This window comes from Colias croceus, chromosome 7 (genome assembly GCF_905220415.1).
Source record: "Colias croceus chromosome 7, ilColCroc2.1".
NCBI classification, from domain to species: Eukaryota; Metazoa; Arthropoda; class Insecta; order Lepidoptera; family Pieridae; genus Colias; species Colias croceus.
In genome coordinates, this window is record NC_059543.1 from 8,948,021 (window position 1) to 9,092,199 (window position 144,179).

A 144,179-nucleotide genomic window follows, 5' to 3' on the forward strand; every position below is an offset into this window, starting at 1 on the left:
TACAACTTTAATCGGTAGATAATTTTTAGCAGGTGAGAGTTCCATTGGTCAAACTTTTAATTAGCTTTTATAGTGAAAACTTTTGCAAACAAGTAATACAAGTAATATAGATAAACTAATAACTCAAAGGAGTGCCTTTAATAAAATAATATCTAATGTTAAGAACAGGAGGCTCAATATTTTCTATGTCCTCATCCCTAACGTCACTTCGATTGTTCATTTGACGAAAATGATGCGTGTACATCTGCGAAGATGATAATATTTGTCAGTAATTAATTCATGGTACCCAATCAATGAACAGCGTCACACCTCCGATCTATTCCTGAAATTCTATATATAGAGAATATTTTCATTATTTAGGTAGGAAATTGATAAACCGTCAAAATTGACGTCATCAAAATTGAAAAATTGAGCCTAGACTTATAATATATTTTCAGATTAAATTATTCTACAGTCATGCTTTTTTTCGGACTTCAAGTGGAAAGCCTAGGTTAGGTAGCTTGTTTTTTGTTCAAATGGGGCAGCATCTGTATCAAACACTTTCCTATAACAATTATTATCATCATACTCTTTTAAACTCATCATTTCTATCATCATACTCTGTATAACTGTTGAAAAGATCAATTATTATTCATTTCAATTTAATGAAAAGTAAATAAGTTATAAGGTACCCCTCGAGCTCTCATTAGCACAAGCACAAGCCTTTTATCATTTTGACTGTCTTTCGTTCGTCCTGCTTTTAACCAATAACTACTGGATGGATTTTCATAACTTAATAATTTAGATAATATTATGGTAGATAGTCATGTAGATATTTAAAAAAAAAATATCTTTTATTTTATTTTCTATTATTTTATTCTTTTCTTTTTATTATTTTATTGTTCAAAGAATTGAAATAAAACGAGTAATATTGTAAATTACTTTTTATATTGTCTTAAGTGCTAATAGTGAATAAGTACAATTGCATAAACATTAAAATTAGTATCCTTTCACCAAGTAGGTAATAAATAATTAAAGATAAACCCATTTTCACGAGTCACCGTGAACAGTTCCGTATCTAACAATAGATTAAAGAAGAATGTTCTCCACATCAAGAACAATTCTTTAATCCATAGATTGTCACAGGAGACCATCTAGTTCTCTGAATCGCAGTTCAGGGCATCTTTAGTGCCCAGCATGCCGTGTCCAGAATTATTAAAATACGTTTTAGTAGAATATATCTGGGTTCTCTTGTAACAATCTTGCGTCGTCTGGACAGTACATGATGATAGTGCTGACGGTGCAGGGCCGCTCACAGCATTCTCTAGCGACTTGTCGTCGTACGCGCAACCGTTTTTCGGCCAGTAAGCGCTTCTTATTCACACTCCTTTGTAAGTCTTTTGGTGCTAGTTTACCTGTGAAAATTAAAATTGTATTACAAAAAATATAAATATAACTATAGACATGAAATATAAATATAACTAGAGATAATATTTTCATGAAAAATATTTTTTTTTTAATTTTTTTATTGAAAATTATTTCCTATCTATTTATATTTATGGTTTTATTTTTCAGAAGAAGAAGTAAAAAGAAATTAATGTGTATTAAACATATATTTATTTTTAACTAATTACAACAAATAACGATATTATTAAATCATCACTGACCGGTTGGCTTGGTTGGTAGTGGACCTGCCTTCCAAGTCAGAGGTCGTGGGTTCGATTCCCACCCGGTGCAAATATTTGTGTGATGAACATAGATGATTGCTCTGTGTCCGGGTGTTAACTGTTAATTTTCTATATAAGTATTTATTTAAAATTATATAATATGTTTATCAGCCATCTGGTTTCCATAAAACAAGCGAAAGATACGGGATCCGATCGTGCGTGTGAATATTGTCCTAAAAAATATATTTATTTATCAATGAAATTAATCATTTACGATAATGAGGATGTCTAAGAACAAAATAAGATTATATTTGGCAATGATTCTACAAAAAAATTATAATGAAAAACACGAAGATTATTTCCTTTACTGTAGAATGTGTTATCATAATATCGACTGAATTATTTTTTGTTGATCTGCATTTATGAGACAATAATATGTAGAAAACAAGTTACGTAACATGAGAAATATGGTGCAATAGGGTATGAAAAAAAATATAGAAATACCTACATGCGTGACTTTTCAAGAGCTTTTTCAAAAATTATCAACCTATCACAATATGCAAACATTTTCTCTTTTTTTCCTGTGAATAAAAAATTAAATTACAATTAAATACCTAGGTAACAAAAAAGCTTACCTACCCATCATTACAGAAGTGTCTCTCTTAACAATTTTGAAGACGTTATTGCAAATGTTATCAATTATTGACGATAACCACTTGCTACATGTGAAGATGCGATCTGTCATTTTGTATATTTCCGCTTCTTCCGCTCCGACCACGAGGCTTATATTTCTTTGTAGAATTAAAACGATATACACCTATAACAATAGGAAAATTAAATTATATATAAATAGGAATTATTATATACATAGTGCTAATTAATATATTAATTGTTATAATTTTAAATATATAGCTACTAATTTTTAGATTCATTGTCCATTATTTCTGATACTTAATCAAGTCTAACTACGCAAAGTTGTAACAAATAATGTTATAACCTTCGCAATTGCAATCACACATGTAATAATGTGTCAACACCACACTAGGTACACATGACCAAAGCAGACACTAAGTATACGAGCATATTAATCATGATTACTGGATGCCAAATAGGTGCTATAAATTTCAACATACGAAATATTTGAAGTCCATATTTTGATATCACCAGATTTTGATTCCACTAAGAGCACAATGAATGTTTGATCTGTTTAAGAGTTACCTTATGAATGGACTATCTGATATTGTGTCCGACTAAAATTAGCTCCCAGTGGTCCATAGTACGGAATTACTTAAAGCTTGTTTACATCGATAACAACATTTACAAAATATTGTCACGGCATTAAGATAACTCACTCTCTCATAAACAACGTGTTCGATGTGTGTATCTAATATCTAATGTTTTTTGTCATAGTTCACCGAACATTTCAAAGAAAGTAATGTTATTAGTTTAACAATAAAGATACCATTTATATGTAACATGCTCTACAGATAATAGGAATCTAACTGACAAAATTTCAATTGTTGACTGTTAACGATGTATCCTTAAGTTCCTCATACTTATCTCTCTATCTTCCTTCTATCTATCTTAAAACTTACTGTCCAGGTTAAAACTATATTTTATCAGATTGCCTCTTATCATAGATGCCTTCCTATCATATTCAGGTACCTATATAAACAGTCGAAACAAATAATATACAATTTTTTTCACCGTTCCAAACGGTTACCAAAAATATACAGGCGAAAGTTCATATAACGTGCACATAGCAACAGAAGCTATCTGAAGCCGGCGAGATGACAATGTAATCGCTGTTCACATAAATTAAAAATAGAGGTCTAGGGTCACTGTTTACTCAGACGGATTGTACTTAGCAGAACGTAAACAAGATTCATATACACACTCATATGAAATAAGCCTTCTATTTTGTTTGTGTGTTGGTTATAAAAGCTGACACAAGACGACTAATGAAATCTGATTAAACGGATAGCAAATTTGATATTGCATTTTTTTATACTGCAGTTTCAGTGTAGGTAATATTTTTATAACTGCAAGCTGAAGTTGGTGTTTCATTATCGTTACTGTGATGTCAGGAAACGTAACTACCCTGGGAGAGGTAACTACCTTTTGATAAAAATTTCTCATTATATACAAAAAATATGACAATAGGATTCGAATAGAGCCTGGTGTATATATTTTAAGGGTTGCTCCCTTAATATAAATATATACCGATGATTGAGAACGTCCATATCCATACTAATATTATAAATGCGAAAGTAACTCTGTCTGTCTGTCTGTAACTCAATCACGCCTAAACTACTGAACCAATTTGCATGAAATTTGGTATGGAGATATTTTGATACCCGAGAAAGGACATAGGCTACCTTTTATTGCGAAATATATACCACGGGCGAAGCCGGGGCGGACCACTAGTATCTAATAAAACGTTTATTAATATTATGAGATTTTTATTTTATAATAAATAAATAAATATTTCAGGACATATTTCACACACGGCACGATCTGATCCCATACTAAGCTTTCGCTTGTGTTATGGAAACCAGATGGCTGATAAACATACACATATAATATAATATTTTTCTTCTTGGAGAAACTTTCATAAACTTTTCGAGTGTTTAGGTACTTACTAAAATGTTTAAAAAAATGTATACGGGTCAATTTTAATTGAATATACTTTATGGACCCTATTATGGTCGTATTCTTTAATGTCTCTGACCCATATTTGCTACGATAACAGCTATTGTTAGGCAACTAAAAACTATAATAATAACTTCTTAGATATTGTTAGAGCTGTATCTATAAAAATACCCTTATCGGGTCAATCACGTGCCCAAATTTAAATTTTATCGCAGCAAAATTAACTGTGTTGTTTGATGACGAGATATTAGACATATATAACCATATAAAAACGTGGTCCAAAATAAATTACACCCTCCAGTTTCATAAACAGAGAGATGGCGCAAAACTCTCATCTCCCAATGTCTCTCCCAGGCGATCTGGAGTGTTAGTTCTTTTTATCCCAGAATACCTATAAGTTTGGGATTGACGCGAATACAGGCGCGGTCGCAGACTGAAATTTTGGAAGGGCCACAAATATAGAGTCCGTAAATTTAGCTTTATTGCTACAAAACACAATTTTATTAACTGTTTATGTAACAAATGGAAGTATTTTACCTTATTGACAATTGGAAGTATTTTTTTTAAGTAAAGTTTATGACGATGACGCGACGTTTGCGCATATTATCGACGACCACGCAAGTGAAGTCGCAAGCACAGCTAATTATGATAGTGCTGCGATCTACAAAAATAAATTATAAAAAATGATTCAAAATCATATCGACGTTTTTATTATTATTACTGATTATTACCCCAAGAAATATATTTGATATAGTTTTACAATATCAGTCAAATCGGAGCATACGCAGATAAAATGACGTTGATGTTCACTATCTCATTATTCAGCAAACATCTTAAAGCTGCACTGTGATTTGCAATTTGCATTATGAATGCAAATAAAAAGATATACCTACGTACAAATTCAACACCATTGTTTTAATTGTCAACTAGCCGAAGATCCCGGCATCACTCGCTTCTAACAGGATAAATAGGTAATAGTAGATAATAATAATATATCCTAGATAGGTACATTGAAATGGCTATCACACGAGGATAGAAGATGCATAGTAGGTATTTGGTTATTGGACCTCCTGAAAACATTATTTACTATCTACCTATACAGGTGTAGCGTGATGAATGGAAAACCTAGTAACTGAAGGTCTGGAGATAGAGGTTATGGCGGTACAGAAAAATGCATGTTATCTTTAGTATAAGTCCTTCCCTATAGGTGTAGTTATAAGTTAGACAGTGTGAGAGTGTGTATTGGAGCTACAGCGTTTTTTTTTCTTCCCACATATATTAATTAATCATATTTTTTAGTTAATTTCAAATTAAGAAATTACGCAGCAGCCTGTACCTATACTCCCTAAGCACGCTTACCAGATTTCATGAAATCCTTTTTTTTTGGCGAGCACGCACCTTCCTCTACAGAATTACTTACACCGAACAAAATTTCCAACTTCTAACTTAGATTAGTAGATTACAGAAACTTAGGACTTTATATTGCACGTGCATAGCTAATAAAAGTAATTACTGAACATTTCTGCCGATAACAGCGACCATCAATAGCCAATAGATATATAATATATATAAAGGCTACACGTGGTACTATAGCGTTCCATTGAAAAAAATGCCAATACATCAATTCACAAATTCAGTCATTTTTATATGTCACATCGTAACGACAAAACTTTGTGAGCATTTCTTTGCAACGTCAAGGTTAATATAAATCTTCTTACTCAACCTTTCAGTGTTATTATAATAATATGACGCGAAAACGCCGATAGCTATCGCAACGTAGCATCTCTGATAACATATCACAGGGTACATACTTAGCAAGTATACATTTTAGCGCATTAACTGCTGTGTATGAAACCTGTATCAATTCACTGCGAGAGTATTGGTGTAAATTAAATCGCAATAATTATGTAGTGTCTCAAAATGGCTTTTTGGATCCTGTTTTGCAGTTTGGTGGTGATGTCGGCGGCTCATATTGGTGACTTTGAAGGTAGGAAACTGAAAATATAATTAAAAGTGTATTGCTTATCTTTTTATATATAGATTAAATATATAGCTTAAATGCTTATAATTATACATTGGTTGCTCCTTTATACCAACTAGATAAAGTTGACAATGTTGAAGGGCCGGTTAGTAACTACCTAAAAGTAAACGACTCCGTTATTCCTATTTGAATACGGAACTCTGGAATATTTGTAAGGGTTTGTGAGAATACCCCGTATCCAAGTAAATAAAATAATTCATATGATGATTTAATTATAATACTATGTTGATTTATCCGTACCTAAGTAGGTAGATATTGAAATATTTTCCTCAAGTTATGCTAATCAACAAAATAAACTGCAAATATAATAATTTAGGTATAACAGGAACATTTGTTGTTATCGCTTACAATATTTATAAATGACACGCCATATGATATTTCAATATAAATAAAGATAATAATTATTATAAATCGTTTTGCCCTGATCTATAAACAAAACGAAACCGAGGTTGGCGCCATATTTACAACTTTTAAATAGAGAACTAACTACTAACCCCAATAAAGAGTAAGTAAAATTTAACTTCGAATCTTATCACAGCAATAATACTTACATGTTACAATAATAATAAAAAATAGATATAAGGTATATTTCATTGTATAATACAATGTAGACGTTGCAAATGGTGTAAAATAAAAAAGTACATGAATTATTCACAGAGTGGTTAGAGTCAAAAATATATTCTGTTGTTTTAGATGATTGTCCATCATATTGCGTCGGCGAGCCATATCAATGTATAAACGGACATTGCTACTGCGCCAGTGGGTATATGCCGAACCTGTACCAAACACAATGCGTGAAATGCCCAGGTATTTTATTTTGTTTACTAGCTTTAGCGGTTCGCCCGCGTTTTAAACTTTTAAAAGAAAAACCCGCATAGTTCCCGTTCCCGTGGGATTTCCGGGATAAAACCTATCCTATCCACTGTAATCGGTTCAGTAGGGTTCGTGAAAGACTAACAAACATACATATACACGTTAGTAGGATAGAATAGGCAGGATAGTAGGATAGGAAGGATTTAGCATTATATTTTGTGGAGATAATGGTGTCTCTAGACTCTACAAAACGTTCAAAAACAACACTAGATTCTTATCTTTTTAATGCGACAACAATTGAATCGAGCAAGTTTACTTTTGAACAAAGGAAATGTGTTACCAAAGTCAAAGTCAGTAACTAAGATAAAAATGCTGTTAAGTTAAACCGTTAAATCGTTTGAAGGTTAAAATCCAAATTTCTTGCTACGATAGAATATAGATTCTCGAGCGAGATGGTTGTCTGTTTTATGTAAGAGAGTAATACAGCACGGGATATAAACAGCCGTTGGACCCTTTGATACTTCATTAGTTTCTTGAACATATGGTATAATATAAAAAATTACGTACCAATTTTAGGCTTAGGAGAACCCTGCTTTGGCCTGTGCTGTAGTCAGAACATGACTCTACAATGTTGGCATGGTATATGCCAATCATGCTACGGTCCAAATGGAAACTGGATTTGCAGGTAAAATTTAAAATACGTAGCCTAAACTATTTATAAATTAATTTGAAAAAAAATCTCCTTAGGTAGGTAAGTAAGTAATTTTGAATTTTCCGTAATTTATGGAAGTATATTGCTAATTTGTATGATGAACTTTTAGAGACCCAGCTGACCAAATTATTCTAATATCCGGAACTCAGATCATAATGGCATCAGCTTTGGTTTTGGGAATAATTGCCACATTCATACTGTTATACAAACTATGTGCTGCTACAACGATCAGGTAAGACTATCTAAAGAAAATATTATGTATTTAGAAAATAACTAACATAGCAATCTGCATACATAATTGACCTACTAAGAATACTTTGTTATTAGGTCACAGTAAGTACCTAAATTCCAAAACTTAGGTATACAAAGTTATTCTGTTCGTTTCTGCGCTCGACACCATAAATAAATAGTAAACATTGTTATGCTCTGAATTAAAATTGTAAGGTTTACAGAGACCCGCCTGCTAACCCAAAATGTGGTTCGAATTTGTAGAGGCCATTTGTAGAGGACAATTTTTATCAAAAATATTTTTTGATAAAAATTGTAATCTAAAATGTATAAAAAAAATACACTAAATTTTACGGATCACAAAAGTAGAGTTTTATTTGAACAAAGATGGCAGTTAACCTTCGCTCAAAACGCAGTGGCTAGAATCTTGGATCCACCGCTACTGTACTAGACAAGAACACTAATTCTTACTTTTGCATCTTTCTTCGCTAATTATTATTATCAATTTATATTATTACTAGCGATCCGCCCCGGCTTCGCCCATGGTACCTACATGTTTACGTTCTTTTTCATAAGAACCATCTTCGTACTTCAAGAAATCTACTATGTAAAAATAAGTCGGGTTTTCCTTCCTGACGCTATAACTCAATTCACGAACCGATTTCCACGGTTTTGCATTCGTTGGAAAGTTCTCGGTTAGGGTTATAGCAAAGAAAAGGTGTCTCTGGTGGCGAAACGGAGTTCACTCGGTTTGCTAGTAGATATTATATGAATAGAATTATCGAAATCAGTCCAGATTTCACACCTGATGCCGTGACTAAGGGAAATAGGGGATTCATTTTTATATATAGAGACTAGCGGTCCGCCCCGGCTTCGCCCGTGGTACATATTAACGTTTTCTCTACATAAGAACCATCCTCGTACTTCAAGGAATATAATAAAAAAAGAATTATCGAAATCGGTTCAGCCGTTCTCGAGTTATGGAATTACAACGAAAATTGGCATTGATTTTTATATAAGTATTAGAAGATTTATTATGCATCAAATCTAGCGTAAACATTTTATTTTAGTCCTGTAGGAAGAAGTGGCTCAAATGGAGGCAGTAGATTGTCCGTGGGAAGCTTACAAATATATGTTGACGAGAGATTAAGGGATGCACCACCGAGGTAAAAAAAATACTTATATTACCTAGAAATCAAGAATATGAATGAAAAGTTGAATATTGAAGCAAACTAAAAACTCGATCGTTTATTATCTTGATTGAATATTGTACGTACCTAAGTAGTTATGTAATATTTTATTTTCGCTAGTTCGTAGTTTAAATTTAATTAAGTAAAATTACTTAAATTTCAGATACACAAGATCGGAATCATCAAGGGCTCCAATGTATCCCGCTGCCATTTACCTAAACTCCGGTTTTGTAAGTATTATGACTGTATTAAATACCTATCAGGCTACCAAATATAAAGGAGATACTATACAATATACTATGTATTCGAATTTTGAAGCTCAATGTCTACTTCCTAAAAGTAATTATGTAACTATATAATATAGTTATATTGTGCCATAAAAGTTATAGCAGAGAAATTCATTCATTTTACTTAAACCATAGAGATCTAGAGAGATGCCAATCGCTTGCGCTGAGTACGAAACCAGTGTCTCATAACAAATTTACGCACACAACAGTAAACAAAATAAAAACAATACTTCGCGTTGTGTGCGTGTCATCACACAAAAATTTGAGAGCGACTATTCGTTCGCACACTAGATTGTAAGTAACGTACGTATACAGGCACCACACAGCCGCAAGATATGCGTTTACGATAGGGATTGCTTGTCGATAAAATGAGAAACGTTAAAATTAAAACAATTTATAGGCAATACAGTAACTAGGTAGAAAATAGAAATGGACTCCTTGATGGTAGCATTCACGGTGATGAAGTACATAAAGCATTGCCTATTGACTTATTGTTAAGTAAAATAAGTATGAAATAAGTGATTTTTTTTTTAATCCATGTATAATAATCACTATAAAATTATTGCTCGAGTACCTATCAAATAATAATAATACATTCAGACATTAAGCTAATAGTAATACATTATGATATAATAATAAGGTAGTAAAATAATACATAATACGATAAAAAATCCGAATCTTATCGACATGGACACACTCGACGCGCATCCTCAAGTAACGACCGCGAGCAGCGGCCGTACTACACGATCGAACGTTTTTGTTAGCTTTAGTATCTTCATTATACATTGCGGTATTCGAACTCCGCGTTTGAATAGAGTCACGTACAGAAGAAGCATTGTAAACTATTTACATAAATTACGCCTTTAGTACACCGACGCGTTCGCGTGCGGCAGCGAATCTCTGCGAAACTACAGCGTAGCGAAATATCTGCGAAACGTTAGTACACAGCAATGTTTCGCAACTTTTTCGCATTGATATGCCATTGTCATTTTTGACGACTGCAGGTGCAGACGTAATTTCAGAATGTCATCTCAGTCAATGTCATTTTTAGCAACTGGTGACACATACACAACAATATATTTTTCTTATCGTTTGGGTGAATGCACCGTTTCAAAGATAGTAACTCAAGTATGCGAACAAATTTGGAAAATACTACAGCCAGAGTACATCCCGGTTCCTTCTACTAAAACATGATTGGAAATAGCTGAAGCATTTCAAACAATATGGGGTTTTCCTAATTGCCTCGGGAGTATTGACGGCAAGCATATTGTTATTAAATGTCCACTTATCAGCGGCTCACTGTTCTATTGCTATAAAAAACGATTTTCTACTGTGTTATTGGCAATAGTTGATCCACATTACAAATTTACTTACATAGATGTAGGATCATAATTATGGTAAAGATTCCGATACTACAATATTTGAGAACTCATCATTTTATCAGCTTTTAAAAAGTGGACGGTATCTGAATTTGCCAGCTCCAAAACCTTTGCCAGGTTTCAAACAGACTACACCACATGTATTCATTGAAGATTTAAATTAGAAACCTTTCTAATGAGACAAGAGACGCAGCAATGAATAACAATGATAAAAAAAGATTTAATAAATCATTAAGTAGGGCACGAGTAGTAGTAAAATGTGCGTTTGGCATTTTAGCACAAAAATTTAGAATATTCTTGAGGCCCTTTGAAACAGATTTGAATAATACTATTAAAATTGTTAAAGCTGCAGTACCTATACTTGCATAACTTATTGCAGATACAAGAAGGTGCACATACGAAAATAAACAATTTTCGGACACTTTAGGAGCATTCGTACCAATGCATGCCAATAGACATAGAGCAGACTTAGCAGCGCTTAATGTTCGATCACAATTTGTAAATTATTTCAAAGAAAATTAAAAACATAAAATGTATGAAATATAAACAATAAATTTTTTACCATCTATCAGAGTCTTTTCTTGAAGTTTTCTCCATGCTACCTCTTTTTTGTACGTATTTTTATAATCTGCGTGTCCAATTGCGTATAATACGGGATAATCTCGAATAGAATGCAAAAATAATTCAGTATTTTCGGCATCCATGGCCAATGATATTTTATGTATAAGTAGATACAATACGTTATTATAATACTCACAATATAGTATATAAATAAACAAATAGTTGCCATGGCAATTGGCATTTTGGTACGTTGGTGGCGTATCTACCTCTTGTTTCTATATACATATAAATATATTATCTGTACAAATAATAAATCTGTAGAAGGGTCAATTCTGTACATTGAAAATATTGAAAAAGTAAATAGCAGGGGGTGTTACTGGATCGAAACCAAACCCAAATATGTGATTAAAAAAATTTTTGTCTGTCTGTCTGTCTGTCTGTCTGTATGTGAAGGCATCACGTGAAAACTAGCGGTTCGATTTCGATGAAACTTGGTATAATTATACCTTATTATCCTGGGCGTAAAATAGGATACTTTTTATCCTGGAAAAATACAGATGGATACTTTAGGATAGGATATGGATACTAGGATACTTTTTATCCTGGAAAAATACAGATGGATAAAATTTTTCAGTTTTATCCATAGACGTTGTTCCGTAGAACCGCGAACACACGTTGCGTATTATTATAGGCCTAGCCGTATTTGGGAATTGGGTCCAATAGATATTTATAAGATGTTATTGTCAGAGGTATTCAAAATGGATAAATAAACCATCCACGCGAAGACCGACATCCGCGCGGACGGAGTCGCGGGCGGAAGCTAGTATATATTATTTCTATATCACTTCTATATAATATCATTGTCCATGGACGCGAAAATCTGTCCTCACCGACAGAATGCGAGCGGACGCTATGCGATGCGAAACTCACGCGAAACTTCACTAGCGAAACTTAAGCGTCTGTGTAATGGCCATTTCGCAGTTCCTTGCGAAACAATACTGACAAGGACGCAACTATTTCATCTATCTATGTGCTAGAGTGAGACATATCATATGCGAAAACCTTCCATACTACTGACAGATTTTTCGTTTTTTCGCTGCCGCTCGCGAATGCGTCGGTGTACTAAAAAGGCGTAGTAAACAGCAATGTTTTCGCAACTGTTTCGCAATGCGTCTGTGTAATGGCCATTTCGCAGTTCCTTGCGAAACTATACTGACAAGGACGCAACTATTTCATCTATCTATGTGCTAGAGTGAGACATATCATATGCGAAATCCTGCCATAGTACTGACAGATTTTTCGATGTTTCGCTGCCGCACGCGAACGCGTCGGTGTACTAAAGGCGTTAATGTGACTGTCGTTCTGTCACATAATGAAACCAAGAAATCACTCAACGTAATATTGTTTTTGAAATTATAGTAAGAAAATCGTATAATTTTCAGTACTTACCGATGGTATGTGATTCCATTTGACTTAAAGTTGCTGGTTTCACTTCAGTTTTTACAAACTTTAACGGAACAACGCGGCATTGTCAAATAATACCCGGCCGACGGTCGAACGTCAACTGAATGCAACAAACAGCATGTGTTCTTTTTTTGGGCATATTGCTGCGACACCGGCCCCGCCCCCTAACCATATCTCCCTTTAGTTTCTGTGATCTGTGACTTAAACTAACGATTTAGGTATTTATATACTATTTACTGCATTCATGAAAGTATTTTGAATACCTATTTTACCACTTCCCGTTTCATTTTTGACAAAAATTGTCCAAATGTCCAACCTCTGAGATCATGTAAAACTTTAAATATAGTATTGTTCAATATACCTATTGTCTCGAGTAAGTACTTATTTCCGTGATTTATCTTATTTATCATTAAACTAATCCGTCTGTCTATCGATAAACCGTTTTGAATGAGTAATCTTAATACCTCAGTTATAATAATGTACTCTGTGCTTAATACAATGTGCATTGTATGATTCTAGTAACATTTATGTTGTTGACATTTTATACCAAAAATATGTTTTTCCATTCGCGTTAGTCGATTATCCCATAAAACGCTGCCGCCGAAAACCTGCCAACAAAAGCTAACAAAATGTTATCCCACATAACTATGTATGTATTATATATTTTTTTATGTTTTAGGTCCATGATAACACGATTCCTCCTCCGCCGTACACACCTGAAAGAAAGGACGAGAACACTCAAAACGCAACGGTTCATATATAAAAGATACTGATTGATGATAGAATAAAATATGTTTTTTATTATTTTATGAATTCTCTTATTTATTCTAATCATCGCATGCAACAATTTAAAGATATTTTTCAATATGAAATACCTTCAGAACTGCATTCTGTGTTCTGCAAGTAATGCATCTTACTTAAGCAGTGATAATAATTATTATTGATAATATAGTCCAGATTTCCAGTTAATACCTAGATATTATATAATATTATGTGCAGTATTGAATATCACAATCAAAAGAATTACTATCCTTCGCTTTATTTTGATTTGAAGGAAAGGACAGTGAGATATTGATATTGATCAACTCATTGAGATAATAGTACTACATATAGACTATGGAGGACACACCACGAACAAAATCTGTGCGCCATTTTTTTGCTCTAAGTTTTAAAAATTATTATTTAGTTAGGTACCTACCTACTTACCGATGAAAGTTATTCCTTTGCACTTTTCCGTATTATTTGTACAATATCGTAACACACACGAAGGCATATTTGATGCGTTTCACTTTAAAACAAATAAAAAATGAGCGTGCAGTTACGCCATAAATATGGCGTATGTTGATCGGAACATAAGTGATGTAGGCGGTGTCGTCTCCATATGTATATCTCAATGTTTAAACTAGGATTTCAAAGTAAAATGTACTCACATGACTAGTTCCGTTTGTTCATCTGTCAAGTCTCCTAATTCCTTGGGGCTTTTACCCAGGACCTCGTGAATCCATGCTGTAATCTACAGCGAGCACGCTGAAAAGGAAAACTATATTCGATAAGTTACAGAAATTTGTGCATTTTATTGTAAAGTCTTTAATTTTATTGATGAATCGAGAAGTAAAAATACAAAGAACCATAACAGATTATTTAAATTCAATATAAGGTATATGGCTAAGCTATCTGAAAATAAATATTATGTATTACATATAGGTAAACCAGAATCTGATGGCAATTAGGGAAATCAAAATTTTGAGTGTGCAACCCTAGGGAAAATGGATTGAACGATCTTGATACTGCTTATTTTTTATTTTGTCCTCATTCATATCAAATAACATTAGTCACATTACATAAGTGGACAATACTGTACTTAATAATGAGATATCCACTTAATATTATGTAGGTACATACTTACATATAATATACAATTATACATATTACTTTTATACAGGTAATACATATTATTATTTACACATACCTATATTTGTATGCCATTTGAAAATATCGATATAATGATAATGCAGATCAAAATTGCTTATAATTTTTTATAAAATAAAATAAAAATAAAATAAAATTATGTTTATTTTCGTAAGTATTAACAGATACACACATTATAAAATTGACTTGGACAGCTTGGACGTGACGAATAGCCGTATTGGAAACTCCTGTAATAAGTAGGTATTCATAAAATTATATTCTAATCAACAAACAATATTATAGTTACCTACATATAATATTTTTTAACTTAAAGTATCAAAACGGGTAAGTCCAATTTACCAATAAAATCTTCATAATTGAAAATTGTGATGTGTTTGACCCCTCTTCATTGAATGTTTTTCTATACACATTATAAACAACACCTCTTGCTTGTGATCGCAGCGGCTTTTTCGACATTTTCGAAGATTTTTTAGACAAAATCCTTAAAATTATTCATCAACTGCAAAAAAGACAAATAATTTGACAACCAATTTGATAGTTGTCAAATAAGTTGCCACATAAAAATCTTTTATTTCTTAAATATAAATATGCCATCAGATTCTGGTAGACCTATAGCTACTCAATCAAAAGCAAATAAAACTTTCTGCTCTTTTCTTCGTCTGGAAATTATATTTTCCGAAATTACACTCTCCAACATTAAATTATAATATTAACAAAGTTATTGAACTATAATATAGGCAAAAAGCTCAAAAAGTAACAACTACCATTTGTCTATGGTTAAAAACCAAAAACCTTTCATCATGTTTGTTTTATCTATGACGAGGTGTTATTAAAAAAAAATCAAACGTCAAGTCAAATCAAAAATTACACTTGTCAAATTTGAAATTACCAAAGGTAAGATTGGAAAATGTGCTTGTGTGATTCGAATATTATTTGATTTTATTTCAAATGAAAGTGAAAACAAAATAACAACTAATTTCAGTGAAATCGATGTTTTGTTGACCATAAATATTAACACTTAAAACATAACCACTAAGAATGGCAGACGAAGAAATTAATGGTGATACCGACGATATCCAGCATGACAAAGATAAAACCCAAAAGAAGACTGCAAAGCACGATAGTGGAGTTGCAGATCTAGAAAAAGTCACAGATTATGCTGAAGAAAAAGAAATATCGTCACAGGATATCTCGGGGGTAAGTAAACGTTTTGAATTCATAAACCTGTACCTACTTAGACAGCTTGAATTTCAATTTCCTGAGCATTCAGGATATTCAAGTTAACTCACGCAATGATTTACTTCTGATAGATTCAGCAACACTTAATACAATAATGAGATGAAGAAGTATGATATTCATTTTAAGACATCACTTGTAGCTTATAATTCAATGTTAATATATTTTCATTAATTCTTAAATATATTACGTACATTTCAGGCTTTATCACTCATAGGCGACAGAAGAAACAAAGAGGCTGCTGAAAGATTGGAAAAAGAGAAGGAGTTACAAAAAGTTTCTGTAAAAAAAGACGATATAGAATTAATTGTGAGTAGAGTTTTTCTGATACCTACCAAAATAACTTATAAATTATATAATTCTCTAAATTTATTATAATAATTTCATGCATCTCATTTTATACATTTCAAAGTGAATTGCAAATTTTTTAATATTTAATGCAGTATAGTGTATACTGTCAAACACAATACACAGCTAAAGTATAAAATAATATTCTTATATTGATATAATATTTATAAAAAAATAAGAAAATATTTAATAATTTCAGGTTAAAGAAATGGAAATCTCGAGGATTCTAGCAGAGAGAACATTGCGGGAACACAGAGGTGATGTTGTTGCGGCATTAACAACACTCACCAATTAGTTCTTATTACCAACAAGTGATATATAAATGTTAAATAGACTTTTGTATCCACTACATTTAGTTTTATTTCAAATGCAGTTTTATTCTGTAATAGCTAAATCAAATATAGAAGATTGATCCAATATCTGTATGAAGATATAAGTTCATAGTTTTCATATATCTTTCTGAAGTTCTTCTTCTTGTTTGTTAATTTTTGGTGATGGGAGGATGTTCATTGAATTTTAGGAAGTACGGACTTCCTAAAATACTGATATATTATAACATATTTTTACCTATAAGTATCAGTATTTTTATAAAATATACATTTTTGTATTGACAGTTTGTGCTATGTGCATTGTGCAACCCTCTTTTCGAAGTTGAATTAATAAATTTTATTTAAAGTACCTAATTATTGTATTTTTGTTTAAAAGTCTTCAATTATTCTGCTATTGTAATGCAAATGAGAATAAGAGTACATACATGTATATAAAATTTGTATCATATTATGTAAAACGTTAACAATTAACTTTTAATATTTTCCTGAGGTGCACATCATTTTGTTTTAAAAAAATTAATATATTTTGTTACATTACACTTCCTATTTTTCTTATACAGTGGATGATCAAACAAAAAATTTTAGACATTTTTTTTTTTGTAGTTACAACCTTTACCCAAGTTAACTAGTTAGATATTATGTTTTTTTTTACTTAACCTTTAAAATATAATTACCAAAGAGAGTTGTGTAAGTTACACCATTTATAAATCATTCAAAAAAGTCTTTAGAACTCGCGTAGGTGAAAACTAAACCATGGTGAAAACTAGTTAATTTTTTTTAATTTATAGAACGCCGTCATATCTACAAATTTCGCAAGTAAAATCTAGGTTCTTACAACTGGTGATTATTCTTATTCTATGGTTTATTATGCGAGATAAATTGTAGCTAAGACCAATAGACTCGTATTAATCAAAAACGCCACCCAGCAACATCAACACTTGTTTGCTACCCTCAAAAAGATTGAAATAAAACATCATATTGATGATATTGGCGTTTGTTCTGATTTATTGTCAATTACATTCATTTACACACAGCAAGAAAGTCCATGTGTTGGTGTTCTAGAAGATCGCCTGCCAGGGAAGCATATTATGTACCGAGTTGGGTGTCATTATTTTGCGAGTTAGAAAGTGATAACTACTCAAAATAAATAAATATAATAATAATTGGACAATCTACTACTTACTTACCATTCGCTGGCGTGATATACCGGTAGGTTAAAATTAGCACTTTGTGACTATTTTTGTAGAAATTCAAAAAAGTAACTGAAGTGAACTACATATAACATAACTCATACGTTGTCTAAACGGAAGTGAAAAAAAAAATGGGTTGCTTTTTTTTTCAATATGCTTGTTGCAGCTGCAGCATTTAGGGCAGCATTATTTTATCAATAAAAGTATCCGATGGACGACACTGGGGACAGAGAAAGCGACTTTGTTTTATACTATGCTATGTAGTGAAAAGACTAGGTATCTAATTAGGTACTGATATAATATGAAAGTACACACACTGTGGTATACACCAACTTGAGTCTTGAGTTAAGTACGGAGTACCCGCCATATCCAATTTTTGAGAATTAAATTACTTATAATGTTAAATTTTTGCGTCAAATAATATATTAATAGTATACTCGACTGAGTACATACATAGAGATATAAAATAATATTTTATATATCCGAGTAATATAGCAGCAAACAGTGGGTAATAAAATATAATATTTTTACTATGTAGGTAATATCGAATTATACTTGATAGATCTTATTTTGTTGAATTTATATATTTATTTATTTTTACTATTATAACTTCCATTTCATGTGAGGGTATATTTTTGAACCACAGATTTTGAACCCTTATTTTTATTTTTTTTTTTTGTAAATGACGTAAGCTGAAATATAAATTATCTGCATTTTATATCTAGTCTATGCTTAGTGAGGTGTGTTTGACTTTTACATTGTGTGTGTTTTCTACGTTCATTTTATTTTTCCTATTTAAAAACTTTTACTTCCTTCTTTTATTTATTAATAAATTTTATTTATTTTCTTATTCGGTGTGAAACAGAAAAATCTTGGATAATTAGCACCACGGTGAGTAATAAATGATTGAGTCGAAATGTCAAATTGATACATAGAGAATCCAACTGCTGATCGCATGCCCAAATAAAATAGTAATTTTGCCCTTGACGATATTTTTACAAGTATTAGATCCTGTATAAATATAATATTCGTCGTTATACATTATGTGGTATGTCATTAACTATAAGATTCTTCCTATGGCGTAACATTACACGCAACGCCAATATGGAGTACACTATGGTAAAAATAATTATGTTTTGTTGAAGTACATATCCTTTGCCTTCTAGACATCTCTGTGATCCTTAACGTTGCCTATAATGTACCTGAATACTTTATAAATATTTTTCATGTAAAAATAATTACTTAAGGCCACGTTTTATAATAAATACTTACGAAACTAGATACCTACAATATTTGAAATTGGAATAAATTATAACTCTGGTACCCAAAGTCCTTATTTATATTTACCTGTTCTGTGCTTAGTTCCTTATTTCTATTGGATTAATTATTATTGTCAGTTTTACGATGAATTATACTTTGATTATTTGCTGATAAGAGATCATAAATCAGCTATTTTCTATCATACTTGTCAAATTCTTACATACCTACGTATTTTCTATTATTATGTACACCCACAGTTTTTTTTGCTTGCTTCTTACATAAAACAATATTATCTATTATTCTTCTTGCTGTGATTATTTTTTTTTTATAGATAAATGTTGAATGTTGAGTTTAAGGTATTATGCATATAAAGATACATAGTACCTTAAACTAATTTATACTCAAGTGTTGTCAATATAATACATATTGTTTTTTTTTTATAATTATTATTACATCATTTCATCAAAATAACTTACTAATTTGTGGACCAAATGTTTATTTGTAAACTCTTTATTATAAGATCATAAGAGGAAATAGAGATAGAACATTGTCTAAAAATAATGACTTCTTAATGTTATACATTATGACTTTTTAATTAGATTTCTGTATCTCTTAATATTATATTTTAATCTTATAATACATGTGTATAAGATGTCCTATGAATGGTTAATGTGGGGTAACAGACCTGACTCGCAGAGGCTCCTTAGAGAATTTTAATGTGCTATGGGCAAACAATATGTTTGTAAATGTATGAAGTAAATATATATCAATGCAATTGTTGTCTCGGTAAATGTTAAACAATATTTATTCATTTTTACTTGCATTATATCAAATGTTTGGTATAAAAAAAGAATTTTTATTTTAATATAAATGAGATTAATAACTCAGGCCCCGGAATCACAGACAATAGAAAATCTATTGTGTTGTGGACCGATCGGGCCGCTTGGGGCTCAATGGGTTAAATGCAAACTATAAACGTGGTTAATGTTTACGTTTTCTCTCCATAAGAACCATCCTCATACTTCACTGAATGTTATAGAAAAGAATTAACTAAATTGTTCCGCCATTCTCGAGTTTTGCGCTTACCAACATGTTTATCTATTAAGTTTTATTATTTATTGTTTTATGTGTAATCTGTGACACTCATATTGCCTAATAATACAATATTTTTGTTTGTAAACAGATTGGAATGGAAAGAAAGCTTAATGTTATAGAATCCTTGCTACAATACACCAGCCTAAGATTACCCGATGCAAGACTAAATTAATTGGTTGCTGTAAAACAAGAAGTGTGTTGAAGGTGAGAGCTTTTTTTAATTATTTAACTATAAACTTATGGCTATGAATGATGTGAATATACTATTATTTATTTATTTATTTCAAGAACTTAGCGGCTTACAGTCATGCCAAAGCACAACTATGCTATACAGTACAATTTAATCATTATTAACACAATTCAAGTCAAAATACAAAAGAAAAATACTTATACCTAACTACAATTAATTTAACATTATGACAATACATACAATAATAATACATGCAGATATAATAGAATAGAATACAATAGAAATTTATAGAAATAGAAGAAAACTTTGACCGATAAACCCTATGCCGAAGGACAATCTCAATTGAAAGCTATTTTTGTGCAATCAATGTTAGTCAGAAAAACAACTTAAGTACATAAAATCCAACTAATATTACAAACACAAAAGTATGATTGAATAATGAATATAATATGTATGGATGTTGTTCTCTCTGTAATACAAAAAACAGCTGATAGGATTGTATGAAATTTGGTACAGAGGATAAAAGTCGATACTATAAGCACGTGAACTACTCATTCATCTGAATACTATGTGAGTAAATTCATGGGATGTAGCTAGTAAAAATAATATTCATATTTTTTTTTTATAATATACAGGGTGTCCCAAAAAGTAGTGATGAACGGAAGCTGGGAGGTAGAGGACCTAGAGGGCTATCCGAATCACCCCCATGTATGTTATGCGATTTTTCGTATTTTCGGAGTTATGACGTTTTTTTCAATTTTTCACCTATCGCCGAGTACGATGATATTTTCACTCATGGTGACGTCAATTATTGCGCTAGATGCTTGATTTTTTTTGTTTGCTAAGCTGAAAGATAGGCCAATTCAGTATGATAACATTTACTATCGTTAGATCTTTGAATGGAATAAAAAAAAGAATTAAATGCCAAGAAAGATAAAATTACCCAGTATGTTCACCACTTCAAGGGCCCGTAAAAAAATAAAATCACATAAAAAAAGTTTTCCGTTTGTCTTTTAAAAACTTGCTCTATCTATCAGGTAGCTACACTGAAAATTTCATTTTATTATTTTTTAAAAGCAAGTTTTTAAAAGCCAAACGGAAAACTTTTTTTATGTGATTTTAATACAACGCAATAATTGACGTCACCATGAGTGAAAATATCATCTTACTCGGCGATAAGTGAAAAATTGAAAAAAACGTTATCACTCCGAAAATACGAAAAATCGCATAACATACATGGGGGTGATTCGGATAGCCCTCTTGGCCCTCTACCTCCCAGCTTTCGTTCATCACTACTTTTTGGGACACCCTGTATAACATAAATTAAATTAACCTAAAATAATGAATGTATCATTCCATATTTTGTGTTTTTGTAACTACAAAAAATCACTATATAACTTTCATATTATATTATTGTTCCATAATAACAATGAAATATAATATGTATATAAATGTAGTGAATTATATAAATATAGCTATTTCTTAATACTATTTTATCTCTATCTGGAAAATTTGGGATAGATCATTTTATTTATATTCGATCAATTTTTAGTACTTATCTAAAAACGTTATTAATTATTTTATTATTATTACAATGAAACAGGTTTGATTGTTGTCCTCATTTTCTTAAATACTAGCTGTGCCGCGCGGTTGCACCCGCGCGGCTCCGCTCCTGTTGGTATTAGCGTGATAATATTTAGCCTATATTACTCGTGGATATTGTAGCTTTCGAATAGTGAAAGAATTTTTAAAATCGGTCCAGTAGTTTATGAGCCTATTCATTACAAATTACGATCAAACAAACAAACAAAGTTTTCCTCTTAATAATATTAGTGTAGATTATGTACTTTAAAAATATAATTAAAGCAAATGGTTATCTATACATCTTTCAACAGACAGGTCAATTTAGTTTCTCAATTCTAGTATTAGAAGATAATAATGTAATCTGTAACACAATCTCGTATTGCTAAATGCTAAGCGTGAAGTGCATTGTGTTACTGTCGTCTGTCTCAATATAAAACAAAATATCCTAAAATAAAGATACAATAGCATCAGTCATACAATTGGACTACTTTCTAAAAAAAAAACGCTTTTTTTTATCACCGCGTGGTGGCATTTTATCGGATTTAAAATCGCTGTACACCGGAAACCGTAGTCTTGCCACAAAGCATATATCAACGATATTATTTATACGTATATGTACACGTATATTGTACACGAATACGACATACCTATTGTGACCTTTAAACCAATTGGAGTGGTAACCGTTTTCATGCAAAAGAGGCTCTTTGTTAAACCTGATGAATGTAGGATAAACCGAAAATGTATTCATTATTTATTGTTTTTATTTCTGAGCGCTATTATTTTTATCGTAAAGACGAGCGTTGTTATAGTGATAAGTTGTTAATCTAACGTATGTTTAGTCGAAGGATGTTTCCGGGAATCAGGCCTTGAATAATTTTGGCTCAAGGACTTTAGGGTGCGAGATAAACGAAAATCTTTCTCTCATTTCTAGGTCGTACCCTCGAAACGGCCCTGTCCTGAATACAAAGTTTCATCCAAGAGTAATTTACTGTCAGGAAGTTATTTTAGTAAAAACGATTGAATAATAACTAATATTTTTAACAGTTTTATAATTCATTAGATTGTGTGCTACAAAACATCCAGTGTTAAAAAATCGGTTCTTCGTAATTTTGTTAATATAATTTTGTAAATTTTATTATTTTCCTGATCAATGCACCAAATTTACAGTTATTTTGAGACCAAATAGTTTATTAATTTTGCTTCATCATAATAACAAATTAATTATTACTCATACAACATATAAATGTACATATTATGTACGTTATAATAAAAACGTGTTAAGGTTTTCCTAATAATAATAATCGTCAATTAATTATTAACAGCTATTTGTAAATCCAGTGCAGTAACTGTCCTCAATATTCGTTCCAATAAAAAATAACATACTTCTTTATCAACGTAAAATAACATTTTTTAATTACATACATACTAATGACTTGCATAGGTTTTACAACACAAACACAATATATAACTAAATTTCTCTAATAGGGAAAGATAAGGTTACTATGCGAGTTTTTTTAATGAGTGAAATCAGAGATGTCTAAAGAAGCATTTAAATTTTAAATTATATTGAATACCTTTCTGTTTTGTCATATAGTTAATCGATTTTAAACCAAGCTGTTTAATCTACAATAAGTGCACCTAAGTTTGTGACACATTTCTATTTTATTAATACATATTATCGTTTTGTTATCTCGCCTGTAATCTCTTACTCATTTCATCTAATTCGGCACACTAAATGTTATGAATACAAACAACTATTCATGTGCTATTTTATTTTATATACTTACAGCATGTTGCAATCACAAAACTCAAATATAATTTGAACTAAATTCCATATAGCTTCAAACTTTAACCTTCCTCTCGCTATTCTTAATTAATAAACCATACTATATCAAGTTATACGTTTCCTAAATGATCAAAGTCTCAATCTATTTGTATACTATCCAATTTCACTGAAATCTCTTGAAAGTTTTTATAATTTAAAGTACCTACAGTAGATTTCTAACACAACATACCTACTCACACTTGACTTCTAACTTTAAACAAAAAGGTTGGGCAGCACGTACGTACTAAACTGTAAGATTTACTGGAAACCAAGTTGGTGAAATCATCATATTTTAGTCCCTAAATATTTCGTAATATCACGTAACATATTGCAAGGACACTACACATATGTCCTATATGTATATTCGATTACATAGGTACGACGACAGATAGTTAGCCGCTATTTGTACTTGTAATGAAGGTCAATCATAAACGTAGTAAGTGGTCTGTAGTGTTTAGGGACGGGTCAGTATCCCGCAGTTAACCCAGTACGGGCCATCGACCTCGTATTACGCGTGGACGCTGGGCTGTGGGCACTGCGATGTCGCGTGCTTTGAATAAAAGCTCATCCACATATGGGTATCATACAATTTGCGATGATTCAGATACTAAAAGTATCAGTCGGCAACTACGTCCATACTGCAATGGTCATATGGAGAGCAAATCATAACAAATTGTACAAAATCCACACATGTTCGAATGATAACAGAAACAAACGCTATCAGAATGCAATATGCACATGCTAATTCTTACAGTTGTAGTGCGAAAACAAATGTCTGTTTTCATTGGTACATAAACTACTGCAGCATATTTAACGTCTTATTTTCTATATCATGCAGTTACTGAGGTTTGAGATATTATAACTGAAATATTTTAATATAAACAGAAAAAGGTTCTAAACAATTGAATGATTTGTCTGTCCTCACGTTAAGCTTGCACGTAGGTAAAAATATATAAATTTGAATGTATATGAAAAGTTCAGACCATGATAAAACTGAGAAAAAGCTATTTTTCTTTTGATTGATTTACAAAGAAATAAACAAAAGACAACTAAATTATTTAATCTACTGGAGCTTATTTTATGCAATTAAATCAGCTGTCCAGACAATGTATTCATAACTACATATTATATGCATATGATAGTTAGTATACTATTCCAGATGTTTAGAACAAACCAGGGTATCGATTTGTAGTGTTTCAACACAGACGGGGCATCGACCCCTTGTCATCAAAGTGCAAACGAACTATTGCAAATTGCAATCAATTCTATTATAAAATAGGTGGTCAATCGCGGAACAATTCAAAATAATTATTTCAAAATTTCAGACTTTAAACCTTTCACAGTGTAGGTATATTAGTCGTTTTCAGTCACTTTTCAGTTTTCATTATAATAATAACAGCATGCAACATTATTATTCGTTCCAACTCAATTTTTTACCCCCGTTAAATATGTCGTACAAAAAGCGACAATATCAACAGGTGCTACCATTATACGTTAAATTGGGGTAGTTTATATTTATAGTTTCGTTATCAATACTCTGCTTTTGAGGTATCCATCAATCTATTTGTAGTTGTAACGTTTTTTTACTAAGACCAGATCTCGTTTTCATTGCATCAAATCAAAGAGATTCACATCCAGTGAAAATAAACAACAGCACTCGATGAAAGTTGTAAAATTGACCGAATAGTTAGTTTATCTTGCGAAAAATTGAAACGGCCAATAAGTAGCGCGCATAGAGAGAGGATTGCAAGTGAGCTCTTATCTAACAAAGTTGGTCGCGATTATAAAAAGAAGGTGGCGCGGGGGACCGGGTCACGAATTTTACGTTTTGTTACGGGTATTCTCGAGTCTCGACCCTACACAGTTGTATGTGTGCCGCTGTTGTATGTAGGTTAACATCAGCGCGCTCGATACGCCACCGCTGCCGCCGATGTCGACCACCTAACCTAGATCAGGGTGCGGAGAGATCGCTTATGAAATCTGGCGCTCACTAACTGCATAAATGACATAGATTATAATATACTTTTATTTTACATCGCCGTGTAATGTTTTACTTATGTGATTACGGTCGCAGACTTTCCCGCGTGAGGTAACCTTCGCACTTTCTCCCTTTAGTATTTTTAATGCAATTCGGTAGTACTTATAAAGATTATCTGTATTTTTATTTACTTATTAATATTAATGATTCACGTTGAATTTCGAACCTACATTTACGATACTTAATTTGACAACAATTCATGTACCTATAAAAACCCATCGAGGTTATCGCGAAATATTGGTCAAATGCTAGTTGGTGATTAGACTTATTGTAAAACTAAATTGTATGTAATGGTTGCAAAATTTATTTAAAAATATCGCCTATCAGTGTTGTAAATGGTCATACCTAATTTCGAATACTTACAGGAAAACCACATGTGACCACATTTTCCTGTAACCTCTTTTCTTATTTGAGCTAAATTAAATTTTACTTATTCAAAATGATTAAATTACCAAGTTTAATGATTAATCCTAATCACAACTTAAGCGGTAGTTTTAGGCAAGTACTGCGAGGGACCTCGTTATTTAGGACTAAGAGAAAGGCTATTTTACAATTGAATTTGCAGTTCTTGTCCTTGTTAGTTGTAGAACTTCAAATATGGATATGTTAATTTACTGAATTTCGACGATAATATTTCCTCTATAAATATACTTAATAAAACGGTCAATTCAGATACATTTAATAAATAATAAGCAAAATAGGTACCTGCTGAATTTGAAATACTGACGTAATTCAACCATAAAGACAATCTCTTATTACGTGGAGTGCAGAATGTAGCGGCATTTTGAATAATATTGGTTCCGAAGAGTTCGTATATTTCCGTTGAATTGAACTTTCATTACAAGTTACTTTACGGACAACATCTCGGAAGACTATTAATTGAGTGCTTAGAAAAAGAAATATTAGAAACGATGGAATGCGTTCGACACTGTTCGTCAAGCTGACGGTGCGGTGGTACGCCAGCGGCTCGATACGGCCAATTGTGCGAGCCGATTTCAAAACGAAAGTACCGCGCATCTAGGACGGTGAACGTATTTCCTACTGAAATCTCATGCAACGTTAAATCCACCAATGTGAAATACCTTTTTATGTGAAATATTATTAGACATCAATTTTTATGCCTTATGTAGAGCAAAGATAATAATAGAAGTGCGTCGTCATCTTTGTTTTTATTGTTACGTATTTTTTTAAATAATATTTTATAATCAATAAGAAAGGGTACGGAAGTTCTGAATACGTCACTCTACTGATACAAATTATATTTATTATCTTTAAAACGGAAGCACCGCGAGATGCGGTACTCTAAAATAAATATTTAAAATCATGAGTGTGACAAAACTACTGAAGACTCGATGTATTGCTTATTTTGGGCTTACCCCAAGTGGATTCAACTGCACAATGATTCATTGAAAATCGAAATCTGACTCGAATTATGGGGTTCTTAGTTATTTTTATAGATTTCATTCTCGTGTGTCTTATCATTGCCGTTTTTTGACATAGGTGATAAGCGCTCCATTTTATTTCGTATCATTCATGTACTTTGGTATAACTAATATAGATTAGCAAAACGAAAAGTTTCTCTAACAAAACTGTTATGATACTGCAATCCGCCCGCCCACACACTTTCAGGGTTATTTCAGTTTTTACACATCAATAGAAATACAACTATTATATAGATGTGTAAAGTCATATGGGACACACTGATACTTTTTCCTAGTTTCCCAATGAGAACTGCAATGGAAACATCTTGGTAAGTATACTTATTTGTTTGATCTCTCAAATATTTAAATAAGCCTCTGCAAGATAAAGAACACGTTCATAAGATGAAACATTCGAATGTACAAGTTTTTGAAGAGCGCGGCTTATGCTGGCGCGGTCTCTGTGGTGAATGGTTATATCACCAGAGATATCGTAACTTTTGCCCACTGTTCCACTAGAAAGTGCACCGGGCCATTCGCTTTTCTGATACTATTTATTGCCTAGGAAACTTAGCCGATCGTCGCTTTTCAATTTAGTTCTGTTCAACATAAACCAACTTTCCCCGCTCTAATTGCAATTTTTCGATGGAAAGTAGGTGCGCTTATTTGACAGCCGTTTATGTAATTGTATTTTTATCTTCGTTATCTAAACAATGAGTTCGTTCGTGGTGGTGGTTTAACTTTGGATAGGAAAATTGCATTTAACGCATCTATATTATGCATCTTCAGCATGTACACAAATGTACCTAGGCGAGTCGTCTCAACTCTCAACCCACTTCTTGAATGTCGACAACTGACAAATTGGAAACGAAAAGAAACCATAAATGTATTCAGTATAAAGATCAAATCGTCGTTTATAGTGTACGAATGTTCTCAATCTGACAATTAGGAACCGTTTTAATTTGCTAAAGAATAATAAGCTTTATTGTCGGGGATAAAAGAGTAGATTAATATGTGCAGGGTGTATTTGAATACTTCACATGTACCATTCAACCATGAACTCCTTTGAGGTGCGTCCCGCGTAGCTGAGACCTCAATTTTTTAACTCTTACTTATTGGTCAATCAGTGTGACATTTGTATTGTATTGCAATGCGTTCATTGTAATGTGTCCTGGTCATTTTTCATACAAACTAATTATTACTGAAATGTGCTCTATTAAATCTTTTTTATACAAATATGTACTTTACAATAATTTTTCCATATTCATGTACCTAGTTAAATTTCGTTAAAACCGTTTTTTGTGCACTATTTTTTAAATATTATATTCTAATTTATACCAAATGAAGATTTAAAGTTAGATTACATTAAAATATTATTAGGGATATATTCTAGGTCGCGGAAGAATTCTAATCAATACCCGCGGCCCCATCATTAAAGCGGCTCGACGGAACACAGTGGGGTTTTCCGTTTTAGTCGGTAAGAATCCGACATAACCCACGGCTCCTTCCCCGGGGGCCGTGGGTATCTTTGGAAGATTTCCCCACTATAAAAAAAAGGGGATATATTCTAGACTAGCTGTGCCGCGCGGTTTCACCCGCGTGGCTCCGCTCCTGTTGGTCTTAGCGTGATAATATAATATTATATAGCCTATACATACTACCATACTAGCTTTCCGCCCGCGGCTTTGCCCGCGCAGTCAAAGAAAAACCCGCATAGTTCCCGTTCCCGTGGGATTTCCGGGATTTTCCGGTAAAAAGTAGCCTATATGTCCTTTCTCGGGTATCAAAATATCTCTATACCAAATTTCATGCAAATTGGTTCATTAGTTAAGGCGTGATTAAGTAACAGACAGGCAGACAGAGTTACTTTCGCATTTATAATATTAGTATGGATATTACTCGTGGATAATGTCACAAATCAAACAAACAAAGTTTTCCTCTTTATAATATTAGTGTAGAAGTGTATATATAGGTAGATATAAAATTTCAAATTGCAATAGGCAGAGCATTTACTTGCTTTTTTTTTTTCGTCTAATCCGGTTTAAACTCTGAATAATCTCTACCTATATATTTTGTTACAGATATATACGCGCACAAGCCATTTAACTGCTACGAAAGTGTAAGTACATACTGACTCGTATTGAATGCAATATGATGCACTGCACCTTATTGTTGTTAAGTTATCGTTACTCGAACAAGGTAAACATCCTAGGCATATTCAGTAGGTAGCTGCACATTAATTGTGTAAGCGCACTGTAAAATAGTCGTCATTACCCAATAAGATGCATCTCGTTTATGTCGTGAGAGCCGATCGGTTTCCCAATAGTCAGTTGAGCGCTCGCTCGGCGCAACGGTTTCCCAATAGAAAGTCTTCCCATACAGGAAGCGCCGAGCGCATTGCTACAGTGCGCACCGCACGTGCAACCGCCCTCCGCGGTGCAGCATGCACGGGAGGGGCGGCGGGCGATGCACTTTCATGTCGGTGACGTCACACCGTACCTTTCGTCAGCGTCACGTCGTGCCCAGTAAGAGCCATTACGCAATCCGCGCGCAGCACTCGACTTTCCAATTTCGACAATGCTCCGTTGTGTAGCGCTTTCAAATTTTTATTTGTACCTTCTCCTGCCTTTTGGCGCTCTCTCAGTGTTTCACTCGCCACTGAAAAGTGTACTAAATGTCGCGCGAGTGCAGTGTCTATTGTGGGAACTTTCACTAATTGCCAATAGATAGAAATTAAAACGATTTTTATCAGTTGTTACACAATATGCTTAACATACTGGATAGTTTTAGCTAATGCTGGGCGTACGTTTAAGTGTTGTCAGTGAATGCTTCTAGTACACACATTCATTAATTAATTGCGTCAAATTCATCGATTTATACCGCATACACACGTTAGAAAGGTGTTTTTTGAATGTACAAATCGTTATGAATTATGATGCTGTTGTCAACGCCGCTGAGTCACCGATTAAATACAAACATAACGTTCGCCAATTTGCCCCTCTCCCTTGTGTACGTCACATTAATTCAGCGCTTTCAGTAACCAACCCTATGTAATAATTCGTTCTGTACAACGACTGCCATGGTTTTCATATTTTTTGAAGTAATGAAACAATAGTAAATTATGTTCTAAATTACGTAACTATATGAACAAATAAAAAAAAGTTGGAAAGTAAGTACTTAAACGAACCAGTTAAAATATCTATCTGTAAGAATTTGGAGTGCCAGTGAAATTTTAACGCAAAAGTAAATTGATTAGAAGTGCCAGTTTATCATGATGCCGTCGAAATTGTATTACAATTAAATATTATATAGTTGTAGATACACAGGTATAAAGAATTTAACACACGGTTAAGAGTCGTACGGGAATAGGTGGCCAGATGAGGTGGGTCGGCTGAGGGGGCCTCCTCCTGCAATATCATTCCGATCCCTAATGCTTTATTTAAAGTTAGTTATACATCCGCAACAAATAAATGAATACTCATGGGTGCCGTGTGTCGTAACAGCGCAGCGTTATCTCGATCTCGATGTTTTTACGATATAAAGAAAGCTGAATTATTTTCTTTATTCACATAACTTTTACACGTCAGAAGATGGTAGTTAAGCGAAGTATGCACTAGGACACTAGGTAAATTTGAAACTATTTAACTAATTGCAACAAGAGAAGTTTGAAAGTGACGTGAATTATGAAGGTTTTAAAAAACATAAGAAAATAATAATGTGGTGGGTTCACAATCGTTTAAAATTCAATATGCAAGTTTGCATACTTTGGATGTTTTACATGTTTTGGGACTACTTAGTAAAAAAGTAAAAAAAATCTTTTTCAAAACTAATAGCTAGGCCATGATGAATTATTACACAAACTACTGACTACATACAATATAAAACTCGTTCATTACATTAAAATGGATTCAATACTTGGCCATAGCACATACAAGCACATATTTAAATTGGAATTCAGTCAGCGAAGTCACCCAAAATAGTTGTAATTAGATAAGCTACGAATTCATTTATTTCTAGCCGTGTTAGTAAAAATTTAATCTGGACGTTACGTAATGACATCCTGTTGCGTTTCAATATTTGAATATTCTATCTGTGCTTTAAATTGACCAGAGGTTGGCATTACATTTTAATTTTAATTAGCACACACTACCTGTTGACATGATGCTAGCAAGACACATTTTCATAACCTAGTACTGGGTACCAAAATTAAAAAGCATTTTTTAGAACTTTATCGAAAAAGTTTTCTTTATTTTATCACTACATAGTTTAAAACAAAGTCGCTTTCTGTCTCTATGTTCCTTTGTATGCTTATATCTTTAAAACTACGGAATTTAAAATAAAAAAAACGGATTTTGATGCGGGTTTTTTAAATAGATGTGATTCAAGAGGAAGGTTTTAGTATATAATTTATTAGGTTTTAGACAAAGCGGGCGAAGCCGCAGGCGGTAAGCTAGTTTTATATAAAAAGAGAAATTCCTTTTAGAAAACAAAGCTTCCGCGATATTTCTCTACACTGTATATTCAAAATAATGAGAGATGTGATGTGTGTGTATTTATGAAAGCCGAACCACAGATAAATAATATACACTGATATAACTACACACATTGATAAGTTTTATTTATCAAACTGCACGTGGTGCATCAAAAGCATCCAAAAAAACTGTTACAGATATGCGACCCAACATTTAGAATTGTGAAAAAGGAAGTTTCGGGAATATAGATATCCGTTCCACGCATCATGCGATCTCCATCATTTCCAGCCCCCAATTCTTCGAATCCCACTAAATATTTTACCTTAAATAAATAGTGATTTGATTAAACGTTATTACTTTCACAATTATTTTCGTGCTTTTTGAAAGCCGTTAATGGATGTAGACGCGTGACAGCTGTGAATGTGGTGTCGTTATAGGGTTTTCACCGAGCTATGATAGGAGCTTTCTCACTTTGTGTAGAGCGCGAGACTGGCACTTAGCTCTCGCTGCCGAGATAAAGACTTAAAGTGTCGTTTAATTAGACTGAATATAATGCATTCATTTTAGGTTAAGTCAATTGACAACCGGAATGTCAACTTAAAAACCGTATTTTATGTTGCATTGTAGACATAGGTTACACGCTCAGTTTGTGTTTTTCATCCATCATTCTGGCATCAGTCTAAGCCGGATCAAACTCATGGACTCACTACTCTTGCATTGCTCGTGTTTAAAAGGGCTCGCGAGTTATTTCTGTAACTCTTCATAATATAAGTCCTATTCTCCAATATTTGTTTATATATCTGACCAAGACCAAAGACCAAGGCTTTCTCCGTGCAATTCCATCCACAATGAGCTAATATGTTGAAAAGGTGTCACTTATCGTAGCCATTATAATACAGCATACAATGTCACTGATGCGGTTCTGAATAGACAATTGACCCGTGCTTATAGCGATCGCTATAGAAAGGAAAGGTCAACTGGAATAGTAAATGAGAAAGTTAATCGTGGAAAGTGCGCACAGCCAAATCAATAGCACTGTATGTCAATCTATCAGCATCTAACAAATTCAATTTCATTTATTAGGTCTAAATGGGTTAGGCAGTCTCTCCGATGTTATTCTGAATTGAGTAATCTTACCACGGTTTTAACAATATGTCGTTGGAAAATAAATTCACGTGGCTTTGTGGATTAGAATATATCTCTACGGACCCAAGAATAATTTAACTCATTAGTTCATTACCATACATATCACCAAATTGATTCATTCAAGCGATGTTAAATTAACATCTTTCTCGTTTTCTTAACATTTTCATTTTTGTTTTATTTAATATGAAAATGGCTTCAATACTCAGTTTGAAAAACTTTTTCTTAGGCTTCTCGAATGCCATGAAATCGCTCAGAACGTCTGAATTCATATAAGTGTTGCGTCTTAATAAAGTTTGCCCAAATTTTAAATAAAAAATTACAGCTGGGATACAAGAAAATTTACAATTTATAAAAACTTTTGACTATTTTTTGAGATATTTTGTGTAAAAAACCTTTATTCTTGGTTTGTTTAATCTTTCGAAGCGCAAGCTAACTGTTCCTTAAAACAATTTCCTCGAATCTCTTTGCCCCCTTTTTGGCTCTAGATAATATGTATTACTGTTCATTTCAGTATAAAATCTAATTTTAAAGAAGATCTAAAAGACGTCGGATTTATAATGTTAGAATCTACTTATATACGTACGTAGACCTTGACCTAAACCTACTGAGGCACCTCGCAAAATTAACACCCATTTCATTTATCCGTAAGTAATTATATTATTTAAATTTTACTTTTCAATTTCTAAAAGAAATATGATAAAGAATTATGTTATATCAGGCCATGAAATTACTTCATTGATACTTAATCCCACTTCTAATACAATTTATCTATTTTTACGAATTTGATGAATTTATTATAATGTAATAAATAAAACATTTATTATATAGAGATGTAAATAAAGATCGGAATAATAAGCACATTATTTGGGCTTTCACCAAATGAAAACAGAGAAGTCGAGTAGAGAAAGGGTCGTTAGTGCGCAGCTGTTCTGTGGGCGGGCGCCCTCACTGGCTCGCGAGTCGCGCCTTCGCTCCGCTTTGCGAGGCGCGAGCTACCTACGTGCCGACGCCGAGCGCTCGCCAACGGGCCTGCCACCGGTCGGCCTGCCACCAGTCGCAAGTCGCACACAACAATCAGTCGTCCGTCGCTCGTCGAGTGCGCTTTACGTCTGTCAGGCCACTGAGCGCGACGTGAAAACCATGTGGTGAAGTGAAACTGTCAAACGTGATACGCACTCGCACACTCAAGTTATTTCTATATAGTGGACGATATTACTTTTTTACAATTTCACCCCAGTGTTTCAGTGTTCTCGAAGTGCCACTTATTTGGAAAATTGGATTATACGAACGTATAATGGCCTTAGCTAGGTGAGCTATTTTGGTTGTTGAAGTCAACGCGGAACTAGTTTAATTTGACCATTTATACATCGAAGGATTTTTACTTTATTAGTTCTTTTTGAATTTATTTTGTCATGATAAAACAGGTATTTATGCATGCGATTTACATTAAGATATCATTAATTCATCGCTGAAATTTGTTTTTAATATTGCGATCTTTTCCTATTATCAATTATTTACCATGGGACTTAACGCTTAGCTGGATCAATCTCCAAATTTTACACAGAAATGTTATTGCAAATAGCGAAAGTTACTAGGTAAGCCTCGCTCGCGTTTTAACTTTCTTTGTTGTGTAAGCTGATCGTCGGCAGGTAGAGGGAGCGACTTAGAAATCGAGTCACTTTTACAACAATTATTTTCTTTGAGACTATAAATTCCATCGTTTGTTTCGTCAGTTTCATATTTACCTTAATCTACGAAACGTCCCCTCGCCGTGGGTTAATGCGATGTCGATGTTTTCTCTTCATCCTCACCCTCGCCGGTAACAGTTACCCCAATGTAAACCCCACTGTCGCCTGTTCATACGTTACCGTTTCTACGAAATTATCTGTATATTTGTTTATATTCGTGACGGTTTTGGAGATACACAAAATGGTCGTAAATTACCTAATTACAATAATTACAATTCATTTGGTGAATGAAAAATAAATTTAGGCCGATCATTATATATCTACTTCAGCTTTATACGACAGCATGTTAGTAAATTGACAATTATTATTTACATAAACATATTTATTTCAACATTGGTCTCTGAAGAATCATCTGTGCATTTTTTGTTTGTAGCTATTGAGAAATCGTATCGCTCTTGTTGTAGCAGGTAAAGCTACCCGAGCCGACCAAGACCACAATGCGAGCTTTGTGAACTTTTGGGTGCCTTTTTTATTTAAAGTTTATTATGATATAAGGAATATACCTGCAATAAAGCATCCGTGCTTATAGCATTTAGCTACACAAATAGTTATGTAACATTGACTTCCTCATTTTCATTTCCCATTCAACAAAAGGTTCTTGTATTTCACCTACATTCCAACTATTGAAGAAATTGAAATAACATTCATTATTTTCTTTTTCTCTGCAAGATAAAGATTTGAGACAAAATGTTTATTGTCAAGTACAAAATTAAAGCAAGACGTATTAATTAATTATCGACTGTAAAGGCGTATTACTACCAGTTGACTAAAGCAGGTAGTAAATATGTGTTTTCAATAAAGGTCGTCCTCTCCGTTCGCTTTATCCCTTGTCCTTAGCGCGGTGCATGCGTATTGTTATTGTATTTTGTTATACTTGTGGTGGACATAAGATAAAGATTCGCAAGAATACATTTGTGCGGGGGTCGTTGTCCTTTCGCCTCAAAGGACTTTTCAAAAACGAAGGCGTGCTGTCTTGACACGAGGTGAGGGGATGGATTTTTTTAATAATTTCTATAAATATGTACCTACATTCGATTACGTAGGGTGTGAAGACAGTATGAGTATAGCATTATCATATTGTCTGTATCATCTACTTTGAACCAGAGATGAGATTTTCTGGTAATACTAAATCTAAATGAATTAACAGCACATAAAGAAACATTAAAAAGTCCAAAATACAGAAAAAAGCTCAAAGAGAATGTGTTTTATAGCCATGGAAAAATAAAACACACCATGCGCATGCACAAGCTCTTTAGAGGTTATTCGGTTCCACTCCATTCCTTGAGAATATTCTTACTTGAATTTAATTTATAAAAATTTTCATATTATCTACCAAGTACGGAAAGTATTATTGACACTTCAGATAACAAAGGGCGTAAAGGACAAAACAATTGGATAGCCTTTGTTGGAATCCCACTTTTAGTCAATCAACGTAAACTATCCGTAATCTTTTTTTTCGTAATTAAGCAAACATTCGTCACTATTGACAGACAATAATGAAGAGGTTTACTGTTATTATATTTTTTGTTATTATATCAATCGGTCAGTTCTTAAAAATCTTACAACTGTAAGTAATTTTATAAACTGCATCATCAAAAATATTTTTGTGTACAAAGAAATACACACCAAATTTATGATTATCAACAAAAGATATCACGGTCAAGTTAAAAACACTAGTTACTGAGTTTTCTTAAATCTCATATATTCCATAATAATAATTAGTCCATTCCAATCTTTTTACCATAGAAAAATAAATGAATACCAGTGTCCAGTAATCGCGTACAGCAATATCTTCAATTGCATGGAATAGATGGACATTTAAGAGTGGGCATAAAGGCAGAGAATTTCTAAAGTTATGGGCCCCGCCCTAGCGCGCCATGCCGCGCGCAATCTTTCTTCCATCATACACTCCGCACCCGGCTCATCGTACTTACGTAAAGTTCATCGGACGCTAAATTAAACACAATATTCTTCGCTCGTTCTACGCGTATTTTCGGTAGTTAGTATATTAATGAAATTATTATATAAAACAGTGAAGTTGAAATCATGGCAAATTATGTAATATGATAATTTATTATTATTTTTTATTTATAATTATTGATGATAATCTATACGTATATAATAAAACAGTAAAAAAGTGTAAGTATGTATGTAATATTTTCAAAAAAACAAAACAGTATAGAGCACAAATCCGTAAAAAAATTCTGCCTGTGTGTTTATGTCTGTTTGTTTGTATGATTTGAATGAATGTTATATTGTTGTGTTTATATTATATTTATTATATACTAGCTTTCCGCCCGCGGCATCGCCCGCGCAGTCAAAGAAAAACCCGCATAATTCCCGTTCCCGTGGGATTTCTGGGATAAAACCTATCCTATGTCCTTTCTCGGGTATCAAAATATCTCTATACCAAATTACATGCAAATTGGTTCAGTAGGAGTGATTGAGTAACAGACAGACAGACAGAGTTACTTTCACATTTACAATATTAGTACAACATTAGTATAATATTAGTACAAGGTAAATTAGCTTGGAGAAATATTTGCATATCTAGTGGTGTGTATGTCGTGGTCATATTGTAGATTTGCTCATTTCATGAAATGGCCAACATAGTTTGGTCAGATCGTTAAATCGTCAACGTTTCACGATTTGATCATCGACATTTGGCCAGATCGTATAAAATATAGGTTAGGTTAGACTTTAATAAACAACGCACGAGCCGAGCGAGCAAAGCGAGCGTGCCGCGGCAGCGGCCGGCGAGTGCCAGAAGCGAATCGCTTTAACAAAAATGGTCGAATTTCGTGAAATGGCCATCCACGTTTGGCCAGATCGACGATCTGGCCAAATGTGGATGACCAAATCGTGAAACGTTGGCGATTTAACGATCTGGCCAGACTAAATTGGCCATTTCATGAAATGAGCAAATCTACGATATGGCCACGACATGTATATTACTCAGATCTTAGAGCGCGTTTCCACTATAACGTTCAGGCCTATACAAAAATGTTTCGATATCCTAACATTACTATTTAATGTTATACTTATTCCTAGCAACACTCTGATTTTTGTTTTCAATAAAAACAAGTTTTTATTTGAAAGAAAATGGTTTTGACTTTATAAAAAAAAAATTATCATTCAATTTCACGTTCTTGAGCAAACGACAAGACGACTACCGTGAAACAATAAAATATCGAGTCCATAATAATTTGTTTCGTTATTAATATTTGACCATAATAATTACGAAACAAAACAAATAAATAAATCGTCACTTGATAGTTGAAAGTGGAAACACGCACAAAACCAGAATTTGCATTCGCGAGTGTATTCATACTTAGGGTTGCCAAACAGTATTCTACTGTTTTTCACTAAATTATACTTTTTACTGTTTAACAAAAAAAAAAAGTACTTATACAAAAGACTGTTTTCAGCATCAAAGTGCAGACACATTATTATGTGTTACATTTAGACGCTCACAATTTTTTTTATTTAGTCAGAGGGCACACACTACAATAAATACTGTTTGTTTTGCTAAAATACTGTTTAATAATCTTCATAGACCTGAATAATGAATTATGAATATACGTACTTTATTTCTTGTAAAAAAAGTTGGCAACCCTATTCATAGTGTTTGTCTACACTCAACTACACTAATCTACACTAATATTATAAAGAGGAAAACTTTGTTTGTTTGTTTGTTTGATTGTAATGAATAGGCTCATAAACTACTAGACCGATTTTAAAAATTCTTTCACCATTCGAAAGCTACATTATCCACGAGTAACATAGGCTAGGTTTTATCCCGGAAATCCCACGGGAACGGGAACTATGCGGGTTTTTCTTTGAAAACGCGGGCGAAGCCGCAGGCGGAAAGCTAGTGAATGATATGTATTTTATTTGTAACTAGCGGTCCGCCCCGGCTTCGCCCGTACATATTTACGTTTTCTCTACATGAGAACCATCCTTGTACTTCAAGGGATACAATAAAAAAAGAATTGAAAAAACACGTGATAACGTGACAACGCGAAACGCGAAATTTTATTGACACTAATTTTACGATAGTTTTCAAATAATGAGCAGGTATAACTTTATAATTATTTATACATACACTAATATTATAAAGAGGAAAACTTTGTTTGTTTGTTTGTTTGATTGTAATGAATAGGCTCATAAACTACTAGACCGATTTTAAAAATTCTTTCACCATTCGAAAGCTACATTATCCACGAGTAACATAGGCTAGGTTTTATCCCGGAAATCCCACGGGAACGGGAACTATGCGGGTTTTTCTTTGAAAACGCGGGCGAAGCCGCAGGCGGAAAGCTAGTGAATGATATGTATTTTATTTGTAATTAGCGGTCCGCCCCGGCTTCGCCCGTACATATTTACGTTTTCTCTACATGAGAACCATCCTTGTACTTCAAGGGATACAATAAAAAAAGAATTGAAAAAACACGTGATAACGTGACAACGCGAAACACGAAATTTTTTTGACACTAATTTTACGATAGATTTCAAATAATGAGCAGGTATAACTTTATAATTTACTAGAGGTCCGCCCCGGCTTCGCCCGTGGTACATATTTCGCAATAAAAGGTAGCCTATGTCCTTTCTCGGGTATCAAAATATCTCCATACCAAATTTCATGCAAATTGGTTCAGTAGTTTAGGCATGATTGAGTAACAGACAGACAGACAGAGTTACTTTCGCATTTATAATATAAGTATGGATTATAATAATTATTTATGGGAGTTCACTCATCACTGCACCAGTGATTAGTAATACAGATTGTGAATATATTATATTATATATACCTACTATTCACAACCTATTTACGTTATTTACTGGAACAACCATAGGAATCTACAAATAGGTAGTAGGTAATCATAGTAGTAATGGTAATAAGTAATAATATAATAATTCATAAAAAAATATACCATAAATCTTTCTTGATTTTATTGATGTAACACTATGAATGAAATATTTGTATCCATATAATATATATATATGTTTGTATACCTAAGATCGTCGCGTCAATACTCAGCCCACGGAAACGAATTTATGCATAAATTCGTGTGAGTGTGATTAGATATTACATATTTATGTAATATCTAAACTCACCTGCATAAAGTTTCTGAAATGAATCGAAAGTCGTATTTTTTATTAATACATATTAATAAATAATAATTTATTATTTATTATAAATAACTAATAATTATTTATTAATAATATGATTACAATACTATATTAACTTATCTTCGAAAATTAGTTAGATATCATTTAAATATGAATCTCTTTTAGTTCTCGTTTCTGAAGTTTCAATGTTCTTTTGTTGTGTACCATTTTCAAAAAAACAATATTGAAACAATATTATTTAAAAATCGGCGCGCGGCACAGCAATTTGAGCATGGTCTACTCGTCTCAACGGAGCGATAGCGTCTGATGTATGAAATAGAATTATGTTTTTAGCTCCCGGAACGTGCGATGCAAGATGATTTCTTGCGTAATTAAAAATATAGTAAGCGCCAAAAGTGATTTATCGTGATTAAACCAAAACTAAAAGTAATTACAAAAAAGTGGTCGGACAAAGTTCTCACAAATGTTTCAATATAATTGTTTATGAAAAAAAGAACATAATAGGCATTACCATGTCAAGTAAAAAACGTAAAAGTGTGAAATTTAGAGGTAACTTCGTGAATTTTTTCTATCGAGTCAATTTCAATATTTTATGTTTTTGATCTGACAATATAATCGAAAATATCATCAAGTTTTACATATATTTTATTTTTTATATTTGGTCTTGAATATTACACGTATCAACTAAATGTTGATTGGTGATTTGACTTTATTCGCGTTCTTAAAGCTAAATCTAGAAAACAGGCCGCCTCTGTCTAATTTGATTGTGATCGAATAAGTTGGGCGAGGTTATTTCGCAAGAGTGTATCAATTTAGCAACCGAGGGCCCCGGTGCGCGCTCACAAAGCGAAAGATTGCGGCTCAGCCCGCTCCGTGCTCCTGTTTCACTCGCAACGGAATGCGATAACTGAAGTAGGTTGTCGCCTGTCGGCTGTGGCGAAACAGTATTTCGGTTCCAATAATATTCACCACGCTTTCGACAACGTAAACCCTAATCGCATCAGCCGCTATAGGATACATATTTTTAGAACGTTCAGTACGAATATTATATAATCAAAACATGGACAATAAACAACATTCCCCGTCTCTGAAACTGAATGATGCATTACTAAAATGAATATCACTGTCCAGTTGTCATACTAATTACCTACTATAATGGAGGCGTAATTTAGATTTTCTTTCTGCTAATAATTTAATATCGTGGCCGTACTGCTTGTTATGAACGCTACATTTATTCAATATTTATGTTTTATCAGTAGCCCCGAGCAAGGTCGCGGCTATTGTGTTCTATTAATCAAACAGCTTTAGAGTTTTATCAGGGAAGTCATATTTACGTGATTTGTGGGAGTAACTAAAATTAGCAATTTTGTGGGTGGTTTTCAAATATATATTACTTTTTTTAATTAATGGAGTCTTATCTGGTTATTTTTCTAGACAAAAACTTCAGAAATTAATGTATAGGTACTTTTTAGGTAAAAGGATTGACACGCATAAGTCTTTTGGGCCAGTTAAACACACAATGTCGCAACGCAAAAGAACTCAGCACCGTTCACCTGAGCTGTCATTACTAAGCTGAAAGTGGCCCCGTAAAGTTATGACGAGACCGGGTCACGTTACGTTCTCTCGAATAGTGTTTTTGGTAGTTTAACTACATTACCGTAGTCACTGTTAGCTTAAAATTAATCTAAAGATAAAAAAGTCCCAAGTGTAGCATGACTCAACTATGTAGTATGTACTTGAATACACACTGTCTAGATTAGTGTTGCCAATTAATATTTGACCCATTTTTTATACATGCTGTACCACGCCAAATAATAATAATTGATGATAAAGTAGTACCCGAATCTCGAGGCCTTCGGTCGTTTTACTGATGTGTTTGGGATCTGTGTCAGGGTCCTTCCCTTCTGTCCTACACCCTTCCCCACAACTCCCCCTCGACGAGCAGCCCCTGATTCAGTTGACCCGTAAAGTTTGAACATTTGTGTTTCACCTCCGTGAGTCTTATTAAATGATCGAGGTCACGTTTATCGCTCTCCTGCTTCAGCAATAATGGAAGCTTGCTTAAAATTTGAGAAAGTTTTAATAACCGATAATTTGTCTTTAAGAAAATTGCTAATTAACATAATATTCGTGCCAATTTATTATACAAACTTAAAATAATGAGATGCTTCAGGAAATATTGTTACCACGTGTTATTGGCTTTTGTCGGCTAGTGCTCGGCCTTTAAGTCACAACACCTTCACGTCGGTAGAAGGCATTGTAGATCCACGCCAATAGGAAGCGACACGGTCGCAGATCGCTATTGGGCTTAAGGCCACTTTCAATGCACCATCTTTTGCCTTGTGCCCCTTATCGTACAATTTGACCCGAAATCGATGACACTGGATGTAAATCATTATGTCAGTACTTTTTCCAACGCTCAATTTAAAAAGCATTAATACTTTCAATTATAAATATATTATAACAATGAACATAAAGATCAAAATAAAATGTGTTATATGAACCAAATCCGCCTTCATTATACCAAATTTTTTCAAATACTTCGCGCTACATAAGTAGGTCAAACGCGTTACGATGTCAAATTTGACCCCGTTTTCTGCCTATGAACAAACTTGGCAATTGTATCATCGTGATAATTTTTATGATATCTACAAATGCTAGCGATCGGTATAAGTTTTGTTCAATATTAAATCCCTTTTAGATTGCCAGTGATGTACTAGATAATGTGTATAATGAATGTATTGTAAAGATGTGTAAAGAAGTGGAACAGGGACGTTAAATTCAAGGTCTAGGACGTAGCTGAACCAATATCAATACATTACACATAATCTTAAAATATTGAATTTTACCTTGACAGATTATTATAGAAAAATATTGTATGAACTATGAATATTAATTTCATATTTTACAAGGTGCAAATGAAGTGACTAGTGAAACATATTTATTTACTGCCATAAAATTAGTGCGGCCCTTCTGGTGCAAATTGTTGTGGTGAACGGTTGGTGAAGGACTACTTTCAGTCTCATATCGATATTATAAATACATTATGAACTTTTTAAAAAATGCTGTTACCTACCAAAATTACTTTTAATAGGTATAAACATATTTCAAGGAGATGTGAGCTATATACAATTCATTATCACGCGGAAGTTGTTTCATATCAATAGATACCGAATCAGTAGTTTTTCGCGAGGTTATTCATGAAATGACGGACAATTAGAACAACAACGTGTGAACTTGATTTAAATTGTTGATTTATAAGGTCCGTTCAAGAAAATTAAAGTCCGCGTCCTCTCCGCTATATGCGCGGCCTCAACCGAGTTTTGTAGATGCTTTCTCGATCGGCAAACCGGGTCGCGTTCTCGATGCCGCTGCTGTTGAGCTGACTACCTGTACCAGCTACAATCTTGACACGCACACTAAGGCGTATAGCCACGGAGCGATCGCAACACGCACCTACACATTTACTTCTGATGTGTCAGGGCTAGTAAATATTTTAATATCTGCGCCAGAACATTCAATAATAATGTCGTGGCCTTTATGTTTGACTTAGCCATTGTTTGTTTGCGTTAGTTTGTCTATGGTAACTATGTTATGGAATGCTTACATTAGAAATTAGGTTGCAAAAGTGTTGCTAAATATAGGTATTTAAATACATTATTTTGTTTTATAGTGACTGTCTGCTTATGCAAAAGTATTGAAATTTATTTTATCCAAAAAGGCAATGGCCGTGGTTGTGGTTGAATAGTGGCATTAATAAGTGCAAGCGACACTGACGGGGCTCGTAAGCGTATGAGGAAGTAGGGTCACATTATTTGTATTAGGCAGAAGTCAAGGTTCTGCCAATCGTCGTAGTCCTCTCGTAAATTAGTGAAGTAATAATGTTCTAGGCCAAATGTATAAATGTATAAATTTAGATATTTCATGACCAAATTATTTAACATCCTTATCATGTTTCCGCATTACTCTAGTAACTTTTTATGTAACGCTGAAAATGTTTAATGACAAATTTTAATTTATTTGTTTGCGTACTTGAAAATAAGTATAACAATGTGGAGCACGGTTACTTATGACGGAGGTGGCACAGTTTCGACTTTAAATCAATCCGTTCCAGTTAGATTAGTGCTTCTTTATTAAACGTGGCGTTACAAAACCATGGATGTGTTTGCTTTCCAATAGTCGTATTGCCAAATATTGTCGGCTCGTTGCGTGCAATATCAAGACTCTGTGAGTTGCGAGTTGTGCTTGTGTCGACTGTCGTGTTGGTCCGCGCCCGCCCACCGAGCGCGATACCAGCTCACGTCGTCTGGGGACGTTGCATAATCATCCGCGCAAACTTCTGCTCTTTGTATTTAAAACATGTCAAGTGACGACGTAATAATTTCAAAATAATTTATGTTCACAATTCGCACGCAGACATTTATTATTTCATTCCGGTGTCAAGAATTCTTGGCTCGTTCATGATTTTTAATTCGTTTATAGCTTCTATGATATCATAGAAGCTTGATAATGATGAACCTTGATAATTATTTGGCTATTAAAAAATTTCACTTTAGGAAACTTAATTATGATTTATCATGTGAAGTTGTCAATTTCTATCATGAATGTGATTTTTAGGTCTCCTAGAAAAAATCATTCTTCTAAAATATCCATGATCAGACGTGCGTGGCTCCACCGCTTATAAACGTCGCTCAGTTTGTGAATTGGTTGTATGTCCTCGGCCTCGCTACACTTGCTTCCGCCTCGAAGCTTATCCTCGGTTAACGTTACTCAAGATTATATTTAAGCGCAGGCCTTTAATCTTTGTTTACTTATCAATTCACTAGGAACTAGGCTATTAATGTCTTTGAATTACTGTTAAATTAGGGTGGGTAAGCGTGCGTGCATCAACGTCACAACTGAACCTACGAAGGCCGTGACGTCACACATTAACTGTCCATTATTAAGTCTGCGGATCCGCTGTTCCACTCCGTGCGAGGTTAAACATTTTACATTCTAATAATTATTCAAGTATGCTCATTCAACTAGTTTGAATATTTTTCTCTGATTTGCTATGCGCCTTTCGTACGACAAAAATGAATTTATTTCAATAATAATTATTATTTATGGCCAGTTTAAACAAAAACATATGAAATAATAATAGATAGGGAGGGGAATTTTCTGCAATACTCGAGCGTGGCAGTTTAAGATATGAGAGATACCTTAGACCTAATAGAACAACCTTGTAAACTATTTAGCTCTATATGTAGTGACGCGCGCCTAGGATAGACGATCAGATTAGTAAAAAAAAATCGATATATTGAAATACTCGAGCGCGTCAGATTAAGATATTGGGGGTTGATTTTAGTGTTTTAAGACTAAATTTAACTAATCTGACCATAAGTCCTCGACGCCGCCGAGTTATAGGGTCGCGAACTTGTAAAAAAAAAACGTTAATCCGGCATTCTCGAGCGCGATTGTTTTTATTTTTATTTTGAAGAATATAATCTAAAACTTACTAAAACTACAAAATCTGCCGGTTTCCGCATGACCGGAAGTCTGGAGGAGCCATTTCGTCTTCCGAAAAACGCGTTGCAGCATATAAGTCGCGAACTTTACTTTTTCCAAAAAAGAAGTTTAAATAAACAAAAAAGGTAATTTTATTTTCCAAAAAAAGGTCTCTTTTCATTTTTGTCCATAATTAAAACTTTTTTTACTTGAAGCATCATAAAACTCAAACTCCCGGTATTTTGAGTACATCTCGAAAACTGAGAGTGTTAAGAAAAATTGATATGAAATAACGATGATTAAAAAAAAAACCCACAAACCTTTTTCGGTCAGATTAAGAGAACCCACCAACATTTTTGTCAGATTAAGAAAATATGCATTCAGGATACCGAGATAAACCTCCCCTATGAAAATCTGACGCGCTCGAGTATTTCAAAAGGACTTTTTTTTCTGCATTTTCAAAAATTCATCGTAACTTATCGTCACGCCGTAATCGTCAGTTTTTTTAAGGGGAGCTTCCTTGGGGCCTAATTAACACCCCTTCCGAAAATCTGACGCGCTCGAGTAAATTTTTTTTTTTGCATTTTTGACGATTTTATATGCCTATCCCCACCACGCAAACCGGCAGATTAGTATACCATTGTTATCAGAGGCACTTGGGGCATACGTAGTATGAATATCTGACGCGCTCGAGAATGCCCAAGTTACTGTTTTTTTTTTACATTTTTGAAAATCCGTACACGCCAAACCCACCGCTAAAATGGTTTTTACCATAGAAGCTTTTCTTTTCAAAATTATTTTATCTTTCGATTTTGATAAGTCTCGGCGACGCCGTTGAATTACGCCATTTAGCTACCTCGCCTCCCTATCTATAACTGAACTACAGTGATACTTAAAATTGTATTGCGTGTTCAACTGTATATATCGTATAGTAGTTGTATAAGTTTTTATTGAGAGTACAGAAAATGGAATATTTTGTGTTCCACGTTGTACATAAACTAAAGGCAATTCGAACAATTAAAAGCGCAACTGAATGGAAATTAGAGATCTAGATAAATTTCTTTGTCATATATACGGTTGGTTATTTTATTGGTTTTCTTGAGTAATAAATGAACAAACACTTTCTGAATCACACAAGCACGTTTCGTAAAACGTAGACAATGCTGCGACCATAGATAATAACCGATATAGCTATGTACTATTGTAACCTTAACGTATTCATCACGCACATTAAACGAAAATATAATTTATGTTTGTATTAATTGTCACGTTTCTGATAAAAAATACTGATATAGCAGTAGAAAACATTACATAGTTGCTATGTAATGTTTTCTACTGCTTTAACTTTACAAATCCATTATCCAAATATATGGCTATGCTTCTCTGGGTATACTTATTTTACCATTTCAGGATTTGTTTTTAAATCGCAACTTTTTAAGATTTAAAATATTATCGTTGTGGGGCATCTGATAGTTATAAAAACCATTACCCGGTTATTAATTATGGTTTCAATGTGGCAAAAAAAGAAGAGCATCAGCCGCGCCCGCGTCACCTGACGGTTAGCGACAAACGTCGCCCATTAGTGGGAAACCGGTCTGTTTGCAACCTTCAAGGAAATTGTGTAACTCAATAGGATGCCTCCACACTCATTAGAGGAGGAAGAGCAAACTATACGTATATGTCATTGTTCTAATCGTGAATACCTCAAGTCAGTTCTTTGTGCTGATCTGCTCACTGCTGTGTATAGGAACCGTCGAACCGTAACCGTTTTTTGTCATTTTTTTATTATGTATATTTTTATAATTTTATTAAACTGTGGTTTTATATGTTTGCTATGCATGAATCAAATTATGACTATGAATTTATTTTATTTTTAGAGTGTTAATATTGTAATATCATATATTTAAATCACGTCATATTTTCTGAAATCCATACTTACAGCCTTCAAATTTGTATTGGTAGGAAATAAGAGTTCATAAAATGTAAAAATACACACAAGTACCTTGGTTATTGTCGTGATCTCATATAATTCATCTTTATATTATGAGCTTTTAAAGAATTAATCAAACATGTAAATATAAAAGAATCACCTCTAGGTAAAGTATGTACATATAAAAGGCTACCTAAGTTTACGATAATTTAAATGGCGTATAAGTATATTACTTTGTCATTGAGCGTCGATATATAACAATACGCGATTATAACACCGACAGACTTGGACGTGTCATTTAAACATAATGTGTATATATAACACACACACACACACACATGCGAGTCGCGGTCACCTTGCGCGTCCTCGCACATCTCGGACGAATAGAGGTGTTGGCCAGTTCCGCGTTAGATTGCTGTCTAACACTCAATATTTTATACTATAGGATAATATTTACGTTAGCCAGTCTCGCTTTTTAATTCTTTCCTCCCTGGACCACCTCCCGGAAGCAAGCGGAAACTCACTAGCTCCGCAAGTGCTAACCCACGTCAGCGGAATTAATGAAGATTTCAGAGGAATTGCAAGGTTACTTATTATTAGTCGTAAATAAACCGTTTGTTATGTAATAGCTGGAATTTTACAAATAAATACGCCAATACGCTGTTATTTCTTTTTGAACAAGTGTGTTATATTTCAATGTCTCTACGTACGTACGTATGAACAGTAATATGTGTTATTATATTAAATTCATACCCATTAGCAATCACGTACACGATGTTACTTAAATTGCCTTTAAGATTAAACAAAATGACGTATGTGGAAATTAATTATTTTAAAACTCAAGGAAATATAATAGAATAGAAAACACTTTATTGTACAATGCACACAAAAACAAAATTTACAGAAACGATATGTAACTTAAAATAAATGTACAATTTGGCGGCCTTATCGCTTAAAAGCGATTTCTTCCAGGCAACCTTGGGATATAGGAAAAATAAATCAGTAAAAAGGTAGTGCATAAATAGATACATATGCAAGAAACTGTAATTATACATAGATAGATATAAGACATTTTTCTTAAGAATGATATAAGATTATACAAAAATAAATTAACATGAATAGATAACTAAATCAGCAAAGAACATACAACATTAGATAGATTCGTTCTTGACAAGTTTATATGTAGTTAAAAAGATAAAACGTGATATAGGTGCTGAGAAGCTGAGCAATATTGAGTTGAATTTTTTTTTTGTTTAGTTATTAATTATTTTTAAATATTATGACTTATGAGTAGTTATATAGTGTTAAAATCTTTAACCAATTACGTATAACTTAATTATTATAAATAATTTGTGTAAGTCAAAACAGCTATCGGTTTATTTTGTATGTTGTAGGAGGAGGTTTGTATGTTGACATATTATATCGCATATTTTACTTTTTGCGCTCAGATAATATTTTATCGTATACACTTAAGATTGTCATCCATACTTATATATTATATTACTAGCTTTCCGCCCGCGGCTTCGCCCGCTTTGTGCTTTAAACTATCCTATCTCTCAAGTTGGATCGAACTGCACATGGTGTGCGAATTTTATTATAATCGGATAAGTGGTTTAGGAGTCCATTGAGGACAAACATTGTGACACGAGATTTATATATATTATATTATAAATGCGAAAGTAACTCTGTCTGTCTGTCACTCAATCACGCCTCAACTACTGAACCAATTTTCATGAAATTTGGTATAGAGATATTTTGATACGGGTATCTAAATATCTCTAGACCAAAATATCTCTCTTTCTCGGGAGAAAGAACGTAGGTTACTTTTTACCCCGGGACAAAGGATAGGTTTTATTCCGGGGGAACGGGAACTATGCGGGTTTTTCTTTGAATGCGCGGGCGTTGCCGCGGGTGGAAAGCTAGTTTAAGCTATAAAATGTTTTGTAAACTGTCTGCTCAAAATATTCTTCTTCAGCTGTTATCTTTCAACTTATATGAAGTTATGTCTTCAAGTTGACGAAGACTGTGAATTAAATTTATAAAAAATATTGGAATTGAGTATTTGAATAAAAAAAAAATTTTCCTGTATTTTACTCAAAAAAAATGTTTTTCAATTAATTATAAGCAATCAAAAATTGATGAAATTTAAATTAAAATCACGTGACTATAAACGCGCCATGACTGGTCACCATAGATGTGACGTCAAAATGTTATAGTTGTATACGTTTTTGTATCAACTGCAATGTGTGAAAACTAACATTATGACGTCACATGTGTCCGGGTGACGCTTCGGGAGTTGTCGGTATGTTTTCGGTACTGGATTCAAAGACTAATTTTTATTTTGAAATAACTTTTGAATTATTGCAAAAAAAAATTAAAAAAATAGTTTTGTTATAAAACTAATATTCTTTCCATTTAGCACAAAAAAAAAATTTATTCAAATACTCAATTATGAATTACTTTTTGTATAACGAATAGATTTGACATTGAGAAGTTATTGTTACAAATTGCCATGAATTGTGAGACTATGACGACCACGGTAGCCTTGAGGAAGTATTTACCTCGTGTATTTGGTCTTCCAATCGTCACACACATAAATAATTACATTATATTTACACTTAATTATTAAATTGTCACTACATAGTAGTTATAAAAAAAACATACCGGCCGAATTGATAACCTCCTCCTTTTTTTTAAGTCGGTTAAAAACAAAGTCGCTTTCTCTGTCCCTATTTCCCTATGTCCCTTTGTATGCTTCAATCTTTAAAACTACGCAACGGATTTTGATGCGGTTTTTTTTAATAGAATCAGGAGGAAGGTTTTAGTATATAATTTATTAGGTTTTAAAAAAAGGGGGCGAAGCCGCGGGCGGTAAGCTAGTTAATTATATGACTGCTAAGTTCAATTCCTTACTCACAAACAATTAGCACATAATATAATATGTTTAGGTACATTGTACAAACTTTATATAATTTTCATGTCCAAACAACTTAAAATAATTTGTCTTTTTATTATTCGTATCTCGTACACTCGAAGGTTTCAGCGCACTTTATAATAAACACAAATTGCAATAAAAGTGCAATATCGCAGGACATCTTGGGTAAACAAACCGTCCTTCAAAGCAACTCAGTCGAGGACCCTATTGTCAGGTCGTCCTCAGGGCGTCTGACTCATAGCACGCAGTCGTCGTTAAGAGGGCATTGCTCACTTAGTTACTCCCGACCGTTTCACCCGTTGCGTTGCAACTTACAACAACTTCGACACAAAACCAAACACATTTTGAAGCCTTATTGTTCTACGCCCCACATTTATTGTCATTGTCTGGATACCTAAATCGTCGCTGTTAATTGAATTTATATTGTTCTCCGTTTATGGTTTCCCATATTCGATACTTACTTGACTCCTGTTAAAAAATATTTTTAAGGATTATGACGATGGATTTTAATTCATAGTCAAGAAGTATTCGGTTATATTTAAATATAGAAAATATACTAGCAGGTCGGATGACATCTAAAATAAGATCACGGGAGACCAATGAAACGTACGGCGAAGATTGCTCAAGATTTTACCGGTTGTTGACTTCACGCATCTTATTATTCTTACAAATAGAATATAAATGATACGTTCTGATTCAAATTAAGAGTATTTCTGCGTTCTTATTTTAATTTTTCACGACTTCAAACGGCTAAAGAATGTTAATTTAAACAATGGCAAACAAACAAAATAAAAGTTAGTCAAATCCGTTCTGAATATGCAACTCATAAGTGTAATATTTACTTATACTATAAAACGACCAACCAACATACATGTATTACTATTAAAATGTAGTTGTAAGTTATTGCATTTGAGAATTAGATCATACATAATACAATCAAGGCGTTTCGGTAGTTCAGCTATTGTTAATCATAATAAAGCGGTTAACTGAAACTGTATGTAGGTCGGTCGGGCCGCTCTATTTGTTACAGTGGCAAATTTGTTGGTCGACCTCGAACGGATCTCTACGTGTGCCATATCTTATCAGTTTTAGTTGCTATGGAAAAATTAACCACCTGTGGAAACCTAAGTGCTTATTGATTATAGATATTCCGAGATTGATGCCTTGGATTCATTTTCTAACATGATTCATACCACCGTTTGAACAGCTTCTCTAGTCTTTGTACCAAACTTTATTGTTTAAATGCTTGGTGACTAATATACACGCAACGTAACGTGTACTGGTTTGATTCTTCTTCATACTTTATTATGTCAATTATATTTGTGGAGCAGACCTTATTTCTGTCACTTCTCGGATCGTCACTTGGCTTTCTGGGTTAGGCCGATTAATGAAATTAATGTAGCCTACTTTCGTTAGTGTCTTATTTAAGTTTCCCGGCCTGATCAGGGGTTTGTCAATTTGCTTGGAAGTTTATTTCATTGTTGTGTTTTTCTTTTTGTCCTTAACCAGTGGGACGTTATTGTACTCTTCGGTCTGGTTGACCTCCATTATAACATTTGTTGTGGTTTCCGGTATGCCGTTATCGGATTGTCCTTTAAATGAATTTATTTATTTGGTTTACGTAATAATTTTAACCGGCCTTCCACATATAAATGCGTTTGTAAGTACATATTTCTCATTATTTTTGGTAACATAATTTTGAGCACTGAGCAACCATTAAAATATAGCCCCTGATTATATTTTTTTGTTCGTTGTTAACCCTCTGTATACCGGTTTGGATGGTCTCTGGCAAATGCAACCGGTTGGCTGCTCCGTCGTGTCGCACACGATATGATTGCAGGATTTCGTATTCGCCCTGCGACTGGTCAGACACCACGCAGCTGCCGTAGCGCCCCGTTCGCTCGAACAAAGCCGCCGCACGCAACCTATGAACGGATGCAGTATGGTGATGAAACTGACACAGATTCTAACGCGTATTTGGTAATCGAAACCCCAGTTCGTGAAAGTCTCACAGGACGGCAGTTTCTCGCATTGTACGAGTCCTACTTTAATTTGACATCGAAACTTAACAGGCTTTTTTAACAGCGTTCAACCTTTTTTCGTGGTCAACTCACAAAGCGCCTGCGCTCAATGTGCATACTTTTAATGGCCCAGATTTAAAGTTAAGATGAGTTCGCTGATTGACAAGTTATATTGTTGCTACATTATGCATAATGAGAATTTGCCTGTATTGCTAGTTGCTACTCGGTCACTAGGTCACTTCAGTAGTTAAAATAATTGTTACACTTACAAAAGGTCATATACATTTCATTAAAATGATTAATCAAAACAACAATGATCTCGTTTTTAGGGTTCCGTAGCCAAAATGGCAAAAACGGAACCCTTATAGTTTCGTCATGTCCGTCTGTCCGTCTGTCCGTCTGTCCGTCTGTCCGTCTGTCACAGCCGATTTACTCGGAAACTATAAGTACTACAGTGATGAAATTTGATGGGAATATGTGTTGTATGAACCGCTACAAAAATATGACACTAAATAGTAAAAAAAAGAATTGGGGGTGGGGCCCCCCATACATGTAACTGAGGGATGAAATTTTTTTTTTCGATGTACATACCCGTGTGGGGTATCAATGGAAAGGTCTTTTAAAATGATATAAAGTTTTCTAAAAAACATTTTTCTTAAAGTGAACGGTTTTTGAGATATCAGCTCTCAAAGTCATAAAAAGTATGTCCCCCCCCCTCTATTTTTATAACTACGGGGTATAAAATTCTAAAAAAAATAGAGGTGATGCATGCTAATTATTTATTGCACATATTGTAATAAGGTTAAGGCAATGCCCATAATGTAGTTCTGTAGTACCTACACATGATACTTCATTATCTTTCCTACTTTATTATACATATATCTATATATATTTTTACATTTCGAATTGCCTAACAAAAAAGCTACTTAGTTTAAATGAAATATTTGCGAATAGGATTTTTCATAAACCTTTTAATTATAGCTATTAAGTAGACCAGGGTTATTCATCAATGTCCTGACCTTAGCTGATTTTGATCGTCCTGCTTCATGTACGGAAAAAGAATACTTACTGCTACAATTTGCACTTACAAAGACCTCGCATCCTGACGGCCGAAGCGGTTGTCGCGGTTGCGACTTGTGGCCTACACCGTGCGCTTTCCGGTTTCCTCCCTCGGCAAAAAAACTTGCATTGAAAGTAGAATAAAAACAAAGAAGCATAACAATAACGGAGGTCCCATATAAATTGACTTTTCTTTTAATTTTATTTTTTATAAACTGCATTGAAATTATTACAATTCCTTATTGCTGTTAATTTATAATAACGTTTTTTTACCATTTTCAGTTAATTATGTATTTAAAGAAAAGTTTTTGTTAATCAACAGACAAACAGTTTGCTTTTGGTATAATAGAGCGTACAAGCGGGCATCGAAAATGAAACCATAACTAGCTTTTCAGCAATAAAAGAGTTAGCCGCTTTCAGCAGCACACATGAATGCTATCGTTGTGTTTCCAGGCTCGCGTCGGGCAGTGAGTGCGGCGGTGGAGGGTCGGGCGGCGGCGCGCCCGCTCCACAGTCGGCGCGCGTGTCCTCGAACGGCGCCGGTGGTATGGCGGTGAGCCGTGTGCCCAGCCCGTTGCACGACGGGAACACGCCCGTCGCGGAGAACTGGTGTTTTACACAGGTATGACGTACGCACTAATGCGTTTCTTCATTTCAAGCGCACAAGCACAAGCCAGAGATACTGGATACACTGACACGAACACGATCAAGACCCACACCAATACCATACCTATTGCCTACATTATTTTGACCATCACTATTGTGATGGGCGTTGAAATGAATGACGTCACTAGCATCGTATTTGGCCATGAATCATTGTTTCTTATCGGAATTTTAGAGCCACGTGCCCACGTCACACTTTCTGGAGCGTATTCGAGCGCATTCAAGAGTTATGGCACACATTTCAACGAAATGTCTGAAGCACAATTGTATTGCCAGGAAAATATATTCCCTATGTTGCTAATATACCTTTAATTACTATACACAAAAAACCCAAACGCCGCGGTAGATTTAAATCGATGGTAAGTCGAGTCGACTCGAGTCCCCTCAGGTTGAATATTTATAGAATGACGTGATTAGCTCGTAACTATCGTACGATGACAACCACTTATATAGTTTATTTTAAACCGTTTATATTATTAAAGTGATATTTATTTATTAATAGGATTGTATCATCCACAACTCTTTTTGTGTGATACCGTTTCTGGAATAGGTAGTTACAAAGCATGACGAACGGAGTGGTCAATGACGCGCCAGTCGTAAAATGTTGACGATGCGATCCTATGTACGGTTTGATGGTTGCGGAGTTACTACATCCCGATAACTTTGTTTATCGTACTTGTTATCTGTGATCTTGACGTTGCTCGCTAATCGTATTTACATGAAAACTAATGTTTCCTTGTTAGTTCGCGGCTTTGGCAAGTGGGTACACGTGTGAGATATTTCAATCGATGATGAATATAAACATTCGCAATTTCCTTGTGCAACAAGCACTCATGGTTTTGTCCTCGGTCTATTGTTATTGTTAATTGTATTTCGTTTAATGGAATCTTTTTAATTACTTTGACGATCGGTCATTAGTCTAATAAAATAATAATTTTAGAAGACCGAAGTAATACTATTATACTAATAAACCAAGCTGATTTCAAGACCATTTCAGTTTATTTATTTGTTCTAGGCCTGACTAAAAATGACGATTCAACAATATATTTGCTAGGCATAGATAACAACAGCGTTGTTTAAAAACTTCCAATTACTTATACTCTTATTTCCTGTCGGATGTTGGTTAGAATACGTTGGAATTGGAACGACCGTTGCACGGCTGCGACGACCTGGTAATGCATTTTTGGTACTTTTTGCCAAAAATCTATTTAGTTCGCGAAATATAACGGTGTTTTTATGAGAATAAGCGGAACGAATACTTATTAAGGTCCTACACAATCGGAATCCCATTTCTCGACTTTATGATAATAACGGCATCGATTTAATCTGATTCTTTGTTTGTATAATTAAGTCGAGCTTTTAATAATTAACGAGTATTACGTACTTCCTGGTACGTCGCGTCGGTGGAATATCAACACGTGTCATGGCGATTCTAAAGTACGCGTGCGGCGTGACTCTCAATGTCGACGCTTCGTCTATTTTATACAAATGATGATTTTATACACTCACGTTTAATTCAAAATATTAATGCATTAATAACAAACATATGAACTGGCAATTACACTATTATCAAAGAAAACAAAATGCGCAATATGTCTGATTGTATAGGAAATCATATAGATAATAAATTATATTCACTGTATTCATTGAACGTTATCTTCATACTGTATCGGTTGTGATTTCTCATGACAAACTTTATTAATTGATACCAAAGATACATTGAGTATTTCAAAATCAATGGATAATGAAATAAGGTATATATGGCCTTTGAATAACGCATTAGAATGTTTAGTGATAGTTGCTTAATTTTGTGTAGGCATTTAAATACATAACATTTGGTACTTATAAGAAGTTACCGAAGTTTACCTGTGTCATATGTATCATGGTATTGAATTTTGGCTTAATGAATTTGAGACAATAAAGACTAAAATGACGCCTGCATATCGCTCCAAAATTAGCTAACTTGGCAGCACTTGCAGTGTTACTATGATTATTATAAGTATTATGCAAACATTAACTTCGTCATTTAAAACTCCTGCATTTAGCATTAAACATGCCAAGACATCCCTTTTGATCAAGCCGGCTTCATATAGAAACTGATGACCTCTGAGCCACGTCGTCGTCTTTATAATCAAAGACCAGCGGCCAGCGCTCTGTGCTGCTGGGCTTAGCAAGTTGTATTGGCACTTGGCAAGTCCGCAAACGGGGATGATGCGGGCGGCCTTGGCGTGGGTCGTCGACCGGGCGAAGACCCCAACAGCACCGCAAGCAAGCTGGCAAGTCAAGCAACGGTCGGATTGTCGGGGGCAACGACCAGGGACCAAGTTACATCGACGCTCACCCAGTCCTGACCTTAGTGCGATCGTGCTCCTATACACTCAAAATTGAAATATCACCTCCGTAACTAACCGTCAATAATAACACAGTATTGATATATTCGCGGAAATTGCACAGACAGAATAAAAAACGTTTCAAGGCATTCAATAATGCTGAATTTAATTAGCTGTGTCGGTAAAATTCGCGTCCGAATTATTTCTCTGTCTTAATGATCTCCACTTAGCTCTCATGTATCGGCAATGCTAATTTCGGAATAGAATATATTAATATTTATTTCGAATAGGTAATTGTGAGACACGGGTGCGACATTCAGATTGTCTTTGAATTGATAAATAATTCGATCCATTAAGTATTATCTCGAGTTCGCTATTATAAAAACAAAAGCCGACCTTGAACCTTGGCTGCGGTACACGCATTAAAGTTTTATTTGTAATAAATGAAGTCGTAAAGCGGCATCTAAGCCACCGCTTGTATTACAGTTTATAGGAGTTAATTGAGGACACCTTATAAAAAGTCTGTATCAGCCCCCGGGTGTTTATTTAAATGGGGTTGTTAAAAAAAACACGTTATACGTATAAAGCGCACCTTTCAGTATTATTGACTCTTCGTTTTACATATGTATAACTGTATGAATAAATATTGATTTTAATTTTAGCGACAAACATGTATGGTGAAGTGTAGGCTGAGAATGTGCGTGTATTTGATATTTTGGGATAAATCGATTCTAATAATGTCGCACACGATGTCGTGCACCTGAGGTATGATTATGTAAATCAGCGTGAACTTACGTCAATAACATTTATGACGAGCAATACATTAATTTCTCTTCAATTTACCAACTGTTCAACTTTATTAAAAACGAAATTGATGGAATGTCTATTCAATTTAGTAAAGAGAAATCTAACAAAATAAAATACTTAACAAATTTATTTTCTATTGTTACAGGTGAAAGTGGTTAAGTTCAGCTACATGTGGACAATCAATAATTTTAGTTTTTGTAGAGAAGAGATGGGTGAAGTGTTAAAATCATCGACATTCTCAGCTGGTGCTAGTGATAAATTAAAATGGTGTCTTCGTGTAAATCCAAAAGGACTCGATGAAGAGAGCAAAGACTATTTATCGTTATATTTATTATTAGTGTCATGTAATAAATCAGAAGTGCGTGCAAAGTTCAAGTTTTCAATATTAAACGCGAAACGGGAAGAAACAAAAGCGATGGAGTCACAGCGCGCGTACAGATTCGTTCAAGGCAAGGATTGGGGATTCAAAAAGTTTATCAGAAGGCAAGTATAATTGTATTACCTCTATAGTTATACGTCAAATACATACGTAACTGCGCGCAGTCTCATTGTTAGATTAATAAGTCACATGGGCGATACATGCCGATGCAATTACCATAAAAATGCTATACGCAGCACTTTTATGGGCCCCATAATATAGACTATGCGGAAAAACACCGTATATCTACATAACTGATAACACATAAAACGATCATGTTTTCCATTCTAATTATTGTTTATAATATGTTTAAAAAACGATGTACCTAGGTACTAGGTAAAAAGTTAGTACAAAGCTGTACTAAATGTTACTTTAATTTAAATCTAATCAATTTATTTTAATAAAATATTAATCAATTACAATAATATATTATAATATATGAAATATATATCAGGCAGGCATTACAGAATATAAGGTTAATTATGGAATCCACATACCTATTGTGAACATAATTGTAACAACGATAAGGATATCAAACGCTTTTTCCTCTAACAAATTGTACTGTAGACGTTACATATAATAATAAACATCTATTTGTGTCCCTGCCAATTGTAAAAATCATTAAATTGATTTGATTCTTTCTAACAATGGAGGAAATCGCAAAATCAGAGATCATTACAATAACCGCACACATCTCAATTAGTTACTGCGAAATCAGGTTTTTAGTTCGGATTATGCAGTACTGCAAACATTAACTATCCTAATAAACGCAATCGCTTTAGCTTCTTATCAATTGCGCAATGCTATAAACCTGCGCATTCGCTGATAAACACGCGTATTGCATACTCCGCTTTAGATAATAATCTATCATTTATAGATTGAATCGAACATAATTAAATGTAAAAGTATCGTTAAAAGAGTAATTCTGTTAAAAGGTATATTACAAGTTACGTACGTGATAATTTTGTTTGTAATTTTTTTTTCTCTTGTCATCAGTCAGTTTTATGGAAATTCTCTTTATAATTATAATCCATAATTCAGTATTCCTATTTCCTATATATCATGTATAGTTTTTTTATATATAATTTTTTGTACTTAATTATAAACTAATCTTCACCATCTTTATTATTATGTCAATGTTTTACGCTCATGTTTTCGAAATCTTAGGTTTTTTAACTTGGTTTATCGCGGAGGTCGTCAAGTTCTCATTTTATTCAAATAGGAATGTAGATTTTTCTAAATTGTGCGAAATATAAACACCGTAAAGTTTTTGTGATGTTGACCTTACGTAACATTCAAAATTTAATATTCGATCATCAATCTACATGCCGTTTATTTTATCAATGATACTTATCGACCACTCGAAACCGTTATAATTTCTTCCGCGAACAGAATTATTATACGCAAAAAAGTTCGTGGCAGCTATTGAAATTTTCCGTTTATTAATTATTTATTTATTCGTATCCGTGTTCATTATTATCTGTAACATATTATGTTTATAAAACAATTTGTAACACACAACTTTGTATTTAAAATAGGATACAATGTGACTAACTATTGAATACTGATACGTGTCAATTACCATTTACTATGTTCATATTTATAATTTACTGCTAAACATAAATTATAAATATGCTGCTGAATAATGTTATTGTAGACAAGTCGCGAGGGAACAAAGGCGCAAAACGTGTTGCGTGATAATTAGCAAATAAGCCGCGCTAATTAGTATTTAGTTGCGAATGTGTCGGCAAGCTCAAATGGGCTTGAATCAAAATACAATTGTAGGACAGGAAGTAGAAAGGCTAGAGATATGATAGAATTCCTCATACAGCGTGCTCGTTGATTACAACTTCCAGAAAGTGTGGAAATTCTCACATGACATATTGACATATATTTCGTAACGTAGTTTATCAAGTTGAATTAGAGCTAGCGCGCACGAGCAACTTTGTCTCCGCAACTATTTTGTCTCTCCCACCCATTGGCTAGTATGAAAGTGCGCGCACGTAGCGACGCAACTCCCCATGATGGGAGAGACAAAATAGTTGCGGAGACAAAGTTGCTCGTGCGCGCTACCTCTTACTCAGATAGAGACACTAGGCGTCAGTGTCCGCAAATTGTTCACGATAAATGAGATTAATTTACTTGCAACAGACACTATTCATTATTTTATTTTCCTAAATAAAAGTAGTCAATGTTCCATCACAGTCGTATTAGCTAGGGATTTGTACAGTTTTGCAAAAATGAACTGTTATTTTTATTTGATTATCAAAGTGTTCAATTAATAATTTCATTTTATTAATTTTTTCTTCGATATATAAGAAGCACCCACAATCCAACTGTAAATGTGCACACATTAAGTTTTACTATTCGCCATTCCAGGGACTTCCTATTGGACGAGGCGAACGGTCTCCTCCCCGAGGACAAGCTGACTATATTCTGCGAGGTGTCAGTTGTAGCGGACAGTATAAACATCAGCGGGCAGAGCAACGTGGTGCAGTTCAAAGTGCCCGAGTGTCGGCTGTCGGACGATCTCGGCGCGCTGTTCGACAGCGAGCGGTTCTCTGACGTCACGCTAGCGGTCGGAGGGCGAGAGTTTCAAGCGCACAAGGCGATACTGGCAGGTGAGAAGAATAAAAAACTAATTAATATCAATTTGATTGCTAAGTTAGAGCCAGCGCGCACGAGCAACTTTGTCTCCGCAACTATTTTGTCTCTCCCACCCATGGGCTAGTATGAAAGTACGCGCACGTAGCGACGCAACTCCCCATACAATTGATGGGAGAGACAAAATAGTTGCGGAGACAAAGTTGCTCGTGCGCGCTGGCTCTTAATCTAAAAAAATTAAAACATTCTAGATAATTTCTTTGATCAATTTTCTTATTTTAATAACAACCTTCAGAAAATCATAAGTAAAAAAAATACATAGGTATTATAATGCATTTATTATTTTACATCGTAAATAATTAATTATACTTGTTGTAGGAATTGAATAAATATATTTTTTTCTGAGTAGTTTCTATGAAGTGTCTCATATGATTTCCAAATTTTCCCAAAAATTTGGAAATCCACTAAGATTTATTAATTTAAAATGCAGTCTCTACTTTTTTAGAGAAACTTTTATTTAAACGTTAACGTATCTGATTCCAGCGCGGAGTCCAGTGTTCGCGGCGATGTTCGAGCACGAGATGGAAGAACGGAAACGCAACCGGGTGGACATCACGGACGTGGACCACGAGGTGCTGCGCGAGATGCTGCGCTTCATATACACGGACCGCGCGCCCAACTTGGACAAGATGGCCGACGATCTGTTGGCGGCGGCGGATAAGGTATGTTTTTTTAGCAGAAAAAAATATTTGTCCCAAGTTCTTGGTGAAATTGTGGTCAATCTACATGTTCTATTTCATAATAATTCGTTTAAAATTAAATTTTTTCACAAGAATATGCAACAATGTTAATTCCGTATAAACATCATTAATAAATTAATAATTATATCATGTCATATTATTAGATATTATAAAAAAATCATGTCTATACTATTGAAAACAATGTGTATACTTTAACTAAACTAAAATCAAAATTAAAATGTCAAAACTTATCGAAAATTTCATAATATGTACTTTTAATCCATCTTTCAAAATTTACATACAACAATACAAACTTGAATATTTAACATGAATTAAGATTAGCAGCATAATAGAATGCGAATGTAACAACTTTCTCGTCTAATCTGGTGAACCTACATTCAGTAGATAAAACATGATTATACATATTTCAAAGTAAATACAGACAATGTTGCGTGCAATACTATGTATTCAAAAGTGTCCTATAAACAAAGCGACACACATGCAATGATATATTGCATAATTTGTTGCGAACGTATTGCCCAATGTACATCTTTAAGAAGGTAAATGAAAACATTATAGCCAAAGAGAAAGTAGGCTAAGTAATTTTAGCTTTTACCAATCTTCTGTGAGAAAGCTATATTTTTTTCGGTACAAGCAACAATGTAGTGGCCGAGGTCGCCCTAAATAATATATTTGAGGGTATATGGATAAATCGTTTTGTAATTTGACATAAATTGGTCAATTCAAAAGGGTTGCTCTTGTTATTCAATGATGTGGAATAATTAGACCTCCTTTTAGCGATGTCGAAGCAAAGATGAAATTATAATTTTGGTTTAAAATTTGCTTGAATTTAGGTCATGAAAAGTAGGTAAAGAAATGGAAGTTGTCTTGTTAATATAGTTATATATAAATACGAGAATTTTATATATAAGATATATAAAAATGTTATACATGAGTTCTATTTAAAGGGAAATTTTAGGTACTGCTTCTCTAATTTCTCATATAAGAATGTATCCATAAGGTTTTGAATGTTGTGGTTAGCAAGTTAAAATAATTATTAAAATACAATAAGTATAATATAAATTAATTTCTAATGAACATTCTCTTTTTTTTTCAGTACGCACTGGACAGATTAAAAGTGATGTGCGAAGAGGCTCTCTGTTTAAGTTTATCGGTAGAAACGGCCGCGGACACACTCATACTGGCCGATCTACATTCTGCGGACCAACTGAAGGCACAAACCATCGACTTCATTAACACGTCAGTCCCGTTATCTTTATTTTTGTATGATAAGATTGCGTTTTATGAACAGGAAGGATTTCAAATGATAAATAGAATGTTATTTTGATGGATTATACGCTCGCGCGTTTATACTAAGAATAGATCTCAAGGGTATTTGCAGATTCCCCTTCTAGCATATGATATAGAAGTGGAATACTTCATTTTTATGATTTTGCTACTGCAAGATTAATTTAATAAATAAATTAAAAGTATTCAATAAAAGATTAAAATCATATTTTCATAGCCAAAACAAAAGTTTTGCTTAATTTTAAGGAAATGTAGGGAACCTAGGTGATTCAAGTGAAACTGTTTACTATTTGTTTGAGATGAATAAAGCGATATAGATGTAATAAAACACTTGATTTCTTTTAAAGTTATTTATTTAATAGTCATAGATTAAATATATGCTCACCAATATGGTGGAAATTTATTGTAGTCGTAGAACACAACCACACAAGCTCGCTACCGCGCCAGCTAGTCCCAAGGCATTTGTTTTAGTGTGCGCCGGTGTGTTTCAGGAGTCACGCGACGGACGTGATGGACACGACGGGCTGGAAGAACATGATCTCGTCGCACCCGCACCTCATCGCGGAGGCGTTCCGCGCGCTCGCCACGCAGCAGCAGCAGATCCCGCCCATCGGCCCGCCGCGCAAGCGCGTCAAGCAGGCCTAGTGGCCCGCCCGCCCGCCGCGGCCCGCCAGACCCGCGCGGCCCGCCAGGCCCCCGCGGCCCGCCAGGCCCCCGCGACCCCCGCGCCTCACCCGCCTCTATACCAAAGACACGCCCGACGCGGACGGCGCGATATTCGAATTCTACGCCGGATAGACGGACTGATGGAACTATACGGATGATACAGAACATTGGAGCACGTGCAATGTGCATGCTCGAGAACTAGTCCGAAGGGAGTGCGACGCTACGTGTACATTGAGTTTGAACGTAGCGAGAACTAGTCGGATTGTATACGTCGGGATTAAGTAGTGTGGCAAGGTTGTTTGATGGTCATACACTGTGGGAGTATGTAAAAAGTGTTTAGTGTAGCAAGATTGATTAACCGCTCACCCACTACTGAAAATGCAATATTAAAAGCGCATAGCACAGCAAACTTTTTATATGGAATTTGCGCTCCAAGAAACTGATCGTTTCTCTAATAGTCTTTGTAAACAAATATCGACTCTTCGTGAGTTATCAAAGACATGAAACAGTGACTCGGATGTCCATCGTGGGTGGGTCGACATGTGCGACGGAATTGACGCGACGTAGCCCATAGCCCTGTCCGTGACGTAGCTATAGTTTTATACTCTCCGTATCGCGTACAAGTATCATAGACTAGTGTGAGATTGGCCGGTGGTTGTGTTCGTATGATGTGTGTTGTGTAGTGAATCTGCGGATTCTTGTTCACTTTGATTGATCTCAAGACAATATTCGGTCCTAATGTGTTTATTTCTCATGCGGTTTAGTGCACCGCTCTTATTGATTACATTTTAATATTATGTACATTAAATGCTGGACGCTTTTTGCGCGTTGTAGATTTTCCAAGTAGTCTTGGATTTATTAAACTATTTTATGTATGTCGTTTCTGTGTATGTTTTTATGGTTATGTTTTAATGTAAATTATTGCTTATATTCAGTATATTGTATATTTAAAACCTGTCTATGTCATGAAATATTCGATTGTAAAGGATTTACTTGTATTGGCTAACACACCAAGAAAACAATATTTGAGCTTGTTTACAAGTTATTTTATTAGTAATTGTATCTAAAAATGATTTTTATATGAATGAAGTATTGTTAGAAATGTTAAAATGTAGCACTTTTGATCATACTTGAAGTAGCGTGGTAATTGAATGCAATAAATCTACATAAAGTTGTGTAACATAGTTTTATACATTATTGTCTACATTCAGGTCATGTGAGTTCAGTAGCGAAATCGCCTTTTACCTTTGACCGAAATACTATAAATTCGCTGTAAAAAACTATGTGACATTGGTTTAGAAGTTAGGTGACTCGAGTGATTGTAATAAGTCTATTGAAATTGTTGGTGTTGTATATAGATGATCTACGATCCCACCATTAAAGTGTAATCTTAGTACTAAAACGTAAGCTAATGCAGACAACACCATATTATTTGTCTGAGTTTGTTGGTGTTATTCCAAGGACATATTGTGATTTTCATTTGTAAGTTTATAATAGTATTTAACAAAGTGTAAGCTTTTCGTTTGAATTGGCAAACTTGTCTTTTTAATTACAAATAATTGATATTTATGTTGTTGGTTTGTTTGTCAGTTTTTCTTGTCCTTCCAAGTCATGTAATAATAAAAACACACTTCATTTATGCTCACCTCCGCTCGTTAATGAAAAATCTATTTTTTAAACTTTATCAGTCTTATTCCTATTTAAATATTAAGTAATAACTGTTGCCTATTAATGGAAATGTTCACGGTTCGTACGTAACTGAAGGGAGATTGTACCAATAATTATATATAATAGGATTACAAGCCAATATGTAAGTAATACTGCGGCCAATAAAGTTTATAATACCATTTTGTACCCACTATCCATAATAGCTGGCAGCTGTTGTCATGTAATATGATAGTTACAAAACAATTGTCAGAAGTAATAACTGTGATTTTCGAAATTTTCAATAAGTTGAGGAAATAAATGAAATGATGTAATATTAATATTGGATTTTTATTTCACCGTATTTTTATTTATATTTATTTATTTTTCTACAATAGAATTAACTGAAAAGCAGTGATAATAATATCATCTTAATTTTAAATATAGATTTTATACAAAAAATCGGACGAAGGTTTTTTTTTCACCAATCAGGGAAAATAATGGATAAATCATTCAATGATATTTCTATTTCTAAGAGCATATATTTTTACGAGAAATTAACAATATTATAGTTAAAGTAGATAGAAATAAAGATCTTGAAATCTCACTTGAAATGAGGATCTTTATTAGGCCGGGAGATACTGACACAAAATTTCGGGTTATTTGTAACAGGATGGCGGTTCTGCAGGGGTCTTGGTACGCAATAACAAAAAGAAAAATGATGGTCAGAACGCTGATACCGGCGGACCAGTCGCGTGGGCGTTAGTCGAACTCGTCGGACAAATAGCGAAAGTTAAACGATTTGTAACACAAACATTTTAGAATTTACGGATAGCCCATAAAAAAGATGTAGGCGGTAGTGTCATGCCATACTTTTCATTTTACATGGCGATTTTTGTAAATGGCTACACGACGGTGGTTAGGTACCTGTACAAAAGTTAGCCTGGTACAAATGGTTGAATTGTTTTTTTTTTAAATCAACGCATTTGCGTCATAATGGCGGGCTATAAGTCATACCGGAAAAGAATGGCATGACTCTACCGCCTACATCTTTTTTATGGGCTATCGGTAAATTCTAAAATTTTTGTGTTACAAATCGTTTAACTTTCGCTATTTGTCCGACGAGTTCGACTAACGCCCACGCGAATGGCACGATGGCCTACTCTATAAAGCTAAATACTCACTACCAAGTTACCTGTATGAACTTATAAAATCATTCCTGGAAAGAAGACACTTCATTGTCCGGGAAGGAGAAGCGTTGTCCGAGCTGTGTCCTATAAAGGCGGGAGTCCCTCAGGGCAGCGTGTTGGGACCTTAGGTTGGGACCTGTACTATACCTGCTCTTTACTGCCGATATACCGACACCCACAACAGTCATCACAGGTACATTTGCCGACGATACCGCTATCTTAGCAACGCATAGTGACCCAGTAATAGCCTCAGAGATACTTCAAAAGGCACTTAATGAAATCTCCCAATGGCTCAAGAAATGGCGTATGAAGGCAAATGAAACAAAATCTGTAAACGTCACGTTCACTTTGAGAAGAGGCTTATGTCCCGCAGTTAAATTAAATGGCATTGAAATTCCTCAAGCTGACCATGTGAAATACCTCGGAATTCACCTTGACAAGAGATTAACCTGGCAAAAACACATCTTCACTAAAAGAAAACAACTTGGGCTACAGGCTAGAAAACTGCACTGGCTCATCGGTGGAAAGTCCCAACTGTCCCTTGAGAACAAAATATTAGTATATAAGGCTATCCTAAAACCCATATGGACATACGGGATCCAACTTTGGGGAACCGCGGCCAATTCCAATATTGAGATATTACAAAGATTTCAAAACAAGATGCTAAGAATAATGACAAACTCTCCGTGGTACATACCCAACGAGCTCCTCCACCATGACCTAAAAATCCCTACTGTGAAACAAGAGATCCAACGATACGCAAAGTCATATAAAGACCGCTTAGCGCACCACCCTAATATTCTCGCCCAGACCCTTATGGGCGAAGATCATCAAGCACGACGACTGAAACGAAAAATACCTCAAGATTTAGTCCGCACACAGTGACCACACTGTTATAATGAGGATGTGACATAGGTCACATACCGTGCATGCCAATAATGATATGTCCAACATGCCGCTTATTGTCCCAAGCATGATGGAGACAGATCGCAGCAAAAAAAAGATAAAAAAAAAAAAAAACAAATCGTTTGACTTTCGCTGTTTATCCGACGAGTTCAACTAACGCCCACGCGGCTCGTCCGCTGGTACCAGCGTTCTGACCATAATTTTTCTTTTTGTTATTGCGTCTCGGTACTAAGACCACTGTAGAACCGCCATCCTGTTACAAATGACCCGAAATTTTGTGTCAGTATCTCCCGGCCTATTTTAATGAATAAAATTGTAAAATTTACATATTATATCGGGTTAGTAGTTATTGCTCGACGGGGACGTTATTTTTTACTAAGTATGAAATTCATGAAGGAGCTAAGCTGCGGATGCATACAATTTTAGACCTATTTATCATCTTTTGCGGTTTTTATAATATTAATTACTCTAATATTATAAAAGCTGAAGAGTTTGTTTGTTTTTTTGAACGCGCTAATCTCGGGAACTACTAGTCCGATTTGAAATTCTCGAATTCTGATGAAAAATTCTTTCGGTGTTTGATAGCCCATTTATCAAGGAAGGCTAATAATAGGCTATACCAACACGCCAAGACCAACAGAAGCGGAGCAATGTGGGTAAAACGGCGGAGCACAGCTAGTTTTGGGAAAAAATATAATGTTATAATAAAAATTTCATTTCTTTCCAAATATATTTTTTATATGGGCTGCATTAATCTTCAATTTATCAACTCCTTCAATAAATGTTAAAACCATCTTAAACTAAAATAATTCTTGGAGGTTTGCCATAGTTTGCCATTTATTTTCGATCTATAGCTTTCTAAGATAGCTTTATACCTACATCATTTTTTTATTATCTATCTTTAGCGTCACTGTCACTGTCTAAAATATTTTAAATGTGTCTTTGAATTTGAAGTTTGATTTGGCGCGTGTTCTATTTACAATTTTTTTTACTGTAAAGTTTATTTATTTATTATTGTATGGGTTTAAATATTAATAAACTATTAATAAATAACAATTGATTGTACAGTGTTTTAAATTATAACAATGTCTAAGCACTTAAAGTTAACCTTTAATCTTGGAAAGGACGACGATGGTTTGAATGATTTTAAAATTTCTTTAGGACATTTTTTTCCTAAAAACTTAACACTTATGTGAAGAATTGTCATAAAGTATAATTCATTTTCCATTTTAAAGCAGAAAATAAGGAAGAAAATGTGCCAAGCACCCCAAGAAGAGCCACCAGACATAGAAATACACCAAAAAGATACAGCGAATTTTTCGCGAAATCCCCGGTAAAACGACAAACTGTTAATGATATAATAAGCTCAGATGAAGAATTTCAGGTTGAAACTCCCATACAGAAATCTAAAGGTTTGTAAATAATTTTCTTTCATTAAATTAAAATACTTCTCTTATATTAGGTACTAGATTTCCGCCCGCGGCTTCGCCCGCGTTTGCAAAGGAAAGCCCGCATTGTTCCCGTTCCCGTGGGATTTCCGGGATAAAAACTATCCTATGTGTTAATCCAAGTTACCCTCTATATGTGTGCTAAATTTCATTGTAATCGGTTCAGTAGTTTTTACGTGAAAGAGTAACAAACATCCATACATCCATACAAACTTTCGCATTTATAATATTAGTAGGTTAAGCACAATATATTTAAATCACTGAAAGGTCATGTAATATGAATAGCAACTGCACAATTTCTCTTTTTAAATAGGTAATTATATTAATGTTCATAATATTTTAATGGTACTCATTAATTATACAATGAAAATAAGTGTATAATTAACTATAATAAAATAAGTGTATAACCATTAATAAATCTTTTTCAGCTCTATTTGGTAGTGATGATGTAGAGGGTCAAGACATGTATAAATTTCAATCCCGATATTCAAGACTTGGTCTCCAAAACAAGGTCAAAGCAGCTATTGGAAATTCTCCTTCAATAAGCAGTCCTATGAAAACTCCAAGAAAAAGCATTAACATGAATAAAGTTGAAGCTACACCTAAGCAAGTTGTCAGCTTGTTCAAGAAAAGTAAATAATAATTAAAATTTAATAATGAAATAAGCATTTCAATAATGTTGACATATTTATCTGTATTTTACTATTTGGATATCTAATTGAATCTTTAATTTAATAATTTCAGCTGAGGAAATTGATAACTATTAATTACTATGCAATAAAAACCTATATTATAGTAATTATTAATTACTTATTCCTTTTGGTTAAATCATATTAATAACTCAGCCCCCGGAATCACAGACACAATAGAAAATCTATTGTGTCGTGGTCCGATCGGGCCGCTCGGGGCTCAATGGGTTAAAATGAAAGTGTGTGAACTATATTTTGTGTTATTTTAAACATCTGACAAATAAATGTTCAAAACTATATTAGAAATTATTCAAATTACCATTATCATTAATTAATTAACTACCAAATATTTTAAAATGTTGATTCTGAATTTCCAGGAATAATCCAAGAAGTAGATTCAGACAGTGGTGACAGTGATTTCTCCGGCAGTAGCAGTGATTTTGTTCCTGATAAAAGTGATGAAGAGGCAAGTATTATAAAACAAAGTTTTCCCTTGTGCCTGTCTGCTTGTGTGTACATGAAAAGCTCAAAAAATACTGCAACAGTTTTTGTACCGGTTGCATTCGGATACATTGTTAATTGAGTAATCTTTTAGTTTATATTTTGTGGGTGGAAAGCTATTATGTAATACATTCTATAGGCAATACATATAGCATTTATATAAGTAACTAGCTTTCCGCCCGCGGCTTCGCCCGCGTTTTCAAAGAAAAACCCGATCCCGTAGGATTTCCGGAATAAAACCTATCCTATGTCCTTTCTCGGATATAAAATTATCTCTATACCAAATTTCATGCAAATTGGTTCACTAGTTAAGGCGTGATTGAGTAACAGATAGACATACTTACTACTTTCGCATTTATAATATTAATAAGGATTAATATACAAATTAAGCAATTAAACATATTTAGCCTTTATGCTCAGATAAAGAGTGGGTGGACAGATTTTAAGGCACAGTACTTAAATTTTATTAGCTTTTATTTGACGTGGCTTTAAATATGTTATATAATCTTGCAAGCTAAAATCCCAATGTCTGATTAGCTACAATATAACAAAAACAGCTTTTGGCAAATAGATTTGACTGAGTGAACCAAATTTGTGGCCAGTTTTTTGCAGCAGTTTTTCATCATACAAATTTCCACACTCTATTCATTCATTTCCTTCTTTTTGTGATCATAAAAAGCCCCCATCTATTTTTGCATGAAATTTCAAATATTGGTAAGAAATAATAAAGGTCCAAGTCAAGATAAAACAGCAATCAATTTTTGAATATTTTAAGAAATTATTGTACTGCTGCTTAATTTAAGTTTCAATATTTTTGAACTGATTTCTATATTATACATTATACATTACTTTTTTATTTAACCGTATATTTTTATACTTTCCAGAGTGAAGCTTCATCAAACTCCGAGTCCGAGGCTGAAGAACAACCGCAACAAATATCTAAACCTGTTAGAAACAGAGGCAACAGGATGAAACAAAAAGATTCAGAATATATTGTAACACCAGATAATTATTTCATGATGCATTCTAGTAAAAAGGTAAATTATTATCTTCCTTCTAAATAAGTTCCAAAACTACTAGACAGACTCATTTTCTAAAACATTATTTCTACTTATAGGCTATTTTTTACTTATATCACAAATAAACTCTAGCGGAACTGGGATAAATACTGGGATGATTTCATACAGGACATTATAAAAGTTTATAAAATACTTTTATAATGTCCTGTATGACACCTAGTGAATAACACCTATATGAAATTGTAATAACATTCTGTTTTAATCAATAAATCATAAATAGTATTTCTTGTATTTCAGATAACCACATCAGACCACACTTTATCAAGGTTAAAGAATATGAATTTGAATGATAACATTAAGGATATAGATGTGCACATATCAGAACAACATCAAACTTGTATAAAAGACTTGATGAAGAGCTACGACTATTTATTCGATAGATGGCTGTATGTACTCAGTGAAAATTTCAACATTATTCTCTATGGAATAGGATCAAAACGTTCCATACTACACAAATTTCAACAAGAGAAACTACATAGCACTCCTTGTATTGTAATAAATGGATTTTTCCCAAGTCTTACCATCAAAAATGTTCTAGAAGCCATAGTCGTTGATCTTTTAGGCAATACTCATGTTCCTTCTAATACTAGTGACGTCATACAAATAATTGATAGCCAATTAAGTGAAAATGAGACTGATTTATTTTTAATTATACATAATATTGATGGAACAATGTTGCGGAATAGCAAGGCTCAATCGGTTCTAGCTGGAATCTCACAATTGAAAAATGTGCATACAATAGCAACTATAGATCATATAAATGCTCCTTTGTGTAAGTATATTATTATAAACTAGCTTACCGCCCGCGGCTTCGCCCGCTTTGTCTAAAACCTAATAAATTGTATACTAAAACCTTCCTCTTGAATCACTCTATCTATTAAAAAAAAACCGCATCTAAATCCGTTGCGTAGTTTTAAAGATTTAAGCACACAAAGGGACATAGGGACAGAGAAAGCGACTTTGTTTTATACTATGTAGTGATACTGTTATTGTTATACAAGCTCTATAAATTTCGGTTTTAAAATAAAAATTTACCACTTATTCTAAGGACTACTGAACATTGAGGGAAGGATGAGAGTTGTACAGTTTGATTCAAACTTAATGGCGGTTCGGAAGTTAGGTGCAGGTGCGAGTGCGGGTGCGCACAAAGGGACGTGCGGGTGCGAACGTCCATGAAAACTTGAATGCCATCTATTATAAAAAAAATGTGTGCGTGTACTAGTGTACAGTGTACACACGTAAGAAGTGAAACTTCTTTATGACCTTAGTTTTCAAAAAATAATTTACTAGTTATATGCAACATTACAGAAATACGTCGAATCACGCGTGGTAGGGATAAGAAAAAGATGGCGCGTAACGGAAAAATGTCACGCGTAACGAAAAAATGTTACACTAAATTTTTTTCCAACCCCGATATGTAAAGAAGTTTCACTTCAAAAAAATTGTTATTTGCTACAAGCTGATGTATGTGTACTGTTCATATTTCAGTAATGATTATCTATTTTATCTAACGAACTTTTCGGACATACACGGCGGCAGTGATTAAATAAGTGTAAAACATTTATTTCAGTGTGGGACCACTCTAAGCTAAGTAAGTTCAACTTCACGTGGTGGGATGTCACAACGTTCTTACCATACACAGAAGAGACGTCTTTCGAAAACTCTCTCATGACTCAGAGAAGTGGAGCCTTACAATTATCTTCATTGAAAAGTGTCTATCAATCCCTCACAACCAATGCTAGAGGAATATTCAATATTATTATTGAATATCAGCTCGAAAACCAGAAGCAGGCGCATTATCAAGGTAAAATTTCTTTTAACCGTATTACAAATTTAATATTATAGGTATTACTGTATTCAAAACTTCATGAAAGACTTGTTTCAATGTGTGCATGATACCTTCAGCATTACATCTATTTTCAATTATCAAAAAACTTGATATGTACCCAAGTATGTACCTATCATGATTTTGGTAATATCAAAGTTAAACTAGCAGATAAATTAACCTTTTATCGAAGATGTTTTGTAATATGATAACCTTATTACAATAGATAGTGCCTTGTAAATTTGAATGTCACATTTATTTTTTGTATGTTTATATTTTTATTCACACCTCTGTGAAGAATCACAAGCCTTTAAACATACATAGACAGATATGTCCCATTGAATGTGCAAGTTATTGGTCTCAGGTATACATTGAGCATGTTTAATAAAGTTAATTTTTACCATTATTTTTACAGGTCTGGCATTCAAGGATCTGTACTCCAAGTCAAGAGAACAATTCTTAGTAAGTTCCGAGTTGGCATTGAGAGCTCAACTTACAGAATTCTTGGATCATAAACTCGTGAAAATAAAACGTACACTGGATGGTAGCGAAAATCTAGTTATTCCTATAGAAAGTGCCTTATTGCAACAGTTTTTGGAACAGAATCAATGAAGGAATGCATGTGTGAATAAAACAATTAATATTGTATTTATCTTTTATTTTACAATCCCAGAAATAAAGTCTTAATAGGATTATATAATATATATCAACAGGCCAAGTTGTAAATTACTTAAACTTAATGACTTACATAATACAATAAAATTATTAACTAAAATTCTCTTCAACATATCTGGCACTTTCACCATGATGCATCAACCAAACATTTCATAAATTATCATTGATATTATACATACGTGCATAAATTGCTCTTTTAAGATTTAAAAAATAGTGTAGAAAAATATTCTCTGAACTCATCAGATGTTCGACAATTTAGTCTAAATATGATTTTATTAATTATTATCTACGCCCGTTGGTGTTTCTATGTAAACTGATGAGCATCGTTATCATTAGTGAGATTACAAATTTACTGGCACACAAAACCCATTTCAATGTGGGTTCTGTATCATGTTGTTTGCCTAAAATCTCATTTTATACATCATTATCGTATTTTGTAAAAAAGAAACTTACATTATTTTTGTTTGTCAATATACTAGGTAATTGACAAAATGTATTTTGTATTATGAGACATTTTTGTCGCATTAGAATCAACAAAAAATAAACCAACAAATTCACTAGAATTTTACAACTTTATAGAAAATGGGAATATTTTTTCATAGAAACAATATGTTTATGATCACAATGTCTACTGAATATACAGGCGGAAATCCCCACATCGGAATTTTGTAATTAAAGGAATGAGGGCACATCATATATTTTAATTTATCCAAGTTTATTTACTTAATTCTATGTTAACATTTAAATTGTAGATTTTGAGAGCTATTTAATTCTAAAATCATGCACTTTCATTTCAATGATTAGACTAAAATTAAGCATGTCAATAGAATAAAAAATTATTACATAAACAATTCAATCGAAACATCAACTTGTCGGACAACAAACTCCAAATGTGACACAACAGACATCACATGATTTATGATGATAAAATATTCCATCAACGGTTAAAAGTCCACGCGGGTAACAAGACAGAGCCTCATTAGATGGAACAATCTCACGAATGACAACTACAGGTGATATTCAATGTACCGTGTTCGACCTCTGCCGGAGAACGGGCGAAAAGCGTGACCCGACACATTCGTTTGGTTTCTCACAATTATGGATAAATGTAATTTGAACATTGTATTTTGTGCAACAAAGTTAAGATTTTATTGGTGTTAAAGACGCTCAAATTTCTAATAGATTTTTACAGCGTAAAATAAAAAATCAGAAGTAGGTTTTAACACATATAATAACAGAACAAAGTCACGCTCGGAGGCCGCCCGCAATCGGCCGAGGAATGGTTTATTGTCCGATGCATCGGAGCTCTGTACACTTACGAACTAGTAAGATGACTCCGCTTAAGGCAACAAACAATCAATTCTCGTCCTCGTCTTCGTGTTTTCGCTTTTTACCCCGAGTACTCTCTTCGGGATGGTCGTTCTCTTCGCCACCTGTTCGATTAAATTAAAATATTAAATCGAAATATTAAATTTGCAATAAATTATATTAAACAAAAAAAAGTCGCCGTTTCGTGTATTTACATGGTATAAACCAGGTAAACTAGCTAACCAGCTACCAGCAGGTTGGTATAAACCTAAAACTGTTCAAACAGTAAATAACTAGCTATTTATGCTCCCTTCAGCTCCAATAATTGATTATAAATAACTTAACATTCATGCTTCTTTAATTTTAAACAATATAAGTATAGTTAATACTTCTTCATTTCGATATAAACTAATATTTGGATACCTATCGGAAAATTAAAAGTTTTTAAGATTATAAATACCTTGTGCTTTGGAGTTGGGCTCTTTGTCAGCGTCATTCTCACCGTCTTCATCACCTTCATCATCATAATCGTCCTCCTCCTCCTCCACATCGGAGCCCTCGTACACTGAACTCGCTGAACTCTCCTCCTCTGTGATATAAATAATATTGTTGGTACATATAAATTACTAGATTTCCGCCCGTGTTTTGAAAGAAAAACCCGCATAATTTCCTGTTCTTGTTGGATTTCTGGGATAAAAAGTACCCTACGTCTTAGAGCTAGCGCGCAAGAGCAACTTTTGTCTCCGCAACTATTTTGTCTCTCCCGTCAACTCTGTAGGAAGTTGCGTCGCTACGTGCGCGCATTTCTTACTAGCCCATAGAGTTGATGGGAGAGACAAAATAGTTGCGGAGACAAAAGTTGCTCTTGCGCGCTAGCTCTTATTCTGGGTCTTCAGCTACGTACATACCAAATTTCATTGTAATCGGTTCAGTAGTATTTGCGTGAAAGAATAACAAACATCCATCTATCCTCACAAACTTTCGCATTTACAATATTATAAGTAGGATAACCACTGTCATATAAATAATATTGTTAGTTGTGTAACTCCTTATGATGAATTATAAGTATGTAAAACTTTCAACTTATATGCAAAGAACTTCATTGAAATCTAAACGAATATCAACATTATCAATTAGATTTACTAATATAAAATTTGATTGTATGTAGCCAAAGTTTTGTCAGTGGTATGATAATTATGCAAATAATCTTGTAAAAGTTGATATTATAAAATATGAATAAAGAAAACATTTGTGCTATTGCACTTCTATATCCTACTAATATTATAAATGCGAAAGTTTGTGAGGATGTGTGTGTGTGTTTGTTACTCTTTCACGCAAATAGCACACATATAGAGGGTAACTTGGATTATACTACATAGGATAGGTTTTATCCCGGAAATCCCACGGGAACGGGAACTATGCGGGTTTTTCTTTGAAATCGTGGGCGAAGCCGCGGGCGGAATTCTAGTTGTGTATATGTGCGAGTGAGCAAAATTGCGATTAGATTCTTAAATTATAATTGAACTGGTGTTTGCTCTGTGTTTTTGCCCTCTTCTAGATATAAGCTGCTATTCAGCTGTTCCCACTGTATCAATGCTTCGAAATACAAGTGATAACTGCATTAAAAACAACCGACTTCAAACTTGCACTTGCATTTATGCCCATAAAATAAAAACTACTGGGCCTATCCGAATAAAATTTTTATACTTTTAGACACCATCCCGCATCGAACAAAAAAAGAATCACGTAAATCGGTTCAGAAACCTCGGAGTAATCGGTGTACATACATAAAAAAAAAACATACCGGCCGAATTGATAACCTCCTCCTTTTTTGAAGTCGGTTAAAAATAAACTATATTATAAAATTAGGTCACATTTAATTGTTACATTTGTATTAAACACACTTGAATAAAATACTTAGATTAAAAGATCACTTGTGTATCTAAATTCCAATTTATAAATGATCATAATCATAACAACCAAATTGTGACATTCCATACCAAATACAAAACATATCAATGCTTACCCTATACATAAGTGAAATTGTATTGTAACACAGGAATATCACAAATTATTCTTCTTGACAGATCATAAGTGAAAATAACTACACTTTAACAAACTAATAAACCTTAAGTTTAAATGTAAAAATATGTAGGTCACATACTAAGAAATAAGTTCGTCAGTCATTGATTATTTCTAATTACTCCTTGCCAAAACTGTAGTGCAATGTGCTTAATTTAAATTCTATATAATTTTGTAAACCTTATTTCTAAATTCAAATCATTTATTGCAAACCAATACATTTTTACATATTTATACCTTATGCAGGTATTGCAATACAATAGGTCATACTACCTATATTTAAATTACATCATATTATTAAATAAATAACTAAATAAGAAACTTACCTAAATTAGCGTTATAGACTGCACTAAGAGAAAGATCGTCATCTTCCTCATCTACATCTGAACCTGTAACAAGCAATGAATTTATTTTTAGTTTATAGTTTATAGGACATAGCTTTACTATAAGAGTAGTTAATTGTGCAATATAAATACATAAATAAAGAATTATTCTTGTCTGAGGATCAAAATCATCAATGCAAGCTTACACTAACAAGAAGAATTTGTTGTAGAACAATTTTTTATACACTTGATATAATAAGTTTATAAAAGGGTCTCTACTTCACACAACTGTAGTATGAAAAAATTTCATAACAGAAGCGACTTCACATAGTCAAGCTGATTTTGGCTTAACATTTGACATAAGCATCACAAAAAATGAGCATGATGCTTACTTTTCAAAAGATAGCCCATATGAAATAGGAGGCCGTATACAGTGTACATTGTTACAAGTAAAGAAGACTTCTGTTCTGCTGGCCTCATTGCTAATGTATCGTCATCTATTACAAGTGGGCCGAGATCAATACCGAGATCTGTAATTCAGTAGAAACTGTGAATGCGGGTTCTTAACCAACTTTTAAGCTAGTTCTATTGACTTATGATAAAGAGAAAAATGAATAGCTAGTTCTATACCTCAGGCCCCTGCTTATAATAGTATCTGGAGTGATTCAATCACATAGAAATCAAAGAAAAAAGGAAAATAGTATATTTTTTGGAATTCTTATAGCAAGAAAGATAACTATAGCGAAGATAAAGTGTGACTTATTATAGTATTCATTTAACATATTTTATGATTTTGGGTTGTAGTATTCACAAGAAGTTGCACGTATCAATATCTCTTAATAGCAAATGAAATAGTTTCATATTTATAAAATAGAGAAACAATTAAATACTAATCCCTCAGCCCCCGGAATAGAACACAGACACAATAGAAAATGGCCGCTCGGTGGTCAAGGGGCTAATAGCTTATACAGGGTGTCCCACTATTGGTATACTAAGCTCGAAGGGACTTTTAGTTTTGCATACAATGATCACGTAAAAAATACTTAAACAACAATATTACATCAAAAAAAAAATGTCTAAATTTTATACCACTTCGCTAATGTGAGCATTTTGTCTATAAAAACATAATCTTAAACGATAGGTCACATGCTGGTAGCAAAGCTGGGCGGGTTGCTTTTTATGGGTGTACACATAGAGTTTTTAGAATTCATCTATTTGAAAAAAAAACTGCATCTGGAATTTTATAAGTATTTTTTACGTACTCAGCGTATGCAAAACTATAACCTCCTTTGAGCTTAGTATACCAACAGTGGGACATCCTGTATATAAATTATTTTCTCCAAAGACTATGAATGTGTTCAAGACATTGTTTAATACAAACCTTCTTCTTCACTATCATTGTTTCCGTTCATCTCATCTTCCTCCTCCACATCACTGTCCTCTGCTTCTACATCATCTTTGTCAAATCTGAAACATTATATTTTTATGTTTATTCTCAATATTACTTCCACTTTCATAATTAGGATCAAATCTTATTGGAAAATAGTGTTCACATACAGAAATGTACACTTATTTGCCTTTTGAACAAGAAATTGTATTTTTAGATGCAATTTATTCATACAATGCTACTGTGATTAGATATTTTGAGCGTGTAAAACTGGTTGTGTGGGCGTGTCCACTTTTCTAGTAACTTCATCAATATTTCCAGGAAATGTATCATATTTTAACATTCTGTACAGAGAAAATGACTTAATTATCTTACCCATCTAAATATTTCAGTGATGGATGCAGCGCAAACACCTTACTTCTGTAGTCTTCAATATTGGTAACATCATTATTGAAGAGATCTAGATTCTTTAGATTCTCAAACTCCTCTAGAGGTTGCAATGTCTCCAAATCCTTTATCTTGTTTCCGGAAAGGTTGAGGTGTGTTAATTTCTTGCAACCGTTGAGAAAATTAAGCCCATTGGATATTCTGTTGTCTGAAAGCTCTAGTTTTCTGAGCTTGGGCAATGTAGGAAAGCCTTTGAGGGTTGTAAGGCCTGCGTTATTTAGACTGAGCACTTCCAGATTTATGTATTCATCTGTGAGTCCAACGATGTTCGTGCTCCTGCAGTTGTCCAAGTTTAGTTCTTTTATCTGTAAAGATGCAAATTATGTATAAGTCTAGTTTATTATGTTTATATGTATAAATGAGGCTTAACAAATTACACTTAATAGTAGGTATGCTCTTATAAAATATGGTAACTGTTATTATGGGAATGCTTTCTTTCTGTTCTTTAATTACAAATTAGACTACATCAAAATTGATTCAGCCGTTTTGGCGTAAAATCGAACGTGCTTTGCAACAATTATAATAAAAGGGTAGTATTCTTCTGGCTTAACTTAACCATGAATATTAATTATTATTAAATACTTATCTGAGTATAAGAAAATTAGGTAAATATGTATAATCTTTAGAATCCATAGACCATAAACTTAAATTTTGTATCTATATTTGTATGTAAAGTCTATAAATAGATATAATATTATACTAATTAATACCTACAAATGCTTTGTAATAGGGACAATAAGGGGACAATATACTATCTACATCTAGGTATATTTCAGTAGGTTACGCTTATAACCTGTTATGGATGCGATTTAAATCGCATGTAATTAATAAATTATAATGCATTTTTATAAGGTAATAATGGCTTGGTTGGAGGTATAATAGAGAATTTCACAAAAAATAGTATTGTGACTGGCTTGTTAGTAAATTCGTCACACAAGTTAGCAAAACGTCAAAATGGTGCAAGTTGTCAGAGGTCTCGAGTGTCGTAGTTTGTAAAATGCGACAAATGAGTGTTTCCATAGGAATATCTACATAATAACATAAACCGGATGTGTTTTTGTAACAAATTTCAACTTATTATAACAAATTCGTGCTGTAGTTGAGTAGATTATGAGATGTTTTTCATCTTGCAATGGCGGATGACACGAATCATCACAAGACGCAATAAATATGGCCGCTATATTGGTAAGGCGTGCGACAATAAAAAGAATGATTTCATAATACATAGCTAACAAGTAAAAAGAAGTTAGAACATAGATTTTATAATTATAATCCAAATAATTACTTGTAATGTTCCGTATTTTGATACTTATTCTAAAAATAGTTTGGGATTTCTCGTAAAATTACTAAGAGTGAAAGGGCGCGAAATTATGTCGAGTAGAATCGCAGTTCCAATATTAAAACTTTAAAACCACATAGAGAGTTTTGTATTACACTGGTATTTTCTTATAAGATCCATGTCAAATAATATTATATTTGGTTATTGTAACGTGCAATGTATTATGTGTTATCAATTCATTGATAGGTCCAATAACTTAGTTAAATGGAGACTTGACGTCAAACCGATGTCCCTTAAATTAGGATTGTAATATGAATTTACTAATTACTCATTGAGTATAACATTTCCATAGAGCCTATGAAAGTGATTGATTGGAGAGTTGAACATGATATTTGTTTAAAAGCTTATTTATGATTTTTTATAGGGTTCTAACACTTAACCTCAAATACATCTACGAAACAACGCAAAAGTCGTGATAACATATTAGTAATTCCAACTTATAATCTACATCGTATAAACTAAAAATAATTAGCAATCTCATTGTATTTTATCGTAAAAATTGTGTTTTAATGTAACGTGGATACAAGCGGACGTAACACAGCAACACGGATGGCTATAAACAAGTACGCCACATCTTCTAATGAAAACTACATTCTTAATTACAATGATCTTGTAATAATGATAGATGAAATAGTGTTAATTAGGGATAAATTAGGAGCATGGGACATATGTGACTAACGAAATATGTATCGACAAAACATTCCAATATAAAGATGCATAGATTCCATTTACCTGCGAAGGGCTCCTTCCTCGTAGTTCCAAAGCGACTCTCTTTTCCATCTTCTTAAATTTTCGTGATTAGCACTACAAATAACTATGAAACTTCTTAAATGTGCACAAGAAATAAATCACGAAGCTTGCTTGGGTTTCAAAACAGAAGGAACCTATAGATACACATTACACTCGAGTGACGTTGAACAGCAGGCGCCGTCTAGCGGCGGTTTTTGTGGACCGGAAGCGTTCCTTTGGTTAAAGTCTAATCAATGCATTTATTTCTTTCACTTAAATTGAATACTGTTTATAAAGTAAAACTTAAATATTTTACCAATAATATAAATAATCGTGTTTTTCTTCTTTCTTCATTGTTTTATATTTATTTCATGAAGGATAGCTGTTTTGACACAAATAATGTCATGTTGGCATTATTGAATAACTCTTAGGTTGGTACTACAATGTAAAGGCGGGATTTCTAAATTATTTTCCAAAAACTAAAATTGTGAGTTACATTGCATGTCCGATCGTAGCTGCAGGCCGAGACTAATGGCAGAGAATAGAATAAACGCTAAGGAATAGAAACTGCTATCGCTAATTATTGACATAAGTTCATGATATTTTAGTAATGGTTCGGTCACACTACCAACGACGACGACGACAACGACCAAAATTCCCATCCAGGCAAAATTCGTTCAAAATAAAATATTAAAATTTCATGACATACTGGTACTTACTCGAAAAGAAAAAAATTTCGAGGTCAATTAATAAAAAATAGGTTTTTTGCGATTTTCACCGAGACGATATTAAATTAATCGTATAATTACCTACTTACTTGGGGCCAAAATTGTAGATCATAAAATTATCTATAAAAAACTATCAATGGTACTTATATTTTTTTTCTAGAAGCCACCGTTTCTATGAAAAAACTATGTTTTCATTCATTATTCTCAAAAAAAAATTCCAATCACCAGAACGACAGGAAATCTTAATATTTTATTCTAAGTGTGTTTTTCACAATTTTGTTAAATTGCGACTGGATGAAAATTTTGTTTGTGGTCGTCTTCATCGTTGGTAGGGTGAACAAATCCTAAGCGAAATATCGTACGCTTATTAGTATCGCTAGCGGATTCTATTCCTTTGCGTTTTGACGATTGACTACAGGATATTGTATAGAATTTAACCATAAAAATATTTCAACGGAATCATAAAAATTAAGTAATTATTTTTATACTTACTGCATTACAAAAATAATATTGACAATTGAAAATATTATACCTACGTTGTTTTTAATATTATGTTAGGTAGGTACCTACCTACAAGTAGGTACTTGTGCAATTCATTCGATCTTTATTTTTATGACTATAAGGTAGACCGTACATAGAATATAATAAAAATGCAATAATAAATAGAAAATACATAGAAATATTAGGAGGCCCGTGTCCCAGCAGTGGGAACGTATATGGGCTGATGATGATGATGATGATGATGATGACATAGAAATATTTGATTTAATATATTATCATTGTTATTTGTTACATAAGTATAATATGTTGAAATGTTTTTCATAATAATAATATTAATAATTAATAAATTCAGAAATTAACCCGTGTTTTATTTGACCCACATGTACCCTTAGTCCTTAGATCATTAAGTAACTTAGTAGTTACTTAATGATCTAAGCATGGACCACATGGTTCACCTGAAAAGGAAAATAAAATTACTAAGTATAATAAAATTAAAATTTCGATATTATTTATATACGATTTTTAACCTGACTCAAAATTTACTCGACTGACTAATATTATTTTGCTTTTAGAAATTGGAAAGCTATTCTAAGAAGGCAATAAAAATTTTACTTTTTATTCTAAGAAATTCCAAAATAAAATTTATTTTTTGAATATATTATAGTTTTATTCCGATTTCATTGATTTATAAACAAAACTTAAAATGTAGTTGTACTTTTTTCAATAATTTAATGAGAAAGTAATCGGATAGACAATATTTAAAGTTGAACTTGTTGGTAAAATATTTAGAGAATCCATTTTTAAAAAGACTTTTATGGAATTCAGCACAGAACAATAAAATTCAGCGTCTTTTTTCCTTATTTGGGAACTAGATGGCGGTGTATTATTGTCGATGCTTAATAAATAGTTAGTATATTGTAATAATTTGTAGATGTAAGTATTCAGTATTGTACTGATTTTTGAATCGTTTCAAGAATTAAAATAATTTACTTACTAACTTGTAGTTCAACGTAGACTGAAAATAATGTAGTACGTATACTTAATTAGTATATTTAAAAATATTCAGGCCGTAAATTAAATTACATATTCCTTAACATACCTATTTATTCTTTAAGGTAGAATGTAATAAAGTAATTTTTGATAACAGACTACTACTGCTTCATTTTACTTCGAATGCCTTTATAATGTTGCCGCCCTAGCTTCAGATTGGGAGCTGAGCTTTTGTTGCTATAGCGGTGTCGCAAGAGTGGGGGAGGGAAGGCAATCTTTTTAGACTTTTCGTGTGTGACGAATTGGCATTTTTACTGAAACTGGAATAAGTAGGTAAATATTGTTTTAAATATAATTTTATTAGTTTCATATACTTACGAATGCTTGTTAACACCTCTAAAATAAGTACTTATACTGAAAATATATCAAAGTAAGTGTTATTCATACAGTTTAAAAACTAACATTAATTCGTCGTTGTTTGAATGTCCTTCACTTTTCTTTATATGCTAGTCCGGCTAGTCCTAAAGAAATCATTCAAGCATCAGTAATTTTCTGACAGAAAAATTCTTCAGAAAGTGTTCAGAAATGTGCGCCTTTAAAGTTAAATTTTATTATGGCGTGTATGGGGTTACGACTTAAAATGACTGCTTTGTGACATAAATCATTCAATATTTTATATTCCGTATTTTATTGTATTTTTTTGATTTTTTACGCTAATGATACCCCTGAGATCATCTTGCATTGTTCGTTACTTATTTTGTATCATTGTGGTTCTTGTTATTCTTTTATTTATAAATCTTAATCAGCAACAATCCTTAAAGAGAGCATTGTTTACTGAAATCCCCGACTCAGCAAAAGCATACATTTTATTTGAAGAAGGGAAAAGAGTAGATTTTAATATAACTGCTCTAAAAAGATTAATTCAGCGAGGAAATGAAGAGGAGCACATTCGTAATATAGATGTTTTTGGAAAAATTACATCTAACACAAACATAATAGTCATACGAGTAGACAAGTTTTCAGAAAGTTTAAAATTGCTGTTGGCTTCATTGAGTGCGGTTAAGGGTATTCAAGATGTGTTAATAATATTTTCACATTCGTTTTATGACGAAAACGTAAACAGGATAATAGAAAAAATTGACTTTTGTCGCGTTTTGCAAATTTTTTACCCTTTCTCTCTTCAGTTACACCCTGATAATTTTCCAGGATTCCATAGCCAAGATTGTCCTTACGATCTTGACGTGTATACAGCTAAATATCTAAAATGTACTGGAGCGTCTAATCCTGATATTCATGGCAGATATAGAAAACCGGAAAATTCCCAAATGAAGCATCACTGGTGGTGGACTGCTAATAAAGTTTTTGATAATATATCCTGTTTAGAAAGAAACAACGGTGTTGTTATGTTTATGGATGATGATAACTTTTTACTAGAAGATTTTATGTACTTGGTCATTTATATGAAGAAAGTGGCAAATTCAATGCCTTTTTGTGAAATTATATCTTTGGGCGTTTATGATCCTCAAGTTAAATTTACAAATGAAAATGACACCTATCGTCTTCAAATAACAACTTGGGATCCAAAATATTCTGAAGTGATAGGATTTGATTATTCTACCTGGAATACTCTCGCCTCGCATTTTGATCTATATTGTCTGTTAGACGATTATTCGTGGTCCAGGTCCATACAGTATATATCTTTAAATCGACTCGACGGTAAAAGATTTAAAGTAATTTCAAGTGTAATGCCCAGATCTTTCAAGTCTTCCTGTGGTTTAAAGACCGTAACTCAATGCGGTGTAAATGAAGGCATTTTTGAGGCATTGAGTATTCATAAACAACAAAAGAAAAACTTATTTCCGCCTTATTTCGAAGTCTATTCTCACATTGAATTGATAGATGATGAATATATTATTTTTGATGTTATGGAAAATAACGGAGGCTGGAATGATAACCGAGATAAAGATTTATGTAACACCATGACTGTACACAAAGTGAAAAAAATATTATTAGGCATGAAATATCAGCTAGAATGATTGATTTTTTCAAATATAATTTTACAGACGATTCTATTTTCGTAGTGACTGTCGTATTTTTAATTACTTGTTTGCATGAAATTAGTACGGTAGAGAAGATATGACAAGTTAACTAATTAACGACATAATAAATTTATGAGAGAAAAAGTGAAATGCAAGCACAAAAGGACAGCCTATTTAATTGAAATAACAATATTTATTAAAAGAGGAAAAAATTATAATATATCATTAAAGGAAAATATTAATGTATAACCTTTTATAGCGAAATACTTATTTCGAGCCGACTGTGCCTGAAAGTAATGATGTGCCTACCGAGCTTATATCTCAGCCTGTTCATAATATTATGCCTATTAAATTGTAAATGATGTCTCAGATGTTTGTACTTTGTCTCGAGATAAATAAGAGCAATGGCAACGTAGGTTTCTTCTTCGCAGATCTCGGCTAATATATTATAGGAAGTGAATCTGCTCGTTCAGTTTGCGGCGCCTTAATTACCTGCGCCATAAGACAAAGGATTGTTTGGTGACGCCAGAAACAGCGTGTAGTGTGTAGCTTTCGCATCATAGTATCATTTGCGTAGGAGGGTCGGGATCGGAGAGGCTAGGGCGGGGAGGGAGAGGCTTTCAGGGTGCGCGCGCAAGCCGAGCCCGGCCAAAAGCAACAGTCTGCTCGCGTGAGCCGCTGCTCGCAACTCGGTATAATCACGTCGCGTTAAAATGACAAATGGTAAGCACTAACTACCACAAATCGTTGCGATGTCAACCAAATACTATCTATACACTCTTATCACACATCTCTCTATGCTTATTAGTCGTTTATATCACACTTTTATGTCATGTTTTCGGTGTAAACTGTATTTATTTTGATCCAGTCAGTTTCATATTAAGTACTGTTAAATTTCGATTTAAAACATCCTTTGTTCACTCCTATTTGGTTAATTGAATTATATTGTATAGAATAAATAGAAATTATTTTAATGATTAAAACAATGAACTATGGACTGAGTCTCAAAATAAATAAGTACTTTCATGTTTATTATTTTAACCCTAGTTTTGTATTAAATTATTATTACATTCTTCAATAATACACGATGTAAAAAATAACTGAACATATTTTTGGTCGATAAGGAAAATTAACTTTTCATAAATTAAAATTAATTAATTTAATACAAAGACAAAGTTTAAGCTAGAATTCATATAACGATTAACGTAATTTGTTTGAACGAAAGCTTTGCAAAGTGTTAGTTTTGTATTTAAATATATAAATATATTGGCTACAAGATTATGATGAAATTTAATAAAAAAAAAAAAAAAATACTTTTGAACATAAAATTCACACGATGCAGAAGTATGTACCTACCTAAATCAGAGATGCACAGACAATAATTTATCGAGTAGGTAGAGGATAGTACAAAAATGTTAAGATTTGTCAAAAAAATAATTGTTAAATATTTAATTAACATGAAATTGAAGATAAACTGCTTGAAATAGGCTTTATTGAAATCCATGACCTTTCTTTTAGTAGCTTCGACAATAATAATTAAAAATTAATGTATTTCCAGCATTGAAATTAATTCAATATTACTATTTTTCTAGAGTCTGTTTCAAAACTAACCAATCTAGCTTACAATGGTAAAACTCAACGAGCGTAATAAAAACACACAAGCAAATAATATAACCAGAATAAAATTAATTCCATTGTCAAGAGTTAAATTACCCATAAAACGCTAATTAGCAACCTCTTAACGGAAGCTTGGGTTTTATAATTAAACGGGATCATTTAAGTTTACGACGAAAACTTGGTTATGTGCGAACAATGAAGTAGCTACAAACTTTCAGGCAATTGTTCACTTTTTATGGAATTAAATCGGTGTTAAATAGCATGTCTGCTTTCCAGGGCTTATGTTATAGGCTATTATGTATATTCTAGGCTATATAATATTATATACATGTATAGGTTTGTAGAAGCCTGGTGTTTATCATTTTAAGCTCCTAAAGTACGTGCTTGTAGGGCCATTGGAATTTATTATCTATTCGTTTTTTATTGTTGTTATATGTTTGCAGGATAAACAATAGTCAATACATTTATTAACATATAAATTCTTATTTTCAACACAAATGGTAAAATTATGAATTGTGATATTATAGCCGTAAGAACTAAGAAGCATATAAATTAACAATAAGAAACTATTAGAAGTTTCTTATTGTTAATTTAGTAGGTCCTATGCGTAAATGGTACTATGTATTGATTTATAAAGGTGCGTGCAATGTGGTATCATGGTATGCGTGAACGCTTTTTAACGGACGCTTTCAAAAACGAAGGACGGAGCGTACTATGCCTTATTCATCGATGCCAATTTTTTTGTTATTCTTGGTAATACATAAACATAAAGAAGTTATTAATTTAAAAAATTCGTTATGATAAGTAGGCTAGCGTAAGTTAGAGATAATGATAATTTTCAGGTAATTTATGAAGAAATAACATACCTAAAAGTCGGCATTTTGCTTTGTGCTAGGTACTTAAATAATTATTATAATAATTATTTATTCAGAATTTTCTCTAGAATATGAAAAAAAGAGCTTTTGGCTTGTATATATCGTTATTATATATCGTTATTGCTTATATCGTTTTTATCGTTTATTAAAATACACATCTCTATTTACATAGCGCTACAAAAATGTATGTTGGTTCATATCCACTTTGTAAAAGTCAACATAAATAAAAAAAGTTCTTAGTTTGGCTTCAGCGTTAGTCTACGGTTTTAAATTCTACACCAAGTTCTACACAATATATACATATAAAAGACATATAAAGTCCATATAATATCTCTTTATTATTATGTCAGAAAAATTAACTAAGTAACAAATTAATGTATATCAGATTTCCAATTTTATGCAACATATTATAAAGTATCCCTATTAACAAACTATTGTTTTTTAATGCACAATGTATTATAGGTACCTAAACTAAAAACATAAAGCCCTTATAATTACAATTTACGAGTAAGTGTGCACTTAATTTTTGATACCGTTTTTAACGCATATAAATTTTTACTGAAACAAATCCTCAGCGGAGAGATTTCATTCTTAATATTTTAGTAGAGATTCGACGAAACGGACGATACGTTTGAATACTTAAATATAAAACTCGCATTGGAAAGGTGTAGGTTTGTATTATGTTTCTTGTTATCTTTTATGTTTTCCATAAAGGGAATACGAGAGCTACGCGCTTGGACTATAAGGTTAAAGGTAAAGGAGTTTCATTAGAAATCTTTTTTTTCTGTTCTGTGTGTTATATATAGATTATTAAGATTTATATTTTTTACATGGTGGCAAATAAAACACTTTCTATTCTATTCTAAATATAATATCGATTTGATCAAATTAAGATAAATATTTATTATTCAGATTGTTCCGTTCTTAAAAGTATTTTTTTTTACAAATGTCGTGTGTGGATTTTCAATTATTCACAAAGACTGTCTCGATAGCGGTTTTGGGACGGATTGCGGTTTACGTTTCTTTTTTTATCAGAGACCGTTAAGTGACATTTCACACTTGAAACATTTAAATTACCAAGCTGTAAATTTATTTTTTTTAAATGGAAATTTATTTTGATTTTTATTTAAGTATGTAATGAAAATCTCTTCTTTCTTGTCTCTACATTGTTGAACTGCAAACTATAATAATCAAAAAATGTATGTACATATTATGTAATAGTACGTGAGCACTAATTTATGAATTTTCTAAATTCATCTGTCAGACTACCCAAAAACTACCAGACGCAAAAAATACTACAAAACTGTACTTACAATTTTTCAATTGAAAATCGATTAAAGCGTATCGAAAGGTATCTAAATAAAAATCACTTACATACATTTCTAAGGATTAGAACTCATTAATTCCAAATTAATTCCATCAATAACTGCCATATACGGAAAGCTTATTGAATTTAGTGCCTGCTGATATTTTATTCATAATTAATATTAAATATGTAGATAATTACCGTCAGATAATCACTCGACGGGCTAATTTTTCAATCGTTGGTTAAAACTTATTCATCGAATAACGTATTAAACTACCATTTCAAAAATGTATTCTAATTGTCCGTATTTGACAGATTAGGTAAAGGTGACATTTTAAAATGTTCGGATAATACTTTATTGGACGGATAAATTTTAACCAAGGATTGAAAAATCGGCCCTTAAATAAATTGTTATTGGTCTACAAGTACATAACTACTTATACTTTAAAAAAATGGTTTTTGGTATTTTTTTGGAGTTCTTTACAAAATGTCTTACTCATAAATCGCTATTATAGAATATACGAGGAATTCAGAAGGTAAAACGTATCATGCGAACGAAGCGGTCAGCCGATATATTCGACACTTTCGATATTTTCTGACCGCTTTTATTTGTATTGGGCGTCGGATTTTATGAGATGTGGAGCTTTATTTATACTATTGTTGTCAGATATTCCGCTTTTGTTGTGGAGTCCTTTTAGCCCTTGAAGATAAGAAGAGGACCCGCTAACAATCTGAACTGAATGTCTAGAATATTGTTTTTTTATCTATTTGATTTTATTTCTATTTTTTTATCACTTAGGTATAGTGAACTATATGGCGGCACTTGTTAAAATAAAATACAAAAACTCATATACACTAAAAATATTTGTACCTACCGGTTATTTTAGAATTGGTGTCGGTATTTTACTTCGTAATTCTTCACGAGAACAATTTTTGTTTCATTATAAATCAAATAATGTTATACGGCTACAGAAATAACAATTCTCACTGACTGATTGATTAAAAATAAACAAAGCTCAGAACAACGAACAGAAATTGCCTGGTGATTTTCTAACAATACTTATTCACTTCATTCATTCCAATAGATCTTCTTGAGTGTTGTAGGGATTTCCGTAAAAATAAATGTAGGTAAATACCATAAACAATTTCCTGATTTAAATCTTTAGGTATTTGTTCTTGTTTCTTTATTTAAGGCAGCAGCATCGGTATTGCTTCCTAATAAGTTATTACTCAAATATTAAAACTTTTATAGTGCTTGGACATAAGTTACCTACATCATAATACATACATACAAGATCAAAACTTTTGCGATAAATTTTGCATTTCTTTCTTACATTCTAAGTTGTCCGTAACGAATATTACAAAAGTTTCGTTCCCAGGGGAAGTAAGTTAATCTCTCCGATAGTTTATATTGACTATTTGATGTAGCTGCGGTTGTTTCGTCAAGTTTAGATATAGATAAGATCTCGCGACGTTATTAGCGCTCCTTTTTACAAGTATCGTGAAATTTTGAGAAGTTGATTATATTTGCGATGTTTAAGTTATTTTAGACAGTCATGGTGGATAAAACGAATGGCATAAAATAATAGGTGCAATATAAGTATTTCTTTCATTTTCTTATAACTTTTGTAGATACCATTGGATATAATTTCCATAGTATAAAAATTAAACTATACGTATTAAATAAATAATAGTCGATAATATTTTGGAAAATAACTAGATACCTATGGCACTAGTAAATAGTATTATTAATTATTTTAATTATCTATGCCTATGGCAAAGTCTAAATTTTTGCAGTAACCCAAATATGAGTTACATTCATTTAACGTTAAACGTCCTCTAATGAGCTTATTTCATTTGAAAAAATATTCACTAAAGTAACGTGAAACTTTTGAGCAACCCAAATTGAAGAATGTTTGAAAACTAGCGAAAAGTGAACTGAAACATGGCGGTAAAAGGGTGTAATTATTCAATTTACATAGACGTGGGATAGAAATGTAGTTTAATTTACGGGTATATTCCAGGCGCATTTACCTTCTATCTCGTTGGCTTCGAATAGTATGTTATATCGCGGGTTCGGACGGCTGCATTTCCTGAGTGTGGTCTAGTTTCAAGTTTCCTACGGGAATCCAGTAGTACTGTCACACGTGCCGGTATTAGCGCTGTCAATAATCTTGCATCAGCCTTCGATTGCGTATGCGATTGGCTTTTAATGGGATACCAAATGACATCTCTAGATTAAAGAGCATAGGTGCTGCATTTGTGTTCCAGCTTTTGACTGCTACAAAACTAGTATTGATCTTAGTTTTTATACATTTTATGCCTTACATTTATGTGTTTGAATCTCAACAGTCTTTACGCTAAGATTTTACCTATCTGCGTAAAGTGTATCTTCTTTGAGACTCCAGACATTTTGAAATTCTCTTGTCCTCAAGGTTATAACTTATAAGAGCAACTTTAGTACTACTTACTAGTTACTTTTATTGCAATACTTTGTTGTTTGTCCCATACATTAACTACTACAGTTATTCCAACAGTAGGTACTTATAGCTTATTACGCAGTAGGTACATCAGTTTCGATGCGAATGACAACAATAACATTATTCCTGTAACGAATTTGTTTATCGTCCTAGTTCTGTTGGAATAGTTGTTTGCGCGTTGAGCGTGAATTTACGAGAACTTTTTATGGCATTGGATAGGTACGGTGGCTATTCGGTGTTACGACCTTTCTATTTCTGTTGTGATTTGTATAATCAATTTGATATGAGTTAATCCTTATTGAATAGTTATTATAGCAATGATAATTGATTCATTTCTTATAAATTGTGTTTCATTATGGAACATTCCTGCAGGTACAACATATAATTGATTCATTTATTTATATAACTTATTAGAAATGCTATTTCTAATTTATTTATAGAAATGCTATATATAATCTAATTTATTAATGAAATGCATTTATTAGAAATGCTATTTTTAATTGTCCGTATTTAAGCAAAAAGGAACCAACCAGCAAATACGCACTTCTGAGATATCAAAGGATTTACAAAAACATTTGCAGCTCTGTTAGATGAAGTAAAATTAATATTTATTTTATTTAAATTCATTGATAAATTACTTATTTAAGTATGTGTATATAAATTTGTTCTGAATACTCTTAAACTTTCTAGATAATTAAGAAAATGTGCATGTGGTTCCTTTTAACATTTATCAATTGATAGGTTTTCTCTTATACAAAAAAGAACCACAACCCAGGGATTTAATGATATAAATGAAACTATGTATTTATAATATCGTAATAAAGCTTTTATTAAAAAGATATATAAAATAATACATATAGAGGACGTTTATTCGACGTTATCATCAAATTGGATTTCGAAATCCACCGTGTCTAGTCCATCTATGTGGTCTTCTATTGCATCATCACTAATAAGATTGTTATAAAAACTCTGTGCATATTGTGGAATGAGATGTAATATGGCCTGAATATCGCTTGAAGGTGAAGAAAGCTTCTCCAGAGGCATCGACGTATAAGGTTCTTCGTTATCTTCTGTAATAAAAAGAAAAAAGCTTTAAATCAAAACAATAAAGCCGCGTGGCTTTTATACGTAGATAATAGATATATGGCGACAGCAAAATATAATAAGTTCTTATAAAGCCGTGTCCCTACTAGACGACTAAGTATGTTGTAGGTACATGCGCTATGTACAAAAAACTGGCTAAGTGCGAGTCGGACTCGCGCAACGAAGAGTTCCGTACCATTATCTATAGAAACGGCAAAAAATCACGGTTTATTGTATGGGAGCCTCTTAAATATTTATTTTATTCTGTTTTTTAGTATTTGTTGTTACAGCGGCATCAGAAATACATCATCTATGAAAATTTCGACTGTCTAACTATCACAGTTCATGAGGCAGAGGGACAGACAGACAGACGGACAGCGGAGTCTTAGTAATAGGGTCTCGTTTTACCTTTTGGGTACGGAACCCTAAAAATCACACGCAACAGTGACCAAACCTAAAAAAAAATTAAATAAACTTGTTAAAATTTTCAATTTCGCGGGCTAGGGCCTTGTTCCGGTCAAAACAGTGGCAGCGCGACTTTTAAAATCAAACAAATTATTATATGCGCTGAATGTACTGTACTGAATCTGAATCTAAACGTATTTTACCAAAATAGTAGGTAGGTACCTAGATCATCGACAGTTGATTTTAAAACAGGGTTTAGTAGTTTCATCTCACAATGACAGATGAATCGTAACAAAATGACTCTTAATAATTCGACTCGCCTTCGCGAACAACAACAGTGTCGTTAAAATACGTAAATCCACACAGGATTCCTCTTGTACTTACTAATTAATGAACTATCTTTTTAAAATCACTCCACAATCGGGAATGAATCAAAAGTGGATAAAGCGTACATACCTGCATCTCATAGATTCAATAAGTACCTACTTAAATGCATTAAATAAAACTACTTACCCGTTGTATCTTCATTATTATCTTCGGTGTTCGTCTCCAATGCTTTTCTTTCCAATTGCTTCCTTATTTATTTATTACTAAACATTTTCACATTTAATTTTAAAGGTAATTAACAAAAACAATAGAACTTACTTCGCGGAGAAAAAAAACGGCCGTCACGTATTCGAAATACTTCGCTGAATGTCACCTATATTGACAGATGTTCGACGTTTTACTTTAAAAATTGGAGTTTTGCACTTTGAGCTTTAAAAGACGTAATGAAATACGTTGTTTAAAGATGAGAAGCATTCTGCATTGTGCACAAGTCAAGGCATTTGGTTCCGTATAGCGATGATGGGTTTCTGGATGTTTTACAATATTTATTTATGCATGATAGAACCGAATGATTGTGGTTTTATTTTGCAATAAAAAATTACAATTAAATTATGAATTTATTTTACCTACGCATAACCATACCATAGAAACCTGGTTCCATTTTGTGTATTAAAAATAATTGTTATTAATAGAAATATGTGTAATGTATAATGGTACCAAGTATCTGCGGATCTGTTTTGTATATAATGACATGATAGTAATATCGTTTATTTGTATGAACAAAGCAGTCCCGTGGTGCTGTGGTTCGGTTTTGCTTCATATGTATTATTCGTTGTTGCTGGTGGTTCCTTTCTGCTTTTAGTATACCTTGTTTCCAAGGTAAAATTCGTGTGGTTCTTGTTTGTATAAGAATTTAGACCACTTTTAAATGAGTATTCTTCAAGAAACGGAAAAAAGCAAATTTGTCGAGTGGTTCCATTTTGCATAAATACGGACAATTTATTTATATAACTTATTAGAAATGCTTTTTAGATAGGTACTACACAGCATTTATGGTCATTTTAAAACATACGGTTTTTTTTTGTAAATAAGAAATAGTTCGTACTTCGTAACAAATAGGTACTTTGATTGCTACCTATACATTTGTAGCGGAAATGATCTAAAAATAACCCACTAAAAGTATAACCACTTATAAAGATACATCTTACATCTAGATAAAATTAAACGCGATCAAAATTACATGAACATTGCGCAAAGTTCGGCGAACACTGAAAACCGTGATCCAATATAAAAGGTCGGCCATTGCCAACCGTTTACTCGATGGAAGATAAAACTGTGATTTAATCAAAAGTTCCAGCAATATTGTGACTGCTCGTGGCAGGAGATAAAATTTATTGGACCAATGTGTTATACTCAATGAATAGATAACAAACTGTCTGCATTTAATGTCCTTTCTTGGCATTTATGTTATAAATGTAAACTTCACTGAATTTATAGCCCCATTTAGGGGAAACTTTTGTCAAAACCTGTATTTTTGCAACGATATAAATTTCAGTATCCATTTGAAATTTTCTTTTCTTGAATTCATACTTTGCACGTTAAGTAAACGTTAACGTTAAGTAAAAGTTAAGTAAACGCTCAAAAGAAACTATTAACAAAAAACAAAACATAAGCTGATTACATTAATCAAATCGTGTAAAATCCCCTACTTTTTTTTCTTTTCGATAAATAGGTACTGTACCCCGAGAAACTGAAACAAATGGGACCTTTTAAAAGTGAAATGTAGTGTCATTGTTATCGGCTTATATCTGTAACCCTGTATCCCTTGTGAAGACTCGTGATTGACATGGCATGGATTGACATGGCATGGCATGGCAGACGTTTTCCCATTTATTTTTAAACGAATTGTTTTATTTAAGAAAGAAAGGTGATATTCATTCAAACAGGTACTCACATATAGAGACAAGAAAGCAATTTAATTTTGTTATCTATTTATTTTAATTAGTTTATTCTACATATTATACTTAAAATATAGTCTGAAATGTGGATCAATTTTCACGTTTGAGCAGCTTTACATGTAACAAAAAAGCAGATAAAGCGTTATTAAACTTTGTAAACAAAAAAATAACGCCCCGAATCTGATCACTGCAATTGGCAGCTACGATGCCACGAATACAACTTTACAAAGAGATAAAGACGTCAAAATCAATGCTATCATTGCGAGTAAAAATAAGGTAAAAATCAATTTAGGTAACCGAATACGTTAATTATTACTACATTGCATTTTTATATTGAGGAAGAATTGTTTATTTTCGATTGCTTATTTGTTATGTCTCGATATTCATAAAATATGACATTCAGAAAATCATTAACCACTTCAATAAATCCATGATATTCTTCATTTAATAATTGATTATAACCGCAATTAAATTTTTAACCTAAAAAGCTACTGCGCTTTAAGCGTTGAAGTTTTAAATTACTTTTGAAAAATCCGTTCGTTTCTCTTTGCACTTCTTTCTATGTAAGTAGAAATTTAACTTGGAAATATAATAATTTAATAAGTTTGCATTTAATTTGTTAGTTTTTATTCATGTATGTAGAATTAATGCGAAAAAGTAAACGTTAATTAAAACTGCAATACCTATGCAGTATGTACTCTAATTCGCTGCATCACGTAGAATAGTGGTGAATGCAGATCTATATAAAATATTAATATAGATGCTTGTATCGTGTACCTAGTTGAATATCAACTTTCTGCGTTCATATCTCAATATTCCCTTCCCATCGATCATCTTTGTTTGTTCCTAAGGTATAAGTATTGTTCTTTGTTACACAGTATTGGTGAATGATAGTCTTTTATCTGAAATGATGCTTCGCTTTAAAAGTTAAACTTTTCTTAGAACAAATATTGCATGAAAATACTTTTACAACTGGATCCTATGTGGATAATAACCAAAATTTGCGTCCAATTACACGTATAAATTAGCTCAGAGAGTGTTGGAAAGTTTAACTCTTTGTAGCAGAGTTCAGATACAGAGTTTGTATAATATTGTTTGCTTTACTGTATTATGCATTTGAATAGGTAAGTTGGAAGTGATCTGAAAATGTAGGTTAGTAACTATATAGGTCATTTTTTACAAAGCTACAAGATTACACGGCGGCTTTGTCTTTAAGGGGCCTTGATACGAAATTCATGTTTCTAAATCATGTTTTTTTCAAAGAAATCATCATATTTAAAATCCTAAAAAAATATATAGTACAGATAAACGTTTGATCTAGTGGAATTTTTGGATAGAAACACAATATTAAACATTTAACTCGATAAAAAAAAAATCAGAAGTTGCATCGATTTTGAAAGCAGATACAGTTTTATGCGAATTAGGGAAACGCTATTTTTATGAAAATTTTACATTTCATTTACTAATCAGGTTTTACAGAAGAATTTTTGGATAGATATATAATTTAGCCCTTATTTTTTTTTATATAAAATATAATACGTAAATTACGACTCGCGCGCACCACGCCAGTGCCACCAAAGTCCAACCGGACGTCATCGAGGGAGGACCTGTGCTAGTTTTGCTCCCGACCACGTTGTAGTCGCCGCTCGTTTTAATTAGAACCGAGCGGCAAGTACAACGGCGAGCACGCCACAATATAAATAAATCAGTAGTTTAATTTTATTACCTATTGTTGGTGTAAATAAATTAACTTCTTAATCTATACTATTAAACGAGCAATATTTGCATATTTATATATGTATATTTGTTTGTAAATACAGTGTGGAAATTTTCGATGTGCCCTGGGTGAAAGTACTAGAAATACTGGAGATAGCAAATTTTGCTGAAAGGAAACATTCCTTTATTTTTAAAAAGAAATAGACCTGCATTCAAAGATTTTCAAAAATTCATTTTCTTCGGCCGGGAATCGAAAGAACTAAAAATGTAAAAAAATAAAATTTTCTATTTTATTCTTCAAATCAACACAAGTTTCATATTACAATTATTTGTAACTAGCTTCCGCCCGCGACTCTGTCCGCGCGGATGTCGGTCTTTGCGTGGATGGTTTATTTCTCCATTTTGAGTAACTCGGACAATGACATCTTATAAATATCTATTGGACCCAAATACGGCTAGGTCTATAATAATACGCAACGTGTGTTCGCGGTACCTACTACAGAACAATTTTTTTTCTACGTATTTTTCCAGGATCAAAAGTATCCTATTTTACGCCCAGGATAATAATGTATAATTATACCAAGTTTCATCGAAATCGAACCGGTAGTTTTCACGTGATGTCTTCATTGTCTTCACATACAGACAGACAGACAGACAGACAAAATTTTTTTTAATCACATATTTGGGTTTGGTATCGATCCAGTAACACCCCCTGCTAGTAATTTTTTTCAATATTTTCAATGTACAGAATTGACCCTTCTACAGATTTATTATATGTATAGATTTAAAATTATGTTTTAAAAATTACCTTGCCTGAGACCCTCTTTTTTATGGGTTGTTGAATAGGAATAGCGGCAAAGTTTTGAAGTACTAGTCTGTAGGAAGACTATTATGATGTTGGTTGATCTGTATGAGTATGACAAATATTATTTTTATGAAACAACAATCCAAGATGGCGCCGACGAAAATTTGACTTTTTTTCGTGATGGGTGTCATTTTCATGGTTTTTGGGGTAGCTATTAACGAATATGAGGTCAAAACTAAAATCCAAGATGGCGCCGACGAAAAATTTGACTTATTTTCGTGATGGGTGTCATTTTCATGGTTTTTGGGGTAGCTATTAACGAATATGAGGTCAAAACTATAATCCAAGATGGCGCCGACGAAAATTTTACATCTTTTCGTCATGGGTGTCATTTTCATGGTTTTTGGGGTAGCTATTAACCAATATGAGGTCAAAACTAAAATCCAAGATGGCGCCGACGAAAAATATGACTTATTTTCGTGATGGGTGTCATTTTCATGGTTTTTGGGGTAGCTATTAACGAATATGAGGTCAAAACTATAATCCAAGAGGGCGCCGACGAAAATTTTACATCTTTTCGTCATGGGTGTCATTTTCATGGTTTTTGGGGTAGCTATTAGCGAATATGAGGTGAAAACTATAATCCAAGATGGCGCGGACGAAAACTTTACATCTTTTCGTCACGGGTGTCATTTTCATTGTTTTTGGGGTAGCTATTAACCAAAATGAGGTAAAAACTAAAATCCAAGATGGCGCCGACAAAAATTTTACATCTTTTCGTCACGGGTGTCATTTTCATGGTTTTTGGTGTAGCTATTAACCAATATGAGGTCAAAACTAGAATCCAAGATGGTGCTGACGGACATTTTATATGTTTTCGGCATGGGTGTCATTTTCAAGGTTTCTGAGACAGCTATTAACAAATCCCCAATTTAACCGTCGATAACTTGGTATATTTTTCTTACAACCGTTTACATATTTTTCGAGCAGAATTCAAATTCTGTGGAACTGTACACAGATAATAGCCTTTTGAAGTGAAACTTCTTTAGACGCATTGAGAGTAAAAATTTCAAGAACGCGTCATGGTAATACTGCAACTGTCATGTTATGGAGCAAGGCGGTGATTTTGGTATCTATAAATCTCGCCAAAGAAGTTTCACTTCTGACACGTTATCTCGGCACACACGCTCTTTATTATTTTATTCTCTTCGTTTTAATGTTTTAGATGAACTTTATTTTAAAAAAAGTTAAGCGAATATATTTGTTAGAATATTAACATGATTGCCACAGAGTTACGTTTTATATATGTTACAGGAAATGTATGTAATCCGTCATTGTATACAATTCCTAGGAAATGTATGCAATTCCTAAAATTGTAAGGAAATGTGTGAAATAAATTATTTTATACACATTTCCTAGGAAATCTATACAATTCCTAAATAGCTATCGGAAATGTAAAACATTTAAGATATTGATATGTCGCAGGCAAGGGTTGGACTAAAGCAAAGGGGGCGCAGGACTTAAAAAATTTTGATGGAGTTGGTATCATTATAACACCTATTTATTATTGTTTTATCGTAAAGATTACGCTTATATAAGCATGTTTTATAGGAACAACTTTTCTCTAAAATCAAAAATAGCCGAGATATTCGCCCTCAAAGTTAGGTTAGGTTAGCCGTTAGGTTAGGTTAGGTTAGGTTTGTTAAAAAAAAACTATACAGACATAGGAGCCCCGCGAAGCGGGGCTCCGTCAACGAAGATCGAACGATCGAAGATAATAATATGAACATAATATTATTACAATTTTACGGTATGACTGTTACCCGATTGTATCAATAAGAGCTATAATAAAAAAAATAACAACGTGTTTTATTACAGAAAGCATTTACTTTACACATTCGTATTAGGAAATACGATATAGGAATTGTATACAATTCCTAGGAAGATTATACATTTCCTAGGATATGCATGCATTAAATAGTTTTTTAAACAATATTTTATACATTTCCTAAATGGTATCGGAATTGTACACATTTCCTAGGAATTGTATACAATTCCTTGATTTCATACATTTCCGGTAACATATATATTACATTACTAAATATGCATTTCAATGTTCTTTAAAATTGTTTTTAAGACTGTCTACAAAACTGTAGTTGTAAACGTTTTTGTTATTTTATTTATGTTTACTTTAAAGGAGTAAGAAAAATATACCTAATTATCCACGGTAACATTGAGGATTTGTAAATAGCTGTCTCAAAAACCTTGAAAATGACACTCATGCCGTAAAGATGTAAAATTTTCGTCGACACCATCTTGAATTTTAGTTTTGACCTCACATTGGTAAATAGCTACCCCAAAAACCATGAAAAAGACACTCATCACGAAAAGATGTCGAATTTTCCTCAGCGCCATCTTGGATTTTGATTTTGACCTCATATTGGTTAATATCTAGCCCAAAAACCATGAAAATGACACCCGTGACGAAATGATGTCAAATTTTCGTCGGCGCCATTTTGGATTTTAGATTTGACCTCATATTTATTAATAGCTACTCCAACTCTTTGAAAATGACACCCATGACGAAAACATTTAAAATTTTCGTCGGCGCCATTTTGGATTTTAGTTTTGACTTCATATTGGTTAATCGCTACCCCAAAAACCACCCACATTTGCTACTTAGGAAAAGTTCAGATTTAAAGATATCATAGGTAATGTGACGATTATAATTTGAAATTTCATTCCGACCGTTTCTCGGAATAACAAACATTTTCTAAGAAGGGTTTAATATATTACCGGTAACATAATATTATGATGTATGATAATAATTAATAATTCATAAAAAAGTATTTTATACATTTCTTAATAAGCTTCGATATTGTATACAATAATACAATTCATTAATTGATTATTATTCAAATTGTTGTAAAATAGTCACACTTTTTTAAGTTGGTTGAATACACTAACATACTTATCAGGATCGTACCTACTAATAAAAAAGACAAAATGAATTTTTAAAGTTCCCAGTAATCTTCTAGAATCAATTTCAATAAAAATAATATAATATCAAGTTTGAAGATGGTCTATAAAATGGAATGTGCTATGTTTACGTGAGCGTGATGTTCCCGCGCACCACGTTGCGACGTTATTAGATACCTAAATTTGAGTAACGCAGATATTATATGTACTAGATTTCCGCCCGCGGCTTCGCCCGCGTTTGTAAAGGAAAACCGGCACAGTTCCCGTTCCCGTGGGAATTCCGGGATAAAAACTATGCTATGTGTTAATCCAAGTTACCCTCTATATGTGTGCTAAATTTCATTGTAATCGGTTCAGTAGTTTTTACGTGAAAGAGTAACAAACATATAAAAAGAAAGAGTAACATACATCCATACAAACTTTCGCATTTATAATATTAGTAGGATTAAGATATTAAGATATACATATATTAAGATGTGACAACGTCCTTAAACATGTTTGCGGTGCAAGACTTCAATTTACAAAATTCAATTATTATTTTGCCTTTTTTATTTGTTTTACTTTTAATTATTATTACCAATATTTTCAGAAGAAAATAAATTATTGATGTATCCAGAACGAGAGTTTCATTTTAAACTTTAAATGTATTTATAAAATTAAAGACCAATAAACCAGAAGCGTTCTTTATGTTTAGATGATGTTGATGCTACAATAAGAAACGAGAAATTAACAATAAATTATCTTTTATATTGTTCTATCGATTTGAATAATAAAATAAAATTTGAAAAAGGAATGTTTCCTTTCAGAAAAATTTGCTATCCCTAGTATTTCAAGTACTTTCCTTTCAGGGCACATCGAAAATTTCCACACTGTATATATACAAACAAATATATAAATATGCAAATATTGCTCGTTTAATGGTATAGGATAAATAGTAAATTTATTTATCAACAACATTCCTACGATAGCAAATAAAATCGAACTACTGATTTATTTATACTGTGGCGTGCTCGCCCGTCTCCATAGGTCACCGGAGTTCATGTCGCGCCGGCTCCTGCGGAACGTCTCAGCGCCTAAAATGCCTAAACTTTCAAAATCATGGGCTCTTAAGTTGTCGCTTGCACTGTTTCTCGTCATTTTGTGAAATTGCTTGATTGTTTAAAGTTTGAGCAAAGAGTTTTGTCAGTAGTAGGCCAACCAGGAAGGTCGCAGCATTTGGGTTTAAAAAAAGGTATTGGGTCACTGTTGCACGAGCGCATGACTGAATTTTCTGAAAATATTTGTTATTGTGTTTGTATTCTATTTTTACGTTGTTAAGTGATGAATATGTATTTATATTATTTAAAGTGTTCATCATTCCACTATAGGCATTTATTTTAACTTAAAATATAAACAACAAATAGTCATACATTCTGAAAAAGTTAATAAACATTTTCGTGCATTTTGAATTCATCTACTTATTTATATTGCATACGTATCTGAAATGTTTTCAGAGCTTACTAAGCTTTTTCAAACAAAATATATGGGACGCGTGTAAACAAAGAGAGCTAAATAAAACCTCTGTGAAATATTGCGTATGAAGTATTTACATGGGATAGGTATGAAATGAAATATAGGCCTTGGTTTCCCGCCAGGGACTTCAAATGAACCGTACGAGTGTGCCGGAAGGATACGAATTTCCATTTATGAGATACAAATTGCACACGTAAAGTCAAAAGAAAATAAAACGTTAATGTATATGGTACGACGGTAAAATAACGAATTCATATTTTATTTTCCAATTTCCATAAGTAGCTTACAAGGACTGATGGAATTATTTATGCAAAGTGGATTCATTACTTATGAAATATCGATGATAGTCTTATGTTTTATTGTTTGTTGTAATATCTCTTTTTTGGCTCGCTCACCTTGTTCAATGTTTGATTTCGAACACTATACGGATTACGGCTACTAACTTTTCCCTAATACAGAACTTTTTAAGATTTTGTAATGGATTGAAATCCTGCTTGGTACCTGATACAGTTTACCCGGGGCTGTATTTGTATCAGACATGCTATCTATTGAATACTAGCCAGCCGTAAGCCCTGCAACTGATGAAACGTCTTTGAGACGCAGAGTTCATTCCCTTCTAAAGGCTCACGTATGAAGGACTATTTATTCATAAACGATTTTAATGAATGTTTTTTAATCAACTAATTACCTACCTATACTAGAAAAGAAGTCAATATGGAGCGGTGGTCTAAACTTGCTATAATAGCGCTAACTTTACTTAACTTTAAAATTACTAAAGATATCACAATATAATGTATATTTGAAACATTAGATTGTAACATTTAGAACATTTATTTGGAAACAAACAAATGCTGTTTTACTCGTCTGCAGTTTCCATCGCGAACGTAACAAATCTTTTATTTATTCACTAATTCAGGCTTGTTTCTCATTACAGCGTAGAGTTCCACATTATGCCCTTACGATTTCTGTCTGTGTCAATTGTAAATTTGTGTAGCGCTTATAATACTTTATTGAGTTACAAACAAAGGTAACGAATTTTAACAATACTAAGCTCGAAGTTAATAGCATACGTAGATATTGATTTTCCCATCGTAATAATTGATAGCCGGGTATTCTTTGTTGGAGTATCTATTTTATTACACTAGTTATACAGCTGTTTTTTTTTATAAAACAATACCTATTGCGAGATTTTGAACGTCTCACACCAAGCTTTTAAATTTGTTTATATGTATTGTGTTTAACATAATAATCCCGAAAATCGTAGATTACGTGATTCGAAATAATTTAACACCTATCTATCTACATTGTATTTTTATATCTACATTCTACAGTTCACACTATTAAATATTTTGTCAAACATCAATGTTTCAAGTTCTCGCAATATGACGAGAGACAATTAAGTTTATTGTCCGCACAATCTGTGTGGTTCGTGGTGTGATTTTTTTCAATAAAAATCAGTAATCAAATATCAATATTTCATGTAATAAAATTATTATTAAATCGCAATTAATACTGTATAACAAGTTGGTATTTTTATGTACCTACGTCTAATTTATGTTAATTACATTATACTCGTAAGTAGATATTTTCATTAACTTTTTTTACCAAATATACATATTAAACAAAAGACAGTGAGATCTTATCTACCCATCTATATATAAAAACAATAAGGTAAACGCAGCTATCAACGACCCATCGAAAATCTGAAGGTATTACCGACCTATAAAAGTAATTCGAAATTTAAACGTTTCCAGAACTATTCTAGCTATAGGTAGGCAAAGTTATACACGAATGTATTAATTGAGCATCGTATACTTTAACGTTAGAGTGAGTAACTGAGCAAAAAAGAGTTAAAATGCGTAAGTTGCTGCGGGGTAGCGTGGAAGCAGGACGTGTCGTACTGTTCCGTTGTTCCTTCGGGTAAGTACTGTGAGTATCTTTTTAAGACATTTACAAACAAATGACATCTATACTTTAATTTATATTACTAAATGTCAATGCATTTAAGTGTCAACTTTTCATTTCTTACAACATTTTATTAATAAAAAGTAATTTGAAACGATAAAACTTAAAATTAAAATGGGACGGTGTTAGCTTCACCAGTTTAAGTCGTGGCAGGTATCAACGACCCGTAAGTCGGCAATGGCAGCAACGTAACTTTTTGTTTTATTTTCTTTTATGTTATTATATCACACTAACACAAGTGGTCTTATGGACCAGTTTAAATCTAAGCTATGAGTCTTCATAAAAATCTATTAGCGACTAAACTTTTTTGTCTAGTGTTGTGTCTTTTAGCGTTGTCAATTTATACAAAGTTATGATATTTTCGAGGATCCCTATCGAATAGTTACAGTAGTAAATCATTGTTTTTTTTTGTTTAAACAATATGCATTTGTTCATATTTTGTATGACATTAATCAATTATAATCTATTTTATAGTCTGATGGTCAAATGAATTAAAATAACCATTTTTTTATGGGTCGGTAATACAATTTAGGTTTATACTTACATACTTTAATACCGACCCATGTGGGTCGGCAATAGCAACTATAGGAAGCTATTACCGCTCGAATATAGATTGTTTAGTTTCTCATCTACAAATTCAAATTCAAATTGCTTTATTTGCAGAATGTAGAATAAAGATGTTTGTATATACAGATAATATTGATCCTTAAACATTCCGCTCGTAATTGAGCGTGCAAATATATTTTTATTACTTTTATGACATAATAGGTGCCTATTAAAAATTATATTTTTTTTAGGTTCAATTAACATAAAACATATAATTAGGTATATTTTTTCCAGAAATATGGAGCCACGAAAGCGGCGAAAAGTATTCAGTAAAACACAACTCGCCGAAGCAATCAATCAAATAGCATAACGAAATATCCTAGAGTTTGAAATCCTTAATTTAATATATGTACATATATTAATAGTATTATGTTGATTAATTTAAAAATTTGTAATTATTTAGTTCATTACTAAAAAGTACTCATTTGTTTTATTAAAAATAACTACAAAAAAAAATGCGAATATATTTGCATTTTTATTTCATTTTATTAAGATCGGTAATCATCATCATCACTAGCTTCTACACATTCCATTGCTGGAAAAAGGCTTCCTCTCACATACGATCGGGAATAGCTGCATAAAAATCGTTAATAGCTTCACAGCCGTTTTTATGGGTCGGTAATAGCAACAATCGACTAAGTCACATTGTAAATTATTTTTTACAAGATAATCCTTTATTAGAATGTATTTGCTTCAATAAATACATTTTTTATACATAACACTAGCATATAAAATGAAATTATAAATCTTTAGAAGAACCAGTATACTTAAAAAATATGGTTGATTTTGAAATTGCCTTAGAGGGGTCGTTAATACCTGCGTTTACCCTATTCACAACAACACACATCTCTGCACAACTCAAAACACATGCAATATTAATTTAACAATTTCATGATTCGTTAGAACTCGCTATGAATCGAAAAAAATATGTTAATTAAGCGGCTGTGTTTTCAGGAGAAGGTTACCAGTTTACAGTAATTTTTATGCAAAATAATCTCTCGACTGAATTGGTCAGTGAGAGGGTTATGTTTGCATATTGGATAAGCCGCGAAATTATAAAACACACGTTGTGTATCACTGCATTGCGGTGAAAATAAATGCTGTAAGTGGATTGAATTGGAATTAATTTCACTACCGTATTAAGCTTCTCTCTTGTTAGTGGATTTATGCAAGTCCGCATATAAAAATACAAACAAACATTAGTGCTTTTGTAATTAGCTCCTAAAAGTGTTTCATAATTAAATATAAAAAATATTGGTTTTTCTTTCATATTGAAGACTTCTATATATTTTATATTACTAAAACGTTTTATTTCATTCGCATTACACGCTCTTCAGAAACCCAATTTCCTGCTAATCGACAAATACTTATACCGGAATGTCGAGTTCAAGCGACAAAATATGTAATATTCTGAACGTAATTTTCTTTAGGAAGCTGCTTTATTAAAGCGGAGTTAATTTATGAGTTATATTTTGTAGAATTTAATAAAATGCTTTCAAAATTATTTTATTACATAAGTACTACACTTATTTATTAAATATAAAAATCGTTAACGTAAGGACAGCACTATAACTATTGTATTATACTATCTGTGGTTGAGATATAAAATACCATAAAATAATATAATATAACAAAAATATTAAAATTTTCACTTTCAAAACATTTTGTTGGTCGTTCTGAAATTTCTGAAAACGGAAAATTTCAAGAAATATTCTCGTACATTATCTTTTACGTCCTTCTTGCTACAGGTACGCAATTAAAATGATACTATCAGTCACATCATTCATATTTTACGCCACACAGAGTTGTGGCGTTTATATCCAAACTAATTTTAGTTTTACATGTTATTTCAATAGCCTCGTTGCATATACCTAGATACGAGCTTTTTACTTATTTAGTAAAAAAATTTGATCTATACGAGGTGTATTAGTTATTTATATGTGTAACGATACATAATATGTAGTTCTATAAGAGATATACTATATACGTTTTCTATAAAAGTTACATCTCTACTGCAATACGCCATTGAAGTAGCTGCTCTCATTTATCACTACCATTCTCATCATGATCTGCCTATTTGTTTTTCCCTGCAGGACCACATATTGTGTCTTCAGATTTTTTTTATAAAAATTGGTAAACACAAATAACATCAAAATTGCAACTTGTAATGTCTATTTCAGATACGCTTTGGGCATCGGTAGCGGGCGGCGCGAGGCGATGATTGGCCACATGGGCCAGCCGCGGGCTCATCATGCGCCAGCAGCCGACCGATGTAAGATTTCTAACTAATTGTATGATTAAACGCAGGAATTGTATTTATTGCGCAAAAAAGTCACGCAATAAGTTCGCAATAATATTTTATTTTAGTACCTCAATTATGACGAATGTTACTGGATAACAGTTAAACTAAATTATAATAATATACAGAATTGTCACCGATTGTGTATAGGCCGTAGAGACATATCATAAATATAAATTTATTGCTTGTAGAAATGGCTTGGAATCGGGAATGTCCGGCATTTCCACTGTACAAACTAGGCACCATTTCATACGGTTTTTCATTGTGTCAATTTTCTGTGATATTGAGGTAGTTTTTACACAGTTTTTATTTCAGTCACTATCTGTGTGAAAAATCCAGTCCAGTAAAAAATTTATGGGTAACGAGTAAAATTTTATGAGGAGATAGTGAAGTTGGTAAAATAGAGAACTTTCTTTATAAATATGTACATATTATGATTGGGTTTGTATTTTATATGAATATGAATAACATCACTCAACAAACACACCTTTTGGAACCCCTTTCAAATCTTTAAGTAAGTATATCTAAAATAGTGTCGAAGCATGCTCGACTTACACTTTTATATTTGTCTTTACAAAACAGCTTACATTTTGTAAGAATTTCCTTTAACAAAAGGTGACTCTTTACATTCCGTCTCCGGTAGATTTTGCTAGATTGCTCTCTCACTCAGGCGTGTAATTAAGAAAGGGACGAATATAACAGCGCAATATAAATAAATAGATTTCCGCCCGCGCCTTCGCTCGCGTTTTCAAAGGAAAACCAGCATAGTTCCCGTTCTCGTGGGATTTCCGGGATAAAACCTATCCTATGTGTCAATCCAAAGATACCCTCTATATGTGTGCTAAATATCATTGTAATCGGTTCAGTGGTATTTGTGTGAAAGAGTAACAAACACACACACACACACATCCTCACAAACTTTCGCATTTATAATATTATAGTAGGAACTTAGGAAGTATGTTTTTTGTTCACTATTTTCTATCTTCTATAACAAAGTAACTTACTGAACTACCTGTATGCAATGTGAAGGAACTAAAAATAGTGAATCAATTCTTGTAAGTCGAAAGGTTCAAAACGGAATGTGTAATAGATGAGAAGGATCGGGCATTCTGGAAAAGGGATAACGTTGTAATAGAGGTGTGGAGGTTCTCAATGCAGTCTGGTGGAAATCTGTAGGACACCCAATAGTGAAGATAGGTCAATTATGTACTTCCCGCGATCGTGCCGCATCCGTGTAAACGAGAGCTTTTGCAATGCAAATATAAAACCATGACCGAATTCGCGCGCTACGCTAGTGCATTCATCTAAAATGGTAGTTTATAAAGCGAACAATTTTTCACATAATGATCAGTCTTTAGAAATAGCTACTCAAATAAGTCGTAGTTTGGTTTGCAATGCAGCGCGATTCCAATGAAAATTCCGAATGGATTTCTTCACAATGGATTATCGTAGTTTTCGCGCTTTTTAACATAAATGGCTGCCTTTTGATAACAAATACGTTTGTACTTTCGTCTTTAATTTGAGGTGGAATTTTTTTCAGAAAGTTTAAAATTTTGCAAGGCGAACTCTTGCGTTTTTTTGTCCGTTGTCATAAATAATATTGTCTAGGTGCTATGTCCTCATCAGTAATTGTAATTTTGCTTTATAATATTACTAGATGCTCGTCCCGACTCTACCCTGACTCGGGACAAAAATAAAATATAGTCTGTGGACTGTGACACTCACAAATCACAAACGTGCCCTTCAATTGGTAAGATATTTTTTGTAAACGTTTCTGTAGATCTAAAGATTATGCTCTACATCACAAACACACAAATTATAAATTATACCTCTGTATACTATTATACTATAGATTTCAGGTATGGCTTAGTTTTCCTTTTTGTTACCCCAGTTAACATAAAAGCGTGTCAAAGCTGTGGAATTCTACGCGGTATTTTTATTGGTATGGCTAGAAAAATATTTTATCAATTCAAAGCTTTCCATTTCTCGAATAGCAGTGCGATTGAGCAATTCTTAACCGTTTCTTCTCTAGTCATTGAAGTTATAGACACTTGTGTCTATATTCATCTATACTAATACTAGCTTTCCGCCCGCGGCTTCGCCCGCGTTTTCAAAGAAAAACCCGCATAGTTCCCGTTCCCGAGGGATTTCCGGGATAAAACTTATCCTATCTCTCAAGTTGGATCGAACTGCACACGGTGTGCGAATTTTATTATAATCGGTTAAGTGGTTTAGGAGTCCATTGAGGACAAACATTGTGACACGAGATTTATATATATTAAGATTATAATCTATAGGTACTAATATTATAAAGCTGAAGAGTTTGTTTGTTTGAACGCGCTAATCTCAGGAACTACTGGTCTGATCTGAAAAATTCTTTCGGTGTTAGATAGCCCATTTATCGATGAATACGCTATAAGCATTACGCTAAGACCAACAGGAGCCGAGCCACGCGGGTGAAACCGCGAAGCGCAGCTAGAATATTATATAAATCGTTAAAACATGTTATAGAAAATATTAAAATATATTTTTATGCATTTAAAATAACAAAAAAATTTATCAAATATAATGTTTAGGTATTATTTAAGCGATAACATCAAAGCGTAATCCTCTCAAAATTATAATATGCATGTTTGCATCCGTTTAGAGTACCTATTAAACATACTACACTAACAATTAATATTGTACTAATTAACGTTCATACATTAATATTATGCATACGTAATACACATAAGTTTGTGAGCTATACAGGGTGTAATTGTTAAGTGTGCACAGGCGATTTTTCCGAAACTATTACAGATAACAAAAAACTTTAACTGATATCGAAAGTACTTTACCTAATGAGTAAAATGGCCGTAATAAATTTTTAAAAATAAAACGGGAAATATAAAAAAAAAATATATCTTAAAACCATCCCAAATTTATGGGAGCGTTTAATGTAACATTTTTGGATATTTCTCGTTTTATTTTTAAAAATTTATTACGGCCATTTTACTCATTAGGTTAAGTACTTTCGATATCAGTTTAAAGTTATTTGATATCTGCAATAGTTTCGGAATAATCGCTTGTGCACACACCTGTTGTTACACCCTGTATAAATTCAACATGAAATTCTACTAATAATTTAGGTATATCTGTTTATTTATTTCGCATAAAAGAATACTTATGTAATTAAAATATCTAACTTCCAAGCTTATTAGCTCGTACAAGTTTGTAAACTCAACGAGCAGTTCCAAAGCTTGAAACATCTAAATTATCAAGTGCTTTCTGTGGTCTAGACAGGTGATTTCAGCCTTGACAGCCGTTTTGTAGGCGTATGTAGATGTCCTAATTGAAATGACTATGTAGCCAACAGAATTAATGAATACGGTTGAAACGCGCTTTCAAACAAAAATGAACGTAAAATGAGCGTTTGTTGTTGTTTGATTTGAAAATAAAGTGATAGATGAATAGTTGAATACTGAATGCTCGGAAAAACTTTTACATTTATAATATTGATAGTACTTATGCTATAGGTAAAGCACGCAAAAAAGGGACGTTTCATTTGCATTATTCAAGGTTCCACTTTTTTTAGTGTTAACACCACACTGTTATTTTAGAGACGTATCAATCCGTTTTTGATCTATCTATTGGGCGAATGTGTTAACCTAAGAAATATTTTAACTCTACAAAAACCATTGTATTTTATTATATCACAATAATATCGACACTATTTACTCTTATTTCGGTCAGATTGAGAAAAGTGAGTTGCTGTCTAGATTTTAAACTGGCTTTTTAATTCGCCTATTTTTTATTACCCCAGTTAACTTTCTATTAGTCTTCGATTACTCGACCGCGAACTTTTCGCAAAAATGTTCGCATTTAGGAACCTATATGAAAAGTTAACCTTAGTTTTAATCTATCCGTTTATTTGTGTAAATGAAATCTTAACAATCCTATAGGTTTAATATTCGTGAGTACTACTACCCTTTGGTTGTTTTCATCTTGAATAGAAGCAAAATCTGATGAGTCATAGTCTGGATCTTTATAACAATTAGATATATTAATCTAGGTGACCTGTGTCTGAAATATGACCTAAATCCGTTTCGCCGTGTAAGAGCCATTGTGAGTGTCATAAAAATATGTATTATTCTTTTATGACGATATTATGGGGAGTATATTTGTAAGATTGATATTGTTATTAAATAGATAAATGGTGTTCGTAAGTACAAACTACGTTTTCATACCATAATATACGTCTTTCTTGTTGTTCCTTTGTCTGATTGTGATTTATTTGAATAGTATTCTATCCAACTACGCTTTTATTTATTCGATATAACAGTAATATTCAATGATAAAATATCGATTAATTTTCATACAGGTAACTTTATTTGTCGGTTTAGGGCCGTTTCTAATTCCAATCCAAGCAACCTTGGGCCAAATATTTTATTATACGAAGAATCTGCTCAAAAATAGCGAGCTTTTGTGCTACATAATAGGTATGTATGTATTCTTGGCTTTAATAAAAAGGTACGAATCGTGAAAACGGTGCTCGCATATAGAACGAGTTCTATTTCTTTCATTTGGTTTTCGAGGGTTGAAATTACGAGACGGCATCTTAAATATGCATATGTTTTTGTTGAACTACGTGTAAATCGTTTTTGCGAAATTAAACTCCACTTTAACTCAAACTCAAACAAACTCAAACATTCATTTATTCAATTAGACTACTATTTAGTAGCACTTTCGAATACTACCAATACCATTTACACTACACTTACACTTACTAGATCTACAATACATAATTAATGGTATTGGTATACACTTTTATATACCAATACCATTAATTATGTATTGGAATATGGAATTGAATATATTGTGGCTCTATAGACTATAATATATAGAGCCACAACACAACCCTTTGAAACATTTGTACGCGATTCACGAAACTATGAAAGTGAATATTACAAAATATTGGTAGCCTGTTTTATCACCTCATACTCAATATATAACAGCATTATTAAAGAAAAAATCTATAGAATTGAGAACCTCTATATTTTGGAGTAGGTTGAAATAAAGGAACATGCGTCAATAGCAGACACCCAAATCAAAGCGTTAAACATCTACCAGTCATTACGCGTATCTCTTGGATAAAATAGCCGGTAATTTCCACATTCACACTCCACGTGAAGCAGGTATTCATTGGCAGATTAATTGGACTGCACTTGAATCTTGAGGTACTCGAGCAATACGCCAACACGCCGCCAACAGTTCCGTCTCTCAAATGTTTATTTTACTTTCGAATTAATTAATTTAATGTGTATTTTATGTATGTGTTCTTCATTGCGGTTTTGACGTGGGTTGTTATTTTGGGTTTAAGTTCAAGTTTCACTTAGAGAGCTGGGTACACGTGTGAGCTGAAACGGATCTAGGTAATATGTTCATTATCAACAAATAAGTATATTATGTGCAGTGGTGGCTCAGTGGTGAGACCTTAGACTTCGAATCGATAAGTCCGTGGTTCGAGACCAGGCGAGCGCGTAGGAAATAAATTGATTTTTCAATTTATCTGCGCATGTTGTAACATCACCACTGCTCGAACGGTGAAGGAAAACATCGTGAGGAAACCGACATGTCGAAGAATTAAAAAGTTCGACGACATGTGTCATCCGCCAACACGCACTTGGCCAGCGTGGTGGATTATGGCCTGTACCCTCATAGGAGGCCCGTGTCCCAGCAGTGGGAACATATATGGGCTGATGATGATGAAGTATATTATGCAGTTATAACAAATTTTATTCAAATCGGACCAGCCAAGAAGAGATAGACTGGCGGATGGACAAAGTTACATTCGCATTTACAAAAAAAATGTGCGCGTGTACACACGTAAGAAGTGAAACTTCTTTATAATCTTATTTTTCAAAAAATAATTTACTATATGCAACTTTACAGAAATACGTCGATTCACGCGTGGTAGGGATAAGAAAAAGATGGCGCGTAACGGAAAAATGTCACGCGTAACGAAAAAATTTTACACAAAATTTTTTTCCAACCCCGATAAAGAAGTTTCACTTCAAAAAAAATAGGGATGGGCTTACAAAGTAAATTAACTATCTGTTATTCTTAAATTAACTCTACCTACAGAACCACTCATTGAACGACACACACTAAAGGTAATATTATATTTCTTAGTCAAAGATGCTTCTGTTAAAGTTAAGTGGGTACTTTGCTTCGGATCAGGTGTCGAAGCATATACTATCTTGTTATCACTGATTAAACCTTTGGCACTCCACATCAAAGAAAAATGGTTAATATTACAAAGTGTTCATGAATCACGCTATATTCAGATTTTTTTTTTTTTTTTTAATCATTTTTATTTGGGGATTTTTGTCCTAAAGGACGATGACAATCCCATCGTACCTTATACAAATATTTAACAACGAACTATATAAACTATATTTTAAATTTAAAGTTAAATAGCATTCTAGCTGCATCAGAGTGTGGTGCAGCTAGAATGCTATGATAAACACCGACATTCATAAAATTTATTTTAAATTTTGTTATCAAGTCCTTTCTTTTAACATCATTCCGAACACATTCCATGAGGAAGTGTTGAATATCATCATATCTATGACAAAATTCGCAGTTGGGCGAGTCAACTTTTTTTAAGAGATAAGCAAAACCTCCGCACGGTACGTGTCCGGAACGAAGTCGAAAAGCGGTTACAGTTTCGCATCTATTAAGCTTGTTATTATAAAACCATGGTATGTGAAGAGGCTCACATTGTATACTCTTATACCAAATGCCCTTTAGCCTTGACCTTTCATTAAAATACTCTTTAAACCGATTAAAACACTTAAATTTGAATTTGGTTAAAACTTCCGAATAATTTGGTAAGAAATCAATAATTTCTTCTCCATCTAAAACAGCTGTTTTTGCTAGCCTGTCAACCTCTTCGTTACCACTCAGACCGATATGTGAAGGAATCCATTGCAGTGCCAAAGTAACATTGGAGTTATTAAAGTTATTAATTTGTTCTATTATCTTATATGCTATCGGGAAACCTCTCTTGCCAGATACACAACGTTTAAGATGATGGAGGGCACTTTGACTGTCTGTGAGAATACACATTCTTTGGACATTTATATCAGCAGCATAAGTTAAAGCCTTAGACACTGCAAGTAATTCCGCTGACATTATAGATATGTATTTATTATTAATTTTATATTTATAGAAGTATTTTCTATTGGGGTCACAAAAAGCAAAACCAAGGCCATTTGTAGCTTTAGATCCATCAGAATAAATAAAATGGTAACCGATAAATTTATTGCGAAGTTCCTTCAAAATATCTAGTTTAATCTGTTGATCAAGATATTGAGACTTTGGACCATTTATGCAATCTAAGTTGGTAAAAATATTATTATGTAAATTAATATTGGACACCCATGTGTCTAGAGTAAACATATGGAGTAAATCAGATGTAGAGACCGGGTCTTCACGAGTATCCTTATAGCAGGTTGTAAGCAATGGTTTCTTTTTACGGCTCCAATAGCGTCTATCACATAGATTATACAGTTCCCATAATAGTTCATTATTAATATTGCTATTCCAAGAGTGAGTTTTCAAACAAAACTTATAAGCTAAAAACAATCTTCTTACACTCATCGGTGGAATGCTCAGCTCGCATTCCATGACATGAATAGGAGTGGTCTTTATAAAGCCACCAATAATTCTCAGTGCCTGGTTTTGCAGTCTGTCAATCTTAGATAGGTGACAATTGGCTGCATTATCGTATATGTAGCTGCCGTAATCTAAACGGCTTCTTATAATCGCAAAATAAATCCTACGTAGGTGAATGGGATGTAGACCCCAATTTGAACCAGCTAATACTTTGAAACAATTCAAAAACTTAAAAGCTTTTGCACAACACTCATTTATGTGTTTTCCCCACCTTAGAGATCTGTCTAACCAAAAACCCAAGTATTTAAAGCAATCAACGGGGCTTAATAAAGAATTATTAATGTAAATTTGGACCTGCTGCATTCTACGGGCTCTACTAAACACACAGTACCTAGACTTTGTACCAGATAATTCCAAAGACAGTTGTTCCACCAATCTAACAAAACTATTAAGTGCTTCTTGCATGTTTAAAACGCTAACTTCAAGTTTCCTTTGCCTTTCAAAAATTACGAAATCATCAGCGTATTGACATATAAATACCTGATTGACATGCTGACAAACACTAGTAGTTACAATATTAAATAATAAAGGCGATAAAGGGTCACCTTGAGGAATTCCTTTATTTGTCGACCGTATCAAGAATTTATCCTCATCATCACACTGGATTTGAAGGTGTCTTAACCGCAAGAACTCCCATAAATATGTGCATAACCTTATGCCCACCTTTAGTTCATCCAAAATACTAATTACTCTAGAAACCAATACATTGTTATAGGCACCTTCAATGTCTAAGAAACATGCAAGTGTTGGAATATTGTGGGTAAAGCCTACTTGAATACTTGAGACAAGGCGCACTAGACAATCCAAGCTAGATTGACCTCTCCTAAATCCTACTGTATTACGAGATAATATGTTGTGATGTTCGACATACCATTCGAGTCGTCTACATAACATTAAATGAAAGGTCTTACACAAACATGACATAAGGGCAATCGGACGAAGTTTTGAATGTCCGTTGGAACTATTTTTTGGAATGGGCAATATATTTATATTTCTCCATTGAGCAGGAACACAGCCAGAGGTATAGATTAAGTTATATAGATTTAGTAAGAAACGTTTACCACTTTCTGGAAGATTATATATCATACTATAGTAAATACCATCCAAACCAGGAGAAGTATCTTGTTTTTTGAAGCAGTTTATCATCTCATGCATAGCAAAATGGTCATCAAGTTTGGTGCTAGATGTACTAAAAGTAGGTGGAGGTTCAGATACGAAGTCAGGTGTTAAAGTGGACAATAATTCTTCTTTGTCTTTGTCGGAGGCATAAGATTTCGCTTGACTAAAACCTTTAATCCACCTCATTTTACGCCACATGTCTGAGAGACTTGTATTTTCATCTATACTGCTACAGAAACTACGAAAGCTTTGAGATTTAGCTTGCCTTATTAACCGTTGACCTTCTGATATTTTTAAGTTAAGTAGTGACAGATTCTGTGGAGTGGGATTCTTTCTGAATAATTTAAGCGCAAGACGTCGTTCAGCTATTACCTTAGAGAGTTCTTGGTTCCAATATACTTTAGGTACGAATATACGGTTAGAATTAATACACGTTTTTTTGTAAGGAATACTTTTGTCTGCTATATCGTTAATTATATTTAAGAAATGATCATACATATCTTGAACGTGGTCAAAATTTCTGTTAATTTGCGAGAATACCCTATCTGCTATGTTTGAGTATTCTGTCCAATCAGCCAGTTTTAAATTTCTATTAGCTATAAATTTTAGGGATTCTTGATATTTAGCACAAATCCTAACAATTAAGTGATCGCTACCAAGGTTCTCATTGGTCACATTCCATTCGGCATTAACCGCAATATCAGTAGAACAGAAGGATATATCTGGTGAGGTTTCCTGGATACTACCATTAACAAGCTTAACTCTTGTAGGGTCACCGTTGTTAAGTGAAATGAAGCCAAAGTCAAGAGAGCTATCAAAAAGTTGGCTGCCCCGAGGATCGATCCTACTTGACCAGTTACTATGATGCCCATTAAAATCTCCTAGTATCAAAGTTTTCCTAGAGAAAAGAGAAAAAACATTATCCCAATCCACTTGGGATGTACGCACAGATGATGGACAGTATATGGAAATAATATGTTGCAAATACTTACAATTTAATATGTTGATACCTACAATCTCAATGCCAGCATTACGTAGTTGAATAGAAGATCTTGAAGCTTTCAGTGACTTGTGGCAAATAATTGCAACGCCTCCATAGCCATCCGACCTATCTCTCGGAAAATACTATAACCTGATAAATTAAAATCGGATTCCGAATTAAGCCACGTCTCACTAATAGCTGCTATATGAACTTTCTCTCTGTTAAGAAGCGCTTCAAAATTTAACAATTTTGGTTCCAGGCTCTGAGCATTCCACTGAAGAATGTTTAACTTAAAACTATAACTATTAGCCATTACTTATGTTGTTAAAAAATAGTTGTAATAAATTCCCTTCCTTAAATATATCACACAAGAAAGAAGTAAGCTCGTCAACAACCAAACGTATGCACAAATAAATTTTTTCATTAAAATCCTTTCTGGACAGTATTATTTGCTTAATCTTATTCAAAAATGCCGTGAATGTTCTCTCTTTTCTCTTTCCCTTAACCTCTGATACCGGTTCTCTTCGATCGTTACACTCGTGTACTTGTTCCCTTTCTATTATGTCTTCTGAAAATATTGTTCCTTTTGTTTTGTTTCTTTTTTTCCGAGATGATTTCATGCCACTAATTTCTGAAGCCATTTCATTATCCATGTTGTTTTCTAAATCTTCATCTTCCATTACCTCACTTGTAGTCCTATTTTTACCCTGGATGACTATGTCTCTATAGGAAGGGGTGCCAGCCTTAGCGTCATTATTTTCCCGTGAGTCTATGTAAGTTAATGCGTAGTTGTTTAGCCTTGATTGAATATTGCTTTCAAGGTAAAGAGATAAGCCTTTGCTGTAAGTGCAGTTGTTTTCACTCATAATTCTTTTAATTCGCTTTTCTTTAATAAAAACTGGGCAATTTTTGTCCAGAGCCATATGTTCCAATTTTTTGTTTTTGTTTGCAATTTATACACCAAAACCTTTTAGTTTCACAATTTTCGTGCCTTTGGCCACATTTTGGACAAATGATCTTTTTACTTGGACAAAACTTTTTTGCATGACCAAATTTCCAACAACCTGCACATTGTGTGACAGGAAAGATGTAACGTTCAACCTTAAACGGACACCCGTAAACATGTACGTACGAGGGTAAGGACGAACTTTTAAAACCAAGACGAACCACGGTACTGTCTACCCACTGGCCGTCGCTTGTTAAGCGCTTTAACCTTCTCATTGAGACAATCTCACATTCACATGCGGACTCTTCAAGTATTTCCTTCTCTTCAATATCTAAATCTATATCTCTCACAATACCATAAGAAATATTCACTTCATCCATATTTTGACACCGATAATTATTCTCATTAAATCTCTTGCACTTCAACAGTTTGCTCGCATCTTCCTTGTTTTTGAAAGTAATTATTACTTTATACGGACTTCTATACTTAATTGATATTATATTTCCAATATTTTCCACGCTTAAGAGCTTTGCCAAACCAAATTGTTTAGGTAATACTTCCATAGAGGATAAACGGACCCGAACACCTTCAATAGCGTCATCTTCTTTCGTTTTCATGCCTGCTGTTTCATCATTTTGATCGGACGTACTGCGCAATAATCTTTTGGGCTTTCTTTTAACGGCTATAAATCCCTCATCATCATCTACGATCTCTTCCTCGCTATCTGACCTATGTCTTTTTTCTGGGCCCATGGGCATGAAAATTGACATGAGGGTAGAATTAAAATAAAACGCCGCTAACGCTCACGAAATACGAAACTGGGCAACTGACGTGCGACTAATGATATTCAGATAAATTTCAATTTGTTAATAATGTGGTTGTTGTTTATGTATGTTGTTAGATTTACAATTTTAATGAATATAATAAAGGTAGATAATAACACATTTGATTACTAAATAGTTACTTGTCTAAATAGTAATAAAATGTTAATAACGAAAAAGCTTAAGTCCGCATTAGAATCATCACAATATGTGCATTAAATTTGATCTGATTATCGACAAATTGATTTAAAAATATATAAACACGATAAATTGACTGTGACGAGTTCTGACAGTCTATTAACACCATAAATATAAATATTTCGTTTTGTGTTACAACTATTGCCTTATTTTTGCCCACCCATAACATATTTTTATATTTCCTCTGATTGATAGAGTTGTCTGGTAGAGATAAGCGACCTACCTAGCAATAAGGCCGCCCTTTGCAGTTTCTGTTAAGTATTTTCATTGTTTTATGTAAAATATTTATTTGCAATCATTCATTCATAAATATAATTATATAGAGTCTATATAACTAATTTATTAACATAAGATCAGAACGTATGGCAATAAGCTTCATGGTCACTAAATGGAGTAGATTTAAACAGAGTTAAGCTGCAGAGGTCGATTAATAGATTATGTTATGATCTCAGATTACGAGAGCATACAATACACAGGCCATTTGTAATGTCATTAGTGATTCAACGTGTCTGAGATATCATTAGTGATTTAACATGTCCGATTTAGTGCGTTCTAGCACGTTCTAGTATGAGAAATAACAGAATCCTGTCTCCACTGTAATATGTCCAAAACAACCGTTCGTCTAGTTTATCTCCTTCATCTCTAGATCTATCGTACACCTAGCTTATCTACTTGATAAAATTATTTGAAAAAGTATTGATATCTTTCTAATAATAGAGAAAAACGCTAAAAGGTTTCAGTAAAGTCCAAATACCTGCAGGAAAAACAAAGTTTAGCATCAACTCAAGTAATCAATACCTGCTCTTTTGAATGTAATTTTCATTTGAAAGCCTTTAATTACCTAACTATTAGGACTGAGATTTTAATAGTAATTTATTCCGTAATCCGTACCTATGCGTATTAAGGAATTAAATGGAGATTTTCATCTCAATTTGCTTGCGAAGACCGCTTTATAGGGAAGATTTACTGAATGGGAATTTAATGTATCGCTGATAATATCGTTTTCATAGTGTTCGATGTGCGAGGCATCGTTGGATACATTTTTATCTCCAGAGGATGTCAGATAGATACTGTAGTCGTCTTTTATATCGTTTTCAAATCATTATCTGTATATTTTAAATATTAAAATTGCGTAATTATTTATTTTTTCGCTTCAATTATTAGAATGATTGAGTAAGTACCTATCGGCTAATGTATCTGAAAAATTAGAGAGGTATTATTAGGTACATTTTCAAATTATTTTCTTATTATAGACTTATGCAGAGTCACGCAGTGTTCCCCAGGGCAGTCGCGTTTACGAAACTTAATTTAAGATCACCACGAAATAACAAAATAGGCTACGACTTGAGAAGCTTCTCCATTTTCTGATGCAGTGTTTTTGTTTCATCAGAATAAATCTCTTGGACACAAACAATTAATTTTAAAAGCCAACAGTCTACTGAAACTATTAACTACTACAACTATTTTCAGACACATAAATCACAAACGTAGACGTACTTACCTATGTGTACAATGTACACTGATTACTTATTCAAATATTTATAATTAAGTAGCTACTAATTTATAGAAAGTTTAATAAGCAGTATGACGACTCTAAATATTTTGAAACAAAACGCTACTACCTATATAATTAAAGATTGGCAACGCACACACGTTCAAATGGCTGGCATTTATTTTCATTGGCTCTTTGACTCCCTGCAAAAAAACAAACAATCGATTAAAACAGTCTTTTCTTCCCCAGACGGTCGACAAAGCGGTATGCACGGAGGAGTCGGGCGCGGCGCGGCTGGAGGCGGTGCTGGTCGCGCTGGTCGAGCGCAAGGCGCGCGCGCTGCACGCGGAGCAGGCACGCCGGCGGGCCCGCACGCACCCCCTGCTGTTGTTGCTGCGAGATCATATACCCGACGGTTAGTTATATATTACCTCTACATAGTGTAAAAGTCGCTGTAGCTGACTGTCCGTCCCTATGTACCTATGCTTATCTTTAAAACTATGCCACACAACTTACTAAATGACGCCACGTAAATGAGTTCACAGCTACCTGAATTCTGATAATCATAGAAAATTTTACACGTTTCATGTAGTTGTTAGTTAGCGGAGTAGTAGACAACGTTAAATGTGAATTGAAAGGTAAAGAAGCAAGGAATAAAGTGTGAATTTTCTGGCTTTGTGATATGTAATACTTCCTTTAGGGCGCGTCGCGTATTCAACGGGTGCCTCGTTTTAGCCATAAATCTGGTGTTTTCCGATAATTTGGTGATTCCAATACGGGACATTTTTAGTATTCTGTGCAAGGAATTATTCATTAGAATACTCCTTACCTTAAACATAGAGAAAAAGGTGTGCTTAGAATAAAAGGGAATTTATAGAATTTGAAATAAGGAAAAATATAACTATTTATACTTGAATTTTTGATCCACATATTGAGTTCGTCCCAAATCGCAATGATGAATTATTTACTTGGTAAATTATTGCACGCCTCATAAGCGAAGCGTTGAGGTGGGTACTACTGTCACTTCGCGCAAAACATCTGATTTTTCAAACTTAAAATGTCTTTATGTATCATACATTGCACTTGTAAGATAATACATACACACACATATTAAGAAAAAACACTATTTTTAACGTTCATGATATTTTTGATGTCATTTTTGTTATTTAAACTAGTTAAAAAACAGTTTAAAAAAGTTCTGTCTTGGACGTCCGTGTGTCTGTATGTGCGGATCCTTTTTCTTGTTAACACGATAGCGACCGAAATACTTTACTAATCGAGTCTTTTTTTTTCTCTTACGCTTGAGTATGCTCAGGAATAGAACCCTTTCATTTTTCAGGGTCTGATTCGATGTGGTTTAATTGTTATTAAATAAACAAAAAAAATATCGACTTTTTTTTTTTTTATAGTGTACTCAAAATTCACCATTATAAACTCGATTCTTTATACTATAAGCCAAGGTTTAAAAAAATAAGTTGGTAGTCAGTCCCTTAAACCTGCGCAGTTTCACATCTAGGTGGGGCCACAAGAAAAATAGCTCAATTATTACGGTACCGCTTTCTTTACTTTTCCAAATGTTTTATTTTATTTCATTTTTATATTTATAGTCACGTACTCTTTATAAATAATCAATTTTATTGTAAAGGATGAGATTATGAGGCGTGCACTTTTGGATTTTCCAAACTATTTTTATATATACTAAGTATTCATACTTATGCTTCAGTAGTTAATTCCTTGCGGAGGCGATTTTTCAATGAATAGAGAAGCAAGTCGTTCATAATATAAAATATTTACACGATTTTTATATTTTATGGAGAAATTCGCTTGACTGATTTTTTTATATTTTTTATGGTTATTCTTAAGGTCTATGAATAGTTCCTCCAATTGACAAATGTGTCCTGGCAGAGCAACTTTTGTCGAGAAAGTTAAGTCATAATTAGCACGGTAGTTGTACAATTAAAAAATAACCTTAATTAGTCTTTGTGACTGTTCAAATAATAATAACCCAGTTACAAATATGATTTTGCTTTACAGAAATTGTACAATTCTCGCCTGAGAGCCATTTAGAGAGAAATATACCAATTAGTGATGTATGAGTGTTACTGTGTCTGATGTCTCTTTTGTATGGAAGTGTAACATCATATTTTGTAGTGAGATTTTATAATTATATTATAGCAAGTCAATAATTATACACACTACACAGGCGAAATAAAGTTCCATTTTATTAGACTTTAGCAACATTTTCTTTTTCCAGAACTCTTGAAGCTTAATTTTATGGGTTAGTTTGGCAGAATTCTTAATATTTTAATATAAAACTTTGATCTTTAATTATAGCAGCAATTATTTTAAGGCGTAAATTATAAATTGACTAAACTTACATAATAATGTCGGAATTATTAATAGGGCCAGAAAATAAATTTGGAAAGTTACCTCAAATAAACCTTGTATTAATATAGATGTAAAGAGGAAAATATATTAGGAAACTAAGACAACCCACCTCGTTATTGAGGACCTTGAGTAAACGAACTCATAAATCGCCTGAAACATATATTGTTATTTAATATATAATTTTATATACAACTCACCTTTTAATAACTTTCACTCTCTTTTCTATTATTTGAAGTTTTACATACATATATACACTTTTATGGTTCTAATAAACTAAAATGTAATTATTTCAGAGGAAGCATCAATAGTAGGCAGTCCTCGGGAGGGAGTATCGCACTGGTGTGAACGAGAAGGGCCTAAGAGTAAACATAAGAGACTTAAACTTCATACACATCATGGGTATGTATTTTATTCGAACTACTAATATAACAAAACTATTAGGATTTTTCGATAATTAATCGGCCAGAAATCAGAATATAAGGCATCTAATCTGTAGTTCTTTAAACAAGACACCAAAGCAATTCTTCCTTAGAATCTTTCTCTTGAATTTATAGGTACCTATCTTTCCAATTAATAGAAATGTATAGTATGATCGTATAATATTGACTTTCAGAAAAGTGAAGTTTTATGACCCTTCGTCGGTCAGAAACTATGCACATGGGACATGAAGTCTAAATAATTACACTTAATTATTATCTTATCGGTTTGCCAAAGTGACACTTTTATGGTTTGTTTTCACCAATAGTAGAACCCAAGACTTCTGTATATTGATCACGTAGTAAACATCCTTCAAAAGATATAATAATGAATTAATATTCAAATAAATTGTAATATTGCTAAGAACTAATTTCAATACTATTCATGTTTCCATCAACACAAGTCCACTTAATTAGGCACAATACAAATATTAGGATATGTTCATAAAGTTCACATTAATGCTAGTGGAATATAATATTAATATCAAACATTCTAGTTCATGAAAGTTTCGCTAAGTCATATTAGAGCTTGACGACAAAGCCGTAATTAATTTACAAAGAGCCATTCAACGTAGTTGTTCATAAAACGTATGTTACTAAGCCAAGTTACAATTACATATTCTAATTATAGATATTAAGATAAAACAACCGAGTTAAGAGTACACCGAAACAATGTTAAAAGTTTAAACGAACTGTCAGCTTATTTCGACATCGGGAAAATTGTTCTACCTAATGAATCAATTTGTATCGTTTTCATTTAGATATAACTCCACAGAAACTTTCTGACCGAAATTCCTTGAATTGTACTAAACGAAATATAACACAATACACATAATATACATAGAACACAAGTACGTATATACCTAATTATATAGATATCTGTAAAGCAAAACATACTTGAAATGAGACGGCATTTTCAATAATTATTAAGTCGAGTTTGAATTAATTTTAACAAGATATACTGGTAAATGATTTTAGTAGTTAAAATAATGAGACGTGTGAGACATGAACTTTTAAGCTTTTATGTAATACTTCTGTACTAATGTCAATATGTAATGTCATAAATAAAATGAATTCACATCTATGTAAGTAGGTAAGATAGAAAGAAGTGGATTAACTTGCGTAATTCATTCATTCAAAACGCACTGAAATGCTCCCAGTGTTGTGAAACCGAGGTGTCATCTATTAAATATATGTAAATAAATATTTTCATATGATACTGAAAAGGATATAAATTCGTTGTTACTGCAAATTATATTTCGTACAATGGAAGTGTAAAAGTGTTACTTTACGATGTATCGTGTCGTAATGTGATCCATAAATATGAAGAGAGCTTTTATCTCTATATATTATTCGTTATCTAAGATCCCATTTTTATGAACAACTAGCGGTCCGCCCCGGCTTCGACCGTGGTACATGTTTACATTTTCCCTCCGTAAGAAACATCCTCGTACTTCAAGGAATATTATAAAAAAAGAATTAACGAAATCGGTTCAGCCGTTCTCAAGTTATGCGCTTACCAACACATTTTGCGATTCATTTTTATAGTATAAGATAGTATTCTTATTAATTTAATTATACATATATTACTATGAAGTCGTGATGTAAGTACTTTTGGTGAACAATAACTCATAACTCACAACACAACACAACGTAGCAAAAGTAGAAAATCGATGATTAGATATGTAAAATAATGGAATAATATAATTTCGTCATTATTTTTGCATACTTACAAGTTACAACACAATATTACAGTATAACAATGCCATATTTCAAGTAGGTAACTGCAGTGAAAATTTAAAATTGGGCTAAGAGTCTTAAGTAAGTTGGGCTACGTCTGAAGTGTTTATAAAGAAAATAATAAATATACGTTGTTAGTTTTTATGGAAACTAAGAATAGCGTCTGTTTTGAATTAATATAGTTTTGAACGAAACGTAGGGATATTTTTTTTTAATTTTTTGTAGATATCATTAACTTTTTGGCGGATGTAGAGTTTTGTTGTTTTAGAATTCAAGAGCCTTTTAGTATATACATTCTCTTATTAATTAATGGTATTATGAAAATTATAATTGACTTAAATAGTCATTTATTGAATGCAATTTAATTAAAAAAATCACCATCTGTTTATAAAAAAAAAAACAAAACTTTTTTTCTAAAAATTCCGTTCAATGTTGCTACAGTTATAACTTTTATTAACATATATATTTTATTTCAAAGGGATATCCGAAGTCCAGAGCGCTTCGAATTGGAACGGAGACGACGTCGTCGTAGGCGGCGCCACTCCCACTCGCACAAACCGAGGAAACACAGGACTTTACTAGTATCTGCTATCGATGAACAGGCTAAAGTTATACATGTAAGTAATAGCAGTCAGTTGAAAAAAATCCAAATAATATCGACAAATTTCGGCGGGATTCATAACGGCGTCTTTCTCTGTTCCGTGGCTCCACTTGGCCACCCAAGTAATTTTATGATACTTATTTTACCTACTATTCAATAAAAAATTTGATATTACAAGCATTGTCATGCTATGACTATAAATAAAAACATATTCATATATTTTCTTACGGGCCTCATGGCCCGTAGAAGAAAATATAGAGCTCAAATGAGAATTATGGTGCAAATCACTGATCATAAATACCTTGCTTGTAAAATAAATTCAGATTATAAAATATTTTTGTATTAAGTAGTCCAGTTATTAAGGAAGACTATAGGCTATAAATAACGGCAATGAAAATGTTGCAAAAGCGGAAAAAAAAATTTATAGAGCTTCCGTTGCATGAGCTGCGTAAACGGTTACGTACTGATAATACAGGCACATTTTCTTCCACTAGTTTGTAATTAACATATTGTCATTTCAATTTAATTATGTACAAGCCTAACCATTTGAATTGGAAAACATGGGCTCGTAAACGGGAAACCGCTCACTTTGAAAAATGTAGAGTTTTCCTTTTTAACTGTAAAATAGAAACGTTAAGATTTTAACACGTAAAATTTAATGATAGTTTTCTATAGTGTGAGAGAAAGATTCAAATAAGAGAGGTACATGCATATTACCTTTATTTTGCAAACAAAGCATAGATGGCGCAGAATTTAATTCAACCAGCGCCCTCTACATTTCCGTTTAGATTCTACAACAGCCTGAAAATTTTCAGTTTTAATGCTTTATAAATAGTGTGGTATATAACTCGGTAGATGGCCTTTTTCCTACATTGAAAACTACGACTATTTTTATATATATACGAAGTTTGTACGTGATTAAAATTCATGACAACTTGAACTTTTAAAAGCTCTACTTGAAGAAACGAACGAATCTACAGCAATTTCAGTTCATTAAGTTTTGGTATTCGATATTGTTTATTATCAAATTATTAATTTGAATAAAATAGCTCTCGGCAGCAAAATATTTATTTCTATGGACTCAAAGAAAGTTGCAATCCGTTACTATCTAGGGCTGATTTTTTTCAGTGTAAAGTTGCAATGCAATGACAATGATTAGTAAACATTTTTATTTTATAAACTTTTGAAATAATGATGAGTTATAATATACTAAGTATTATTTTTGTTTCTCAAGATGTTCTATGGTTGGTCAATTAAGTTATTTGATGCTGATATTAATTTTGCTGGTCTTACTAATAAGTAGCAAAATAATTACGCTGCTCCCTTGTTATTAATGTTGTTTGAACCAAGCGTGATATTTTAATTACAAGTGAATTAACGTAAGAACCAATTAATCAATAGCTCGGAGCTGAAGATAATTAGGGGTGACTATACATATACAACAAAGGAGTAAAATACTAATGAAGGTTTTGTAGCAAACAACCTTAAGTGGAAGTCTCCTTAGCCCGTGCGCCGCCGTGCAGTATACTTCGCGTACTGTGTGCCTAGTGCGAGTTTTCATCGAGTACGAAACGTTACTATCGCGTTTGCGTCACAGCCGAATTAGTATGGGAAATCGAACAGCGGCCCTAGCGGACGTATGGGAAAGCTTTGATTCCCCATACAAATTTCGCTGTGACGCAGACGCGATAGTAACGTTTCGTACTCGATGAAAACTCGCACTAGGCACACTGAATCGATGGTGAATGTAATTACCTAAGTTTGCGAGAATGCACACGTGTAGGTATATGAGGTACATGTAATGAGATTTAAGAGAGATGATACTACATACGAGATTCATAAAATAATAATAAATATCCGATGATGTTTTGACTTATTGACTAATAAATAATATTGGTTTCATAATAAAAGCGCATAAAAAAATTCTCGCATATTTAAACGCAGCTTTTGAAATATTTACTTGAGTTCAGTGTTTATTTTTTATGATGCTAAACTTACAGTATAATTAAATATTTAAGTTAAAATTTAACACAAAATTTTAGGCCAAAACACAAGCGATTATTATTGCATAGTCAGAATAAGTTTAACACGTTTTACTAACTTTTATTTTATACTTACTTGTAAGTCCTGGAAAGTTTCGTGTAGTTACAGGAATTTCGAAGAAAATGATATTGAACATAGTTTTCCAATTTCCGCAAAACGACATGAATATCAGGAATGTTGCGTGACAGGACGATCAGTCATAACCTAAATCATCATAGCTCCTCCGTTTACAAAGCTTTCTTGACTTGAAGACTTTCTGTAATTTATAGGGTAGTGTTTTTTTATTGAATAATTCATTTAAGCTTAGTCTTTCCGACTAAACTTCTCTGTGTTCCGTCGAGATGCTTTCAGTGATCGGGTCGCGGGGTTAGAATTCATCTGCTACCAAATAGTCCTGCGTTCACCATTGATTTAATAGCGCCTTGTTTTAGAGAGCTCTTCGTAAATTACGTGTATGTCACCGTAAAATCGTAAAAACCATTAAAATAAAAAATAAAATAAAATTTATTAGCAACTTCAAATATAACATTACAATATTGCTCTGCCTTATGAACTAGGTACCTTATTACCTGTATCTCAGAAGATTAGATCGTAATCTGTCGACAAATTGTTATCCGTAACATTTGCTTGCAATTTAACGCAAAGATTAGAGATTTGATTCTTATCTAACAGTGTTTACAATTTTATGGTGATAAATTTGAATACTAATTAATTTAAATACTAGGTTTTGGATCCGGATGAGCTACCTCGTCGTGCTCGGTACACTATTATGGTGACGGCTTGCTTGCTGCTCTTCCTTTGTCTACTTCTGGTTGGTGTCACGCTTCGGATGGCCCCGCTTATCGACGATATGGGTAAGTATTTTATGAATTATTAGTTACTAGCTTTCCGCCAGCGGCTTCGCCCGCGCAGTCAAAGAAAAACCGGCTTAGTTCCCGTTCCCGTAGGATTTCCTTGATAAAACCTATCCTATGTACCAGGGTAAAAAGTAGCCTATGTCCTTTCTCGGATGTCAAAATATCTCTATACCAAATTTCACGCAAGTTGGTTCAGTAGATAAGGCGTGATTGAGTAACAGACAGACAGACAGAATTACTTTCGCATTTATAATATTTGTCTGGATTTTGGAATTATACGCATAGAAATGATTTCGTAAAACTTTATGTTTTACGAAATCATTTCTATGCTTACCTACAATCGATAAATTTTCATCTTTTCTTTTAAATACACATTAACATAATATAACATAAATTTCTTTTGAAGAAGAAAATTGGTAGAGTAAAAATTTTAGTTTATGTAAATTTACTATGTTCTCAAAACTCAGTATTGCCGTGTACCTAAAGGTAAGTATTTTCGTGAGTTCGGATATTAAAAGGTAAGGTAAAGGTAAGTAACATTTTTTTAAATATCTACTTTGTCGAATTTGAAATAAATTGTTCTTTATATTTTTATATGGTAGATTAAATTAAAGATACTACATATAATATATCCTACGACTATAGATTGCAAAGCAAAGGTTGCTGTTTGCATAGTTTCTTTACCATGTCTGTACACTATTATGGTTTCAAAGAAGTACTTACTTTGTTAATTGTTTGTATAACAAAGTAAGTACTTCTTTGAAAAGTTCCTTAAATATTAGATGCACGTCATTTGGACAATGACCCACACGCCCTAGTAAAAGTAGCTACGTCACATGAAAGAGTGTCCCTCAAAAGATGTTTACGATTCCTGAATGGAGTATACACCTACTTATATGTGTATGTCGTAGACATCTGGTTGAATGGCTATTTGATTGAATGACGATATTTAATTAAATGACTAAAGGACAACTCGTCAATGTAATATTCAACGTGACTTGACTATATAAAAATCCGCTAACTATGTAGTTGGACGTTGAGTGACGCTTGTTAAATTTACGTTCAGCCTAGTAATTCAATTGAATGTCGTCATTCAATGAACGCTCTAGTCATTCAATTAAATAGCAGATTCTACCAGATGACGGCGACATATACAGAATAAGGCTCGCTTAAAGCAATCACTGTTGGGAACTGTCGCTGAACGCAGCCTAGTTTTCGTGAATGGCTGACACTAAGCCTATGTGACGTTATAAGCCTAAGATAAACGAAGGATAGGTATTGCGAGGTATTAAACTAATAATAGTTCGTTGTTTGCATACGCTTTTCACTTTATGAAATGGTCTGATTTTAAGACAGTTTGACCACAATTATTAACAGTTTATGTTTTGTCTATTTCAAATATTTAATAGCTGTTACAAATACCCACAAAGAGTCTTAAACACAGGTGCATAGTTTTCTATATCCAGTACTTAAACATCTTAGTTGTTATTTTTTTAAGATTACAAAAATTACTGATCATTTTCAAGGTAGGTTCAAAGAACCCACCCACTCTCCAAATAACGAATAGTTAAAATTAAAATAAAATACCAGGCGTCGATAAAGGAGTGGGCGGACATGACGAAATTATAGGGTTTCCATTTTTGTCATCATTTCTGTCTCTCTAAAGCAAAAGAAAAGGTCACATTTCACGCACAAAATGTCCCTGTTAAATGAAATGTAATTTTAGATTTCCACAATATTTGATACCTTTTCAATCGATATTCAATACAAGGGTAAAACACCAATTTTTATATTTAAACTTACTAATTCTTATTATACCAATAAAAAAACCGCATCTCGAAGTGAAGCTTTCAACAATAGAAAACAGATATTAATAACTTCTATCTAATCATAATATTCTAATGAAAGCACAAGTTTCAATATTACCTACTTTATAATAGAAACACTTGTATGTAGGTACCTACATATTATTATGTATACAATGGTATTCGTGGCCTTATTATTGTTACTATGTAGATTTCCTTCGCACGTTTGCTTTCACATAGAAGACCTTTCTGAACTTAGTAACTTCCAATGTTTAATATAATTTCAAGTTAACATTGATGAAGCCAAAATAATCTAAATAATCTTCAGCTGTGATGATGAAAACATTGTCTTATGTGAAATGTTATGATTCTATTTGATAATATTAGTATTGTATTTCGTTTATATACTAAAATTCGATTTTTATCCTTAAAAAGTCTACCGTGGGTATAAAGAATTTTAGGTACCGTATGTTCGGAAATGTAATGATTACTTTTAAAACTTTTGATTACCTACTATTGGTATTTATTACTACCTCTATTTTACGTTCAATAGTATCCCTGGATTTTTCCCGTCTTATTGCTATATACAAATATGAATAAATCTTGAAGAAACAAAGTTGAAGGTGGAAACACAATTTGTATAGTTTCTTTATTTATGGTTATATCCTAATAGGATTTATGGAAACGAAAGGGATTTTCCAGTTCATAGAATGTAACCTATCTACATATAAAGACTTAATAAAGTACCGAGACTTTAGATTGTTATATTGTAGAAGATCAAACGAACTTCCCGAGAACTTTCGATCGAAACAAATTTAGTGGTTTAATTTCAAGATATAAAGACAACAGACACCTCCATAATTTTAATATAAGAGAATCTATCAAAGCGCTGACGTAAGATTATAAATGTCAACACTCCCTTAATTATTCTACCCTTATTACATTTAATTATGATACCACCAATAAACTCCGGATAGCTGTAGGCCGTGTACGAGATTAGTACCCACGTAATGTTAGTTATTATTCATATATGTCGGAAAATCAAGTTTATTACATGCTCGTTTATAAATAACCTTATAACAAATAACCGAGGTAAAAAGCATGTCAACAATATTATTTAAAAACTGGTAGTTTCAGAACATCCAGTATTGATTTTGAATTCTTTGCATTTTATTTCATAAAACGGGTTATGTCATCAATCTTTGCGTCTGTCTGGCTGTCACGGAGCTACTAACCTCCATTTGTAACCCAACTATGTTAACATAACATAAACATTGTACCATTTACTCGCCACTGATGCATTGCACGTCGTATTTCACATTTCTATCACTAGTTATCTATTTGACCCGGCTTCGCCCGGTGAAGGCTGAAACTAATAAAAAAACAGCCTAGGTTATTCAGGAATAATGTTGTCACATACTTAGGGCTGATTTTTTAAACTTATTCATCGAATAACGTATTAAACTACCATTTCAAAAATGCATTCTAATTGTCCGTATTTGACAGTTTACAGGTGACATTTTAAAATGTTCGTGTAATACTTTATTGGACGGATAAATTTTAACCAAGGATTGAAAAATCGGCCCTTAGTGGAAGAATTTTAGAAATTAGTTACGTAGATATTGTTTAAGTTTACCCATTACATTCATACGACAACTCTATCATCTGAATACTATGCGGGTAAACATCATATAGATGAAGATGTATTCAGTAATATAGTGTTTTTCGTTCAAAACTTTCGAATTGATACAAACGGACAAGGAGTAACCTACTTACTGAGGGAAACAAAGGCCCGAAATATGATGTGCGTCACATTATATCTATATAACCAAGTATATAACTTATAAATTGGCAATGCTGTTGCCAAGCAATGAAAGCAACATATATGAAACAAAGTTGCAATAGTTACATTGTTTATAATCCAAGAACTATTAGATTGCTGTTTATGATCTTTGATTTGTGCTATAAAATAAAATGAATGTAAACAAGCGAAACATTTTATTGTCTCTATTCTCGTTTCGGTAAATATCCAACAAATCTAACATATGTTAAAAAATTTAAGTAGGTACTTTTATAAATTGTTAATAGTGGCAAATTTGTAGTGCGGGTAAGGACATGAAAATATATTTTAATGTCCTTACCCGCACTTATGAGTAGGTATTATAAAACTTATGCATATTATGCAGTTTTATAATACACATATAGCCGAATCGAGTTGCTGCTCACTAGTATAATCTGATAAAATCTATATACATAAATTGTCGCTTGTAGTCTCTCGTTCAGATATTAATCGAGAATACAAGTGAGACGTAAAACCAATTAAAACCAGCCATAAAAGTGGAGTGTGCAGCAAAGTTATTAAGATGTAAATTAGAATTATACACTTCGATAATAACTGGGGCAAAGAATAGATAGTACAGATGTATAAGTAGGTATATATATCGTATCGTTGATATCGGACTTTATTTCTAAAGTGGGTACTTGAAATCGATGCTTCATTTGTGTAACTAAGGGATTATTACATAAGCCTCCAAACGTCTCCTTGATATTTATTTTTTTGCTTTAGGCTTTACGTGTGTCTAAAGTTGACTGTACCAATATGAACAAAGCTTATTTTTATATACGCATTTTTTATAAGAACAGGTTACATAATTCTTTCGATCTCTGAATTGTATTCAGATATTTATTTATTTACTATTACTATTAATTTATTATTACTATTAATAAATCAGTATTATGGGAATATCTATAAAATATTTCACATAGCCGTGGCGTCATTCTTTTTTTAACCATCGATTCTATTTGTCATACAATGTCATGTTTTATTGATGTCCTTCCCCCTTTTAATGCGTTCTTTATATTATATGGCTACTCATATCTCATGTTGATTTATTTTATACATATACGTCCAACTTCCTTTGAAAAAGGTTGTCTTTATCATTTCTTTACTGGATACACATTATAATCCCATTTGGAACTTCCTAATTTCAGGGGTCGTTAGACTTTGTGCAAAAATTTTCGAACTCAAAGTACATTCATAGCGCTCTCTTTACCGTCCTTATGTAGTTTTGCAGTAACGTATATCGTAGTGAAAATAAGAAAAATATAAGTACTATTTAATTTCCTGAAAGCAATCAATTATTTAAGCATCCACTCTTTTAGCAAATAACTCGTGCCCTTAACTTTTACACATTTAATATTAGACGATGTGTTCATGTTTTCCACTTAACAGCTCAAGTGTATTAAAAAAAAGTTTGTGTTCAACAAGTAAACGGTCATCCTTACATCAACGATTGGCACACATACAGAAATATTTATCGATTCATATTAAAATAGAGCAACAGAAGTGACATTGACTGTTATATGTGACGATAGAAATGTGATAGCAATGCCGTGAAGGTAACGCGGGGTAGCGTGTATAGTGTATACTGTATAATCACGCGCCATTCAGCCCAGGCTCACACTGATCTCGGTTAATAGATCTTTAGAGCTGCGGAAATAGCTGAAATTGCAGTATTTGTTGACGGTGTTCTTGCTTTTACGCGATCTTTAGGCTAGTGACAAAGCGTGAATGCTTGGTGTAAAGTGTCATTTGTTAATTCTGAGGACTGAAAGTAGAGGCAGTTATTTTGTTTTGTAGAACGTTATTGTTTGATTATAAATGTTTGTAAACAGGGTAATAGTATATTTTTCTATTACAAATAAGCAGAGACTAAGATACTACTGGATATTGGCAATAGGAAATCGATTAGACAGCGAGATTATTTGCCTGTTGGACATACCACGTCTTCCAACAATTAGCAGTTGACGTCATGCGTAACCCGTTATCATGTGAATGTACGTAGTTCTAGTTGTGAGGATATCTGCGGAATTTATTGGATTTGTCAGAAGATCCGTTTGATGGTTAACTGTGAATACCGTTGTAAGGCTAATCTCTCAGAGCGTGAAACCCTGATGTGAAAACGATTCTTCGAAAAGTTAGTAATCCTATAAAACTTCGCAATCTTTTACAGGATTAAAAGCGATGCTTGTAAACTTTGTTATTTCATTTCCTAGATTCTTAAACTTCTTGAAACATTTCCTTCGAATTTAGGAGAACGCGAGATTTAAGGCAGACACATTTTCTTATATTTTTTTTAGTTAACTAGACTCTCAAAGAAAAGTTCGGCATTAAAACATAAACCATTGTCCATCTAAAAATAGTTTTGGTACAGTAACATAGCTTACTTATACCTTTTTATTTTTTAATTAATAAAAAGTGGTAAAAACACAAAAAACACATACAAAATTAATCAATGTCCACACCTAAATAAACAAAAGAAATATACAATGTATTAATGAATTAACGAGTAACGATTTGATGAACGTAGGCTATCCGATGTTGTGACCAAAACACACAAAATCAATTTGGCTGTACCGCAGAATATAAATTGCCACTAGATTTGGCAGAGCGATGATGTCTCAAGATTTCCTAAGTATTGATGCTTGAAGATTTGTACATTGTATTATGCGAAGTAAACTACAAATTATAAAGGGAGTAGTTCTATTTGTTTATTTATTATATTTTAATTCTAAAACTGCTCTTTCGATTTAAACATTCTTATGCCAATAGAAAGCTAAAACTTTACCGAGTAACATAGGTTATATTTTTTATACTCTGAATCAACCCAGGGGGTCTCCCCTGGGTTGATTAAAAAGCACGAGATAATTACGTATTTGGAACTATATTTGGAAGTAATTTTGTAGAAAGAAAATTATTTTTAGCATAGATTTTGAAATCGAATTATTTATACTCAATCAGTGTTCACAAATCCCAATACATTTATCTAGAAACAATGCAAACCATAATGTATTAAATGTTGCGAACAAAGATAAAAACACTGCTTTCATACTTGTAGTTATTTCACCGTTTTTATATCATATTCCCAAAGGCACAGTGTGTCGAGAACCGGGTTTAATAAGCTATCTTTTACTCAAGGTGAGTAAAAGTACATATTCATATATTTACTTTCAGATCTTCCTCAGGTAATAACAATAAGGATTTAAATGTCAGTCTATCTGTCCGTGGGTTGAAGCCAATTTTCTTCAGTACTACACAATCTTTTTTAAAAATAGCGAATATTGAATAAGACGTTATTACAACGGAAGTATATGTACAGTATATTTTATGAAATGTTATATAGTAAAAGCATTATAAATTATCTGTGGTAAAAGTCAAAAGATGGATTACATCAGTAACCCGCGAAACCTATTCCTTAATAGGCCGCTCTATTGACTTCTATATATAAAATAGTTCGCTAAATATAGATGACTAGCTTTCCGCCCGCGGCTTCGCCTGCGTTTTGAAAGAAAAACCCGCATATTTTTCGTTCCCGTGGGATTTCCGGGATGAAAACTATCCTATGTGTTAATCCAAGTTACCCTCTATATGTGAGCTAAATTTCATTGTAATCGGTTCAGTAGTATTTGCGTGAAAGAGTAATATACACACACACACACATGCGCTCACAAACTTTCGCATTTATATTATTTAGGATATGAGTCGTAATTGGAATAAAAACATCGACTGATCGGTATATGAGGCGTCACGTTTCTCCACTATAACGAACGGTACAAGTACAACGTTCTCATAATAAATGCTTGATAGATGTAGCTTTGGTCATTGGTGTCTGGCCCAGACGACGCCCACGTTTCAACTCATCTCGCATTTACAGATTAATTAAAACGGCATGTATGCGTCGCTGGGCTTTGCTGGCCATGCTATCTAGACTACAGACCTACAAGTACAATATATATTAAATTAATACATGTAGGCAATAAATGTTTATTCATTGTTATTATTATGCCCAGATGATGTACAAAAGCGAGAAAATGATTTTTTTGTCATCTTGATAAACTTTTCGCTCGTGGTTTCGCCCGCGTAGTAAGGGAAAATTCTCATGGGAATGAGAATCTTTTATCCCGGCGAAAAGTAGCGTATTTCTCTTTTTAGCCTAATAACTATCTGCAGACACAAAAATCATATCACAAAATTCTATATTGTTCATGTGAAACCCTTTTATTTATTAAATAGGTTTGATGTCGGTGCACGGGCTTAATACTAAGTGCTTAGTGTTTGGCACCGACTTCAAACCTATTTAATAAATAGCACATCTAAATAATATGTAGCAATTAATAATATCAAATCTTTTTTATTTTTTACTTTTCCGTTTTTGAAGTCGGTTGTTTTTAACGCAGTTAATTTTATTTAATACTTTTTAGTGTAATTTTCAACACGAATCAAACGAGCCCAAACTCGATAAAGTTGAGTCAATATATTACTGAGTTCCTATGGCCACCTTCCGATTCCATCATCAAATCAGCTCTATGTCATGATAATGTTTCATCGCTATCCAATTTACACACTTATACAAAATTTCAGCTCAATCGGTTACCGGGAAGTGAATCAAAGTTACTTGCTACATTCCAATTAAGTCATCGAGTACAGACAAAAATGCTCATAAAATAAAAACTACTGGGCCTAGCCGAATAAAATTTTTATGGGACCAATTCGACACCATCCTGCATCGAACAAAAAAAGAATCACGTAAATCGGTTCAGAAACCTCGGAGTAATCGGTGTACATACATAAAAAAAAAAAAAAAAAAAAAATATACCGGCCGAATTGATAACCTCCTCCTTTTTTTTGAAGTCGGTTAAAGAAATTGTGAGAAATGATGTGAACATTAAAAATAAATGTTTGAGTTTGAGTTGAGTTTGAGTTAAAGTATGTCCAGTGTACTCTAGTTATAACTGCAAAAGCGCTGAACGAATTTTTCATTTATCGGATTTTCCTCGCTAGCATAACAACTATTTTATGAATTTAACAACCTTATAAAACTACCACTACAGCCCGAGCAGACCCGGGGTGCAAACTAGTGATAATTAAAGCAATTTATACCTATTACCTCACGCCAAATACCCTCCAGTATAAAGCCGCACCATAACTTGAAATTACATTAACACGACGCAGGCTTCCACATAAAAAAGGATTTTTCAAATCCCTATGGAAGTATGAGGGAAACGCTGCAATAAAAAGTGAGTGAAAGCAGCTTTAAGAATGTTGTTTTGAATAAAAAATTTTAATACAATAAACAACCTTTGTATGCTTTTTAAATTTTAAAATTCGCCTACAAACGTTGCGTTTGATAAAATCAATGTAAGTGTGCTGTATGCACACAACTTTCTAGAATCTAATAGAATATATTTCTTATACTACTCAACTATTAATTTTACTGGATAACTGACGGTTTTTGCCGTCGCCAAAAAGGTAAATACAATAGAAAGTAAAAACAAAATTTCGTGCAAATTGAGATAATTAAAAACAGATTACGTTGATAATTTATTTGTAAGCTCGGGTTTCACGTCGCGACCTGCGAGTCACTCTTTCTGATAACGTCATTCGCACTGGATACCTCTTGTTACCTCCTCTTTTAATCCTACGCCGTATTTACCAGCCAACAGCTAAAGAATGAAGCTTCATATTACCTACTGAGGTAATGAGCTTATAATTTAACCTCAAAATAAATATTCTTACGAAACAACCCCGCGGATTTTCGTAATAAGTTCTTTAAAACGTACTAATAGTACTATAAAAATAGGTTTAAACATTATACTCACTGTATTATAACGTTCGGGATTTTAATAAGTCTTACAATTTTATCATACTTTTTGCGCACATTTTATATCTATTGTGATTTTCCAGTGTAATGAAAAAATTCACTTTCTTATAAAAAGTAGTTGTGTTCTAGGTTGTTTTGTGTTAATTTTACGCTTACTCTACTTTAGCAATATTACTATCTTAGGTAAAGTTATAATTATTTACAGTTCTTATTGTGCCTGTATAATGTCTATTTATGTTATTTCAGACGTGGGTCTTGTCTGGATTGTGGAATCTAGCTACAAATTTCAAATTAATCGGTTCAGTAGATTTTGTATTAAAGAACAAGCATAATCATATCTATCTTTGTAGGTATACAAGCAATTTTTTTAACTTCTTATATTTTACTAAATTTATTTTAAAAGTAAGCAGTATTAGGAAGCCTTTTTACGTTCTCATATTATTACCTCTCATATTAACTTACGAAAAATAAAACACCTCTGCCACCCTTTGGTTGAATAAATTTTTAATACCAAATGTATGGGTAACCGAGCAACAGTTTGTCTCCTTTCTAGAGTAAAAGCTGCACTTTCTATATTTACTCCAGTGCACCTGTGGCTAAAGTGCCTCCGCAAGAATCTATATCTCTATCCTCTGTTTTCAGGCCGACGGCAGAAAGCACTCCCCATAACAACCAGGGTATTATATTTTTACCATAACCATCAACCGCGTTATTACTACCGTTGTTTATAAACACGTGAAAGTCGAGCATATAGTATGTAAGGTTGTACAATTATTGGCTAAATTATAATTCCTGCTCACACCGCAATAAAATATTATCGTTCTTATCGCGTTCCGCACGACTAGTGAGGGACTGAAACACTAATCCCTAAACCTTCCTGGAAACTCATTCGAACCTTTAAATTCTATTTAGGTTACCTGTAAGTAATTGAGTGAGTATAGATGTCAGGATGATACTCTACGGATTGCTCTTGATCAATTCTATACATGAAAGCACCGAACCACATTAATGGCCCTTTAATGTAGATATCGGCATGTGTAGTGGAAGAAAATCACGTTATTCTTAAAACAGTCACGTACCATTGCGTAATTGATACATATAAAGCCTACATGGACGATCTCAAAGGAATTTTTATGAAATGAAATAAAAGGAGGATAAAGAAGCATCATAATGAAGTAGGAAGGTACAGTTTTGTGTTGTGGTGACGTCATGGGGCCGTCGTTAACAGTGTAAAATTCCAGTCACGTAGCAATTTTACCCTCAAGATGTATGAAAAACATCATAATGTAGCAATTATATTAACATATTTTGTAATAAACAAACTGAAATAGGACAATTTCTCAAATTTAATTATGCTACAACAAAACGTTTCTTATCTTACCCACGCGATAGCAAAAGGATTGTAATTTGGGACAAAGTTATGTAGATTAAAACCTTTTTTAACATAATATTAACACAGTACGAGTAAATATCCATCGGACATGCTTATTTCTTGACGCTAAGAAAATTAATAAGAATCCACAAAGATAAGTAAAGACATGACTGGATGGAAATATAGAGCCAAGAACAGCACCTAGCTTCCATGTAGGTTAAAACTAAGAAATCAGAAAGGCTCTCTTCTTACATTAATAAAAACCAATCATAAAATATGTTTAATTAAAATATACTGCACTTGTACGACATATTATTGATAAGAGAGCACGTTTAGAAATTGAAATTTCTCCTAACTTAATTGTAATGCCTTTGAGATTTGAAACCTTTGCGTGCGTAGACGTGCGTAGGAATTCTAAAAAAAACCCTCGTTTGCTTTATAAATAAATCAGCTTTTTGGTGTTCCAAGTACACTTTGACTTGGTAATACGTCCAGCCATGCACTTTTGTTCCCTATAAAATTGCGGTTACGTCAGTAATGGATTATAATAAAATTTTAATGGTCTGCGGTCTTTGTTTATTAATAGAACGCCACCGACTCGCACTACCTATTTGTGTTTAAGTGTTTCTCGTATGTTTATCGTGTCGGGAATAACCAGCCAAGAGAAAACACTGCTCTTAATTCACATGAGAATCGAGCGTTCACATTTGTTTTAAATGTATTGAATTTTTTAATGATTTTTGTAAGTACATGTCTGGATTCTAGTATTAATCGATTCGATAATTCTTTATAATAATTCAACTTTGCCTTATAGATTTTGAGCTGTTGTGATCCCAAGTATGGGCGTGCGCTCAGGGTGGGGCAACAATAAAAAATCATTTTCATTTTCATGTTCACGTTCATGTTCACGTTCATGATAATTCTGTTTTATGGATACTATTTAAAATCACAGAATAGTTTAAAGTAGTAATCTGTAATCGCATTACCGTTTGTTTCCTATTCATAATACAAATCTATATCTATAAATATGTATAGTTACTAACTAAGGGTGCTTTTCCACCAATAATGTACGTAGACGTGTAGCCAGGAACGTGTTTGTAAATAAAAAAAATCGCTTCATTTAGTTTGAAGTTTGAAGCCTTTGAAGCAATACTATTGGCTATTTACAAACATATTCCTCGCTACATATCATCGCACTTGGTGGAAGAGCACCCTAAACGAATAAAGGTTTATCTTTATTTATCGTGGTCGAGTGAGGGCAGTAAGTGTTGTCAGCAGTTTTAACAGCTCCCGATCGGTTTTCATTTAGCTACTCGATATGAAAGCTCACGCTCGATTTAGATTTGCTATTGAAGTCATTGATTCAATTTTGTATGTACATTGTGAATGTATTTCGAAATCTTATGATACTGTTATGAGCATAGCGGTGTTGATAGCTGTTCGCCATGTACATCTGCTTTAGCAATCTTAACCTTTCAAGACTTGATTTTACAATAAAAAGGTGTTTCAATTCTAGTACATTCTTATAGACAAAAGTAGTTCTATTCTCGAATATTCTTATATCCAATAATCTAAATGTTCCGCCCATTCACTGGGTCAGGCGTGAAAACAAACAGGGGAACCGTAAAATCGATTCTAGAGTAGCTTTCACATGTGTAGTATAAAATTTGGAAATTATAATTTAAGTTCTTCAACGGATAAAACCCACAGGACCTTATTTCGTACTTAAAAATAAGTCTCGTATGCTCTGTTTCTAATCAATTTACGTAGACTGTAATCTCCAAGGCATCATAGTTTTTAAAAGAGCTGAATATTGACTTACATTTGATTTCCACCAATAGCTGGAAATTTGCAGGTGGAAAGTTTTGGAATATAATTTATGCATATTGAATAAAGTTATCGATTAATCGTGCTCGAGAACTTAAACTTTGTGGCTCAAATAGATGAGTTATAATACAATAATTAGCGGTGGAAGTGTTATTTTCAAATAACATTTAAATTAATACTCTTGAAACATTTGTATTTCACAATTAAAATTACGTAACCAAACGTCTATAGTCATAGACAGTATACGCAACAAAATATATTAGGTATATATTATATACGTTTCAAACCCATTGCGAATTTGCAGCGAATTTTTCTAATTCTTCCACGTTACAAATGAATCCGATAATATGTAATTAATTAACTTAAATACGGCTTCTAATTTGAAACACGCTTAAGCTCCAATAACAAAAAGGACGCTTTCAAATTGCTAATCTAAAGTATGGATACTTATGGATTTCTTCTTAATTTTCAAATTTACCTTTGAATTCTATCCTTTGAACGTTACATTTTAATTTTGTTTTAAACATTTATTACTAAAATACCTTTGTATGTAAAACGTTAAGTTCGTATTAAAGAGGCAGGTAAAGATCAATAAATGGACACAATATGGGCAACTCAATACGATAACAACTTACAGCGGGTAAACATGATAACAATGTGTCAACGTGATGGCAAACAATGTAATATCTACATATATGTATTATATAACAACGCTCATATAGCGCAAACATTAATTTTATATCAGCAAATCTCATTCCTAAAAAAAGTAATTCTAAATATTATTTTAAATACGTTTTTTTACAATATACAATTCTAGCGACCACTAGGGCCATTTAGATGGAAATTCTTATATAAAAATTATCGCTTTCTAATATTGAATACGCTCGATACAGATAGAAAACCTTCCGTCGTTTTTGGAAACGTCGATTAACAAAACAATACCTTCTTCTCACTTTTCATATTTACTTTTTATATTGTGAATGTTAATTCAAGTGCCTACTCAACAAATTTAAATATAGTTTATCTTTACCAATATAAAAAATCTTCATTTTTATTTTTCGACTGCGAAACCCAGAGAAAGACCGCAGGAATCGCCTAGGGCGGATCCCTATATCCGATTTGAAAGGTTGAAAAACAGCAATATAAACAATCATTTATAAAATACAAGCTTTACGTTATTTTCACGACAAAGATAAGTCTATGTCTTTTTTAAAGGATCTCTAGTAAAAAAACCTATTGGAAACTATTTCAATACTATGGTATATTACTATAGTATTGTGTTAGACCGAAGTGTAGAGCTATAAAACGTTTTCATTTAAGGTGCACTAGACGCACATAAAATTACATCACCTTTGTCTCAGTTCGTGGAAGTTATAAGGAATAAGGTCAAATGGAAGTGGACTATTAAAGTAGCTCGAAGCCATAAGTTTGTGTAAAAGGAATCCGACATTTATCTTCACCGCGACCCAACTTGATATCGGTCAAGAAAACGAGCTTTAAATTTGAAAGTTCCGTAGTAAAGATTTCTGCACAAACAAGAGCATTTTCTCGTGTTTTTTACAAGTTTCAAACTTTAATATTGAAACATGCGTATATGTATCTACATTATTTTCTGTTGATTTAAAGCCTGTAGAAGTTAGTATTAGGCAAACGGGCCAACGCAAAGGTAATACACATAAAATATGTAGTATCTCATTTGTAAGGTCAAGATAAATGGAATGTTTTAGACTATTCAAAGCGAAAATCCCAAAAAGCTTTTAAGAATGGACCGAACTGTCGCGGGATAATTTTTTTTATTACTTTTAGTTTAAGGCCCTCGTAAACAGATTTTACGGTTGTACTCAAGTTTTTCCATACATCGTTACGAACTTGGTAATGTTTATTTAGTGATTTACTTACAATTTCATATCGTACTTTTAAGTTTCGAAAATTCATAAAACCTCATTGTAATTAGCGCGGTTGTTTGATCTATTTAGATACGAGAATATTGTGAAGAATATGTTACAAAATTGAATCGTAATATGGCCAAAAGTATTTTAATTAAAAACCGAAGGCTTTGTGTGGCATTTACGACGTCTAGGCTAAATGATTAATAAATTGTGTAATTCAATCAGCCTGTAGCAGTATTGTGGTGGTATTTGCAAAGTCCTATTGACTTACAGGTCTAATCAAACTTTGTAAATATTGACTGCGATAATAATTTGGTGCTCGTTTCTGAGAATCACTGACCAATCCCGCTTAACATGCCTTCACGTATGAAATGTTGTTTTAATCGTCATATATACGTAACTATTTAATGTGCATTATATTTTATCTAGTGGTAGAAATGCACTACTGCTAAGTGTACTAAAATAAAGAATAGAGGATTTAAATTTATGTTGAACTGAAATTTTAAAAGGTAATCGTTGTAATTTTTATTAGTAAAACTATTATTTTATCATTTCTTTTATTCACTATGTAGATAGGCCACGAATGTGCTTCGTATTTCTTGGCTAGCCATCTATACAGCTCAAGGACGATATTCTGATATTTCATATTATCAATGTTGAGTAGAAACCCGATTCCAGGAAACTATTACTCACATCTTCGGTACATTAATGCTGTAGCGATATTCGATGAGTTGTAATCATGTAATTATTAATACTGACACAAGAATTGTCGATTTTCTCATTGTTTTCTACATTTATTTTTTATTTTTAAATTATTATAGTTATATGTATAGGATATATGTGCATAATGAGGTTCATGTACAACGTATAGGATATATAGATATATGTATTATGTATATTGTATGTGCGTGCTAGAAGATAATCTGTGATAGTACAGCGTACTAACAATTAATTATACGTATTTGTTATTATTAATTGTAATATTAGAAGCAATCATAGATTAATCGACAACTTCCACTCTAGGTATATCTAGGGACTTATTAGTACCTACAATTACATTTCTATACTTTTTTTTTATTTCAATAAGGAACGTTGGAAAATAAATAAATCCTAGTTTCGCAGACAGAGTACATACCTAATTGTGCAAAATAAATACTATTATATATTAAGGGTAACGATAACTACGAAATCAGCATTCTCGAGTCGTCCTCAGCTAGCAATTATGTTTGTCGTTCAGTTTAATTTTTTTGCTAGTAATTAAAAAAAGGTTGAGTAGTGAAACTATACGCAAGTTAAACAATGTTTTTTTATGACATTTATTATTATTTATTTATTTAACATAATAATTCATAAATAAAAGAAGTGATAATAAAATTTAACCAACGTCCATGTCACAAAAGATGTACGAGACGTTTTCTAATCAATATTAATTTTATGAAACATGCAAAAATATGGTTTTTGCTTTGTCTCTTCTTCATGAAGCAAGGAGTGATGGATTGGTGTGGCGCTAATCTTAATTGACGTTTTCAAAAAAGACAATCCATTTTTATATAATTTGAACTTGTTGTTTGATCCATTACATATATTGGTTTTAAAAA

The 144,179-nt window shown here is 33.0% G+C and overlaps 5 protein-coding genes and 1 pseudogene across 10 annotated transcripts; 4 read left to right on the forward strand and 2 right to left on the reverse strand.

The window, feature by feature from the left end:
- The first annotated feature begins 5,971 nt into the window (after positions 1-5,971).
- LOC123693313 lies at positions 5,972-13,782 on the forward strand. Its single transcript, XM_045638353.1, has 7 exons — positions 5,972-6,285; positions 7,033-7,146; positions 7,729-7,837; positions 7,974-8,096; positions 9,163-9,258; positions 9,446-9,512; positions 13,653-13,782. Exons 1-7 carry the CDS (start codon positions 6,219-6,221, stop codon positions 13,734-13,736), a joined length of 660 nt encoding a protein of 219 aa, XP_045494309.1. The 5' UTR covers positions 5,972-6,218; the 3' UTR covers positions 13,737-13,782.
- A 1,965-nt stretch (positions 13,783-15,747) lies between these two features.
- On the forward strand, positions 15,748-16,835 carry LOC123693115 (huntingtin-interacting protein K). Of its 2 annotated transcripts, XM_045638075.1 has the most exons (4): positions 15,748-15,796; positions 15,885-16,099; positions 16,340-16,447; positions 16,686-16,835. In XM_045638075.1, the coding sequence occupies exons 2-4, from the start codon at positions 15,941-15,943 to the stop codon at positions 16,779-16,781; spliced, it is 363 nt and encodes a 120-aa protein (XP_045494031.1). In that variant the 5' UTR covers positions 15,748-15,796; positions 15,885-15,940; the 3' UTR covers positions 16,782-16,835. The 2 variants fall into 2 exon arrangements, with proteins under 2 accessions (XP_045494031.1, XP_045494030.1); XM_045638074.1 differs by lacking the exon at positions 15,748-15,796 and having other exon boundaries at positions 15,803-16,099.
- A 1,892-nt stretch (positions 16,836-18,727) lies between these two features.
- LOC123693057 (protein roadkill) lies at positions 18,728-64,867 on the forward strand. 4 transcript variants are annotated; one of them, XM_045637986.1, is made up of 9 exons: positions 18,728-18,896; positions 20,449-20,564; positions 29,497-29,534; positions 53,800-53,968; positions 57,292-57,629; positions 59,944-60,185; positions 60,712-60,890; positions 62,026-62,168; positions 62,708-64,867. In XM_045637986.1, the coding sequence occupies exons 4-9, from the start codon at positions 53,894-53,896 to the stop codon at positions 62,859-62,861; spliced, it is 1,131 nt and encodes a 376-aa protein (XP_045493942.1). In that variant the 5' UTR covers positions 18,728-18,896; positions 20,449-20,564; positions 29,497-29,534; positions 53,800-53,893; the 3' UTR covers positions 62,862-64,867. The 4 variants fall into 4 exon arrangements, with proteins under 4 accessions (XP_045493942.1, XP_045493943.1, XP_045493941.1 ...); XM_045637987.1 differs by lacking the exon at positions 29,497-29,534; XM_045637985.1 differs by lacking the exons at positions 18,728-18,896; positions 20,449-20,564; positions 29,497-29,534 and adding an exon at positions 34,098-34,341 and having other exon boundaries at positions 62,711-64,867.
- Positions 64,868-67,596: 2,729 nt separating this feature from the next.
- On the forward strand, positions 67,597-72,810 carry LOC123692969 (origin recognition complex subunit 2). 2 transcript variants are annotated; one of them, XM_045637821.1, is made up of 8 exons: positions 67,597-67,756; positions 67,858-68,034; positions 68,499-68,702; positions 69,137-69,225; positions 70,145-70,297; positions 70,577-71,111; positions 71,910-72,143; positions 72,580-72,810. In XM_045637821.1, the coding sequence occupies exons 1-8, from the start codon at positions 67,708-67,710 to the stop codon at positions 72,774-72,776; spliced, it is 1,638 nt and encodes a 545-aa protein (XP_045493777.1). In that variant the 5' UTR covers positions 67,597-67,707; the 3' UTR covers positions 72,777-72,810. The 2 variants fall into 2 exon arrangements, with proteins under 2 accessions (XP_045493777.1, XP_045493778.1); XM_045637822.1 differs by having other exon boundaries at positions 67,601-67,756; positions 67,861-68,034.
- Positions 72,808-80,655, reverse strand: LOC123692970 (acidic leucine-rich nuclear phosphoprotein 32 family member A). The gene is made up of 6 exons (XM_045637823.1): positions 80,458-80,655; positions 78,315-78,691; positions 77,934-78,019; positions 76,556-76,618; positions 74,608-74,736; positions 72,808-74,272 (listed from the first exon to the last, which is right to left on the reverse strand). Exons 1-6 carry the CDS (start codon positions 80,503-80,505, stop codon positions 74,196-74,198), a joined length of 780 nt encoding a protein of 259 aa, XP_045493779.1. The 5' UTR covers positions 80,506-80,655; the 3' UTR covers positions 72,808-74,195.
- A 35,968-nt stretch (positions 80,656-116,623) lies between these two features.
- On the reverse strand, positions 116,624-118,181 carry LOC123693250 (annotated as a pseudogene).
- Between the last annotated feature and the right edge of the window lie 25,998 nt (positions 118,182-144,179).

Excerpts from the sequence above, each read along its gene's own strand:
- LOC123693313 (XM_045638353.1), top strand. The coding sequence starts at position 6,219 with ATGGCTTTTTGGATCCTGTTTTGCAGTTTGGTGGTGATGTCGGCGGCT. Across the intron at positions 7,147-7,728 it reads ACAATGCGTGAAATGCCCAG|GCTTAGGAGAACCCTGCTTT; the intron begins GTATTTTATTTT and ends TACCAATTTTAG. Across the intron at positions 9,259-9,445 it reads TTAAGGGATGCACCACCGAG|ATACACAAGATCGGAATCAT; the intron begins GTAAAAAAAATA and ends CTTAAATTTCAG.
- LOC123693115 (XM_045638075.1), top strand. The coding sequence starts at position 15,941 with ATGGCAGACGAAGAAATTAATGGTGATACCGACGATATCCAGCATGAC. Across the intron at positions 16,100-16,339 it reads CGTCACAGGATATCTCGGGG|GCTTTATCACTCATAGGCGA; the intron begins GTAAGTAAACGT and ends CGTACATTTCAG. Across the intron at positions 16,448-16,685 it reads AAGACGATATAGAATTAATT|GTTAAAGAAATGGAAATCTC; the intron begins GTGAGTAGAGTT and ends TAATAATTTCAG.
- LOC123693057 (XM_045637984.1), top strand. Across the intron at positions 60,186-60,711 it reads GCACAAGGCGATACTGGCAG|CGCGGAGTCCAGTGTTCGCG; the intron begins GTGAGAAGAATA and ends ATCTGATTCCAG. Across the intron at positions 60,891-62,025 it reads TGTTGGCGGCGGCGGATAAG|TACGCACTGGACAGATTAAA; the intron begins GTATGTTTTTTT and ends TTTTTTTTTCAG.
- LOC123692969 (XM_045637821.1), top strand. The coding sequence starts at position 67,708 with ATGTCTAAGCACTTAAAGTTAACCTTTAATCTTGGAAAGGACGACGAT. Across the intron at positions 68,035-68,498 it reads TCCCATACAGAAATCTAAAG|CTCTATTTGGTAGTGATGAT; the intron begins GTTTGTAAATAA and ends AATCTTTTTCAG. Across the intron at positions 70,298-70,576 it reads TGATGCATTCTAGTAAAAAG|ATAACCACATCAGACCACAC; the intron begins GTAAATTATTAT and ends CTTGTATTTCAG.
- LOC123692970 (XM_045637823.1), bottom strand. The coding sequence starts at position 80,505 with ATGGAAAAGAGAGTCGCTTTGGAACTACGAGGAAGGAGCCCTTCGCAG. Across the intron at positions 78,692-80,457 it reads GAGGAAGGAGCCCTTCGCAG|ATAAAAGAACTAAACTTGGA; the intron begins GTAAATGGAATC and ends GCATCTTTACAG. Across the intron at positions 76,619-77,933 it reads CAATGATAGTGAAGAAGAAG|GTTCAGATGTAGATGAGGAA; the intron begins GTTTGTATTAAA and ends TGCTTGTTACAG.